The sequence below is a fragment of the Panthera onca genome, chromosome D3 (genome assembly GCF_046562875.1).
Source record: "Panthera onca isolate mPanOnc1 chromosome D3, mPanOnc1 haplotype 2, whole genome shotgun sequence".
Classification (NCBI taxonomy): Eukaryota; Metazoa; Chordata; class Mammalia; order Carnivora; family Felidae; genus Panthera; species Panthera onca.
In genome coordinates, this window is record NC_138350.1 from 90,331,259 (window position 1) to 90,475,437 (window position 144,179).

The following is a 144,179-nucleotide window of genomic DNA, read 5'->3' on the forward strand; positions in this document are numbered from 1 at the left end:
CGTCCCTGCTGATCCCTCAGTTGAGTGGGGAAACCTTTACCTTCGAAGTATCCATTCCACGTCCCTAGAACTGCGAGCGTATACCAAGGTTCGCCCCTTTGTTCAGGGCATTCGTATCCTTTCTGGAATAGAAAGCTCAGGGCAAATTGAACACACCTGCCGACAGTTCCAGACGGGATTCTTGTCACGATGGAGCCTACGTGGTCTTTTCGTTTCTCCTGGTAGCCACATCCACTGGAGATTTGTCCCGAGGATCTGTGTCGTTGAGAAACCTGCTGCTAGATAGCATTTCTTCCTCGTTTGCTTTATTGGTATCCACACAAGACTTTGTTCCTGTTAAAGATCTGTAGATTTAATTAAGCTTATTCCTCCAAACGTTTCAACTCTTTCTGTTTCTATCCTCATCCCGTTACCCATCAGGCGTGGCTTTAATGATGTAACTTTTACATCGAGCCGTTTAAAAATGTACTAACGAGACAAGGCCTTGTGGTCTTATACCAGATAAGTTTCAGAACGTTAATATCAATGTATCTTACATACACATTTATTAATATATTTGTGTTGATGTGCTTGTTTATGATTAGTGGCCTGATTTCAGACAGTCTCCAAGACTCATGATTTTAGCCAGTGTCTAAGCTAAGGTGTTTTGAAAATGTGACCCCTGTGCCTCAAACAGATAAAGGCGCTTTTCTCTCTTTAGACGAGGGGGTCAGAGGTGAGGCAGGCAGCCCCAGGGCAGGACCAGCTCTGCTCCATGATATCATCCAGAGACCTGCTTCCTCTGACTGATTGTTCGCCTGCCCGTGAATGTGTTCCCGCCGGTGGGAAAAGACAAAGAGGAGATTAAGGTAAACACTTTCCAAGGATGTGACAGTGAGTTTGCTCATATTATTTCCATCTGCAGCCCACTGGCCATGACTTTGTCACCGGGCCTCACCACCCTGGGAGGAAGCTGGCACAGGCTTCTCCCCCAGCGGGGGAAAGACGAAGTCACGGCGTGATGGGTTAACGCAAGAGGGGGAGAAGGGGACCGCGGACACTCACCTGTCTCTGTCACAGGCTCTGTTGCTCTGTGAACACCTGTTGGAGCTAATTTTTCTGGAAAGCAGCTATGGTGTCCCCCTGTGGACTTCAGAGATCATCAAGTCCTCATAAATGGTTTCCCGACATGGATAGCACGTGCTGTCCTGAATCCCCGTGGTGTTTCCGATTCATAATCCCTCACACAGAGGAACTGAATTTCACCTGACGCCATTGTCTCTTCTGGAACTTTCTGTGGCTCCTGGCAGTGACATCTTCTTCTCCTATGTATTTACAGACCCTTTAAAAAAGGCATTATGCAATTTGCTCCGCATTTTAATCAAGTTAGCCAATCTTGGTTTAATAAACTCTGCCTTCCCCATTTCTCCTTTTAAAAACCAGAACATTTGCCCGTCTTCTTGCTTCCAACTCCCTTCCTCTTCCAGATCTGCTCCAGGGCAGGAACAAACACAGCGCATCTTTTTTTTTTTTTTTTTTTTTTTTTAAGTCCCCTGGACACCCAGTGATGTATAAACCAGAAGTCAAAACTCTTCAGAATTGCCAGGTGCTCCGTATCAATCCTTTCACTAAGCATGGTCTCTGCTACCTTGAAGCAACATTTATTTTTACCCTTTTCAGTTTGAGAATCATTCTCCTTGACACAGAAGACAGGGGCAAAATAGATACAGACACGTTCCGTTTTTTCTATGCCGCTGGCTTCAAGCTACAGACCTATTTGTACCCAAATCTCTTTTCTCTGAATGTATCTAAAATGTCTCGGATATTTCCTGGCATTATTCATACAATTCTATATCACCGTCTTACTATTTTTTGTGGTTGTGGTTTAAATATCATCACCTTACTTTCCCGTACCTCTATCTGTTCGTACTGTGGGTTCATTTTCCAATGAAAATTGTGAAGAATAATCTTCCAAAATGCAGATATTATCCACCTTCTCTGGTTTCAATCAGGCTAGTGGTTTCGTATCGCTACTGGAATTAAGGCACTAGTTTCCTAAACTCGCCGGAAGCCCTCTCCCCCTTCATCTCAGAGCTGCCCCTCTGCTCACACACCCCCCGCCATGGCCGTTCACTCTCCCCACTCACCACGTTCTAAAGAAGTTTCTGCGAACCTGATGCTTTTCCCAGGTCCTGTGCTTTCCTGGTTTGCCTTCACCAGCAAGTCTCCCTCCAGAGAAGCTCCCGTGGCCTCCCCACTGCTTCTTTGTTACTCATTTATTTAAATTCAAGTTAGTTAACATACAGCATAGTATTGGTTTCAGGAGTAGGACCCAGTGATTCAGCCCCTACATATGACACCCAGTGCTCATCCCGACAGGTGCCCTCCTTAGTCCCCATCACCATCTAGCCCATCCCCCCATGAACCCTCAGTTTGTTCTCTGTATTTAAGAGTCTCTTACGGTTTGTCTCCCTCTCTGTTTTTTTCCTTATTTTGCCTTCCCTTCCCCTATGTTCATCTGTTTTGTTTCTTAAATCTCACATATGAGAGAAATCATATGACATTTGTCTTTCTCTGACTGACCTATTTTGCTTTTTCATCCTAAAGCAGCAGAATACACATTCTTCTCGAGTGCACATGGAATGTTCTCCAAAACAGATCACATCTGGGTCACAAATCAGCCCTCAACAGATTCAAAAAGATTAAGATCATACCCTGTACATTTTCAGATCACAATGCTATGAAACTTGAAGTCAACCACAAGAAAAAAAATTGGAAAGCCCTCAAATGCATGGAGGTTAAAGAACATCCTACTAAGGAATGAATGGGCTAACCAGGAAATTAAAGAAGAAATAAAAAATACATAGACGCAAATGAAAATGAAAACACAACAGTTCAAACCCTTTGGGATACAGGAAAGGCAGTCCTAAGAGGAAAGTGCATTACAATTCAGGCTTATCTCAAGAAGCAAGAAAAATCCCAAATATACAACCTAACTACAAAAGGAGCAGCAAATAAAGCCTAAAGCCAGTGGAAGAAGGGAAATAATAAAGATTGGAGAGGAAATAAATGATATAGGGGAAAAAAACCAGAAGAGATCAATGGAACTAAAAGCTGTGTTTTTGAAAGAATAAACAAAATTGATAAACTTCTAACCAGACTTATCAAAAAGAAAAGAGAGAGAACCCAAATAGATAAAATCATGAATGAAAGAGGAGAGATCACAGCCAACAACACAGAAATACAAACAATCATAAGAGAATACTATGAAAAATTATTGCAACAAACTGGGCAACCTGGAAGAAACTGACAAAATCTTAGACATGCACACACCACACTGCTTCTTCCTGACCTTGACACAGCTGTGGTTCCAGCATGGTTTATGTCATTGTGGGACTGAATTCTGTCATTCCAACCACACCACAAAATTCACAGGAACAGTCACTATAGCAAATAACACGGTGTAGACACTAAATGAAATGTTTTCAAGTAAGTAAATAATCAAAAACACATTTCTGAGAGCTTTCCAATTATCTTGATGTATAAAACTCCAAAGAACCCTTTATAAAGTAATGTGCATTGAGAAACTCTGAAAGGCCACAGAATATAGGGGTCTCCCATAAATGTTACCACTGAGTCACTTCTTTTAAGCATGATTTTTTTCAAAGAAATATTTAAAGATAAATATATTGGTAAATAAACTTTCTATTTTGAAAGCAGAAATTTAGAATGGTTAATGTAATTATAAGAGGTGAACTTGCTTCTCTAGGATATTGTATTTTTTAAGTTTATTTATTTATTTTAAGAGAAAGAGCATACACACGTGTGTGTGGGGGGGGGGGGCAGGGTGCAGAGAGAGAGAGTGAAGGAGAAAGAGAGAATACTAAGCAGGCTCTGACATGGGACTTGAACCCATGAACTACCAGATCAAGACCTGAGCTAAAATCAAGAGTCAGACACTTAAACAACCAAGCCACCCAGGCACCCCTCTCTAGGATATTCTAAATCAAGTAAGGACACTTTTCCTTCCTTTTCTGACCAGCACTCTTATTTATTTTTCTTATCTTATTATAATGGATAGAAGCTTCTAGAAAATATGAAATAGTAGTGATAATAAAAACCCTTTTATTAATTTTCTAGAGCATTCTTTTAATGCTTTGATTTTGAGTCATGTACATTGCCCAGGGGGTACAATTATTTGTTGTCTTTATTTGAAACAGATATCCTTTTCCCCAGTATCTCCTTAGCCTTAGGTTATGTAGAGAATTTTTATTTTAATTTTCAAAATTATTACAACTTACCAAATGCCTTTTGGACATTTCTCAAAGCAATTATGTGGTTTTCTTCCTCTAATATAATAATGGTAGCCAATATATGTTTATCACTGGCAGAGTAAGTGCTAAATGCTTTATGTATATCTCATTTAATCTGAACAATAATATGGGTTGGATATACTTCTTCACATTCCTTTTGCAAATGAGGAGGTTGTTTGAATAGACTCAGTCTCTGATGAGTAGAAAACCCAGAAGGTGAAGAAGTTATGTCAGAGCCCAGAACACAGGAAGCTTTTATAGGAATGTGGTAAGTTACATTATTTATTTCCTAATATTAAACCCTATCTCTAGTCTTTGTGTGTTTAATTTGCTAGAGTTTCATTTAAGATTTCTGTATTTATATTTTCAGAATTTTTAATTTTTTTGTCTTTCTTAGTCTTGCTATAATTAAGAGGCTTGGAATGAGATTACACAATCTTTATAAAATACATCAGAAACATTCCCATCACTTGGATGTGTTCTGACAGTTTATAATTCGTAAGATTTTTCCCTTTATTGGGATAAAACAAACAAAAACAATTTAGGTGATGGGTCCTTCACAGACTTTGGTCAAAATCTTCCACAGGGGCGCCTGGGTGGCTCAGTCGGTTAAGCGTCCGACTTCAGCTCAGGTCACGATCTTGCGGTCAGTGAGCTCGAGCCCCACGTCGGGCTCTGGGCTGATGGCTCAGAGCCTGGAGCCTGCTTCCGATTCTGTGTCTCCCTCTCTCTCTGCCCCTCCCCCGTTCATGCTCTGTCTCTCTCTCTGTCTCAAAAATAAATAAACGTTAAAAAAAAATAATAATAATAAATAAAAAAAATAAAAAAAATAAAAAAAAATAAATAAAAAAAAATAATAAATAAATAAATAAAAAATAAAAAAAATAAAAAAAAAAAATCTTCCACAGTTCACCTAATTATGCTTTTTCCTCTTTTTTTTGAATTAACTTTAAGAATTTATATTTTCCTAGTAAACTATTCATTTTCCATGAGAATGTCTGTTCATAGCAAAGTTTTATGTTGCATTCTATTTTTCAACTTTTACCAAAAAATTTAAAAATGGAAAAGTTGAAAGAATAGTAATATATATATATATACATATATATATACACTCACAAATAATTCACAAATGAATATTTTGCATTTTCCTAACTAATATATCTTTTCTGAATAATTTACAGACATCATTCTGTTTCATCAATAAATACATTAGTACATATTTCCTAAAACATGAGGATATATTCCAGTATAGGAACAGTTCATACCTAATATATTAACAATAATCCCTAATATCTTGTGATGCGTGGTATATGTTGAAATTCTCTCTTGTGAATCAATGATATCTTAAAAGCTTTTTGAAAAGTTGAATTACCTTCCAACCAATGTTTTGAATCACATACAATTAGTTATGTCTCCTTATCTCTTTTAGTCTAGACAGCCCCTCAAACTATCTCTTGATTTTCTTGTATGATATGTTTTTTGAAGAAAAAAAGTCTTATGGAGTGTTCCACATTTATCTAAAGGTGTTGTTTAACTTGTTTTTCCACTCCCTATGTTTCCCCTACACTGCAAATGAGATCTAAAAACTTGTTGAGATTCAGGTTCCACATTTTTGGCAAGAATACTTTGTAAGCGATGAGTGCATCTCATAGTGTAACACACGAGAAGACACATGATGTCAAGATGTCTCCCATTAGTGACAAAAACTTTAATCATTGTCAAGGTACATTTTTCATTTTGCAGTTAAAATATAATCTCTGGGGTGAGAGAGTCTGTGGTGTTAGCATCCAATTATCATCCTTGTCTGAATCAATCATTGCAATATAATGGTCTTAATATACATATCAATATATATCATTTTATGGCTTCCTCATTAGTTTGTGAGCACCTCCTTGCCTTCTGGCACAAAAGATGCCCAGGCTCATTTTCTACTTTCTCTGTCCAAGACTGGAGTTTAACTATTTCTTTAAGGAACCCTGGTTCTTTCCTGTAGAGAATGGTGTTAATAACCATAATCTGAGTAAAAGAGACGCTCATTGCCACTGGGGTGTCAGTACTCACGGGTCTAATCAGCAGGAAGGCACAGGGACAGATAGATGATAGATAGATAGATGATAGATAGATGATAGATAGATAGATAGATAATAGATACATAGATGATTGATAGATGTTAGATAGATAGATAGATAGATAGATAGATAGATAATAGATAGATACATAGATAGAAGACTCATATAGAGACATAGATACACATAAATATCTTTACCACGTATATTTAACTCATAATATTAATACAACAGCGTTATTATTTAATGTATACAAATTAGTTTAAAATTCACTGACCCAACATTGCTACTAAATAAAATTATTGAGTCAAGATTAAGACCACTTGGCAGTTATCTCATTTTTAAGGATATTTTTCAATACGGTTGTGCAGTGGAGTTATTTGTTCAAAAATCACTTGAAATAATAATTGAATGCACAGCTAGGTTCATTTGTTACGATTTTTTATATTTAACTTTATTTCCTTTTTTAATTTATATTCCAAGCATTTATAGAATTTGTAAAACAAAATTAGATTCAAAGGGCTCATCTTGTCTTCATTCCTTTCTTATACAAAATACAACAGCATGTCCTCACCATTCCCCACCTTGTCTTTTCCACTGCAAGTCTAGACATTAGTACAAAGACCTTCCTCATTCCTTCTCAAGGTGTCTAATTCCCCATTGTGGGGTAAATCATAATTTACTGATTCAGTCTCTGATTCTGGACATTGGGGTAGCTTCTGATATTTTGGGGTTTTTTAAGCTTCTTTACTTATTTTGAGAGAGATAACTCAAGAGAGAGCACAAGAGGGGGAAAGACAGAGAGAGATGGAGAGAGAGAATCCCAAGCAGCTCTGCCCTCTGCACTGAGAAGGACACAGGGCTCATTGTCATGACCGTGAGGTCATGACCTGAGTGGAAAGCAAGAGTCGGTCAGGACGCTTAACTGACTGAGCCACCCAGGCACCCCCTAACATTTTGTATTTACAAATATTTTTGTATTTCTGATATTTGTAAACTCTTGCATTTAACCTCACTCACATTTGTGGCAGTATCTTCAGGTTAGATTCTTAGGGGAGGTTTTGTTGGCCCAAAGGGTAAAGCCAGCTGCAATTGGGTGAGATAGTGACACATTAACCCTGTGAATTCCATATATGTGAAGTCGTTTTCCACGGCCTCATCACCAGTATGTCCTCAAACTTTGTGTTACTTTGCCAATCAGATGGGAGAGAAATAAGCCCCCACATAGTTTTGATCTGTATTTTCTCTTCTAATGGGTGAAGTCACACCTGTTTTCACGTGAAGAACAGAACTGAGGATCCTTGTGCTCTTTAAATATTCTATTAATTATTGTTCAGATTTAATACAGCAAATGTTTGTGTTTACCAGCACGTCTCCCATTTTCAGTTCTTTGGCATTCATTGAGGTTTGATTTGTGATTTCAAAACTGACAAATTTGGTAAATATTCCCTGGGTAACGGGAAGGAAGGTGCATTCTATTCTAAGGTCACAAAAGTCAATACATCGCTTGACCCCGTGCGGCGTTTTGATGGGCAGAACGTAGCAGAAGAGAGGTGCCATTGCTGAGCGGAGCTCAAGAGAGCAAGCTGGGCTAGCCTGAAGTGTGATGGGAGGTCCGGGGCCAGTCCTCCCATCAGCCCAGTTAAAAATCAGCCAACAACCAGACCCGGGAGCGGAACCCTTCCGCCCTCCCAGCCTCCACCTGGTTCACCAGCTCACTGCGTATGCCCCGGCAAGCCTGGCCCGAGTGGGTCGAGTGCCACGGAGACTCAGATTGGCTCAACACCTGGCTGTTTCCATCAGCGCTAGGTTCCGGGCGGTTTAGTAAGCAGCAGAAGACATCCGACCCACCACTGTTGACCCTTTGTTCACTACAGATCTGTCGGCGCGCAGCCCCTCAAATTTCCAGGAACGCCATCAACCAGCAAAGAAAATGAGACATCGAATGAAACTCTGTCTCTGTACCACCTGACCTCTTCCATTGTTTTTCCTTCCTGGAAGGATTGCAGAGTTCCTAACTTCCATTAACTTCCTCTGAGGACACTCCATTCCTTTGGGAACTGGTTTTCAAGGCTGCACTGGATACTCTTCTTCCTCTGTTTCCATCTGCCCTGCATGGAGCAGAAATTGCCAAACATCATTATTTGCTCTGTTCTCACAGCCTCCACAGCTGATGACGACATCCCCCAACACCTCCACACTTGTTCGGTGACCAGGTCATCTCTGCCGTAATAAGGAATCGAGGCGACTTGATGTGGTCGAAACTGCAGTGTTTTAAAGACCAGAAACTCCCTCGCCCAACCAGCACTGACTCCCCTCCACCCCCCCACAAACCAGTCTTTAAACTCGAAGTTTTCAGGTCAGGCCACTTCTCAGAGGCACAGACTGTATGGATTTATGTTCTGGCGGAACCTATCTATTTAAAGAAAGCTTGCAGAAGTTCTCATTGTTCTGGAGTTCGGGATTTTAAGAACAGATTTTGTTTTGTTTGAGACGACATAGCTTTGTGTATTGAAAAGCTTAGATTTTGGTCTTTGAGGTCAGACCGCCTGGGTCCAAACTTCAGGTCTGTGGTTTCCCTGCAACCCAGACTTTGGCAAGCGGTTCAAGTGATCTGTGCTTCACTATCTTTGTCTGTGAAGTGAGGAAGATATTAGTACCCGGCCCATGGGTGTGTGTGTGTGTGTGTGTGTGTGTGTATGTGTATATATATATATATATATATATATATATATATATCTCAAATCTGCCAAATCTTTTCTGTCCTAGCTGCCCTGTGAATGCTATACCTTCCATCAACACTAAAACTTGAAATTATCCTAACAGATCCTGCAAGGTTGATGGAGACCAGCAAAAAAAATACATGGCGGCGGGGGCGGGGGGGTGGTGGGGGTGGGGTTGGGTAGGAAACTGAAGTCCTTCCTCCTGAAAATACCTGTCCTCTCACATTTCTGAAATCTTCTGTTGTAACAGAAAGTACTCGCTTTCCCTGTTCATCTTCCAATTCCTCCCAGCCATTCAATATCCTGTTTTACTAAGCCGTTGAAATGAATTCTACCCTGTTCTAATACCCAGAGTCCTTGAGGTGCTAAAGAAAATACTGCATATAAAATGCATGGACAGGCAGAATAGGTTTACATAATGTTAATGTAGACAAATGGCATGTACAAAATTATATCTAGCTGCAATTTAATTAGATTAATTAGACCAATATAATTAGTAGTGCTATATTACCCTAGTTAGACTTAAGCACTCCTCCCAATGCCCCCCCCCCCACACACACACCAGCTCAAAAATGTTTTACAACCCTAAAACATTATAATAGCACGTGGAGTACCAATGCAGTAACACATCAATTTCACCATGAACACACCATTAAGAGTGGGAGTTTGTAGGACACTCAAGAGACACATAAAATGCTACCCTACCAGGGAAAAATTTTGATAATATAGACTGAAAAATATCCTTACTGTCAAAAAAAATGTTTATTTCACATTAATCCCACGTTTAAGCCTGGCCATGATCACACAAAAATGAATTTAACAAACAGGTTCTGGAGTTAACCTAATGAATAAAACAGACTTAGTGTGGCTTTAGTTAAACCCTGCAGAAGTTAAGTTCCAAACACCCATTAAATCACAGATGTGCCGGAATTGCTGGGCTGTCCACTGAACGCGTCTCAGATGGCCTGGTCCATAAGCACCTCATAACCTCTAGGAACTGTGGGTGGATTAGGTTTTTAATCAACAGGAAGATGCGCGACCAGGCTAATTGGTGTTCTGGGTCAAGGAGAGCGGCTGCCACCCCAGCGTCTGTAATTTGTTAAATGATACTGTGCAGCCTCCTTAATTATGACAAATAAAGACTTGTCTTCGTGGTTACGTCCAGTGAAGCCAACAGAGATGAGAAGGCACACGGGCTACACGGACCAGAGCACAAAAGCCACCCCGTGTCCGGAACGGCTAATGCGCTCATCGCCAACACTTGCGTCGGATTCTTCTGTCTACAGACATACCAGCTGCCTTTCAGTTTGGCCTTTCGGCGGAACCTATCGCAGCTGAAAAATCACAAAACGACGGCACTAGGATGGACAGAAACCATGATCACACAAAAATGTGAGTCGGTTCAAAGATTGTCCTGATTTTAGACTTGTGATTGAGCACTACGAGACTTAAAAAGAGGAAGAAAACAAGGAAGAGGAAGAGGCAGGGAGAGAAAATGGGATAAAAAGTCTTACAATTGATCTGGATAGGCTAAAATTTAATTCACACCAAACCTGCCCGTGGCTCCCGGCTGGAGACCCCCAGAGAGAGGGAGAGGGGCTGCCCGCACTCCCCAACTCACCCTGCAGGGTTGTCCCCCGTTCCCAGTGCCCTGGAGCAGGACCTCCTGATTACTGGGCCCAATTTGTGCGTTGACAAATACTGACATCAGCTGCAAAGAGGATGCGAAGAAATCTGGTGTTCGTCTGATTTTTGTTTTCATCTTTCTGTTCTCAAGCATAAATTAAGATATCCTGCTAAATGTGAGCTTCTGTAGCCTAATTACACTGAATACACTGTGGTTGATAGTGTTTACATACTGCAAACTACTTAACATCTTATATATAGTAGGAAAGATGTATTTAAATATGTTTGCATGGCTTGTACTTGTATATCTCTAAAATAGACTTGAATAATTATCAAGCATTGCCATCACCAGGCTTTTTTGAGTTATAATTAAAATGTATCTTTTTATTATTCTTTCAATTTTTGCTCTAGAAAATGGTGAATTGTAACTGCACGTTCAAGATTAAATTAATGTACTCCTTCAAAAAGCAATTTGAGTCATCTTTCACCTATAAATATCGTAATTTGGTGATGGTGTGTGTGGAAGGAATTTGTATAAATATTTAAATCAGTGCATGGGAAATGTTAAACACTTCTAAACTGAGGATTTGAATGGTCCATATTCTTTCAGAAATGGTGAAAAAGATATCAGTGTGTATTTATCCGCAGCTGGCAATCCTAAATTTGAGCTGCCAGATTCTCTTCCTCACCTTTTTCTATGCCCGGAAGAGAAATTACATCCCTGTGAAATTGCATCCTTGACAATCATTTTGCCTCCTCGACCGATCCACAAGCTGTTGTCGCTGCAGAACTGCATCTCGAAGGTTTTCAGAAGGAGCTGTGACTGAGCTAGAATATAGTTTCTGGCTACCAGTTGTAAAGAGGATAGTAAATATGGGACTTATCGATCATTTCATTCTTGGAAACCAAATAAACTGAAGTGAGAACAAGGGATTGTCTGTCATATAAACGTTAACATTGGCACACCTGGGTGGCTCAGTCGGTTAAGCGTCTGACTCTTGATTTCGGCTCAGGTCATGATCTCACAGTTTGTGGGATCGAGCCCCACGTCAGGCTCGGTGCTGACAACATGGAGCCTGCTTGGGATTCTCTCTCCCTCTCTCTGCCCCTCCCCCACTCGTGCTGTCTCCCTCTCTCTCTCCCTCTCTCTCTCTCACTCTCTCAAAATAAATAAATAAATTTTTTTTTAAAAAAGGTTAATGTTGGCAGAAATAGAGAGCTTTCTGGGTTAAGGCACGGAAGCCACATGTGGTAGAATAACCCAGAATGGGAATGACCTGTAAGGGTTCGGAGCTGGGAGGTGGAGATGAGAACCAACGGTTTAATCTGGTTGAATATCAGGTACACTTTCAACCAGTGGCTCAAATGCCACCAAAATGCTTTGCAGCTCTGTCCATTTCTGCCACCTGTGTTCCTCTCTTTTTCTCCAAATGCTTTGACCTGTCTGGTTCCTATGACAGAAAACATAAATGCTGGTAACTCCGAACTCTGTCAAGTTCTGAAAACTCATCTTCTGCCACAAGAGAATGGAAATGACTAACTTCCTTAGCCTTGGTTTAAAAATCCTGGATAAAGCAGGTGCTCATCCCTGAGCCTCCCTCCCCAGGCAGGGTTAGAGGTACCAGAGAAGGTAATGTAGGTTCCCAGCAGACCCCAAGCGAATCTATGAATAAGGAGGGGTAGGTGACCCCCCCCCAGAGGGTGGAGACTCTATTTCCCAGGTAAAAGTTAGTGTGACATATTACACAAGCAGAGTGCCCATCCTTTGCTTGAAGGATAACCCCTCCAAGTGACTGTCACTGGCCATTTCCATTAGTGCATATTTATTCATTAGACTTGATGATCTTCAGGGCTGCTACTGAGTCATCTTTGTCTCTGTCTGGCTGAAGTGCCTAAAGGTGATGTTGGAAGGAAGGAAGAAAGGAAGGAAGGAAAGAGGGAGGGAGGGAAGGAGGGAGGAAGGAGGGGGGCAGGGAGGGAGAGAGGGAGGAAGGAAGGAAGGAGGGAAGGAGGAAGGGAGGGAGGAAGGAAGGAAGGAAGGAGGGAGGGAGGGATGGGGGAGGGAGGTAAAGAAGGAAAGAAAGAAAGAAAGAAGGAGAGTATTGGGTTCTCCAGAGAAGCTCAATAGGGTACACAACCAATAATCCAATAATAATATATATCCAATATAAAGAGGTTTATTATAGAGATTTATTACAAGGAGTTGATTTGCATGATTATGAGGACTAAGAAGTCTCATGATCTGCCCTCTGCAAGCTGGGAACTCAGCAGTCGGTGGTATAAATTCCAGTGAGTCTGAAGCTCTGAGAACCAGAGTTGATGTAAGTCCCCGTCCAAAGGCAGAAGCCCCAGGTTCCTGCTCACAGCCAGGCAGAGGGGATGTACCTTCCTCATCAGGTCGGTGGAGGCCCACCCACATCGGAGGGGCATTCCACCGATTCCAATGCTAATCTCCTCCTGAAACACACAACCGCAGGCACACCCAACAATAATGTTTAACAAGAAATCTGCACAGCCTGTAACCCAGTCAGCTTGATGCATAAAATTAACTTTCACAGGAGAAAATGGACTTCTGACTTGTGTGTAGAAAGTCCCAGAAACTCGTGGAGCCACAGATGCCCTTCATGTGCACATAGGCTGTCTAACAACATGGCTCCTACCGTTACAGTTTCTATCGTAAAGTGGGTGGCAGGCAGGAAAACATTGCAAAACTGAAAATCCTGACCTCCCAAGAGCCAGACATAATGGGTTCAAACCCTTCCTCTGGCACTGACGAGCCATGGAACCTTCTGCTAATTGCTAAAGCTCCCTTGACCTGAAGTTTCCTTACCCACACACATAAAAGGTTAACAGTAGGACCTTTCTCATAAGATGGCTGTGATCTAGTCACTTGTAAAGCAACTAAAACAGTCCCGGGCAGCAGGAAAGCACGATATTTTAGTCATCGTCACTGTTATTTTTCTAGTTCGGTATTTTCTATTACATTTTAGGCTTAATAAGACTGGGAGCAATTACTTAAGCAGATGTGGCTTCCACATGTGATTTTTGGAAAGCAGAATGGGATTTGAAAGAGAGCATCCAGAGAGGAGTCACAGCCGTTGTTTCCTAAACAAGAGAATTAAGTTCAGACAAAATGATGTCATCCGAACACATCAAAAGAAGGATTTAGACCCAAAGTTGACCCCGTGGACAGGTAACATGCTTCACTAGAAGAGAATCCATTGAGGGACCAAGAATATAAGCTTAGTGTTGAATACAAAGAGACTCCCTATCTCCCCACCCACAGTTCCCTAACCTACATGGAAACTCATAGTGATCTCAAAACAGCAGCAAGGAGATCAAATGGGTTGTTGGAGAAATGAAATCATCCTATGTACATAATATAGTCACAGTGTCTGGTTCGTAGCAGATCGTCAATAAATATTAAGTATAATTATCATACTCAGTTTGCTACATCTTCAACATGACCATGGCCTAGTGGAATAAGGAGAGGAAAAGGGCTAGAGGGCACTTGACCCCAGAGAAGAAAATCACAAGTCAATCATTAATGCTCGCACACCAAGGCCAATGAGAGGCCAACTGCCATCATTTGGGGAAAATAGCAGAGAGTCTTCTGGCTCTAAATAGAAGAAGGGCATCCAGAGAAGAGCAGGAGTCTCCCAGCCCCGGGACTTCCCATCAGATGGCCTGAGACTGAAATCCACCTGCCAGTGTGGCTTGGTGTGAGCATGCTCCTTCATCGCTGAACGACTCTTTGGTTATTGAGTGCCTACCACATGCCTGGCCCTAGGGATCAGTTGTCAATAAACAGACAAAAACACCTGCTTTCACTGAACTTGCACTCTGATTCATGAACTGCTATCTCAAATGGGACCAGTAGTGCTTCCTACCTCATCCGGTTGTTACAATAGTTGAACAAGGTGATGGGTGTAAAACGCTTCCCATCCCGCCTCTCCTTTTTAAGTCACTTAAGAAGTATCAGTAGCTACTGCCATCGTGATCTTTATTATCATTTAGCAATCGGTCAGGAGCCCACAGGACCCTATTCGCCCACTGACCCCTTTCCTGGTCTCCTGGCATTCAGCTTTGCGTGAATGTCCCTCCAGCAGTGTAACAGAGTAAGATTAAATAGGGGTCTAATAGGAACAAGGAGGTGCACGAATAGTTCAGTAATGACCGACGTGTCTGTCCTATTTATCAGCGTCCTGAGTCGTCTAATCTCACGTTCCAAGATAAAGATAAATACGGATCTGGAAAGTCTTCTAGACACACGTGTGTGCCATCTACCAGAAATGACATCAACCACCAAATTAATGTGTGTGAACTTGACATGAAATCATAATTAACAATGTTTATAGCCTGAATTTCAACGTGGTGATGTGAAATTAGAACATTATGATGTGAAGTTAGAAACCAGGAAAATTTTAGTGCATGTTTGTTGACGATGCTATTTAAGGTCCCTTAGATCAGTTCAGCACATAGCACCGAATACCATTTCACGGAAATATATTTCATTTTGTTTCGTTTCTGTCATTTTATTTTTTTTAACGTTTATTTATTTTTCAGACAGAGAGAGACAGAGCATGAACGGGGGAGGGTCAGAGAGAGAGAGGGAGACACAGAATCTGAAACAGGCTCCAGGCTCTGAGCTGTCAGCACAGAGCCCAACGCGGGGCTTGAACTCACGAACCGTGAGATCATGACCTGAGCCGAAGTCTGACGCTTAACCGACTGAGCCACCCAGGCGCCCCCGTTTCTGTCATTTTAAAATTGACTTTTAAGATACCGTTAAAAAGTGATGTTCAAGGTGGTCGTGTTTTGGGGGTTTTTTTAAGGAAAGTGAAAGGAATTGCATATTTCCAAGGCACATATTGAGGTTTTGAATTGAGAATGAGTCTGGCATTGAGAAAACATTCTCCATTCTAATTTATTCACCCAGCATTACCAACCCGTTAATAAACCACATAGAAATTAGTCTGACCATCTCAATGATGGCAACAAATATCATTAACAAATGTGAAACAGCCAACCATCTGAAAAGTAAGTGCGTGGGAATTCAATTACAGCACAGTGTAGGGTGGGGAATAGCGACATTTCCGACTCGACTTGTGTTCTCATGACCAGGCAACCAGAGACAGTGAAGAAATTGTTCTTGTTGGCTCTAGGTCTTAACTAGAAGGAAAAAATTATCTGAAGGCTCGCGGTTCTGACCATACACAAGATTCTCGGTTTCTGAACAATCTCACTGGGAAGTGGGGGAGCTTCCACGATGGGGTCCAATGGGATAAAGGATGATTTGGACCAAGAGCTCCAGTCTCACAGAGACGTGCCCTTGGTGCCGGGGGCCAAGCGGGTGTGTCTGACTTACGGGAACTAATGTCTCGGGCCATGAAAACCCAGGCTGTTGGATATCCTTCATCGGAAGTGTTTAGAGCACTGGTTTACAATTACAGAATTTACAATCAGCTTCTCACAACTGTTTCCTTGGGGAAAATCCCCGCTGAAAAATACCTACAACTACAGAAAGGTGAATGCCATCCTGCAACACAGCATTTTGGACAGCTCCCCGCACCGGTGATGGGAGCATCACTCAGAGGGTGGGGGCAGAAGCCACACCCCATTCCCTCGCTCCTGCCCCCAGGGAACGGCCACCCAGAGAGTTCCACACAGCTTTTGAGAAATGTGCAAAGTGTTGGGGTGTTTCAGATAAGGCAGAGCCCCGGCGCGGACAGGGAGGAGGCAGAAAGGAATTGCGGCTCGTGAACTCTGCCTGGAAAGCTTTCTCCCAAGGAAAAAGCCACGAAGGCGTCCCACATCAGGAGCATCGCATTTGGCTTGCGATTTGTGACTGAGCTTTTAGAGGCTGGAATCGGCTGGTGGGTGAGCCCTGGGTGTAATCAGCGACCGTCTCTCAAACCGCAGAAGGGTTCTGGAAGAAAGGCAGAGAAGTGTTTCCCAAGTCCCTTCCTGCGGAGTCGACACTTCTGCTTCCCCATCCCCGTGTGGGTTGCGTCTGGAGCCGGGATGAACCCAAGGAGGAGGAAGGCTCATGAGAGAGAGCGGAGCCAGGAGCAGGGCGGGTCTGGGCACCATGATTCTGCAACCTGAGATACTCTGCTGACCAGCTCTCCTTTTGCCATTGTCCGGCCCTCCCGTGGCCAGGCGTCCCACCTGAGGCACCTTCCTGCTCCATCCAATGTACTGTCCGACCGTGTGGCTCTGTGCCCTGGCCAGCTGGGACTATTTATTTCTACTGGTTCTGGGAGCCTGGTAGGTGCTGAGGACCCTCACCAAGACATCAGAGGGCGTTCTTTGGCGGATCCTGTTTTCCATGTCTTGCTTTGAAATGGATGAAAAGGTCCTTGCCGGTGGGGACGCTATGAGTAGCAACTGGGTAAGAGAGACTCTATCATCAGATTCGAGAAAACCCTCCTTGTGTTAAAATTCTCGCCGCTCTGTGGAACTGAAAAACATTTGAGGGAATAACCCCCAGAGCAGGACGCTTCCTCAGCACCCTTCTTTCAAATGATTAGATATGTTAAAAAGCCTCCCTTCTCCTCTCTCAACACGAATTCCCCACGTGACAACCCGCGTGCTTTATTCAAGGACTTCCGCCTTGTTTATGCTCCCCTTTATCCGTCTTTATGAAATCTTCCACCGGCTTTGGGTCGATCTTTCCTTCCAGACTTCCATTTACTGACTCTTCTGCCAAAAGTCTGATGTGGATAGGCTCTCTTCCTGGAGACAGCGGGGTCTCAAACCTCAAGACCCCACTCTGGAATTATCCAGAGATCACATAAGGACGCAAAACTCTGGGCTCCGGGGTGGGTTCTGGAAGCTTCTATCGTGCCCAGGTGACAAAGTGATTTTGATGCGGCTGTCCACGAGCTGTGAAAAGATGGCTCCCAGCAGCGGCCGTGTTCACTCAACCTGTTGTTAAGCTAAATGTGTGGTACCTGACCCATTGAAGAAACGGTCAATTCAAGCGGAACCCCTAACCGGGTAACCGCCCGTGACCCCTCTGAAATTTTCAGACATTCTTCCGCCCACATCCTTGGGGGTTGAGGAGACTTACATTAGTTGAGGCATCTATGACGAGACGCGGCCTTGAAGCGTTCCTCACAGGCACCGAGTGAGTCAGTCTTCATGTGGATCAGGGTCTCCGCTCTTAGAGAACCAGTCACCTGGGCACAAATTCTGTGGTCCACGTGTGTCTCATGGAGTCAGATGCATGCGGTTAGACAACACTTCACGCACAAACGAAAGGCCTCATTCCACCACGTTGGCAACCAGAAAATGTGTGTACTTAAACCTGATGCTCGATTCATTCGAGTTCTTATGTATTTATGTATTTTAATTTTTTTACTGTTTATTTATTCTTGAGAGAGAGAGAGGGAGAGAGACAGAGCACGAGCAGGGGAGGGGCTGAGCGGGAGGGAGACACAGAATCCGAAGCAGGTTCCGGGCTCTGAGCTGTCAGCACAGAGCCCGGATGTGGGGCTCGAACCAAAAGCCGTGAGATCATGACCTGAGCCGAAGTCGGACATGGAACTGACTGAGCCCCCCCAGGCGCCTCTATTCATCGAGTTGTACTCCTGCTTTTTTATAGATATACGAGGGAAACTTACGTTTTGAGAAAAATTAGAGAATTGTTGTTTTATTTTGTTTAACACCACATCCTCCCCAAAGGAAATTTAACAGACGTGGGGAAAATGTCAGCAGAGAGATGGGATTCTTTTTTTTTTTTTTTTTTTTTTACATATATAAATATATGAAGTCTTCTTACAGAATGCTTCTCTCCCGGCTTTACAGGTGTTGAAGACACAACTGTAATAGTTAATTAATAGTAAAAATAACTCACATTAACAATGCTCAATTAAAATCCAGGCACCGGCAGAGCATCCGAAATTGATAGGTTGAGCTCCACTCGACGTTAACATCACTCGATGCAAAGCACCCTGTCCAACACATTTTTGGATTATATTTTCGGCAGAATGGAACGGTTGCATCACGGACCGTGAAGATCCCCGGCCCCGAGGTCTCCGCCCAGCCTGTCCGTAAGATGTCGCCGGAGGCTTTTGGTCTCCTCAAAGAAAGAGTTGAAGGAGGACCAGACGCAGGGGTTGAGGGGTGTAAGAAGGAAAGTTTATTAAAACCAAAGTCCCATTCCTGAGATGCGAGTAGGCCAGCTCAAGGGAGAGCTGTGCGCCCTGGGGTTTGGGGCTCTATCCTTTTCTGACAGTTGTTAACAAGGGGGTGGAATATTTATTACCTGGGGAGGGGACTTCTGGGGAGCGGGGCTTCCCACCTTTCCCCCCTACCTGGTCAGGGTTCCCTATCTTGGGCCCGAATGCTTTGATCTGGCTTCTTGGGGATTGTGTTTTCCAGTGCAGCCGGGACAGGGCTCTAACTTTCCCCAAAACTGGCCCGTGACTCCTCCTTTGCTGGCCCCCAGACATTCTGTTCAAGCCTAAGCAACCGCCTACTCTAACAGAATCACCAACCTCTAGGACCCCTGCGTGCAAATCAGAAATATCTCCTCTTCTAGGGGCAATTACTTACTCACCCGGAGCTATCCACTTGAGCTGAGGGTAAATAAACAGAACCCAGTTCCGCCCAGGAGTTCACACAAACAGGAGAGAGAATTTGGAACAGAGATTTAAAACAGAGTCTGTGGAGTAGATTCCTTTTTACCTAGAGAGAGTTTCAGAATCCTCTCAAAAACTATTGAAAGAGGGGCGGGAAAGGTTGCTTTTTGTGTTGCTGCAATTTCCAGAAAACATTAACTTCATAAAGCACAGATTCCAGCTTTTGGTTATCTTTTGACAATCTCAATAGGGGTGAAGATCAAGGATTTCCCTACTGGCAATTTGCAAATGCAGCTCTAAGCTGTTTCCTTCTGAAGAGATGAGGGAAATAGCACGATAAAATCCCTTCCGAAAGGAAAACAATAGCTAAGCGTACCGAAGACAGAGCTAATTTGAGTTCATGGGAATTACTGAATTATTTTTCTAGGTATTATTTCTGAAATAACCTTCCTCTCCTCTCCCTCATTTCATACATATATTTATACGTATCTTTTTCTTTCTTTCTTTCCATCTTTTTGGTTCTGTTTGTGCGGCAGCTTCAAATGGAGAGCCAAATCCTGTTTATTGCCTGCTATGCAGCTATCCCAGGATGGCGAGCCTGTTTTGGGAAAGAAAGAAAAAAAAAGTTTTGTTTTTTTTTTTTTTTTTTAAATTTGGAAAGCATCCTGTTCTGTAGTATTTCACATTTAGAATTCCATTTAGCTGCAAAATGAAAACAAAGAGATAAAGCACAGTCTTGTGTGTTTCAAGTTCGGATGCATCTCAGCCACATTCCATAGATTATTTTGATTTAGTTTTAACAAAATACCACATTAAATCACTCTAATGAGCTGTTTCTGTTCCCCTCTCAGCACAAGGTCATTAGGTACAAGACAGCATCTTTCTGCACTGTTTCCACTATTTCATGTCATAGATTTCAAAAAAAGACTTTGATGGTTTTCCGTGGTGGAGAACAGGACGCGACTTTGCTGGAGGAACGGGTTTGTACCACAGCAGGGAAGCGATTTGTCACGCGTCTCCAGGACTGGTTCCAGGCTCTTCAGGCACATGTCTGGTCCTGGGAGAAAGGTTCACCAACCTTTCTCTCGCGCTCGCTCAGAAATAAGCTCATCTCACACATTACACTTCAGCGGCTTCCCCTCCGCACGTATGCTTCCCGGGGATGGAACGAAAACCCTGAAATTAGCGTACGCCTTCAAAATATCTGTCGTTAAGTGAACTGTGCTTTTTTTAGGGTAACAGCTGTCTTTTTAACTAATGAGAGTTGCAGGCACATCATGCTCACAAAACGTCACGCCGCACGCTCCGTTCACCCATGGCAGGCCAGGCGCTTCCTTCCACTCTGCGACGGGATACAGACAGCAAGGTGAGAGAAAGCAACCAGGTATCTGAACGTGACTGGCTTCACGTTGCAGTGTGATATGCTAATTATAGAGGAACAGCTCCGGTTCCAGCTTCCAATTAGGGGTCTGAACAACCTCGTCAGTACTTTTCGTGGTTGTTAGCATGTCTAATTATTTACGTCCTGGTGTAATTTCTGTGAAAGCTGGTATTCAGGTGAGTGGGGCAGTGGGTAGACGCCCATTGAACGCTAGATGGACCAAAACGAGCTTGCCGGCATTGCTCTGGGGACCAGGGAGCCCGGGTTAACGTTCAGCAAAGCTTTCCAAAGCACAAGGGCGACTTTGGTAGAAAAAGGGCCAGTACTTTTAGCCAACAATCACTGAAGCCCTGGAACACCGCCAGACCCGTTCTTTAAAGGGGACAGAAGCATCTGCCGCTCCCTCAAAGTAGCAGAAAAGAGTGTTTGTCTTCACTGCAAGGATGGTTTTCAAAGAAATCTGCAGATTATGCACAGGCATCCCGACCAGATCTAAGCAAACGTAACGCCCACTTTTCTAGTTGCCTATCAAAGTCAAGCTACCTTCTTGTCAACGTCTAAAGATTGAATTCATGACTTACTGCGAATAGAGCTGACAATTGTTTATATTAATAATTGCTTATTGCTGGTTGATAGGTCTTTACAGAGACATCACACACACACACACACACATATATATATAATGTTATACACACACACACACACACACACACACACACACACTTAAACTATGCGTATGTTTTTATATTTCGTGGCTACTCTGTCTTAACCAAATAACCTTTGTGTGCACTGCGGTGTTAACAAATGAGAGGAACGTTTGCCGCCTGTGATCACATCTGAAAGGCACTTCCACCAAAATCAAGATAAGATCCCGCCCCATGCGACTGCAGGGGGAGGTCGGGCGACACGAAGGTTTTAGGTAACCACGTACAAATGGGTTCGTGTGTGCGGTCGCCATAAAGTGAGTGGCCACATCCATCCGAGGTTCAGCAGAGACACAAAGTGAAGAAGATCAAGTCCAACGGCAATCTCAGGAAGAGTCCGAATCTCGCCTCTCACACTTGGGGACGCTGTGCGTTGTTCACCACGCGCCTCTTCCGACAAGCTTGGGTGAGGAACAGGAAAGCCGCGACCTCTCTGGCACCCTACGTGACAAACTGACGGCCCAGGACGTGTCTAAGGTGGAACAAAGCCTGCCGTCATAGGAACGGTGAGCAGGGTAATCACGAGACGGGGGTAAGGGAGTCGGGGATGAAAGGGGCCGACAGGGATCCATGTGGAGGCCGCACAGGGGTGTTCGGCAAGGACCCGGGAACCAAGTTTCCCTCTGAGAAGTCAGCGACGCAACCCACGCGGCACGATCAGAGCCTGACACACACACACGCCCGTCAGTGAGACAGCTCGCCCTCACGGCCCGCAAGAATTAACAGCACCCTTTCTAGCTACCCCGCCAGGGTAGAGGGAGAAGGGAGATCCAGAATGGTAGTACGGGAACGACCAGTCACCGAGGCGAGGTTTTGCAGAACTATTTCCAAGTACTGATCTCGAGAGTGGGTCACCTGTCACCAGGACTACGTGCCCACCCTGCTTCACAGGTGCATGGTATTATGAGGCTGGGCATTGGAATAATCAAACTTTGTTCTGACTGCCCATTCCCCAGGCTCTCTTCTGATTGTTTGACTTCCCAAGTAGCCTGCCTGTAGGGAGAGAATGTGTCGGTCAGGACCAGGTGAACATCTGGTCCACCTGACAGTTATATTACTCACTGTAAATTAATGAACTGCACTCTGGTTTCCTATGTCAGTCTCTTGTGAGATGTGTTAACGTGAGTCAGCCTTCCTGAACTCTGGGACCCTGAAAAATCAGCGCGTGCACGTGGCACTGCCTGACCCGAGCCACACGAGAAGACCGCTCTGGAAAGTCCCTGAGGGTCTCGGTTAAATTAAAAATGTCATCCCCGGAGGTGAACACCCAAGCAATCATTTCTTCAGTCAAAAACTGACCCTAAATTTCTGAGGCAGTGTGACGTCACCCAGAGACGCCGGGTCGGCAGTTGGGCTAAGTTAGAGACCGGCAGGAATTAATGGCTGACACCTTGGAGAGGGGGATGGGGCAGGGGACCACTCAGACCTCAGGGGCCTGCCGTGTCAAGGCAGGGTGTGGCTGGCGCATTGTTTAATGATGAGCCATCACCTCGTGAGTCTCGAGCGATTGAGAATCAGCAGAAGGGAGACCTCTCGAAACGAGTTCTGAAATAGCGACGAAGCTCTTCCCCAACTGACATGCACTTCTACAGGAACGGTGACAACATGACAACAATGCCCAGGGAACAACAGCCCGGATCTCAGACGGCTTCTCGGCAACGAAGCCTCCGTTTACGTAAGAAGACTGGAGAGCAGAGCAGTGTTGTCTGGGGCCGCGGACGGGCCCCAGACAGGAGTGTCCCGGAGACATCTGCTGGTGTGTCACACATCGCAGCCCAGAGCGTGGGCGCACGTGCACGCACGTAGGTGCAACACCGAGTCGTATGAAGGGCGCAGACTGAAAAGCCGAAGCAGAGCAGACTCCTCCGAGCCTCGAACGACTTTCTGATGCAGAGTGGATTCGTGGCCGGCAGGGAGGCTGGTTGCTGCCCGGCGGCTGGCCTCCCCAAGGGGCGCAGCAACAGGAGAGGGGCGCGTGCCAAAGGCAGCCTTCGGACCTGTGCACCGTGGCCCTGGACCCAAGAGTGCTCCTGACGGCGCCTTCCCCGCGAACGTCGGCCTGAATGACAGAGGGAAACCCGGAGGCGCGGGAAATAAAGGAAATAAGGCAGCCCTCCATCCCCACGGGCCCACACTCCTCGTTTCCCCACCCGCTACCTTCCCTGCATTGAGTCGTTCCCCTTCTGACAAATGCCAGAAAAACCGCCAGCGTGCTTCTGTCTGACCGCCGGGTGGCTGGTTCGCCGGGCTGGTTAGTTCACTGCAATCGGGGTGCACGTTCCGAACTGCATACATTTTCCTCATCGGGAGCGGTGAATGATGACCGCCCTCCTGCTTCCTCGAAGTGTGGACCGTTAGCGCGCTCGCCGCATCCCTGCCTCATTCAGACACTTGTCTGTTGGGGAGAGCCAAGTAAATCACATCGCAGATAATAGCACGGGAGGGACAGCGCCTGGGGGAGGAGAAAAGAATAATACCTGAGCCATTTCGCGTGCTATTTTCAGGAATAGAATATTTGGAAATTTCAAAGGCATTTGATAATTCTAAACAGCTCGCTGAATTACCCTGCTCACTCCAAAAGAGAACGAGCTTCCAAATCTGCATTCATATTGCTAAGGGGGGGGAAGGCATTAGGAATAACTCCTGCACAGATTTTTGGCGAGCATCGGGGCACTTTTTTTTCCTAAAGACGTTCGCTCTATCGCCTGCTGCTTGCTGCTTCATAACACCCTGACAAATTCACAGTTCCTAAAAGCCCCCATAAATGTTTTGTAAATTGATCCATTTTATCAGGGAGTTCTCAGAGCCTTGTCCCTGATATTCACCATGTTTTCATTCCCCATTCCTTTCTTGTCTTTATTTGTACGCGTTTTCCAACATAAAAAGGCTGTCATTATTAGCCCCGGCGTCCTCATTATTATTATTATCATGACGTTAGCCACAGATTTACCCTCTGCAAGCTGGAAATTCTCACGGTCTTAAGATTCTTGCTACTCCTGACAGCCTGATGAAAACAAATAAATCAGGCCATCTTAAGAAGAAGAAGAAAAAAAAGGTATCTTGAGTTGTTAGGCGGCAGCAGGAAAGAGGCACATGCCTATCTCCACTTCGTACGGGAATGTTTCAGCTAAACGAGGGCCAGAAGAGCCTCTGCTGCAGATACAGGGAAATTCTTCCCAGGGTTCCGGTCATACAGAAGGAGGCATGGCAGGTGTGCAGCCGGGAGAGCACCGCAGGAAGGAGACAGGAGGGTCTGTGATGGAATGTGGCAGACGGGAGCCGGGAGAAAGGGCAGAGCGGGGAAGTTAGTGAAATTGCACCAGGGACCGAAAATTATGGACCTGTTTGGAATATGAATCCCCGCAGCTGCTTCTTGGGGGCCAGGCGATTGAAGCTTGTTTGGAATCCTTTCCTGGACAAGTTCTATTAAAAATGAGATAGTGTACTGTAAATATAGGATCATGTGTTCAAGCATTTTGTCAGCCCTCTGGCACCTGATTCATTCCCGAAAGCGCAATCTACTGGATATTATACCGGGACGGTCAGGAGCAGCCGGCACATGTTTCCATCACTCAGAATTGCTACCTTTTTAAACACAAGCATGTAAATGAAATATCGTCCCCAGCCCGAGCACACGTCGGTGCTTGGAGGTGGGAGTTTCCACTAACGGCGTGCATCAATCCCTCCCGGCCAGGCGTGCGGATGAGAACCTAATAACGAGGAGAAGCCAGGCCAGCCCAACAGCATCCACATTAAAAGAAACAGAAATCCGACTAGAAACCAATTTTCCTTGAACAGCTGTTCGCGGATGTTTAATTTCTGCCCAAGAAGGCCCGCTTTTCGGAGGCTACCTAGTAATTGTGGCAGGGTGCGGGCCGGCCGGTCACGCATAAAAAGTGGCTCCCCTTCTCCTCCAATCATGCAGCCAGTAGTCACGGCGATCGCTAAAATATTTCACAATACTTTTGAGAGCACCTAGACTTTTAGGGGGTTCATGGGGAGTGTCAGAAGATATGCTTCCCCGGATGACACAGAGCGGGGCCCTCGGCTTCCAGCCAATCCAGTCGTCTCGGGGCCGCCCAGGGAAATCTTGGAGCTGTTCTCCGAATTCCTCATTCATTTCCAGGATGGCCCCATCTGACGTTAGTGGCATTAGCATTAAATCACAGCCTGGACGCTAAATCACACCCTGAGAGGGAGCCAAACCCTCATGACTGGGGAGCGATAGGTTCCTGGACTCAGACGTCACGTGCACCTCCCGAGGCCTCCAGCTCCGGGACTGGGGTCAGTTAATGAAGGAAACAGGTGACACCGGCCTTGCTGAGCGGGGGGGTCCCCAGCCAGCTCGGCGCACGAGTGGCATCTAAAGGCTCCTGAAATACGCTCATGACCAAAGTCACTTTGTCCTGCATCCAAGTCCACCTTTAATTAATGGAGGACGCCTTATGACTTGGAAGGGTAGACAGGTGGGGGTAACATGAAGTCGAAGGCTGCTTGCCTGACCCGCCCACCGTCTCGTGTCTTCTGGGAAAAGCAAAGGATCTCTGAGAGAAGGGAGGGGGGGAGGGGATTTTAACAAGGCCGGACAAAGGGGAACAGTCAGCACCGGAAAGGGGAAGTGGTACTTGAAGGCCCTGACCTGAGGTGACAGGACTCGGGATGGTTCCAGAGAATTGGATGTGGTGAAAGAAAATGAGAGGATAATCTAGAAGGTGGGGTGAATGGAAACTGACATCATACCTCTTGTCCTTCACAACTGGCCTTCGTACTGACCTTGGCCTTACTGCGCACAGGACATTCACATCACACAGGAGCGCACGTGTGTGAGTGTGTGGGATGTCCCCGTGGGGTGGGGGGGGACTTGATTTTTCAGGCCCTCTCTCCTGGTAGCAGTTGGTCTTCCTCCAAACCCCAGGACCCCGGCCCTCTGGCTGTCAGGGGGCTCTCACACAGAAGTGGCATCAGCACGGACCCCCAGCGATGGCCGCAAGGCGTCTGCTGTCGTTGGACCCGGTTCATATCCTGTGTAAGTCCCTTGGACTCCACAGAGTTATTACCAGGTTGTAAATCCAGGAGTTCAAATTTATAAAGCACGGGGAGCTGTTAAAACCCAAGTGTGGTTTCAGAAAATGACACTGATGATCCTGTTTGGAAACAGACTTATTTCCTGACACGTCCTCTGAGGGTAGATTTCCCATAGACGAGGGGGCAGGGCCTGGGGGGTGGGGTGGGGCGGCCATCAGGCTCTGCAGCCCAAGGAGGCCCGGGTGGATGGACAAAAAATTTTTTTTAATTTTTAAAAATTTTTATTTTGAGAGAGAGCAAGCAAGCAGGGGAGAGGGGCAGAGGGAGAGAGAGAGAGAGTCCAAAACAGGCTTCCCCCAGCCCCCACTCATCATGGAGCCCGATGTGGGGCTTGATCCCATGACCCTGGGGTCATGAGCTCAGCCAAAATCAAGAGTCCAAAGCTTAACTGACTGAGCCACCCAGGTGCCCTGGGACAAAAATGTTCTGAGACTTAATGACCACCTGTGGTGGGTTCTATGGTGGCCCCTGAAGAAATATGCTATGTCCTAACACCCTGAACTTGGAAATGTGGAAAGGGGCCCTTATTTAGAAATATACTCCTTAATCCCTCTTCCCTCAAGTCCTGGGAAAGCACTAATCTCCTGTCTGGCTGTCGGGATTTACCTATTCTGGATATTTCATAGAAGTGGAATCACACAATATGTGACCTACAGTGTCGGCTTCTTTCACTTAGAACAATGCTTCAATGTTCATCTGTGTTGTAGCCGGGGTCAGCAGTTGGCGCCTTTCTGTGGCTGCATAATATTCCATTGTGTAGACACAGCACAGTTTCGCTCAGCTATCGCCTGTTGCTGAAAGGTATTTGGGCCATTTCCACTTTTTGGCTATTGTGTCACTATGTCGCTATTTGGAATACCGCCACAACGAACAGGCATTATGTTGGCCTGTTTGAGTCCCTGTTTTCAGTTCTCTGGGGGTTATGCCCCTGGGTAGAATCTCTGGGTCATGTGGGAAGTGCATGCTAAGCCTGTTGACCGGCCGTCAGGTGGATCCCACCATGGCTGTGCCATTCTTCGTTCCAGCCAGCGATGGATACGCAAGGCACGTTCTCCACGGAAAAACTGCCCTCCCCCAGACTCTTTAGCAGGTCCAAGCACTCGCTGCTCCTTCCACAATCGCGCCAGGAATGACCACCCTTGGTGGCTCAGCCAACTTAACCAACAGCTCCATTCAGAGTTGCCCGGCAGCCTGTGGCCATATCAAGGCCTGCTTCAAGGAGGAGGTGGGATGAGGGTCAGCCTTGAAGGATGTGAAAGGCATGTAGAGGAGAGAAAAAGTCGTCCAGGTCAGAAAAGCTAGCGTGGGTTGGGCACGTTCAAAAATAAGTGCGTAGATTGGGACGTGTGGGTGGCTCAGTCGGTTGAGCCTCCCACTCTTGATCTCAGCTCGGGTCATGATCTCCCAGTACGTGGGTTCGAGCTCCGCATCGGGCTCTGCGCTGACGGCCCAGAGCCTGCTTGGGATTCTTTCTGTCCTTCTCACTGCCCCTCCTCCACTTGTGCGCTCGTTCTCTCTCTCTCTTTCTCTCTCTCTCTCTCTCTCAAAATAAATAAATAAAAACTTCTAAAAAATTAAAATACTAAGTGGATAGCTTCTCTGGCTATAGTGAAGGGTGTGTGGGAGCAGAAATTAGCAAGGCCATATAGCCCATGCATTCCAGACTCATCTACCCTTCAGCATTTATATTCCCCTTTATCATAAATAAGGATAATTAAGACCCCGTACGTAACAGCAAGGTAAGCCCAGCCTTTCCTGGCTCACCCTGCGGCACGTCTGGGAACACACAACATGTTTCCACATCCCATGTGCTTCATGGCCTTCGGGATTCTTCTGCAAGTTGCCTCTGACTTCGGAAGAACTGGTTCACCCTCTAGGGTAACAACCAGTAGAAACACAATTCTGTCTACAATGAAAACAACCCAATACAGGACTATATCACGTGGTATAATTCTTCAATTTTTCTAACTCCTTTATTTATAAAGCAGAAGCTTTAGATAACCAGAATTCACTAATTTATTTTTACCAAAACAAAGACGTGGAAATAGGAGCACTGTCAGCAGCATTAAGTTGGCCAGCTCTTCTTCCTGTTAGACATCCAGGCTTAAAAATTGCCGGAGCTCAGTGTTAATTCCAGTATATTAGACTGAAGTTAGTTTAAGTCAGTATGTGACCCTTGCATTCCCAGCAAAAAGCTTTGAATATTATCTCACGAGTGAGACAGAGCCTTTGAAAACTTTTACTGAGGGAATGATGTGACCAAAACATTAAGTGAAGATTAATTTGGACACGGTCGTAGAACATACTGGAAGGAAATCTGTACCTAGGGGACTGGTTGTGGGTGGTGACAGTGGGTTTAATGTTAGAGACATTGATAAGAAATAATTTGTATGGCTTAAGTTATTTACCTATTGGGAAAGAGAAGGGAATACTAGAATAAATCCATGGTTCTGAACATGGACAATGGGCAGAAAGGAGCATGTGCCACAGAAGAAGAAGAATCAAGGCCAGCCCGGAGGAAGAAAGAAGCTAGGAGTCAGCCTTTTCTCAGGTTGGATTTTCCAGTGACTCCAGAAGATCTTTGTAAAAATGTCCAACAAGTAATTACAGGGAGATTGTCAACACATCCACTTGGATAGAATCAGGGATGCAGATTCCTACTCCGAACCTTGCTCGTGATGGCACTCAATACATGTTTTGGGGTAAAAGATTGACGGAATCAATAAATTACTTCCGGTGGAAAGACAGGAAGGTAAAGACCTACATCGAACATCGCACATGACAAGTCTTAATGTTCTCTGCTCTTCAAATATCCTTATCTCAGCTCCATCGAGCACAGCCCAAATGAACTCAAGAGCCAAGGTGGTGAAACTCCTTCTTTTAGTGCTGGTTGGAAAGGCAGAGTTAAGAGGCACAACTGAACAAAGACTATAGGGAAAAAAAATGCCCAGGCAAAAATGCTTAAAATAGGAGAGCTAAATTCAGACAAGTCTCCAAAAGATTGATTCTTACGTGAAGCTTACATGATTGTCTGAAGGCGTAAATACCCGTGTTCTGTTCGTCTTCTGATTGCACCTGCTGCGCGAGGGGCATTTTGAAAAACCACATGAGTGGAAACGTACTTGAATGAGAATGAATTCAGACTTGAATGGACAGGTAGGTGGAGAGTCAAAGTTGTATTGACCTGTAGAAAGAACTTCAAGATATTAAAATGTGTTAAATATCCGCTCAGCTGTTTGAAACTGAGCTTTGAGTCACACGGCGGGCTCCACTTTCCACAGGGGCTCTTGTCCCCAGCCTGCCTTCAGTTTTGGAGGCCACAGGAGGGTGCCTGGAGTAGAGGCCAGCATCTCGATCCCTCCTCATGAAGCCGTGTGACCCTCACGTGGTGAGCCCTCAACTTTTACCCGTGTGTTCACCTCCAGGAGGCATTTGCTTGGGGGCAGAAAAGGAGGTAGAGAGTGGTCAACACCTCTCTAGTGCTGACTTCACGGGACAGAGACAATTCACCAATAAGAACACAAATACAGTGTAAAGAGGAGAGAAGACAATCATGAGCCGTTGGTAGCTTGAGTAAACAATGCAAAACAGCTGGAACGAGAGGTTTTGTCCGGTCAGAAACTTGGGTCCCAGGCCCCGCTTATTGTCACTGTGACTTGGGACGCGTCACTTAACCTCTCTGGTCCAAAGATGTTTCATCTTCTAAAGCAAAATGATTAAGGCTTCCTGCGGGTGTTGTGAAGGATACATTAATTAGTGCAGACGTAGTCAGGAGGGGGATCTTGGCCATGAAGAATTTTTTACAAAGCCCCGGGAAAATGGAGTGCACTATAAGAAAAATGTGTTATCTGTGAAAATAATTAGTCACTAGTTCTGGGACTAGGGCATTCCGTGGCTCAACTTCCTACAGGTTACAGATGTCAACTGGCCAGTCTCCTAGTCCCACTCATGGGCGCAGCGTGGAGAACGGCCTCCATGTCACTTCATTGCTCAAGGACTAGAAGCAGTCACCGTGTCTTCCTCTGCATTTCTTTCATTTTCTTTATACTGAGGAATAAATTACATACAATACAGACCCACTGTATCCGGTTGGGTGAATTTTGACAAATGTAATTCACCCTTGTGATCCCCCCTCCCCCGCCACAACAAGGTACAGAATATTTACCTCGCCCTAAAATTTCCCCCACGCCCCTTGTTGGTCAGTCCCTTCCCCCGCCAGGTCGGGAGAGCCACCGGTACACTCGTCACCATCCGCGTGTCCCTAGGAACGCGGTGACAGCATGCGCGCTCCCGGCCCGGGCTCTCAGTGTGGACACCGAGGCTTAACCCTGTTTCGGGCTCACTTTCAGTCCGCCCCTTCTGCACTCAGTAGCATCGTGTTGGGATCCACTGCCGTGCACGCACCTGCTCACCCGACGGTGGACGAGCGGGTTGTTTCCAGCCGGGGCTGTTGTGAGAAAGGCTGCCTGGAGTATTCGTGTGCAAGCACACAGGTCCTCGGGTGGGCAAGGGTTCTAATTTCTCTGGGACTGGGCTATCGCTGCATCACTGGTAAGTGCGTGTGTAAGTTCATGTGAAACGGTCGCCCGTGTCATGAGAGCGGCCGTCCCATTTCACACCGCCAGCCCGGCGTGAGAGCGGTTCACCCGCATCCTCCCGGGCACTTGGCATTCTCCGCTCTCCGTCGTTCTTACCTTATGCCTGGTTCCTCTTTACAAACGCTCACACCGCTGTCCCAGGAGCCCGACCTAAAGGTGTCCTCCCCTCCCCCCTGCTCACTGCAGATACTGTGTCCTTCCAACTCCACATGAACAGGGAGGGGGGTTATCAGGACTGCTTCTGACTAATTAAAATGTATATACCCTAGGGCCAGAAGTGAATTTTGGATTCCGCGTGGAAGATAAACCAGGAACAGGGGGAAAAGGCTCTTGGAGAGAGAGCGGACTGTGTCTTCTAATATCAATGGTAAGACCCCTTTAAGTGAAAAGTATTATGGGCGTGAAATATGTTTATACTTAAATATTCAGAAATATAAAAATAAAAATGCATGTATTTAGAAAAGCTAACTCAAAAGCCATGTGAACTTATTTTTTTTCACGGAACCATTGACTCCTCCGGCCCGTCCTTCGTTCCATCGGTCGGTGATTATCAAACAACTACGTTAGGAAAAGAAGGCCTGGCATGTGGCCCCAGGGGATGGGAGCCAGCATCACCCGTGTGGCTACAGTTCACTACTCGTGTTCTTTGATTTTTTATTTATGTTTTTATTTATTTTTCTGAGAGAGAGAGAGACAGAGCATGAGTGGGGGAGGGGGACAGAGAGAGACACAGAAAGAATCTTAAATAGGCTCCGTGCTCCGAGGGGAGCCGGACATGGGGCTCGATTCCACTACCGTGAGATCACAACCTGAGCCGAAACCAACGGTCAGACCTTCAACCAGCTGCATCCCCCAGGCGCCCCTGGTTCACTCACTTTCTTCGTGGAAAAAGAAACACATTACAACCTCCTAAAGTCATCCCATCTGAACGCGGTGGATACCGTAGGTGACTGAAGCTGTTGGGGAACATTCCGTTGAAGTGTAGTTCCAACCTTCTCATGTCATCAATTGACGTGAAGAGTGTTTAATTATCTGCTATCATGCTCGGAAGCCAACAGATGGAGCGTGCAATGGGAAGGTACCTTCGAGAAACATACAAAGGTCAACCAAGAATATTCTAGGAATAGTGTGTGCAGAGAGCCATCGTGTCTGTATTTTTAAACAAGAAGGCAAGAAAAATGAATCCATTCTGGCAATGATCGCGGGAGTTGGAGCACCAGTGGGTGCTACCTCCCCACCAGGCGGGTCCCAGTGTGTCCCGCCCGTGGTGTGTGCTCAGTCGCACGGGGGACAGGGTACAAGAGGAGGAGCCGTGACTTCCAGCAGAGAGGCTGCTTGCTCCCGGGAGGGCAGATTCTGTCCATGTCAGCTGGGCACCCTGGGTGTCAGTGAGTTGTGATGATGTGTACATAACCAGGTGCTGGTCTTCTAGGTATCATCTTGCACCTGCTGTTCAAATAAATCCAAACATCTTAAAGGCGGGGAGACGCTGCCATGGTAACATTGACCGAGGACCTGGCTATTAAGCTGTCGTAGGCTCTAGAATCGGTGAAACGTTTGACAGCACAGGGACACGTACGTATCAGCCACACGGCTGAGTCCACGTGTCAAAGGCAGAATTTGAAACCATGCTTTTGCACCAGGCAGGCTCAAGCCACTAAGAGGATAAAGAAATGCTAGAGCCCACGCCATGGGCCACACGCCCTGCCCTTCGCCGATCCGCCAAGCTCCCTCCAGCAAAGCGGATCTCGCGAGACAGAAGGTACACAGCTCTGAAATGAAGAAAACAAGCCAAAAAAATTAAGAAAATATTTTTGTCAAGAAAGTGTTCAGATTAACAACCCCCATGGTCCTAGTCGCCACCCCCCCGCCCCCCGCCTTGCCCTTCATTCCTGGTAGAGCACAATTATTTGGGAAAACTGAATGGCGTCAGACTATAGACTTCTATGTTTCCTACCGAAAGTCCGAGCCGTCAGAAAGGAGGGTCTGTGTCTGTGACTCGTGCACACACACGCTCACCTCTGTGCACACACAGGCTGCATCACTCTTGTACCAAAAGTGTAAAGACATAAAGACTCAAACGGAGCCATTGTCCTGCCCAACGCAAATGGTCTAATGAGTCTTCTTAAAGGTATAAAGTACCAGGTAGCTACATGTCTTCGTGACTCGCCGCATATAATATCGTACAATGTCTTCCTTTAAATTACTCCCTTTCCCCTTCCAAGCCAACGCTGAACACCACTGGCTTTTTTCAGGTTTCCATTTGGCACAAAGTCTAAAGTGGGTTACCAATGGGCGGCCTACCACAGTCGTCTAGTTGGTAACATAGAGTACCTTCCTCTGTCTCCTGCTCCCAGGTTTGGGAAACCGATCTTGAAAGTGATTATGCGACTGAGCGTTTGAATGTCTTCATGCGGGACGAGGGCCAGCAGGGACCTCGTCCTGAAGACCCCCAGGCTGACATGTTACTGTCCGGTGAGACCCGGTGTGGCCACGTGGGGTGGCGTTTCTGTGCATCAGTGAGAAATTTCACTCGCTCGGCCCCTAATCTTTTTGGCAAACAGGCAAACTGACACGTTCGTAATGAGCTGTTTTTCTAAGTCGGGGTTCAAAAGTGCACTGAGAACATTCTATCCGAAAAGTTAGTTGAAAATGTGGACCAGCGTGTTCCTGCACTGAGGTCAGGCTGTGTGACATGGGACTTCACACGAAGTGACCATCCGGGGGTGAGACCCGGCCCTTAGCGTGTCTGGACGTCTGCACGGTGTCTAAATATTCCACCACAGCGGCAACTTCGGCTGGCTTTGGTTCCAAGCAGTCATGGAGCACCTCGAAACACCAAGCGTTAGGAGAGAGGAGGGACAGAGCAGGAGGACACGGCCCCCGCCTGGGGCCAAACGGGGTAACAAACACGCATGGGGTGTTTCGAGGCAATAACCTTGCAAAGGCATGCCCTGATTGAACCATGTCTGGTCGGACAACCAACGCAGATGCGGTGGATGTAGGAGACTCATTCCCAAGGCCCCGCCTCCAGCAACGCAGGAACCTAGCACGAGGGGAGGAAGAGCGAGCACCCACCCCCTCTTCTCACGGTCCCCTCCGCTGCTAGCGTGATGTCTGCGGGCAGGCGTCCATGGAACTCGTCCCCAGGACTGCAGCTCTGACTTCTAGACAAACTTTGCTTTGGCCACAGTGACTTGGCAACATAAGAAGAGTGAAAACCCTCCCTCCTGCCCTCCTCCACTCTTCCCTCCTTCCGTCTTCCCTTTCTTTCTGCTGCAATGTGCACGCGTTGCAGAAGGCCCGTGGCACCCTGTCTGGCCTTGGCTGAATCACCTTCAGCAGGGATCCAACCATGTGACCCACCCGATGAACAATGCCACCAAGGGACGGTTGCTTGACGGACCGTTCGGTGTGACATCACATCCCTGCCGAGTCGGAAAGCATCCCGCCACGCCTTGTTGTCACACGGAAGGCAGACCGTGTGCCCCGGGGGCTGGCAGAGCGTAAGGTTGAAGAAGCATCCTACTGAGATGAGCCTTCTTGGATTCCGTTTCTCCGCAGCACAAAAACAATTCCGTTCCTGCGACTGGGAGTCCATTCAGGCAACTGGAGAATCGCTTTGCTGACTATTCAGCCCTGGCCTGACCGAACACAGCCAGGAATTCTGGCAGCATTTCAGATTTGGCGTGGCAGAGGGGCAGGGTCCGGTTCAAAACAAGGACGAGGGACGGAAGCAGGAGCAGGGCGCAGAAACCCACTGGCCCTCTCCGTTTTTAAATAATGAACGCCTTCTGGGTTAAACAGACAGCTTCAAACCATCTCAAAATAAAGTCAAGTATATCGGTGTTTGCATTTGCTGAAAATATTACCCTTGCCTTAGATTTCCTACCCCATGAAACTAGAAACAGCAAATCGTCAAATGCAAACCAAAAGGTGCTTCTTGATATGCTTGAAGGGGCAGGATTCTGACTCTGGGCTGTTTTGAGCAGGTTTTTTGAAGAACCTGCATAGCTCCCAAGGGTGCCAGCCCATTATACTTCCAAACCGCACACTGCCCCCACTCTACTGTCCAGGCCTGGGGATCGACAGGTGGGCTGAGATTTCCCTGAGAAGTCGGGGGGAGCCTCCTTTGTCGTGGGGGCTCCCAGCCATCCCGTGGGACCTGGCCACTAGGCATACCCGTGTCCCTCCAGCCCTGGCCCCAGGGACCCAGCAGCTCTGAAAGCCTGGCGCCTGACCCCGCACTGCCCGTGGCTGATAAAGGTGAATAATGGTGGTGGCAAAGCCAATGCCATGGCAGGGCCCAGCCTCACACTGCCATGCAGGAAACCCACACTGACAAGGGACTGATCACTTCTGATTCTGCAGCTGGACCCAGGACTCTGGACCCAGGACCCAGGCAGCAGGACCCAGGGCCCAGGGCCCAGGACCCAGGACCTAGGACCCAGGACTCAGGACCCAGGCAGCAGGACCCAGGACTCAGGCAGCTGGACACAGGACCCAAGACCCAGGACCCAAGCAGCAGGACCCAGGACCCAGGGCCCAGGACCCAAGACCTAGCACCCAGGACTCAGGACCCAGGCAGCAGGACCCAGGACTCAGGCAGCTGGACACAGGACCCAAGACCCAGGACCCAGGATCCAGGACCCAAGACCCAGGCAGCAGGACCAGGACCCGGGCAGCTGGACCCGGGATACGAGACCCAGATGGCTGGACACAAGGCACAGGGCACAGGCAGCAGGACCCAGGTGGCATTACACAGAACCCAGGACATTGGGCCCGGGCAGAGGGACCCAGGACAGGCCTGGCCCAAGCTTCTCCATCCTGCCTTACCCACCCTGGGGCACAGCATGGCTTCCTGGCAGCCAGGGGCACTTGCAGAAGCAGAGAAAGTCCAGAAGAAGAAATCCACCTGACTCCCATGAGCGGTCAGGAGAGGCCTGAACAAGCAAAAACTAGGGCACATTTCATAAAGCCTTTTTTTCCCTCTCCCTAGCTCGCTATCATCCTCAGGAAGATTAAATGAAGAAGAAGCTATTGATCTGTGAAACGTAATCTAATTTCAAAAGAAAAACTCTAGATGTCATATTCATTCACGGGTGGCCACAGCCACTTTTACAGGACCTCAGCTGCCTTCAAGACAGAGTCAGAGCTGACAGACAGCCGTCCTCCTTCCCTGAGGGACGCAGGGGCCAGGAGCCGCAGGGCCCACGAGCAAATGTGGACCATTCCCTGCAATGTCCTTGTCACCAGCCGTGTTTAGGGCTTTTTAAGGCAGGGAGGGGGCATCCACGGAGAAATGAGGGCAGGGTCACCTTGAGCATCTGGTGCTGCTGGGGTCCCACTGCCCTCCCCGTATGTCCTGGCTATTTCACCACACCCTGGCCCCTACCCCTTTACTTCCGGATGAAACCCCCACACCTGTCTGTAGCCGAGGTAAGGCAGCACAACGAAAGCAACATCAGCAAGGCATGCCCAAAACTTTACAAGAAATGCCAGGACGTTGTTGACACCCAGCGGCGAGGGCCAAGCAGCCTGGCCCTGCTGGATGAGGGTTCAGGGTCCCTGATGCAGTTTGCAAGGCACAGAAAAGGAGGTGTTGGAACAGCAGGGCACAGAGAGCGGCCCCCGGGTGCAGGGCTGCGATTTCCGGCACAGACGAAGGAGGAAAGGCAGGCTGTGGCATGTTCCTGGCCCCGGCCTCCTCCCTGTACTTTGCAGCTACTCCTCAGAAATCTCCGGATAGACAGCTGGACGTGTCTGCAGGGTCAGATCGAGCTCGTTCAGAAGCCAGGACATGAAGAACGTAACCCCTACAGGGTCCTTCCAGTGTATGTTTCTGGAAGGGAACGGAATTTCTCATTTAAGTATTTGTTAAAGATTGCAGACAAGTATCTCTTGAGATACAATTCAATTAATACAAACAAAGCTGACTGTACTCATTTCCAAAGAGCCTTGATTTCATGAAGATCGTCTAAACCCTAGAAATTGAAAGGTTCTATTCAGTAGCCCCTATCTTGATCTCACAAAGCTCAAACCTGGAAAGACCCTGCATCAACCATCAAAATAGAGCTGTTTCCTGAAAAGATTCCCAGTGGTTCCTGTTACCCGGGATCAGTGCTTTGTTACTCATGGGCAGTACATTTTCACGAATCCGTATAGAATCCTCACTGCCTTAAGAGGGACTATGGAGTATTTTGTTTCCTATCCAGATCCCGAATGAGGAATTGTTCAAATTGAAAAAAAAAAAAAAAAAAAAATCAAAAGGAAGGAAAGGATCAATGTGTTTCGTTAGAGATGATTCAAGGAGAAAACCCCCCTGGACCTTTGTGGGCTCATCTGAACATAGAAGGACAGTCGGGAGAGAAACCCAGCACCAGACCTACGGTCTGTGGTCAGCGCATTAATGAATATCTGTTGTTTGTTTGTTTGTTTTTTCAGAAGAATGGACAAGATTTCCTCCAGCATATTCTACTTCACAGAAAATCACATCCCGCCCCATTTTTGTCATGCAGGCAACGCACATACGCTACTTACAGAAATGACAAACCCATTAAAATCATGTGTCCATCATAACCCTGCCTACTGTATTGTTGATGACTAGGTTCCGCTCGTTGTATAATCGACGGGACTTGTTTTAAACTCTCGGCGGGACCATGAGCACCCTTTCACTCAGCTCCCAGCTGCTCTACAGCAAAGTGCTTGACCGGCTGGAGGAACAAAGCATGTGTCCCGAGTTGGAGTTACCATATCCCATCCACACCCCGTTGAACCCCCAAGAAGGGAGAGGGAAGGGAGGAAACTAGAGGTGAGGGGCATAGACAAAAATAGGAGTCATGGTTAAGAAAAACATTTTTAAATTTTTTTGTTTAACTTTTATTTATTTTTGAGACAGAGAGAGACAGAGCATGAATGGGGGAGGGGCAGAGAGAGAGGGAGACACAGAATCGGAAGCAGGCTCCGGGCTCTGAGCCGTCAGCCCAGAGCCCGACGCGGGGCTCGAACTCACGGACCGCGAGATTGTGACCTGAGCTGAAGTCGGATGCTTAACTGACTGAGCCACCCAGGCACCCTAAGATAAACATTTTTAAAAAAATTTAAAAGGGGTGCCTGGGTGGCTCAGTGGGTTAAGCATCTGACTCTTGATTTCAGCTCAGGTCGTGATCTCACGGTTCATGGGATCGAGCCCCACGTCTAGCTCTGCGATGTCAGTGTGGAGCCTGCTGGAGATTCTCTCTCTCCCTCTCTCTCTCTGCCATTCTCCCACTAGTGCTCTCTCTCCCAAAAATAAATTAAAACAAGAGAATTTTAAAAATAAAAAGAAAGGCGTCATAGTATTTTCTCTTGGATTGCATGTTTAATTATATTCATGAACTGGAAACCTGGTATATTCACAAAGGGGCTTATTCCCTCATGGCAAGAGAGCCAATATTTTCATGGAATCCTAACTCTGCAATTTTCACCCACCTCCATACAGCTGGCCGCCAGTATACTCTACCTGTGGCAACAAAATCCCCTCCCACGCGGGCTTCTCCAGGCTGTGTGGTCCTCCTCGCCACCATGGCCGCAGCCAGTAGCTTGCGGGTCTCACACACAGACAGGTGGGCATGAAATACTAGACTTTGGTGTTGTTTCCATCTCAGCTCAGGTTCTTTGCTCCCCCGGGACCCAACCATCTCGGTCACGGTCATCGATGGTGATTTTGTGAATCACAAGGATCACGTGTCTGTCTTTCCCACACTGAATGAATCAGATGCTTTTCTTCTGAAAACCTCACAAGTTAGTGAAGGACGAAGATGCATAAATAAAAGTTCATCCAAGGTAGACCATGGTAGTGATATTATAGAGGAAAAAGCAAAATCTTATGAAATATCTTCAAGAAAGAGAAAACTTGCGCAGGAACTGATCATCTGATTTGCTGTCACCATGTAACTTCTCTCTCTGGGTCAGCCTGCAGATGTAATCAACATGAATTCAGGTCTTCATTCAGGTCAATGACAAAACATAAGGGGACCATGGGAGGGACAGACTTGCTCATGTCAAAAATTCATTCATCAGCCTTCTTCAAGTAAAATATCTCGATCAACTATAGTTTTTAAAGATGTTGGGGCAGGGGTGCCTGGGTGGCTCAGTCGGTTGAGCATTTGACTCTCGGTTTCGGCTCAGGTCACGATCTCACGGTTCCTGAGTTTGAGCCCTGCGTCGGACTCCGTGTTGACAGTGTGGAGCCTGCTTGGGACTCTCTCTCTCTCTCCACTCTCCCTGCCCTTCCCCCACTCATGCTCTCTCTCTTTCTCTCTCTCAAAATAAAGAAATAAACTTTTTTAAAAAAAGTTTTGAACTGTTGCAAAGTGTTTTTGATAGTTCAAGGCTGTATCAAAGAGTTTTATGTGGGTTATCTCAGCTTCACTGACACAACCCTATGAGTTAGGTGTAATGATACTTCCTTTGCACACGGGACCAGGCTCCAGCAGGTCTAATATCGCCTAAGGGTCTGCTGGAACTTGAACTCAAGAATTCGAACTCCATGAACTCATGTTCAACCACGGTGCTTTCAAGGCTTACCTCTAGGTTTACCTTGGGAAGGATGCAAAAGACCCGAGACCCAAGGTATGTGAGGTAAGAGTATAAAAACCATCCACTCACTTCATGAGATGCCTCCCCATCCCTTTCGACCTTTTCACCACCCCACTCCAAGGTCTGAAGCCCCAGGGCTTTCCCCCTAATTTTGAGTGGCCACCATAATTAAAAAGCCATACGTACATCAAGGCTAGACAAGGCCCAAACGCTAAATTACCCATAGGTAGAAAAATAACCTCAGCGCACTATCCGGCACTCTGCTGCAAGTCTCTGTGGAGAACAAGGCAAGTCCAAGAAAAACTTTGCGAGAGAGAAAGGCGGGGAGCTGGCAGTGGGCCAAAGACTGGTCCAAAATCACCACAAGGCCGAGCAAGTCCATTATGTGTACGAGATAAAAGCAGTCCTGAAAGACCAGACACTACAAAAAGGGACCTATAAATGCAATCCAGTCGAGATGTCAGTCTTTGAAAGGCATTGCTTCTGTGGGAAAAGGCGCACAAAGGAATGGTGAGGCACACTTTGGGTAGTGGGTGTAAAAGGGGAAATAAAATGGGTAAATTTATGGCTCTGTGAGAATACCTTCTGCTGATGAAAATTCTCCTAAAGAAGGGAAAACGGAGCAAAAGAAAACCATAGCGCAACGCTCAGAGCTGACTAATATCCTACGCACGTTTTGGGGGATAAGAAAGACCACCGTGAATCAGAACATCACCATTAGGCAACCATCATAATAATGAACCAACCATCAATGATGTGTATCCAGTGCGTGCTGAAACCTGTGGGCGGAACTTTAATGAGTAGCAGGATAATTACATGGTCTCAAAGTATCTCCCCAGAAGACACTTACTAATTACAAGAGGTAAAAACAGTACCTTTAAAGTAACTTTGCTGTTAAAAAACGGTAACTTCACAATGGAGACCCTGCATCAACCCACGTTAACCAGGCGGTCAAAGTCAACATCACCAGAAGTGGGATGATCAAGCATCGTGTGTCTCCCAGTAGAATACACTACGAAAAGCACATCATTTTTGTGCTATTCAAAAACACACATATTTGGAATCTGATCGTGAGAAACTTCAAACGAATCCAAATCAAGGTTCGTTCTATAAATAGAGGACTTGTGGACATTGAAAATATCAAGGTTGTGACCAAAGAGGACAAACTAACGACCACCCCAGACTAACAGAGGTGAGGAATTCATAACCCCATGCAACTTTCGGTCCCAGATTATTTTTCGTATAAGGGGCATTATTGGGAAAGTTTGTGGTTTGAATAACACATGTTAGCTAACTGCATGCTAGCTAATAGCATAATTCCAATGTTCAATTTCTTGACTTCTATTTTTGCACCATGGTTTTGTAAAATGTCTTTGCTTTCAGGACATGGCCACTGAAGTATTTCAGGGAGAAGGGAAATAATTTCTGCAATTTACTTTCAAATGGTTCAGAAAAAGGGAGAGAAAGAGAAAGAAAGCAAATGTGACAGAATGTTACCATTTGAGGAATCTGGGTGGAGGCTATCCGGCATTCTTTGAATAATTTGTACAGCTTTTCTGCAATCCTAACATTATGTCAAAATAAAAAGTGAGAAAAAATTATAAATTAGAACTTGTCACTTTCATGATAAAATAGTCCAGCTCCGAAATTTCCCATTGACTGCCCTTTAAAATAAATTTCCCATGAGGGGCGCCTGGGTGGCTCAGTCAGTTAAGCGTCCGACTTCAGCTCAGGTCATGATCTCACGGTTCATGAGTTCAAGCCCCACATCGGCCTCTGTGCTGTCAGCACAGAGCCTGCTTAGGATCCTCTGTTCCCTTCTATCTCTGCCCCTACCCCACTTGGTGTGCTCTCTCTCTCTCTCTCTCTCTATCAAAAATAAATAAGCACCTTACATAAATACATAAATGTCCCATTAAAACAAACTCCATGAGGTTATTTGAGAAGTATGCACACAACGCACTCTAAAGCATACTGTTTTTATATAAAATCACACATACTAAAACCTCATTCCATTGCCATGGGGTCTCAGACCAATGCCAAATTCCCTCCTGTTCCAAGTTCGCTCTTCTGTATTTCCACTTGTAAAATGTCTTCAATTTCCCCGACAAACAATAGTGTGACTTTTGTTTGTTTGTTTTCTCACTATTGTCGTAATTACTTCCAACATTTTTAAAGCCAATTGAATGCGAACAAGTCTTTACTCAGATGGGCAATATCTGTTAATTAATTAAGTACCATCTGTAAACTTCATGAATTTGTTGCTTTATCTCCTTATATTTGGTAATTAATTAAAAGATAAATTAAAGCTGGTCCAGATGGAAAAGGCAGAGGTAGGCCAGGAGCTCTCCTTTCTACTGAATGTAAGATCATTTATGGCTGTCCCATGTTTATAGCCTCTCTGGGCTTTTATTCTAATTACTCAGGCAAGACCATGCGAGTCGATACGGAATGTGTTTGTGTCCTCCATAAGAAGGTATTTGATGCTTCCCCCAAAGTACTACATGTAGAATCACACGAAATCCCTTAATATCCTGGTTTTAGCATCTGACACAAAACAAAAACAAAAACAAACAAACAAAAAAGCATCCTATTGGTACTTCATAATTGGCTTTTAAACCAAACTGCTCCGGGCGCCTGGGTGGCTCAGTCGGTTGGGCGTCTGACGTCGGCTCGGGTCGTGATCTCACGGTTCGTGAGTTCGAGCCCCGCGTCGGGCTCTGTGCTGACAGCCTGGAGCCAGCTTGGGATTCTGTGTCTCCCTCTTAGGTCTCTCACGCACGGCATTTATCACATTCCTCCGTAAGAGTTTATTTCCATTCCTGACTTTCCCATTGGATAGACATGTACATATTTGTGTCTTTTATCTCTAGATAAAAGGAGTCCTTTGCCACCGACCAGTGCTTAACGCTGTTGAAAACTCAATGAAATAAATGCGCTAGGGTTCTACTTGGCTGGCTGGAAAGTAAGAGATGAAAACAGGGCTAGAAGGAAGAGTCTGTTCGGTTGAGGAGAACGTGAAGTTTCCAAGGGGACGTTGAGTGTTCGTGGGGCGAGAGAGGCAGAGACACTCGCCATCCTCTCTGCAGTGCTGTCCATCCGTCCCCCCCGCCCCACAGGAGTCAGACAAGCGTGCCTGTCATGCGGGGGCTACAAACTCCTTTATCGGGGAGGCAGTGGAAGGCCAAGACTCACAACGATGAAGGGGCTGGTCAAAGACTCAACATTTTCAGGCTCTCGGATTTGGGCTGGTGCATGGTAAGGAGGGGGAGTAGACAGCGTAAAGTATAATTGGTCCTTATTCTTCTGAACCTCCTCCCACCCTCTACCCGCACACTGCCCCCCGCTTAGAATTAAACAGAAGAAGCAGAGATCCCTTAAGAGTGAGGAAACGCAGATTAAAGAAGATGATGAGAGCCATGTTTTTTGTTCTATGTCTTAAAGGAATGATGTCACCAACAGGCAGGGAGAATGAGGAGGTCCCAGACCCAGGACTTTCAGGGCTGACACCAGGAGGGTCCTGGGTGATCACGTGGTGATAATGAGCACCCACTACTAAGGTGAATCCAGGAAGGAAGCATCACCATAACCTGGGGGACTTCGGAGAAAGTCTTCAGCTGAGGCAGGACATGAGCCACACTGAGCCTCAAAGAATTATTTATGTCGAACTTAGAGCACTTTTGAGGAGTTTTGTTTTGGTTTCATTTTTGGGTTTGGGGATTTTTGCATTGGGCCTTTCTGCACAATGGGCCCTAGGCCTACAGCAAGGCTTTGAGCCCCAAATTACATCCAAGCTCCAGGTCATGGATGCCCACCTGTTGGTTCAGGCACAGCAGGTCAATTTCCCTAACAAACAGTAGTTTGAGGTTTGTTTGTTTGTTTGTTTGTTACTATTGTTGTAATTATTTCTAACACTTTTAAAGCCAATTGAATGTGAGGTGTGCAATTTTAATTGTGGGAAGTGTGCAGGCAAGAGGGGCACAATTTCAGCCCAGAAAAGTTGGGGTGAGGAGTGAGGGAAGGCTGACGGTTGTCATATATAATTGTCTTCCTATCCTCAGTGGGAAAAAAACGTGGTATTTCCCAGAGGTTATATGGATTCACAAGCAAGGGTTACTAGAAGATATTTTTCAAGAGCTTACTTCACTCATAGTTTCTGGGAACAAGGACCGGATCCTCATCTGGCCACTCGAGTCTCTGCTATGACAAACTCTGAAATCAAGTCTCTACTTAGATCTGGGTAAAAATATAATTAAGTTTCACAACCAATACACCTCTTTTTTCATGAAGACATTCTGACGCAACATTTGATTTTCAAAATAAGCAAACCACACAGGGTGATCATTGCTCAGGTTTCATGGGAACTCCTCAGGACCTAAAGTTATGTATACGCCAAATCTATTATACATTTTAAATATATTAATTGATTTATTTATTGAACAAGTATCTATTAAGTCTTCCTTGTGTACAAGATACTCTGTTTGCAACTAAGAATACAGAAATGCATAAGAGCACAGAATTGCTCTATTCTTCTATTTGGGGGGAGATAAGGAAGGGTATGAATTAGCACTGAATTTTTACTAAGTTAAATACACTCACCAAACCAGGGTATACTCTGGTGTAGTTAGAGTATATTAAACTGGTAGAGGAAAAGCTAGAAAGAAGAGATAGAAGAATCTAAACCAAATAACAACAAAACCAGAAAAGAAAAAGAAAAAAGTAAGAAGAGGACAAGCAAAAAAATCTGAAGTACAATAGTGGAAATAAATACAAATGTATCGTATAACTCAGGTGACATAAATGGACTAAATTCTCCAGGACATGACAATGTGAGACTAGATTAAATACTTCCCAGTATAATCTGTCTAGGATAGATATACTTAGCATAGAATACTAAAACTTTAGAAGTAAAAGTATTTAAAATATATACAATAAAATAGCAAAGTTGTTGTAGTTAGACAAGATAGGGATGCCTGGGTGGCTCAGTCAGCTAAGGGTCCGACTCTTAATTTTGGCTCAGGTCATGATCTCATGGTTGGGGGACCGAGACCCAAGTCGGACTCCATGTTAATAGTGAAGAGCCTGCTTGGTATTGTCTCTCTCTTCTTCTCTCTCTCTCTCTCTCTCTCTCTCTTTCTCTCTCTCAAAATAAATAAATAAACATTTAAAAAACATTAGACAAGATAGATCATAAATCTAAAAAAAAAAACTTTACTAGATATTTCTAGTATATTACTAGATAATTCACTGGGTAGACAAAAAAAAATTCTAAACTCATATGCCTCTAATAAAATTGCTTTAAAATGTATAAGGCAAAGTGATAGTGCCACCAGGAGAGATTTACAAATGTGCCACCATAGTGACAGTTTCAATATATTTCTCTTAATATATCCATCAGGCAAACACTTTCAAGATATAGAATATCTGAGCAGCAACATTAACAAATTTAATCGAATGAATATGGGTTAAATGCTATAGCCAGCTAAGAGACTTGATACTATTTTCAACAATGAACCCAACAGTTAGAAAAATAAAATATGTATTAGTTTATAAAACTTGGAATATGAAGGAATTTCCTCAACATTGATGAAGGGTATACGAAAAAAAATAGAAGTACCACTTAAATTAGCGAAAATTAGAAGAATTTAAGATTAGATTATTAGAAGAATTTTCTTTGAATCAAAACTAAGACAGATGTGCCTGCTGACACAGCTTCTCTTTCGCATTATTTGGGAGACCCTTGCCTGCACAGTACATTCAGAAGAAGAAATTAAAAGTATAAGGAAGGAGAACAGAGAAAGAAAACAGTTATTATTCTTAGACGGTATTATTGACTATGTAGGATACTACTGAAATCTATAGATTAATTTTCTGCACGATACGATGATTTATAAAGCTGTTGAACAAAAAACACAATACACAAAAGTAAATTACATTTCCGTCCATGAGCAAATCTCCGAATGTGCCACGTAGAAAAAGATGTCATTACAATGTCAGCAAAAATACAAGACTCCTAGAAACAAATTAAAAATTATTCAAGATTTGATGGAGAAAATTATAAAGATGCACCGTCTTGAGACGATCACCATCTGACCACAAGCCTTCCTCATTTTCAATGTTTCTCATATGCAAAAATTTTAGTGACTAGGATTTAGCTAAAAAAACACCCTTCCCTCCACAACACAGTTCAAATGTCCGTGTGCACGGTGTATTTTCTGTAACTCAAGGGAGTACAAGCTTTGCCGCCAGCCCTCCAGTCCACAAATCACAACATAAATACAGACACACATCCTGGTCAGGGACCAATCACGTCGCTTCTTTCAAAAGCTGTTAACGATTAGCCACCGCACATCTGTTATTCAATTCACACACAGAGAGCAAAGCTTGTAGTTAGTTGTGTTGTCTCCTCGGCTTCCAGTGATAAACCCACATGTGCACCATATTCCTTTCCTGTTGCCGCTGTAACAAATTACCGCAAATTTGGTGGCTTTAAACAACACGAATGTATTCTCTTACAGTTCTGGAGGTCAGAAGTCTGGAATGAAGCTTTGGGGGCTGAAATCAAGAGATTAGCAGAGATGGTTCTTTCTGGAAGCTCCAGGGGAGAATCTGTTCCACGCCTCCTCCGGCCTCTGGAGGCTGCCATGACGGGTCTTGGCTCGTAAGGACATCGTTTCAATCTCTTCTTATGTCGCTCTGACCTCCTGTCTCCCATGATCCCATCAGGTCTACCTGGACGATACAGAATAATCCCCCCATCTCAGGATCCTTAACTTCCATCTCGTCTGAAAAGGCCCTTGTGCCATGTAAGGCGGGGGTCACAAATTCTGGAGATTAGGACCTGGACGTCTGGCCTATGGTGAAGGGAAGAAACAGAAAGTGGTAACTGGGGAGCTGGATGTAACAAGAGAATGAAATACTGGATGCTATCCAGACATAGAGAAGAGTGTGACAGTTCCTCGCCGCCCAGAAGCGACGATCACGCCGTGTCATAGGTCCTGTGACGGAGCGAGCACCACTGACCACCATTTGTAAGTTTCGCACAAGGAAATGAATTGTCCGTCAATCTCTCTCATGTTTTAGATTGCAGTGTACTAGAAAAACATTAGCTTTACCAGTTTTTAACCTCCTGTATGTTTATAACTGACACTAAAAGAAGCTTTAAGGTTTCGACAGAAAGTTTGAAAGGTCACAGAACCATCATCATTTTCAAGGTGGCCTCATACCAGTTCGGCCTCCGGTCATCTCACAGTCGCCCCACAGCCTTGCAGAGTGGGGTCTGCCTGTAGGGTAAGAGCCACCCTGGTGTAGGAGACTGGGCAGGGGCTGGGTCCACCCAAACCAGCCTTAGTAAAAGATATAGTCTGCTTTGGGTGCAGGGAGACCTGGGCTCCCGAACAGAACAGACCACACGTGAGCAGAAATCTGATATTGCCTATCTACTTGGAAAGGAGGAATTATTCCAGATGGAAAAAGTAAGCAGACTTGAAAGGCAAATCTTAAGCTTTCAGGGGGAAAAAAAAGTATAAAAGAAATGATTATAACAGGGATAGGAAATGATTTTTTCGTAAAGCTCTAAGGGCAAAGATGGATATATTGGACTTAATTAAAATTAAGAATTTCTATTCATCACAAATCAAATCACAACAAGGGAAGTGAAAAGACGAACCACGGGGTGGAAGGAGCACTATGCAGTAGTTTTAACTAAAAAAGCCTCGTCACCCAGAATATACGAAGAGCGTGTATAAAGCAGAAAAAGCAGAACCATTCAAAAGAAAATCAAACAAAAGTCATCAGCGGAGACCTCACAAAGGAAGAAAGCAAAAGGGACGGTAAACGCATGAGGATTTCAACCTCATCAGCAATCGAGAAAACGCACGGCCACAGCCCAGCACCTAGCGTGACAGGACTGTGACTTCCAGTAACGTCGGCGCAGTTAAAGCCACGAGACGCTCACGTGCCGCTGATGATAGTGCACGTGTGTAAGAACTTCGGGGGAAACGGGCATCAGAAAATGTTCCTATCTGCCCGCCCCGTGGCTCAGCAACCCCACCTGTGGTCATATACCCTAGAGAATGTCCCCCGAATGTACACCAGGGGACGAGCAGGATCGACGGAGGGACGGCCCGCGTGCCAAAGGGAGTCGAGCAGACGCTGGCGCGCAGACTGCATAAACACTGAGCATCCACACGGGGCGCGAGCCAAGTGAGAACGGTCACGGGTGCCGATCCGGACGACCCTCCAAGGCGAAGGCAAGTGCGAAAGGCAAGTCAAGAATACCTACGCGATCCCATTCGTGTGAGGGCCCCGCAGGGACAAGGCCACCCTGCATCTTGCTTAGCAAATCATACGCGCACACAGGATAAAACCGTTTTTTAAGAAAAACTAACATAAAACTCCGCACGGCGGTGCCCAGTAAGGCATGGAAGAGTGACAGGAGTCAGCACGGCACGCAGCGGGGTCAGAGGCATTGGTACTGCTCTCAATCTGAGGTTTAGCAGTGGGCATATAGAGACGGGTTTCTTCGACGCTAGCGGTGTATGTATACAATAGCTTTTATGCATAGCGTATAGGTAGATGGATTATATATACACTTCTGTGTCTGAAATTTTTCAAACCGAACAAGTTTTAACATATTGAAAGCTTCATAAATTCTCCTGCTTGGAAATCTCCTTGACTATAGTAATAATAATAATGATAATGATGATAATAATAGGAGTAGAACAACCACATGGAATTTGGTGGGGACCAGGAAACCACACCGTTGCCAATTTCTTCCATTCTTCTCTTTGCCACCCGGTGAGAGTACATGATGGACGCCACAACAGGCCTCCTAGCAAATCTAGAATGTTCTGAAGGGCTTCCTGGATTTATCTGTCACTAGCTGATTGCCAGTTACAGATCTCTTTCATTAGAGAAAAGACATTTCTAGAGAGACACTGCCTCCAAAGAATTGTGGGTTGTCGTTTTTGTTTGCTTGCTCGCTTTGGAAGCACAATTGCATGTAAAAGTAATCCTGTTGGTGGTAAAGTTCACCCATTCAAATTATAAAGTCCTACCGGAGCCAACTTGAAGAAGTTGCCAAACCAGACCGGAGACAATTTGCACAACAGTGCAAACCAGAATAAAATAAATGTCCGTGAGTTCATACTGACCTAATCATTGAATAAGTAAATACGTGGAGGAGAGCTATCTCTCTTCTAGAGTAGACTTCCAATTAATACATGAGAAAGGAATGGGGCAAATAGAAAATCACCTCTAGGCAGACACCATGTTGCAGGCACAATGGATGCTAAAACGAGTAAGTGAAGTTATAGTGAGATAGGGTAGTGACATCATCCCAAACTACCTCTCATGAGATGTTCTTGAAGGTCAAAGACAAATGATAATTTTGCAGTGGGGACACCTGGCAGACGCCAACTCAACCAGGTGATCAAAGTTGACACCATCAGTGATAAGGCAATCAGCGTCACGCCCTCCTGCCACAATACACCGAGGACAGGTCACCTCTCTGGCACCCTCCCCAGGACTACAGAACCTCGGTCGCATCTTGAGAAATGTCCAAGAAACCCCAGTGGAGGGACATCTTACAAAATAACTGGCCAGTGCTCTGCAAGTGTCCAAGTCGGAAGTCAAGGCCACACTGAGGACTCTCACAGACCGGGGGAGACGACAAGATGTGAGCACTGAATGCAAAGTCCAAGCTTGGACTGGATCCCAGGCCAGAAAACGGAAATGAGGGGGAAAACTGACATAAGGTCTGAAGATAGTACATCATCGGTGTTAATTTCCCGGCTTGAATAATTGTTCACTTTGCTTATGTAAAATGTTTACATTAAAGAGAAACCGAGTGAACAGTATACCAGAACTATCTCTAGCATTCTTGCAACTTTTATGCAATTCTAAAATTATTTAAAAAAAAAATCTAACATGACACAAAAATTCTCACACAGGCCAAACTGTAGTGACAGAGAGGCCAGATCACACAGAGCCTTTCAAGCCTTGGAAAGAACTTTGGATTCTACCCCGAGGAAGAAGAGGGCGCACCAAAAACCGAATGTAGCCCGAGGACCGGTGACATGATCATGTAAAGTTCTTTCTAGACACAGGATGGAAGCTGGATTGGGGAGTGGGGCAGACCTCAGGCTAGGGGAGAAATCCCTTGGAGTCCACGCAGGAAAGGAGGGAGGTGTCAGGCCATGAAGGGGAAGAGTAGAGGGGAGGGGTCTTGAGAGCAGAGCAGTGCCTGACCTGGTGACTAATTGGATGAGGACGGAAGGCAGGCTAAGACAACAGCAGACAGGTTCAAGAAGACATCAAGTTTTTAACTTGGGCTGCTGGGTAAATGCTAGGCAGGAAAATAGCAGCGGAGCAAAGTTTGCAGAGAAAGATTAAGAACTGAATTTGGACATGTTGATTGGCGCAGAGATAATGCATTTGCGTTTCTTTCTTTCTTTCTTTCTTGCTAGTGTTTTCTTACCCAGGGATGAGAGTCCTTGAGTTGACCTGTGTAAAAAGAAACAATGCACATTTTGCATAAGTAACTCCAGTTCCTTGAGAATTAGGTTGACAACCATTGGGCAGAAAACCGACTCAGACTGGATCACTGGGAACACTCATTCTTGAATCAGCTCAGGAAGCTGGTCCTGCCTGCTATGGTACCCCCCAGCCGCCCTGCCCAGGTCACAGCCAATCTGGGCAGGTCCACCTTCAGATTCTTTCTCTTTTGGAACAGAGGGTTGTGTTGGACATGATGTAGAAATCGCTAATTTTGCATGTTTGACTGTTTTTGTAACCCAACAGATGCAGCTATCTCCAACAACTGCATTCCCTGAAGTGTGTTAATCCACTTAGGAAGTGTATAATTGGTTTTTCAGTGAACTATGTAAGAGACTTGTTAGTTTCCAACCACGGGGTTTTTCACTCATGATCACGCGTTTGACCTTAACTCTTGAGTCAGATGGTTCTTTCAGTCCACAGCTCACTTGCACACAACTTGGAGGTGAGTTTGAAATTCTAGTTTGATTGGTCACATGGGATTACCAGGTCTTTGCCACTGGACCACCAGTGTCACCAGGAGGTCAAGGTGGGATGGGAGGACTGTAACTAAAATCATGGCTGCTCCTTTGAGCAAATCTCCTCCACATAATCCTGGAGGTACTAAGCGGGTTTGTATGCAAGAATCTGTGCAAGACTTTGCCAAAAAAAATATTTTTGCTGAATGCAATGATTTGACTTACATGTGGAAATTCTGCTCAGAGTACAGATGCGGGGTCTGGAGTGCATTTGAATAAACACTGTGCAGGGAGACCCCTTGACAATGACACTGGCCTCCTCCCTTATGGCAAATCATTTCACTGCCACCTTTTAAAACTTAGCAACTACAGTGGGCACATTCTCCCTGCTCTCAGCTCATTCCGCCTCAGCCATGGTAACGGTGCGTAGCATAGTCTTCCATTCTGTCCTTTATTGTTCCTTAGAGCCTCCGTGTTTCTAAGAACTGACTCCCCAGTAGGGCTGGAAATCGTGGGATGTAGAGCTAAGTCAAGCTAAAGCATAGCTACTTATAGTAAAAGACTTTTAGATTAGAGTGTCGTGCGCCCTTTCAAATTCTCTGCAATCGAAGACATATAAAAAGTCCTAGAATTCGTGTGCTCACATCGCCCTTACAAGCCCGATTTCACGCACGGGGGTGGACTGGGGGGTGAGTTCAGCCTCCGACTGAGCAGACGTTCATCTACAGCATAGGCAATGCTTGAGCCCACGGTAGAGTGACAGTGGCTTCAGCCACTCGGGTTGGCTTAGACGATTGCCAGTCACGTGGCCTTCAACAAGTCATGTCATTTCCCTACCGCTGGGTTCCCTCATCTGTAAAGTGTAGGTGGTAATGCCTCTCCCATCACGGAGGTCCTTGCAAGCGCTAAGGGAAATAAAGTATTTTGAGCATGGAGTACAGTGTCTGATAAGTAGGGAATGTTCCCCAAACGATGGCTCTCACTGTTCAGATCAGATCGTCCAACCACATCGGTGTCCCTCCCACTCCGTCACAGGCTTTCAATATGCAAGTGTGCATCTGTCCCAAGGCGCAATGCCTTGGAGGGCTTCCTACTAGACAGCACGGGCCATTGAGAAGATTAGCACCGTAATGTGTTGGCCAAGAAACAAGAGCCAGAACTTAGGCCCAAGGACACGGGTGTGAACAAGACATAGACATGTCTAGCTCTATTCTCGCCTAGAAAATTCCCGAGTTAAGGTCACCTTAGGAGGTAGAGAGGAGATCCTGAGACTGAACAAAAGACAGTTCTTTGTTTGCCTCCCCTCGTGCCCCGGAGGGGCAGGAAAGACCTTTCCAAACGGCGTCGCCTCCACAGCAGAGTGTGAAGGTGGCAGGATGTGTACTTCCTGGGGGGCCCCAGGCCCTGAGAGAGAAATGAGGGGAAGTCAGGAGGGCACGGAGTGAACCCCAAGCCCCCATACTGTGGAGCCCTGTATCGGCATCTCCATGCACCGCGTCGAGAGATGTGCTTGGGAGACGCTGAGCTGAATGGACTCCTTAGAAAGCCTGTGACCAGAAAAGATGGGCTGTGACCCCTCAAGAGAGGGACCGAGGACATACCGCCTCTGTAACTGCGCCTCCCACTGAATCCTTTCTCACAGAACGCCCGTTGTCCTCACGAGGAACGCTGAGGAAAACACCGGTGCGTGACAGAGTATTCTGGAGGCAGGGGGTTTCAGACGTGGGGAGAAAAACGGATCCAACGAGCGTCTACGGAGGTGTGCACGTCTGTGCACATGCGTGTTCCTGTGTGTGTCGGGGCGGGATCCGCGGCCTCCTCTGCTCCTTTGAACGCCCTGCAAGTGCCAAGTCACCTGAACTGTGTGAAAATCCGCCTTTTGGATAAAGCATCTGGACGTGTTCTTTTATTCAGTCTATTCTTAACTGTCCCCCCAGAGCCCCACACCGCGTCCAACAGGCAAGAGCTCCTCGGTGAATGTGTGTGGCCGAAAGGGAGTCTTTATACACAAATGGTAGGAAAACACACAGAAGACACACGCACATACCCATGGGGTCCTTCATCCTAGAGAGTCCGTCAGGGGAAGATGTTATTGGAGAAGAACTAGCAGAGTGAATTTCCTGGGACAGTTAAACTCTCCTCCACCGACCTTGAAACGCTGTGGCAAAGACATCCGCCACTGGTGGATTATCTGTGGGTCTCCACGGCACTTGCTCTTTTAAAACTTATGAGCCGCGCTCAGAAAAAGTACCGTGTTCCTGCTTCTGAGGACCCATGGTTATTCTGCTAGGGTGAAAGAACGTATTTTGTGCCTTCCCTCTTCACTTTCTAATCTGTCTATGTATCAAATATTTATTTTGGCTGGCAAACGCACAGACCACCTCCTTCCGTTGGTTTCCTCCGCTCCCCCCCAACCCCGTACAGCTTTATGCTGCTTTCTAATTAAAAGAAAAGTTTAGGATGTAATTCAACATGTCAGCGGAGGACAGAAAAAGGAGAAAGGATCCATGAAACGGAAAAAGAAAGTCACATATTTGCAGATTTTTAATGAAGAGGTCTTTAAAATATTTTCTTACACACACAAAGTTAATGCTTCGGTAGGTGAGTTGTAAACGCTTCTTTTCGTTCCATAATTATAAGTGAAATGTTCTTTAATGCGCAATAATAACGTTCAAGCTGTGCTATTTTGCAGCTAATAATTATACACAACAGCGTGGGGCATGATAGCTAACGGAAAGTTTTCCTTCTTAATGTATTACCCACATCTCTCCTCTCCCTGCTACCTGCCTTATTTGCTTCGACTATGCTTTTTAATCCGCTCTTTATTCTAGGAATAGAAGCTCTAGTTAGTTACTTTCTGAAGGAAAGAGTGTGAGCAGGACTGCTGACTGGCTAAAATCGCTCCCATACAAAGTGAAGTCTATAATAAGCTTGCCTTTTAAAAAAAAAACAGAGACAGAGAAAGACACCCCAAACTACAGCTAAGCTTAAAATGTGCTTGCTCGAATCCTCAGTATTCAAAGGTCGGAAGTTTGCTGCACGGTCCAACACAGTGTGGCCGAAACAAGACTGGAAGTCTGGCAACAGAAACAGAGGTCGTCAAGTCCTGGCAGCAGGTATCAATTTCTGTGCAGGTGGAGGAAAAAATTTTTCACTGAACAGCCACATTTGTTACCGTGGACATGTACCACTTCCAAGATATCTTGAGGTCAGCCAGCTGTGCGTCCGAGTCGGCTTCTCCATTAGCTTCTCAGCCACAATGTTCCCTTGAAATTGCTGCATATGTTATGGGATTTTCTTTGAAGAAAGCGAGAGCGAGGCTGCCACACGTATCGAGAAAAGCCGTACCCGATAGACTTGAGATGTGGTCGGAGACATTTGAGGAAACCAACGTACCCCGAACGGAGCGTTCTCAACAGGTTAGGTGAATGAACTTCTGCATACATTGGAGGAACCATAAAGGGAAGGTAACCCGGATACAGCAATTGATTCAGCAGAAATGAGCACTCCCGACTTTCGGGAGACCTAATGCTCATTTGGAGAGTTGCCTGGACTGCTTCAGCTAACATTTAGCTCATTTCCAGCTGTTCTAAACATACCTCCCTCTGAACGGCTCACAAGAAGCTGACCATATGGGTTGATACGAAGGTATTATCCCTTACTCTTATAAACTACAGGAAAGTATTCTTTGGCACAAACTTGGGGTATTATCTTCAGCCATACCCTGAACAGATTACTTAAAGGAGTATAAATTATCCAGAGCAGCTAGGAATGCGGGTCAGAAGGCCAGCTGTGTTGCACGGTTCAGGACACGGGGTCATTTCAAAATTAGGTGCTGTTCTACCTCGTGCGTGAGAAACTCCACACGTGTACCAGGCCACGTGACAGAATCCAGAAATTACTCCTGTTTCTTACTGGTAGGTATATCCAGGATTTGCCAGAAGCTTCCATAGGTTTTAGCACAACTGAAATATTTTACAACAAAGTAATAGAACAATGCAAAGTGAGAATTTGATAGGACCTTAGATATCATGCACTGTCTCTGCTCCTTTCACAGATGGAGTTCTGAAGCCATCTTGCCCGAATGTGGGTCGTCTTTTTCTCGGGGAGTACACACTGAACTGGAAGGCACGTGAGAAAGTCTGAGCTGAGATTTTGGTGCCTACATAATACTCGCGGAACGAGATTTAAAGTCTGGAGCGTGTAACTGGGAGGGACCCTCATATACTACCCCAGCCTTGGTCTAGAACGCCGAAAATACTGCTGTGAAAGTCAGAATACACCAGAAGTAAACCAGCCCGTTCACGGACTGCAGGTCAGAATCAAATTCTCCGGACGATCCAATCATTTAAAACGAGCCCAGGTAGTTAGTGGCCCTCAAAACACGCCAGAAGTATGGGGCACCTGGGAGTCTCAGTCGGTTGAGCGTCTGACTCTTGATTTTGACTCAGGTCATGAACTCATGGTTGTTGAGTCTGAGCCCTGAGTTGGGCTCTGTGGTGACAGCTCAGAACCTACTTAGGATCCCCTCTCTGCCCCTCTCCTGCTGTCTCTCTCTCTCTCTCTCCCAAAATAAATTAATTGAAAAAAAAAAAAAAAACACTTTCCAGAAGTAAAAAAAAAAAAAAAAAAAAAAAAAAAACTCCAGAGGAAGATCACATTATCCGGTGCCTTATGTTATTTCTATCAATAATTTCTAAAAAAAAATGTATAGCCTAAATTAAAAATAACCAGGCACATGAGGAAATAAGCTGTTGTGAGAAAGAGCCGATAGAAACAACAGGTGACAGAAACAGCCCTGAGGGCTGCAGATGTTGAAAATATCAAAGACTCTAAAATATCAATGCTTACTCTGTTCAAGAATATAATATCTACACTGAAATCTGGGGATATAAAACTGGAAACTACAAAAAAGAATATCAGATTTTAAAATGAACCAACTCTGAGCTTTAGACACAAGCAAATAATTGAAGATCTCAGTGAATGAACTTAACAGATTAGACAGAGCTAAAAGATGGTTGGGAAAAAAAAATGGTCCTAGTAAGAGTGGGATAGAAAAAAATAGAAGAATAAAGTTCCAATCAGAAAAACGGAAATCACTATTAAGTATTTTTTAAAGGACTTCAAAGTAGGGAAATGGTTACATAGAGAGGGAAAGCTGGGAACCCAAACAGGAGATGGTGACATAGCCCAGAAAGTAGCAATGGCCAGGAGCTGCTAACCTGACCCACCCGAAGATCAAAGGAAAGATGTGGGGACGTTTAGGCTCTTTCCATGATTTGCCTATTGTTGAAAGTGCTGCTCTAAACACTGGGGTACAAGTGCCCCTATGCATCAGCACTCCTGGATCCCTTGGGTGAATTCCTAACAGCGCTATTGCTGGGTCGTAGGGTAGATCTATTTTTAATTTTTTGAGCAACCTCCACACTGTTTTCCAGAGTGGCTGCACCAGTTTGCATTCCCACCAACAGTGCAAGAGGGTTCCCATTTCTCTGCATCCTCTCCAGCACCTATGGTCTCCTGATTTGTTCATTTTAGCCACTCTGACCTGTGTGAGGTGCTATTTCAGTGTGGCCTTGATTTGTATTTCCCTGATGATGAGTGATGTTGAGCATCTTTTCATGTGTCTGTTTAAAAACAGAGAACAAACTGAGGGTGGATGGCGAGGGTGGGGAGGGGCAGTGGGGGACAAGGAAAATGGGTGATGGGCATTGAGGAGGGCACTTGTTGGGATGAGCACTGGGTGTTGTATGTAAGCCAATTTGAAAATAAATTATATTTTTAAAAAAAGGAAAGATGTGGGGTTGCTAGAACCCAGGGGCCATGGGAGGAAGCACAGGTGTGCTTTTCTGCAGAAACCAGAGTCAAGGAGCAAGGCCTGTCGTCAGAGACTGTCTTAAGGAAGGCAGGGGATAACTTACGTTTGTCCACGCTTTCTCCATCATTTGCCAAATCCACCCAGAACCTAACTGTCCCAGGAATCTGGGATCTGTAGACTGCCATCATCGGTGACCCCATGAGACAGAGCACAGCAAGGAAAGAGGGAAAGGACATCACTTTCAAAAACGTGACCGTTCGCTAGTGTAGGCCACCCGTCGAATCAGAAGAAGGCATAGGACTTTCTGAGATCCTTCAGTCTTTTTACACGTGCAAGTGTCTCATTCTGGTCAACTGCAGCACTGGGTTGAGAGAGCTGTGGCTCTCAGCCTTGGTTGCGTGTTAGAATCCACCGGGAAGCTTAAGAAAACGTGTCGATCGGCCATACACCTGCCGAATTAAATCAGCATTCTGGAGAGAGATTCATGAATTAGTTTTGTTGATGTTTACTTGTTGTAATTCTCTGCAGCTGATTACAACATGAAAATTAAGTCTGAGAGACACTGTTACAGAAGCATTCTGATGTGGGTCTAGGAAAGGAGAAGCCCCAGCATGAATGAGATTGGTGGAAAGGAATTAAAACCTTAGCTTCTTTATTTATTTCTGCACCAAATTCATTTCTTTGGGCTACACTGATTTACAACAGTGAAAAGTAGTGGCCCTCATTATCACCTGGGTAGAGCTTATAAAGCATTTTGTAGACTGACGGGCAGTTGAAAGGTAGACAAAGAGATCCCATGTACTCTTCACCGAGGTTACAATACAATATCAAAACCAACACACTGGCTTTGGCACAATGTGTTCCACACCATACACGTATAGTTCTAGGCTTATCTCTATTTTATAACGTGTGTACATTTCTGCAACCAACACCATGATTGAGGTACAGAACTATCCTATCAGCACAAGGCTCTCTATCATGCTACGTCTTTATGGGTCAGTCCCATCCCTATCCTCTGAAAGCCACTAACTTGTTACTTATTTCCCTAATTTTGCTGTTTCGAGATGTTACATAAATGAAATCATTCGCTCTGTGACTTTTTGGGATTGGTTTTTTTTTCTCTCAGCATAATGCACTTACTTAGAGTTGGGTCATTGATTTTTTAATCTACTTTGTCAGTATGTCTTTTCATTGATGTGGGTAGACCCTTTACATTTAATGTAATGATTGATATGTGAGGGCTTAAGTCTACTATTTTGGTTTTTGTTCTGTTTATTTCCTCTGTTCCTTGTGGGGGGTTTTGTTTATTTTCCCTGCCTTCCTGTGGGTTACTTGAATGTATTTTTTTTCGAATTCCATTTTTATTTATTCATGGTGTTTTGCATGTATCTCTTTGTATAGCTCTTTTAGTGATTGGTCTAAGTATTGCATTATACAGACACGGCTTGTCCGAGCCTACTGGTGACTTTATTTTACCCATTTGAGTGAGGCAAGGAAATATACCTCCCTTTATGTTCCTTTACTTTTTCTCACTTATAATATAATTATCTTAAATATTTCCTTTATGTACCTTGAGAATCACATTAGACAGCGTTATAATTTTTGTCTCTTTCAAACCATTGAAAGCTCAAGAGAAAAGTCCATTGTATTTACCAATATTTTTTCTTTTTCTGTTTTTTCTTTTGTCTTCCTGGTATTCCAAGATTCATTTTTTAACTGTTTTATTTCTATTCTGAGAATTTTATTTAGCCATTCTTTTAGGGTAGGCATTCTGGTAACAAATTCTTTTAGTTTGCTTCATCTTAAAATGTTCTTATTTGTTCTTCATTCCTGAAGGATATTTTTGCTGGATATAGAATTCTGGGCTGAGAGTTATTTTCTTCCAGCATTTAAACAGTGTTATTCCATTACCTTTTGGCCTCTGTGTTTCCTTTCCTTTTTTTCTGTTGTTGTTTTTTTTTACAGTTTTATTAGACTATAATTGATATTTCTTAAAAGCACACATTTTTATTTTTAATGTATACAATTTGACAAGTTTGAACATATACACACACCTGTAATGCTGCCCCCTAAGCAAGGTAATAAATGTATCCATCACCTTCAAAAGTTTCTTTGTGTCCCTTTGTTTTTGTATCATACTTAACACGAGATCTATACTCTTAACAAATATTTAAGCATATAATGCATTATTGTTAACTGTGGGTAGATCTCTCGAACTTACTCATCTTGTATAACTGAACTGCATACTCCCTGGGCAACAACTCCCCACTTCCCCTTTCCCCTGTCCCTAATAGCCACCACTCCATTTTCTGCTTCTATACATTTTACTATTTTGCAGGATTGGGGAAGGCACCCAATCCTGGCCATCTTGGTTTCTGATGAGAAATCTACTGCCATTCAAATGGTTTTACCCAGCAGGTAAGGTGTCACTTCACTCTTGTTACTTTAAGATTTCTTTCTCTAGTTTTCAGAAACTGATCTATACTTTGTCTTGGTATACATTTCGTCTAGTTCATTCCATTTAGGGTTCACTCTTTGTTCTATATATATTGTCCGGAGTTTTCAGCTGTACTCAGTGGGAATAGTAAAAAGTATATCTACTCCATTTTCCTGGACTTGGAAAACTTCCAGTAAATTCTACGAGATTTTATTGAATTGACTAGCTGGGGCTCATGCTAAGTGATTCTATCTGCGTCAAAGGTTGAGAAACACCAATACATCTCAGAACTTCAATTAACTGAAGTTAAGAAAATCAACAATTCTATTGAAATGAATGCATCATTAACTTAAATTTTTATCCTGAAGAGCTTTTTTTTAAACCAATATTGCTGGAAATCTTTCTAAAATGTAAATGTACCTTTGTACCTTTTTAAATAAGTGAACATAACTGAATCCTGTGATTACCAAGGATTCTGCATCAATGATGTCATTTACATTCAAACAATTCTTCAAGAAAAGACTAAAATGTAGGAGGCACCTAAGTGTCACGCAAAACTTCCCTGGAAGTTTGGTGTTTTTTGGGTAACTACATCAGATTTATTTATTTTCTTTGATACATTTTATCTCATAATTTAGATATAAAATCCAGTTAGTTCAAGACTTTTTATTAGTTTGATTCAAATTAATTGAAGTCTTAATCTTAGAACAATAATATGGGTTTTTTTAAAAATAAAACATTAGGTAGTCTAATGTATTTGCTAACGTTGGTAGAGTTAGGGAATATCCAACATTATTTTTCATTCTTGAGTGAGATGTCAAAAAGCTTTATAAATGACTAGCACTAGGTTTTCTTTTTTTTTTTTTTTTTTGGTGTTTTATTTATTTTTGAAAGAGAGATAGAGAGTGACAGAGACAGAGTGAAAGCAGGGGAGGGGCAGAGAGAGAAAGGGAGGCAGAGAATCCGAAGCAGACTCTTGCTGACAGCTCAGAGCCTGATGTGGGACTGACTTGAACTCATGAACCACAAGATCGTGACCTGAGCCAAAGTCGGATGCTCATCTGACTGAGCCACCCAGGCACCCCTAGCACTAAGTGTTTTTAACTGGTATTCTCTCTGTGCCAAGAGGAAAAAAAACACAATACATGGAGAACAGGATCAGAGGTTTGAAATGTGGGCAGTCACCTATGAACAAGGTGATCGATGAAAACCAAACAGCATAGTACAAGAAACATTTTGAAAATTATGTAAACCAGGCAAGCCTGTTATGAAGAAACAGTTCCCTACTTTCTACCATTCTATGGTCAAAACTGTAGGTGGAAATTTGTCTGAAGGGCATAAAAATTTCTGCCATCAAATCACTCGGTGGCTGAAAAGGAGACATGGTTGAGGAAAATTAGCCTCACTGCTGCAAAGCACACATAAAAGAACTTGGAATTTTGATGGTCCAAGAACTAATGGTAAATAAAATCTCAGTCATCTGTTTGTATGCCCTGGCAGACATGAAAGGCATTTCTTACACAGACCACTGTGTCTTCTGGGCTAATAAAACAGGCCGTATTTTATTCAGTATTTATTAAAGTCTAAATACTACATTCCAGAATGTTCCCTAGAATGTGGCCTATACCATTATAGATGCTCTGGTACTAAATTGTTTATGTTGAGGAGTCTCCAGAATGATCCATGAAATTCTGTGTGTTCCTGGGTATATCTCTAATACCTTCCCCCTGTATAAACAAGGAACTTTTATATCACCGTCTTAGTTCTTAGGGTATCGTGAAGGACAAATCAGAGCATGCCAGGGAACACATTCCTTAAGTTCATCTGCTGAGGCTTACCGAACCACCCCACAGCCTAAAATAGTAATTTGTAGTTATGTCTCACCAGTTGACTGGGCTCTGCTGGGAGGTTCTCGTTTGGGGTCCCTCACGTGGGTGCAGGGAGAGAATGGCTCGGCATAAGTCATTTGAAGGTTCAGCTGGACAGGATGTCCAGGTGGCATCTTCATCCACATGTCTGGCATGTCAGCTTGGATGGCAGGGCCTGGCCTGGTAGTCACCATAGAAACTAGCCATAGGTGGCACCTCAGGAAATGGAACTTGGGAGGCACAAGTCAAGGTGGACCTGAGCTGGCAAGAGGCACTGAGGTCTAAGTCCTAGGTGGTTAAGTGCCGAGGAGTAGCAAGGGATATGCTTTAGGAAAGCTGGGGAGGGAGGCACGTTCAAGCCTGGACCACCATGGGAGGTGGCATTGCCCACCTCCCCAGTCTTGGCCCATTTCCCCTCTCCCATTGACTTTGGGCTGGGGGCTAGACCATGACTTGAACTACACGTGTGAGCAAATAACTCTCCCAAGAAAGAGGCCTTCAATCTGATTGCATTTGACGTCTGCCACTCTCTTGTTCCTACACCCTGCCATGAGAAAATAAGATTCGAGAGAGGCAGCACACTCCCTCAATGTGCTTCCTGGAGTGAAAGCAGACCCATAATCTACCAGTGGCCTGGAACATGGCGGCAGGAGCAGAGCCACAGCCTTAGAGCCAGCTGCCACCAGCTGTGTAACAGCGGTAGCAAACACAGCTTGCCATTGCCAGTCACTAAGATGGGGTTGGTTCTTACGCAGCATCACCACAGCAAAAACTGATGGGCACATCTGTGTCACTGTTGGTCTGAGAGCACTCCGTGAGCGCGTTACCCTTCAAAACTCTTCCAACTAAACCCATTTTGAAAGTTGCGTGTTATTTCCACATACGTAATAGTAATATGTTTATCATCTTAGAACCTTCAAGGCTAAGATAGTCTTAAGCTTGAGGAAACGAGAGAGCTCCTCATTGAAGAACAGCTGTGCTAACATATTGGCCAAGTTCTTCTCAAGGAATAATGATAAATGTAGCATTAATATTTCAAATTGGTCCTGCTGAAAGGTTAAATCTTCTAACACCCTTCCAGCTTCCCAATATCCTGCAGGGAAATTAAAGGAAGCTCAGACTTAGCAGGACTTGGAGTGAAATATCTGCAAAATATTATTTAAAAGATGTGACAGACAATATGCAGCTAAGCAGTTAAAGCAATAATGCCGTCATAATGCAATAGAGGGCTGGAAAACGAAACTCTTACAGAAAGGTTTTGTGGCAAGAACTTTATGATTAAAAAAGTCATTTGATCCTATCCTCATGGCTTTGAATAACCCCAGTTAGATTTTTGAAACTGAAGGCTCAAACTCAACCCTATTTGTACTGTCAAGATGAGTAAATGAAAAAACAGATGTTGTCGGGATGCAAAGTAAATGTAAGGGCTCTTTGCTGACTTAGGTGGAAATGGGGCTCAAGCAGAACATAATTTTTTAATGTTACAATAACCGTAAAGGAGTAGTTATATTAGTTTTTATTATTTTGATATAACTTGCAACTTACAAACTGTTTCAGAAGTAATACAAGGGAATCCCACACACCCTGTAGCCTGATTCACTAAATGTTTACAATTGTTGACAAATGGATTTCGCATTCTCTCCTTAGGTTGATAGATGATAGACACAGAGATGATAGACAGATGGATGATAGATAGATAGATAGATAGATAGATAGATAGATATAGATAGGTAGATAGATAGCAATAGATAGATGATAGCAATAGATAGTTGATTGATAGATAGAGATATTTTGCTTTTCTTCTGTACCAACTGACAGTAAATCAGAGATGCTTTGCATCTTTACTTTTTAAATACTTCAGTGTATATTTTCTAATAAAGACATGTTTCACATAAACACAGAAAAACTGTTAGAATTATGGCATTAATATGGACTCACCCCATAACCTATCCACAGCCCACATCAGATTTTGATAATCGCCCCGCCATTCTCTCCCAGGGCAGGACTCCACCCCAGGGTCTTACATTTTGTTGCCGTGTCTCTTCAGGGTCCCTTAAAGTGGAAGAGTTTCTTTGTAGTTCTTGACCTTCATCTTTTTCAAGGTTACAGGCTGGTTATTTTGTATGAAGTCCCTCAACGTGTGCTTCTCTGGTATTTCCTCAAGATGAAATTCAGATTAGGCATTATCAGCAGGAAGATTCAGAAGGAACACTGGGTCCCTCTAAGGACAGATGGCCCTCAACTCACCATGGTTTGATGTGGAATGTTTTACTTCCCGATGGTGCAAAAGCGATACACATTCAGTAGAAACCATACTTGGAATTTTGAATGTGGATCTTTTTCTGCCAGCAACATGCAGTCGATCCTGTCCTGTGATGCGGGGTGGCCTCAGCGCCCAGTCAACCAGTATCTCGAGGGTCGGCAACCCACTGACAACCATCTGTACCCACACAAGCGTCTGTTTTTCGCTTTCAGTACAGTTTTCAATGCATTTTGTGAGGTATTCGGTGCTCGATTATCAAAGAGGCTTTGTGGTATATGATTTTGCCCAACTGAAGGCTATCGTGGGTGTTCTGAGCACATTTAAGGGAGGCCAGGCTAAGCTGTGCTGCTCGGTAGGTTAGATGTAGTAAGTGCATTTTTAACTTACAATATTTTCAACCTATGATGGGTTTATCAGGACATAATTCCATCACACTTCGAGGAAGATCTGTATATCACATCAGACACCATGACCTTGCTTTGTCTGTACATAAATGATGTCCGTTTGATCACGTGCTGTCTGCCAGGCCTCAGTACTGTAATGGTATGATTTTTTCCTTTGTAATTTATATGTAATTTGTAGGGAGCTACTTTGTTACATGCATAGCCCATTTCTCATTGAAATTTTACCCACTAATTTCGCCTCTACTCATAATTTCCTAACTCCTTTATTTCTCCCACACGTATTGGATGGCAATCCCCATAAGGAAGAGAGTTCCCTTCTGCCTTAGTTACATGTGATCGTATGTATGTATCAAAGTATGTATGTCTGTGTATATATCTATCAGCGTCATTAAACAGAATATTAAAAAAACAAAATTAAAATAGTTTCATAAGTGAAAGTGACTGAAAAACACAAATAGGACTGCGAGGTGTCACAGGAGCCCCACCAGTTGGAAAGATAGGTCCAAGACAACACTGAGTCGCAGCCATTAAAAATAAATCATAAAGCGTTTCACAGTTTTACCTCTCAAGCTGAGACTGCCCCTCGGCCACGTGCAGTTACAAACATCCCAACAGAAAACTATCCCTGGACACCAAAAAGTCATATCACATTTTCACAATGATTTTATCACAAACAAATATGAAATGGAAGTAATACACCCAAACCAATGTCCTAATTAAAAGATTCAGAAATTAGTCTGCCTCAAGATCCTATATTTTGACCAAGCATCCCAGTCAACATTTGTAAACTGTCTCTGGATGTGCCATCTTGCCCCACATATCACTTTGGTAGCCTTAAATCCTTGTCCACGTTTGGTTAAAGTGTGAAGAAACTTGGCTTCTGTCATTCATTGGTTTTTACTCTCCAGTATTATAGGTGGGCAACTTGGGGGCTGCACCTGTTGGTCAATTGAACACACTATTTGGCTGTTGATCCTTCAAGTTCAAGGATCAAGACTACATGTCTTTAAAGAAGGCTATCTGCTTACTTCAAACGTCAATGACTGTGGAATATGTTCTTTAAGTCTTCGAAGAGGGCTGTGTTTTGTAACATTCGTTATTTATGTTTCTTTTTTTTTTTAATTTTTTTTAACGTTTATTTATTTTTGAGACAGAGAGAGACAGAGCATGAATGGGGGAGGGTCAGAGAGAGGGAGACACAGAATCTGAAACAGGCTCCAGGCTCTGAGCTGTCAGCACAGAGCCCGACGCGGGGCTCGAACTCACGGACCGTGAGATCATGACCTGAGCCGAAGTCGGCCGCTTAACCGACTGAGCCACCCAGGCGCCCCTCGTTATTTATGTTTCTGCATGATGAGTAATCTCTACTATTACATTAACTCATCAACGTGGAAGTCAAAGGAAAAGAATGAGGCCTCCATAGGATTTGATGTCCTGGAGTTTCATTTCTAGAAGTCCAGAAGAAAATGTAAAAGATGCTGAAGAAAAGAAGAAATCACTGTTGACGATACATTTTACTAGCAGTCCAACATTGTTCATCAGCATAATAAAGTGTGCCAATACTTACCACTGCTCTAAACTATGCACTAATAATAAATAGAAATACGGGGCATGATATGGCCAACGATGAGATAGGAATTTATGGCTCTGGGGGAAATAAAATGACAGGATGCCTCACAAAGGACAAAGACGACTCTGCATAAAACTGAGGTCTTTTCTCCTTTGATTGGCATCAGATGAAAATAGCACTGATTTTGTTGTTGTTATAAAATAATTTTGTGTGACCAAGAAACAAACAGATTCCCAGGGTATACTCTTTGGCTCCCGTATGTTCCAGCTTCGTTATTTTTGTGCATCTTGATAATGCTTTAAAAATTAGTGGTTTTATATGGAGGATGGAGCCAACCATGGTACATATTAAACATTGACTTAAGGCATCAACCGTAACACATTCTTCCCTCCATTCCTTAAAGCCAAAAGCAAAGGAAAACATCCAAAGCCAATTCTCCACTGTGGCTTTCTATAATACCTGGATTCTCTGCATTTTCCTCAACTAAGTATTCACTCGTATCTAAAGTGACCATAATTTCAAGATTGTTTACCAGCCACTGAGGACAAAGTCACGGGCTCCCACTTCCCTTTCCATTTGCCATGGTAAGTTAGGCTCCTGTGAAAAATCACATAGATGGTCTAAGCACCGCCGCCCTGTATATAAGCACTGAAGTTTGGTATCACGGTTCTTTTACAGCCTCTGCTGGAATTCGACGTGCAATAGTTAGTGTCACATCTTCCTTTCTTCCTAACAATCTTCAAGCCCAAGTTTGAACTGTTGTCTTGAGTTTTTTCTGACTCACAGGTGCAGCATGATCAGTTCACAGGCTCTATTCTGTTGGTTCTCCTGGTACAGGTGAGGTTGGTTGCACCTGTATCCGCCGAGCTTTAACTTGCCAAGTTTTTGGTTGGTTTTTCTTCTACACGTAATTTTGGAATTCATTACCTGCCGTGTCTCCTGATCCTACCAGGGCTCAGAATGCTAGACGGACATAAACTATTAGTCCTGTTGGCATCTTTGTACTTTGGTAGTTTCAACATCGAAATTTACAATCATTGATGAACAGAATTGTTCCGAAACCACAACCAGCCGTGATAGAACTCCTTCCTAATGCAAATGCATCCGTCACCTCAACTTTATTCCTCTCAGAACTAAAATGATGCCTTTTACAATAGAGAGCAATAGCAAATAAGAATAATGGCTCGTTTTTATTAAGCACTGGGTGTGTGTCAGTCCCTCTGCTAACCCTTACATACACTTTCCTTGATAATCCTCAGTAAACCTAGGAGATAGATACTCGGTAAATTCTTGCCCAGTTAGATGGGACCAGCCATAATCTGTCAGTCTCAAAGATGTTGTTATATTCTCATAAGACACTGGACTTCAGGCTTTTCTATTAAATGATGATCCTACCCTCGGCAGGATGCCGCAATGCATTGTCAAAGACAACATCTCAAATATTTATGGAGAGAGGTGCCTCCAAAGAGTTGGAATACAGTCCTCTAGAAAAGGAGGAGTAAGAAAACCACCTTGGAATATCGACCTCAGAAGAGCAAGCATGGATGCCCTTGAATCCCACGGAGGGGCTCTGTTGGATATTAAATGATCTTCCTATCATGGAGTTCCCCACTCGGAAGGATGCAAGTCTTCCAGAAAGGAGTGAAGGTGGTCCTCTCCTTAGAATGTGCTTCAATTCTATAGAAAAGGTGTGGATTCAGACACTGCATTTGGGCAACTTGGCAGCAAAAGATATATCTGACTTGTGTCTGGGGGTTCTCAAGGAGGGTCAGTGGGTGGGTGCCTGGCTCCATGGTGAGGCACCCAACCTCTCCCCTCCTGGCTGGCTCGGGCCCGCCAGGTGCCCTGGAGCATGTATATGACAGCGAAGATGCTGGGCCTAGGAACCTACAGCATCAGGAGCCACGTGCCGAGCTGAGCTCAGCACTAAGAACACAGAACGGTCTTCTTTCGGAGAACCAGTCCCCCAGGTGCGGGTGAGGGCCATTCTGCCACTGGGACCAGCCTCAGCTGGAATGAGAGGGCACACACCTTCAGGGGTACCGTGGGGCAGGAGGCATAACTCCAAACCCAAGTTCGCTCTCTGCTCGAGTGCTCAACACAAAGTCACCCTTTTGGACCAATTCCCGGAGGATTTGGGATACGGTGGGGCTTTCTGACAATATGGGTGGGTCTTTGGGTACCATTTGGCATCAGAGCAGGTGATGTTTGCCAGAGTGAGTGTGTGCCAGGGCACCACAAAATTCTGCAGAAATACACCCCATGACTAAGAAAGTTGAAGGGAATTGGTGGACAGGAGTCAAAGAGCCTTGTTGAAGGGATCTAAAGGGGAAGATCGTGATGTGGCCGCAGTCTGGAAAGGAGTGGGAAATCAGGGCATCCCACTCTTCTCCAGGAAAGACCCTGTGAGAGGTGACAAGACTTAGTCACAGAGGATTTAATCAGTCAGGACAATAAGTCAAGTGTTTTGACTTTTCCAGTCCATAAACAAGGTGATCCGCTGTAAACACTTAGAATAAAACAACTTGGGGCGCCTGGGTGGTCCAGGCGGTTAAGCGTCTGACGGCGGCCCAGGTCATGATCTCACGGTTTCTGAGTCCGAGCCCCGTGTCGGGCTCTGTGCCGACAGCATGAAATCTGATCGGAGTTCTCTCTCCTCCCCTCCTTCTGCCCCTCCTCGGCTCTCTCTCTCTCTCCAAATAAGTAAATAAACTTAAAAGAAAATAAAACAGCTCATATCAACGTTCCATGTCAATTGCACCTCAATAAAGAATTTCAAAAAGGAAAACAAAACTAACACATAACCTATTGACATCGAACTACACAGTAACGATTGTTTCTTTCAGAATTGCTAACCCTCTGCTTCAATATTGAAAAACTCCAATGGTTCAACTGTATTTAAACTTCAGGAAAGACAGGCACTTCATTCAACAGACTCCGAGGCTTTCAGGAGGGATCCTGAGGGAAATCCCTGGGCAACAGGGTTTCATCGGGGGGGCTTATCGGAGGATAGGTGCCACTCGTATTACCTCAAAAGACTTGGCCGTCACCTGTCACTCCAGGAGAGAGCCATACTGCAAAGAAGGGGCCCGTGGACTCCAGAAAGGCTCCCAGGGCCACTAAATCCAACCCTAAATTCTAGGCGTCTGTGAATTTTCCCATGACTTAAGCACAGCTCTGCAGCTGTCATCACTTCCTCAGAGGCATGTGTCACCAGAAAACAAAGAGGTCCACAGACACCACCCCAAAGATTTTCACTTACAACCCCCTATTTGCTGGCCTCTATTTATTTACAAAAGGGATAGAGGCTTTCGCTTTTAAATTCCCACTGTTTGTTTTATTCTATTTTTTTTTAAAGATCAACAACAACTAAAGGTGTGGAGAAGACAATTTTTAATATAAAAATTAAGGCTCTTCCCAGGGCTATGAAGAAAGGTGCCAGTTTAAAAAAAAAAAAAAGATTAGGAAATAATAACTAAAGCTGCACGCATTATCACTCCAGGTAAAAAGATCTTATGAGTAATATAATCATTGTCTCTGGTTATTGGGTATGAGGAGATAAGTGTACCCAGCGTAGTGTGATAGAGGGACATTAACACTTTCACACTGACTGGGTACAGACTCAAAAATGAGTTAAGACTCACCAGGTCATCTAAGTGGAGGATTATTCCATACAGAGGCCCCTAGGTCAATTTAAATTATTAAATTTATCTCAGTGACCGCAGGGGCCAAGATATCTTTGTGTTTGCTCTTTATCTTTCAGTCCTGTTGAAATGGGCTTTAGCGAAAAGGGATCAGAAATGACAGCAGAGAAAAAAAAAATGAAGGAAGATCCAAATTCCAGCTTGGGCTATATAGATGGTTAATGACTGAGGTACGAGGAATCAACCCAGATTGTGTCAGGAAGATTTTCTTGCCGAATCGCTTTACGGCGTGCTTTTATTTTTGTTCGACGTTGACACATGAGGCGCGCGGCTGACGGCCACGGAGGGTCCACACGCGGGGGAAGGGGATGGTGTGTGGTCGTCGGGGATGCCTCCTACACCGTGCGCTTTCGTGGGGCTTCCCCCAGCCTCATCTGCGCAGGTCAGCATGGCCCTACCCAAGGGCCTTTACCGCCCTGACGTCCTGGGTCCCTTGACCTTTCAACATAAATCCCTGTGCACGGGTCTGAAGCGCGTCAGTGTGCCCGTGAGGGCAACGCCGCATAATAGATCCCAACAAGCCCCAGTGGATGTTCACAAAGACGAGTCGTGACACGCTACTCTGTGCCAGGCCAATTCTGAGTAAGACGGGCCCCTACCCCAGCGCATTCGAAAAGCTTCCGAAGTATAATCTGTGATCTTTCTGCAGTAAAAGAACAATTCTCAGCCCGCATCGTCCTCCCCTGTCGATCCTTCTCGGGACGCGGAGAGGCAGTGAGGGAGACAGCTGCGAGCCACCGGCCCGTGTCTCACCATGGACAAACCGCACATTGGCCAATCCTGGTTTACACCCAGGGAGGTCACCACAGGCTCCAAAAATATGGGGCTTTGCTCTTTCTATTTTAGCAGAGACGTGTTGATTCGCATAAGTGCCACATTCACTCTCACGTTTTGCTTCTCGCTTTCTCCCTCAACTTTTTTTTTTCCGAAAGGCTCGTGGACGGCTCCTGCTTTGGTCCGGGCCCGGGACGGACACTCGTGTGCATTATCCCATTAGTACTCACATCCACCCTGTGAATTAGGACCCATTTGTGGCCCCTCATCTCGCAGATGAGGAAACTGAGGCTGGTGACGGTAAGTCAGTTGCAGGAGGTCCGGAAACCTGAGATGACCTCTGTCCAGCTGTCAGGGTTGCAGGGCCCCACCGGAGACCGCCAGCTATCCCCACCCTCCGCGTGCACCCAGGTGACCACACGCTCCCTGGACAAACAGCCCGTCACCGTCCCCAACCACACCCCAGCACGTAGCTGGACACAGACCACCCTGAGGACCCACAACCAGGTTTTATTTCTGACACGCGGGGCAGCTTGTATAGGAATCAAGAGTCACGATGAGCGTATGGGTGGCTCAGTGGGTTAAGCGTCCAACTTCGGCTCAGGTCACAATCGCGCAGCTCGTGGGGTCGAGCCCCGCGTCGGGCTCTATGCTGACAGCTCGGAGCCTGTAGCCTGGTTCCGATTCTGTGTCTCCCTCTCTCTCTGCCCCTCCCCCATTCGCAGTCTCTCTCTCTCTCTCTCTCAAAAATAAATAAACATTAAAAACAATTCTGGGGCGCCTGGGTGGCTTGGTCGGTTGGGTGTCCGACTTCGGCTCAGGTCATGATCTCACGGTCTGTGAGTTCAAGCCCCGCGTCAGGCTCTGTGCTGACAGCTCAGAGCCTGGAGCCTGTTTCAGATTCTGTGTCTCCTTCTCTCTCTGCCCCTCCCCTGTTCATGCTCTGTCTCTCTCTGTCTCAAAAATAAATAAACATCAAAAAAAAAAAAAAAACAATTCATGCTCGGGTCACCTGGGTCGCTCAGTCAGTTAAGTGTCTGACTTCTGCTCAGGTCATGATCTCATGGCTTGTGAGCTCGAGTCTTGCATTAAGCTTTGTGCTGACAGCACTGGAGTCTGCTACGGATCCTCTGTCTCCCTCCCCCTCTGCCCCTCCCCTCCTCTGTCTCTCTCTTTCTCTCTCTCAAAAAAAAATAAATAACATTTAAAAAAAAGAATCAGGACTTATGTGGCTGTCAGAACCCCAAGGAAGCTTGGAAAGAAAAATATGTAAACTTGAAAAATTACGTTGACTTGGTGACATTTGGGAAACCAGGAGACAAGGCTGGGCCTTGTTTTAATTCTCAAATAAGCAAACATTCTTAAGGATCTTGGAAATCCTGGTACTGTCCTTTCTGCCCCTGAGTAAACTCACATACCTCTGCGGCTATGAGCCCCCCGTCTGGAGCATTCCGCCTAAACCTCATCTTCAGCCAAAACCTTCCAGGCCTGCAGAGCTATCAGGACACCGGGCACCCCGGGGTCCCAGTGCCACACAGTGGCCACCCTGACCCGCCTGAGGCACCCCCTGGAGGCCTCGGTCACACTGCACGGCCCCACCGTCCCTCGAAGGCCCAGTGCTCAGCCTTGAAACTCCCCTCAGCCCCCGAGGTGGGTTGCCCAGTGTCCTCCCAAAGTCTGCGTCCTTCCAGATGTGATCATGTTTGGAAATAAGGTCTCTGCAGATGTGGTTAGTTAGGACAGGGATGAGGTCATTCGGGATTAAGGCGGCCCCGGAATATGATACCGGTGGCCCTGTAAGAAGAGGAAAGGACACACAGAGGCACGGGGCCAAAGGCCACGTGAGGCCGAGGCTGAGACAGGAATAGCATTGCCACAAGCCGCTGAGCACCTGCAGCCACCATAAGCCAGGCAGAAGCCCCCGGAGCCCTGCCCCAAACTTGATCTCGGGCTCCGGCTTCCTGAACCGTGAGGGACTCAATTCCTGTTGCTTTCAGCCACTCAGCCTGCGGTACTTGCTTACGGCCGCCCCAAGACCTAAGACACCCTCACGCTCACCTCCAACCGCACACAGGTCCCACCGTCTCCACCTCTGATCCGTCCGCCGTCCACCGCCTCGGCCCTGTGTCCTGGCCAGTCTCGGCCGGGGACTCCCCCGCTGCCACGGGGCCCTGCACCCGCCCCTGCCTCTGCCCCCTCTGACCTTTGCAACCAAGACCGTGTCACCCGGGGGAGCCACCGACTGGATTACGTGACTCCCTTGTTTGAATCACTGGGCGGTTCTGCTCTGGCAATAAAACTCAAGACCCTTAGTACGGCCTGCGGCCCCCGCCTCATCCCCAGTTCCAGAAGCCACGGCCTCGCTGGCCTCCTTCTTTTGGCTCCTGCCTGGAAGCTGTTGCATCCACCTTTCTCTCTGACGGACACACCCGCCCCTCCCTCCTCTGGTTAATCTCGCTTTCCTTGGGTCTCTGGAAATCATTACTCTTTCAGAGAAAACGTACCTCTCCATGGGGCCGAAATGACAATCCCTCTTGCCCTTAACCCTCGGTAGTTTTTATCGCGTGTCAGCGTTATGATCACACACTCACCCTGCGGTGGCTTGGCCGGTATGTCTACCCCCAGCAGGCTCTGTGTTCTGAGATGGCAGCTTCCGAGCACGGTGCCCGGGGAAGCCCTGAGTCATCGCCACATTTGCTGAAGAGAAAGAACCACCCACATGAGCATCCGCCGACGTGACTTAGGCACAGGGGTTCCCAAGGGGAGAGACGGGGCGCCTATGAAACAGGAAGGAAGGAGGAGAGTCACAGGGGGAGAACAGAAGCACATCGGGGAACACGTGGGGCTGTGCTGAGAGCCTGGGTTGTCACCGCGAGGGGACGGCAGGCAGTGGGAAGGAAAGGCAGGTCCTGCCTTGCGCGGTTAAGGGGTCCCTCTCGTTGCTGCCCCGAGAACGGGCTCCAGGGGATGGAACAGGGAGGTGATAGGGAGCTGTCTGCAACAGCCCGGGTCACACGAAGCACAAGGGAGGCAGCACAGACTCTGAGAAGCAATGTGGTTTTAGTTGTTTCGGCGTGTTCACGGTCGTGCTGATTTTAGTCGTTTCCGTGTATTCACGGCTGTACGATTTAAAGCCCTGGTCTAATAAGTCCAACATCTGGGCCCCCTCAGAGGTGCCTTCTGTCGGCTGACTCTTCTACACAGGATCCATGCTTTCCTGTTTCTGCGTGTGTCCCATACAATGTTGCCGAAACCCGACACTTCAGATAGTGGAATGCAGGCAGCCTGGCAGTCTATCCACCCCCCCACCCCCACCCCCCCGGAGTCTGTGCTCACAACTGTCTGTTTCGTTCTGTAGAATCTGACATCTGTGTCACAGGCGACTACCGAGGTCTCTGCCTGGTTCGCTTTCCTGGAACCTCCGGGCCAGCAAGTCCTCGGGTCCCTTTTCACCCTTTGTGTGTGCTAGGGACACGGGGGGGTGGGGGACACGCAGGCCACTTGCAAGTCTTCCTTCGACCCCTCCGCCCCCTGCACAGGGCATCAAGGCCAACCAGTGGTGCATCCCTGGGGACCTTTTCGGGTCTCTCCCAAGCACGCATACAACCCTGTGCATGCAGGCGGCTTTCCAAACACCCAGAAATAAGCCAGAGGTTTCAAAACCCCCTATGGGCATCTTGTGCCCCAGACAGTCCAGAGAGTTCTTTTACAAGTTTTAGCTGGGATTTTCTTTGCCCCAGCTGGTGCTGTAATTTCAGGCAGGTGTGACGTTTCAAAAAAACTGCAGTTAACTAATTTTGACAGATGCCCTGGAGATAGGATCTTTCCAGGGAGCTCTGAGGCAGACAGGACAGTGATGGTACTTTCGGGACAGGCCTTCCTCAGGGCCCACACCCACTTGTTCCAGGCAGTGGCCACCTTTCACAAGATGCTGTGAGTGTAGACCGTTGGGCTTTGAGGCTCCTGCAGCACAAAGAAGGGTGTCCGGGCATTAGTGTCACAACCCACTGCCTTACCCGAGGTCAGCAGTTTCTCCGGAATACAATGCTTTCCAGATCGTTGTAAGGCTTCAATTCGTTTCCAGAGTTCCGGGAGAGGAGGCTGTTGATAATTCTGCCAGGATTTTCTTTCCTTTTTTTGGGCGTGTAGATTATGGAAGTCCTCGACGGCCCCTTGAAAGCCCCACCCAAGAAGTGATTCGATTTTACAGGTGTATTTGAAGCAGAGTCAAAGGCATTTTCCATAGATCTGGTTGAGGGAAATGAGACAAAGAAAGGAGTCAGGATAATTTCAAGGTCTGGGTCCTAAAAACACTAGAAAATTAAAGTTGCCATTTACTGAGGCGACCACAAATGGGAGGAGAGCAGATTTATAGAGGGAGATGGAGAGTTGACTTGGGGGCATATTGAATGTCAAGTGTAAATCAGGCCTCCGGGTGGAGCAGGCCAGCGGCCACTGCAAACACAGCTCACAGTAGAGGGGAAGGCACCACCTGTAAACGACGTTCCCAGCAATGGAATGGACCCAGATGGGCACAGAGGTCCCAGAACCAGGCCCCGGAGCATCCCAGCGCCCAGGGGGGTTAGCCAGACCAGGGGGACGCAGCACAGGCAAGTCCGGAGTGAGGCAGGATCGGTATGAAGAGAAGCAAGTCGACCGTGTGGAAGCTGCCGGTAGATTGGAGAGGAGGAGGTCCAAGAACCCGCCATCAGATTTAGCAACACGGAGACTGTCCATCATCTTGAAGAGAGGCTTCAGTGGGGCAGGGGGGAGAAACCTCCACGTGGATTCCACGGACACAGCCTTGCAAGACGTTGCTCTGCACAGGGGAGGGAGGGGCGGACGGGGCCCATACGGCCTTGCCGCGTGGGATGCTCTACAGGCACCGTGGGCAGCCGTCACCAACACAGGGCGCAGTGGCCTCTTTCCAGAAGCCTCCTGGAACTCTGTCGTACTCGGTTTGCGCTCACACCCCAGTCAGGCAACGACTCTTCCTTCACGTGCAAGGAGACTGTAGCCTGTCCAGGTCACTTACCTTGACCGCAGGCCTCTGCGAAGGAGAAACGTCTTCAGGCCGGCCCAGGGACAGGAGAGTGGGGGTTTAGACACGAAGCGTGGGGACGCGACTTCAGGATACGGGAGGGTGACGCCACCACGGACTAAGCCTGAAGGGACCTCCCGGCAATTGTGCAGTTCGAGGCTTGGCACAAGGGGCAGTGCGGCTCCGCTGGGGACTGTGCCCCCCGCGGTGAGCACGGCAACAGGTGCAGAGGGTCCCGGCAGAGGGAGCAGCAAGGATTCAGGCTGAACCAGAGGAAAAGCAGCTCTCGGCAGTCCAGTCCTGTCCTCGGGGGGAAGGAACTGAAATACACGCGAGGCCTCTGCCGGCTCATCCTTCAGACTCGCAGGCCCGCGTGACCAAGCTCTAAGGGGGGGACGCCGACGTGTTCCGCCCTAGCGAGGCGAGGCGCCCTGGGAGACTCTGGGGCTACGACGCCCACCCGGGAGTGGTCCCGGGCGGGCCCCTGACCACAGCCCAGTCTGGCTCCCGCCTTCTGCAAGCCGGGAACGAGGCCGCCGGCCAGCCCATCTCCCCACTCCAGACACGCCCCCCCGGTGCCACCCCTCCTCCCACCAATCCTCCTGAAAGCCCACCGCTAAGCTTTTGTGATTTGGCATTCCCCACATCCATTCCACGTGATGAACTTGAAGATCCTTTTTTGTTACCACAGACATTCTTAAGGACGTTTTTATTTTCTCTCATCTCAGAAATCCCTGCAAAAGGTCCAGGCTGCCTCTCCTCCAGACAGAACCGACACTTACAAGCACAGAACAGCAGGCAGCGGGCCGTGGGCCCCAGGCTTCTGACCCCCAAGCACACCCCTCGTCGGGCCCCGCCTCACCGTGCTGCGCGGGCCCCCAGGCAGGCCGTACCCTGGAGTTTTCAGCTGCCTGCCTACAATATATATAGTTAGTCTTAATAAATAAATGGCTTGGACCACGCATTATAGATCACTCAAATCCGCGAGGACACAAATTATGTATAATACATCGGCTGTGTAATTTATTTATTAAGCAAAACGTGGATTTTGCATGCCTGCGTTTGGAGGCACGGTCTGTGACACGCAGCTAAACGATGTGTCCTTATTATTCCTACTCAATTACTAAGTCATCCCTCTGCACACTGCGGATTTGTTAACGATGGCGCCACAGCCCTGCGCCTACAATACCTGCGATTTCAGTGATTCATAACCGCTCACTAAAACTGTGAAAATGATAAATTGACTGCCGTTGATTAAATGCCGCCAACAGTATGTTTCCTAGGTGTTTGTCGCAGTTCGGAGTGAGAGGAACAGCACTGCTCAGAATCATTTGAATATCTAATTAAGCCGAACCCTCGCTAGATATAAAGAACTCATCAGAACGCAAGAACGCAGAATAAAAGAACGCTCGGCGGGAGAAGAGGGCGGAAATGGATCCCTCAGCATCACGGCCTCGTCGATGATAAGAAAACTGTCCTAAGAACACCTGAAAGGAGACAATCCCACATGTAAAGGGCATAGGTGTCCGTCCGTCTTTGCACAGCAGCAAAGCTGTCTGATGTCCTTGTCCTGTCTTTGGGGTTCGGTCGCGGACAACAGTGGGTTTCAATCACATCTAAGCAGCCCTGGGTGATGGCCTTTGAAACAGGAGCAGATTCATAGAGGCCTGGCAGGCGGGGGGTGTGGAGGGAGGAGAGGGGAGGGAATATTTTCAAGCAGCTTCAAATGGCATCCTTTGGCTTCTACTGCAGTGAGAGGGTGTTTTAATGCTTCCGCATTAAATGCTTCTGCATGACAAATGGCAGCAGAAAGGAAAATATCATTTCAAACAAAGATTAATTATCTTTATGGCTTCAGCTAACTTTTTCTCTCCTTAGATGAATCCATATAGAGCTCTTATAGCTAATATTCAAGCCAAGCACAGAGGATATGCCTGTGCCAACACGGCTGCTAATTCAGGCTGCTAAAGTGAGTACAGGATAATAAAAATAGATACCCAGTGAAGCTTGGTAATCTTATTAAGAGCAACGAGGAGGTGTTTATTTTCCTTTTTTGCAATTTTGAAATCAATTGAGAAATGTAAGCGGCAAATGATTTCTTTTGGAAATCAATCTTCCTAAATTAGACCGTGTCCCTGAATGAAGCCCAGCGTAAAATAAAAGGGGAGGGGGGGAAGTAGACTATTTTTAACTTCAGGATTTGCGTGTCTTTTGCGCTGCAAACCCCGTTTCTAAATTGTCCTTGTATAAAGATAAAACTTTGCACAACGTCCCCATGGTGGCTCGACCCTATTGTTTTAAAATCAAGGTGGGACACTGACCATTAGCAGCACTGCTCTATATGACCGACCGTGAAGAAAGCGCCATGTTTCAGATTGCCTTCGCAAAAGCCAATTTCACTCTTAAAACTTAAAACTCTGTAGAGGGTGTTATGCCGAAATCTTAGTCCTTCGAACGGCTCACGAGAAAGTTCCTGGTATGAACTTTTATAGGCATAACAGGGTGGTTTTCAAACTCTAGGACAGAGCCCAAGCCCTAACACATATGTATCAATTTAAATATATTTAGTCTTGAAAGACGGGATGATTTTCTTTATGTCAAGAGTCCCTGGTGTACTTTCAGTGACATTTAAAATTTTTATTCCCGCGTCTGAAGGCAACTCCACGGTGTTGGGACCACCAGGATCTCAAGGATCTGTCTGAACCCTTCCTAGTTACTCGATCCTTCGATCAAATGTCTCACAGAAGAGTCACAGACAGCCGTTCACCTGGTTGGCACGGTTTGGTGGGGTTTGCTTTATCTGTGTCCTTTCGCTCGTGCTGCGACCGCAAAGTAAGAGTGTGAATTTGTTGTCTGAGAAGAGAAACTCATGGATATGCAGGCTCACAGGCTGGTAGGGGGAGGCCCAGCTGTGGAAGGGCTTCTCCAAAGGGATGCTCCTTCTATGTGTCCCTGCAGTGAGGGGCAGAACGATCCAATGTCCTCACACAGCCGCCTAATTAATGCAGGACCTTGGGCAAGGAAGTCATTCTCGCACCTTGGAGTCCACATTTCCCAGATGACAACACTGGGCTTGAAGACAGTCTGGGTCTCCAACCTTACCCACCTTCTAGACTCTCCTCACCTGCCAGAGCAGCCCCAGGACCCTCTGCGCGTCGACGTCCTTGGAGTGGTTCCCCACGCCGAGCCGTCGACAAGCAGCTCGTCAGCGTGTGCTGGGACACACTTAGGTGGCATCCCAAATGAGAATCGCTTCCGGGGCCCCCAATCCAACGTGGTTCCTTCTCCACCCACCAGAACACAGGCATAATTTATAACGCTCCGGGGATCGCCTCCGTTTCCCTTCCGCGCACCGCTTCTCTGGCGCACTTTGCCGGGTCAAAAGCCTGCTCACCTTGTGCATCTCTGTAGTAGGTCTTCTTGGAATAACTGCTCTTTGTCACTGTGGTTCCTTCAGCCAAAACCCCTAATATTTACACGCGTGTTATCAGGACCAAAAAGTAAACAGACAGAGCCGGTTAAAGTTGTCACGGAGAAGGGTCTGCAAAAACGCAAAGACTCACAATATTTTCTCTCAGCCCTCGTTAGACGAAGACTTAGCCAGGTGGTCGTTTTCTAGAAACTTCTTCTCCTTCATCAGCAGTGTCAGGAACCCATCCTTCTCAGGTCCCCTGCTCTCTTTACCAAACTTCTAGCAAACCTTCTAAATATAAAATGGATTAAGGGGAGGGGAGGAGGAAGCCCCTGAATTCTATTAAACAAAACCTCCAAAAGCAGGAAATAATGACATACCAGAGTGCTGTCGCTCCCCACAAAGAAAGCTGTGAAGTAGGCTACTGTGAGACAATTTATACAGTGGGACTTGAAGGCAAAGTTTCTGACAAGATTTTTCAGCTGTAAAGAGTAAATCTGTGAAAACGTCCTTTTTTTAACACTGGTGATGGCTGCACAATTAGAAAGTGTCTGTTTTACCTACCAGCTGTGCAGATAAGCAAGTAAGATATCGAGTCCCTACAATTGCAAGCTGATTTGATAACGATGACATTCTTAAAAAGTCCCTGGGAATACTCATTTTGTTAGTCCCGCGGTGAAGTCTCAAGGCATAATTTTCGAGATAAGTTTTCGCTGGAGGCCTCAGGTTTCAAATTGAAGGGCAGCGAGCTGGAATGCTGCATTATTTCAGAACAGCCTAGAGTTGCAACAGACCGGTGGGGTTTCCCCCCTGAGGGTCCGGGGCGCGCCGCGCGAAGGGGCCGCCACGCAGTCTGCAACCCCGACCCCGCACAGGTGCGGCGGAAGTGCATGCTCGGGGTCTGCGAGGTCACCCCGGCCCCAGGGCGCTGCGCTCAGCCCCTCCACCCGCCTGCCGGGTGGGGGTACCCAGAAAAGCTACGACTTTTATTTTTTCTTTGTTGTGGGATAAAGCGACATAGGATCACATGCCCCACAAATGGGGACAGAGAGAAAAGTCAGCAGAGAGGAGCCCCTGGCTCCAGGCACCAGAACCCTTCGGAGGAAGCACCAGCCAACACACCCAGAAGGTTTCTCTTCGCCGAGTTCTTGTTAGAAGACCGTGTCTCCAGGGCCCCTGGGGGCCAGCCACGGTGACGGCCGTAATAGCCTCGTGGAGAGGCCACAAGGACCCGCGCGCACGATGGGGTCAGCGGGCTTGAATGATTAAAGGACATCCCTAAGGTCGGAGTTAGGTGGTCACCTAACCAAGTGCGCGTCGCTTCCTCCGAGGACCCCTAATGCCGCACGTGCCCGGCGGAGGAAAGACAGACAGACGGTGAACGCGATGATAAATAAGAATGTTTGAAAGGCAGACAGGAAGGGCACAGAAGGGGGAAAGGGGAAGGGGGAGGGGCGCCGTGGGGTGACCACCTGCCCCCGAGAAGCCGCCCCCGTGGGGTGCCGGGCAGCCCGAAGGCCCTGGCAGTTTCAGAACAGAGGCGCATCGGTGCTTCGCTTCCCAGGTGCGCAGACACCTGTTCAGGGTGGAAAGGAACCTGCGGGCTGCACAATAAGCAGGAAGCACGGAGTCACTAACTTGGGGGAGGTCGCGTTAGATGGAGCGGACCTGGGGGCGCCTCCAAATCCCCAGCAGAAGGCACTTGCAGGCGGGGGGGCCGGTGCACCTGCATGGGTGGGGGTCCCCAGGCCTTGAGCTCACCTCCTGCCTCCTGCGGAAGGAAGAGCCCCCCGGGGGGCCAGGCGCCCAGGGCAGGTCTGGGAGCAAAGCCCGCCCCGGGTCACAGCCGCACTCACCCCACGACTTCCAAGGGTCCCAGTCTCGGCCCCCCCGGGGCAGGTGGGAGCAGACAGGCGGGAGGGCACAGTCACGGCAGGTTCGTCAGGACACGCAGGGAACAGCGGGAAAGCAGTGGCAGAGGCCCAGGGCGGAGAGGGGCTGGCATTCCCACGATCCCCACCCGCGTCTCTGGACGTCTTCCGAGAACACTGAAGGTCACAGCGATAGATAGGTTTGCGGCCACGTCTGGCCGTCAGGCTAGAGAAGGCCAGGCAACTTCCTCTCAAAAGTCCCCTGGGCGTCCTAGGCCACACAGATGGACATTCTGGCTTTTGATGCCCTCTGCTTTGTGGCCAGGGTGACCCTCATTTCTCCTGGATGGCCATGGGGTTCCAGGCCTGCCCCGCCTCCGCGTGTGCCCCAGTCCTGCAGGGCTGTTTCTGAAGACAGGGGTCTGAATTGAAAGGGGTGCCCCCCCCCCCCCCGTCGCTCGGCCCTGCTCCTGGGCACAGTCCTTGATGGCCCCCCATCTGTGGAGGGGGTGCGGGGGCGGCAAACCATCCTGGCTACTGCTTACAGAACGGTAGCAGCTCTGGTCTCTGTTGTCTGGAAAATGTTTCACGGTCAGGGAAAGTGTGCTTGCTGCCCGAGGTAGCAACCATGCACGAGGCTGTGCAGAGACCGTGCAGAAGGGGGCGCACACTTGCTCTTGTCCCCCGCCTGGAGCGGAGGAGGGATTCTCGAGTTCCGGCGCAAGGATCCTCTCACGGCATCGCCAGGACCTTTGTTTTAGGGAAGGGAAATGAAGTGACACCGGATACCGCTCTCAGCTGCGGTGGGGAAAACGCAGGAGGGACCAGGTCCCCGTCGGCACCTGCCGGGGACCCGAGTGAAAAGGGGCAGCAGGGCTTAGGCCACTGAGGCCCGAAGCGCAAGGAGACACAAGGGAACTGAAAAGCCCTCGGTAAGAGTAAGCTACTTCTAAGAATGTTGAGGCTTCACTCCGAACTTTGGAGAACAATCAACCGGAAGGCCACGGTAGCTGGCTGTCTCCTCAGGCCAATGCAGGGACCAGGGTCTCCACAGCTGCAAACAAGAAGAAGCCACACAGGCAGGTGTGGGGGGATAGTGGCCCCGACCCCTGATCACCTCCCCGCAGAGAGGAATCGGGGGAGACCCCTCTGCACCCCGCGTAGCTGTCTAAGGCAGGTACCCAGAATGTCCCACTCCCTGTGCCCTGCACCCTGCTTGGGGTCCCTTGCACTCACCTGCCAGGGGCCGGCCACCCTCCAGAAGCACACGCGTCCCGGCCCTGCTGCTGATTTCAGCGTTTGTCAGACCGAGGTACTATTACAAAACAAATCAACGCCGACAGCCCACGGGGCTGAAAAACATGGTAAACAGGCCAGAAGGAAATGTCAGAGAGGCGACGGGTTCCTTGTTAGTGTCAGAACGAGTGCCAGATGTATGTCAGGTGCGGACGGCCAAGGACAGGAGCTCGACAAAGCCGTACCCTGGAAGAGTCATCGCGTGGGGGCTTCTGAAGATGGGCGAAGGGCCTCACAAGTCTGTCAGGTCTCCCCGGGAATCTGACTTGATTTAACCTCTGCAGCACCAGACGGTGCCGAGCACAGAAATGCGGTGACACGGTGCAAAGCTCCCCCAAAGAGCCCGAAGACGGAAAAGCATTGCTGTCACGGAGCGACGTTCCAGACGGCGCCACGCCACAGAACAGAATGGCAGAAGCCCGATCGAGAGGACTTGAGATTCGAAGAATGTAGAAAACCCCCCACTGATGGGCTTTGCCTTCCGCCATCTTCGTCGGAGGGGAGGAACAGCGGTGCGGTCACGTTTACTGAGCATGTGCCGTTCTGGCCAATGTGCTAAATCCTGTACTTGGGGCCCAGGGTCAGCCTGCCCACCAGGCACGTCGTCATGACAAACGGAGAAACTAAGGTTTACTGGAGTTTGTGACAATGTGTCATTAAATGAGTCACACGGCTAATGGGCGACAGAGCTGCTGTGTTTATCAAGGTCTGTCTGACTCCAGCACCTGAGCTTTTAATCACTATTTTATACTGCCTGGTATTCAAGTAATTTTTGCGTGAAAACAAAGTCTATGCAAAGTCATCTGTGCAAGCCTGGTCTGGTCCAGAATAATACACCTGACCCTGTCTTCTTATATCCTCCTCATCCGGCTGTGGGGGGCACGTCCTGCAGAAGCAGAATCGGGGTGAGGCGTAGACAAGGCAAGACCAGCAGAAGACAAGGGCCGCATCAGCCTCCAGGCCAGGCAGGAGCAGGGTCAGGCCACCTGCTCTCCAGGGCCGCCTCCTCCTCGGACACCGGGGAAGCGTCCCTAGATGTTTTCCCAGCCCAAAATCGACCACCAGAGATCGCGGGATGGCCCTGGGCGTGGTGGGGGGCAGTGGCAGGAAGGACCAGAGGGCACAATATTTAAGAAGCTCTGAGCATCCGGCGCGTGGTGCAATCCCGCACTATAGCGTGTTACTCATTCGAACGCTTTGTAATGTTCTTTTCTTCTTCCCATTTGATAACTGGCCTCTTTGATAGATGACCTTGGGTCTTTGAGTGATAACAGAAACAGAGCAGCTGTGGCGATAAATTGCTCGTGAGCGTTGTCGGAAGCATGTTCCGACCAAGGGCGAGCCTCATCACTCCCGGGCTGTTACCTGTCACCGCACTTGGGGGCTATCACCTTTCTCCCACAGTCACCGGGTGCCACGCTGGGATGCCACGAGCCTGGGAGCCCTACTTGCAAGGCCGCCCTTTCCTTCCCTGTGCTTTTTGGGAAATGGCAACATAAACCACCAAGTGCAGCGCACCGGGCGGGGGCGGGAGGAGGGACGCCCTAACTGTGGCCCTTGGAGGGGGGCGGGGGGGGGGGGCGGGGACCAGGGCAGGCAGTCCCCTGAGAGGTCCCTGGTCCCTGGGACTCCCAGGCCCCCTGCCCCCGGGAGGCAGGGCGGTCGGGCTGGGGAGCCAACATCTTGCCCCGCCTCCCTTATTTTCCCTCTCACACGGTTTTGCCTTCTAAGAAGAGCCTGAAAAGAAAGAAAAAGGCAGCACTCCCTGCGAGCGCCCTGGGCGTCCGCGTGGCCTGTCCTCACAGTGTCCTTCCCCAGGCCCCGAGTCACACATCACTCATGTTGTCACATTGAACTCCAGATGCTCCTACCCTAGAGAATGCTCTGACTCCGGCCATTTTTCTTCATTCTCACTAACAATTTGGTAATGAAATATTGATTTTTAGTTAGATTCATATTGATGCTATTAGGTTTGCATTGATAAATCATGCCGGCCTCCTGTCTGGGCGGCTGGAGAGTGCTACACTGAGCCCTGGAGATTACAATCAACTCATTGATGTGTTAATTTGATGGATTTTTCCCTTCTCTTAGAAGGAGTAGGAGGGTAAAGGAAGATTTTTCAGTGCCGCCCTGGTAAAGTTTTCACAGTGAAATCAGGGACAGTAATTGCAGACTGCACGGTCCACACTCACCGCAGAGGACCCGGGGCTTATCCGGGCCACCAGCAGCAGCAGAAGGGGGGGGGGGGGGGGGGGAGCCCGCCACGCGGGAGGACGGTGCCAGGCAGTCACAGGTGTGGCACACCTTGTAAACACGGTCCCAGGTCCCCCCGTGGGAGGGAAATTTTTTCGGAGGAGTCCTAATTAAGCCTTACGGAGGCCGGCAGGGAAACCCATTTCCCACCGGCTCCAGAGGCTTCTGCACAGAATCCCTGCCACCAGGGAAGTGGAGGGGGGCCCTGGGGAGGGGAGGCCCGCCCCCCTGGGCCTGGCGTGGGGGCACCGTCCTTCCTCCTCTGCTTCCCTCGCCAAGTGCCACTTAGCAGGCCCGTGTCCTCAGCATGTGCAGCCTATTTAAAACAGCCTCTGGAGTTGATTTATGGTCCTGTGCGGACGTAATGCCTGTCATTACGGGACAGGACGTGGCTGCACTGAGGGTCCGGACTGTGATTTCCTTCAAAGCCCCGGGTTTCGGGGGCTGCCGCCAGCCACTCCAGAGAGCGTTTTGAGAATGCGTAGGTAGGCAGTCACTTGATTTTGTCCTGTTTTTTGTTTTGTCTTTAAAGCAGAACCATGATCAGGGGCGCCTGGGGGGCTCAGTCGGTTAAGCGTCCGACTTCGGCTCAGGTCATGGACTCTCAGTCAGTGAGTCCGAGCCCCGCGTCAGGCTCTGTGCTGACAGCTAGAAGTCTGGACCCTTCTTCGGATTCCGTGTCTCCCTCTCTCTCTGCCCCTCCCCTGCTCCTGCTCTGTCTCTCTCTGTTTTTCAAAAATGAATAAACCTTTAAAAAATATCACTTAAAGCAGAACTATGTCACCTCCAAGACCGACGTGCTCTACGTCTGAGAGTCTCCCAGCCCTTCCACTGACCAGGGCAAAAGAGCGACTTGCCCTCAATCACATCCATTCAGTTCAAACCGTGTGAGCACAGAGCGTGTGGCTGTGAGGCCTGCTTCTGGAACACACCGGCCCGGCCCAGGGCGACGGGAAGGACAGACAGAAGTTTGTGTCACCCTCTCCGGTCAGAGCATCTCAAAGACCCGTCGCGGCCAGACGAGCCGCATGTCACGTGTCAGCACACGAGCTGCGTGAGAAGCCGCCCAGGTGTCCGCGTACCTCGCGGGACTCCGAGGACAGACGGGAGGACAGGGGCACGCTGTCCAGGGTGGCAGCTCCCACTTCTCGTGTCTGCGGCCCCCGTGTGGGCCCTCCTCGTGCCGGAACTAGACACGCACATATCCGTCCGCCTTGCGGAGGGAGGGGGCAGAGCCACGTGGCTGGACTTAGCGCCTCGTTGTCCCTCCAAGGATATTCTCGGTGGCAGCCCTTAAGGCTTGGGACAGCGAGAACCTTAGAAGCCCCAAATCCGGTCAAGATCACAGTAGTAAATAACCACTCTGCCCCGTAGGTATTGTCATCCACTCCCGAGCTCCCAGGCATCCATTTCTACCCTTTCCTTCCTCGTGAACGTTTGTGTTGCGTCATTCAGGAAGGAACCGACCCCAGCCATGGGGACAAAGCCCTGGGCCCACCCCCACAGCCCCAGGTTTCAGGTCTGACTCCAGCCCCGGGTCCCGGGCGCGAGGACAGACAGGAAATCCTGGGTGCACAGGCATTTGGTCAGTTGTAACCTGCCATAAAGCTTCCATGCACGTCCGTGTGTTGGACGTCCCTTGTCCTAGGTGTGAATCCTGACTTTGCCATTCAGTCTGCCACGTGGCCTTGTAGAAATCCACCGAGGACACTGAGATTCGAAGAATACATTTGCAAAACGTGCATCCCGTGCCGTGGTGTGGAAAGCATCGACGGGAGGGAGGTCTTGTTTGTAAAATACCGGCACGGGTACCCGATGGACGCCAGCACTGAGGAAGCCCGGGCCCCTCCTCTGAGCCCAGTCACCCCTGAAGAAGCACCCTTTTTCTCCCAAGTTACACAAACCTCTCCCATCCCTCCAGAAACCTTCTCCTGCCATTGCGCTGAAGCTCACCCAGGACGCAAGCTTCTCCACGTTCTTGCTTTACTGATCAGGGACGGAGTCGTCAGGAGCATGGCGAGCACAGGACCAGCCGCCTGCTCGTGCGATGCTAGGATTTGGCAGCTGCAATGACTCCCATGCGCACCGACACTGGTAATTCAGGGCCAAGGCCACAGCCCAGGGCTCAGGGACTTAACATGGCCCACCATCCTCTGTTCCATCTATTAATTCGAATTCTCAATGTTCAGAATTGGTTAGATTTCTCATAAATATGCATACATATCCTCTTACAAAGAAATTTCTTTTAGACATCTCTTAGAAAGCTTGGTAAGGGTAGGGGGGGCGGTATCTGGCTTAAAGGCACATGCTCTGGAGCCAGACCGCCTGGGTTCAAACCCCATTGCCGCCCTAGTCTCGCTGTGCAAGATCAGGTGAGTTCCTTAGCTTCTCTGTACCTAAGAATGTTCTAGGCACGTTATCTTTGTGTTAAGTATTTCTTCTGGCCGGTTGGACCCCATTCTTACCCGGGGGGAAAGTTCGGGAGTCACAGATTCTGCCTCCTGTAGGGTCATCATGCCCCCTTAAATTATGTCCGGCCAGCATCACTCACCCGCATTTCTTGTCTGGCCATTGTGGGCAGCGGACGTCATACATGAGGATCCGGAAGTGCTGTAAGATGTGACTCTGGCTGTTGCTATCACAAGGAGCTTGGTCCCATCATAGGCAGGAAGGAGGAGAGGTCCGGTAGTAGAAATGTAGGCAGACAAGGCAATTCAGAGATCCAGATTCAGGCTTGAAGATGAGGCATCCAGGGAAAGAAGGATCAGCACGTGGCCAACTCAGGCACAAGGGAACCAAGTAACAACTCAGCTCCAAAGACGCATATGAGTAAATCACAGGGAAGTCAGCCTAGTGTTTCCACCACCGGTCACAGAACAGAGGCAACCTACCGTCTCCCTGGTGTTACGATCCGTGCTCCCAGGAGAAGCTGGCAGAGAGCACAGGCCACAGCCCGGGATACAGGCTGTGTGCTGGGGCCTCAACGTCAGGACTGGGGCTTACACAGGCTTATAAAAGCTTTCATCCATGGTAGACGTCATGCAGATTAATTCAGGCATCTAAGCAATTTCTTAATCAGCCACAAACAATCCCCCCGCTCTGGAGTACAGACTCTGTGTGTAACACAGAAACAATTCCCATCAATGTGTCTTTAAAAATCTAACAATTATCGTCAAAGAAAATGCAAATTGTTATTCAAAACTTAGGGTGAAATAATAGTTACCAAGATAACAACGGTGAACTTATTTTGTTTTCAGTGGGAAGGCAGTTTTCATATTCTTACTTACTTTTGGTTTTACCCACACCACACGAAGTTTTTAACTAAGTGAAGAAGGACAAAGTATATCCAATAAAACTTTTTTAATTGAAAATCATTACCAAACGGCTTTCTTCTAAGACAAGCAGGTTTCAGTGCTTGGATCTCCTGCCCTTCTCCAATTGTGTCTCTTTGTAACATTTACTGGCAGGGGCAGGTCAAGGCGACCGACAATGGGGGTTTGACTTCAAGGACCAGCTTACAATTCCCTATCCGACAAAAATAACTTCTTTCATGGAGAATCGGAGAATCTAAAAATTGGCGGGCGAGCCTTCTCTGTGGGAGACGAGCACAAAGCAGGGGCAGAATCTGTGGGCACCTTCTTAGGAGGCCATAAAACTTAAGAAACCCCTTTGGATGTTTCTGTCCCCACCTTGGTGCCATTCTTTGGCAATCACAACAAAAGGGCTTTGTCACGGAGAACAAGGTATCTCCCTGGTAGCCCCTTCCTCCATCTCGCCCAGGCGTGCACCTGTCAGGATGTTGACACCATTTCTAGTGAGGCTTTTTCCTGATGCATTCCCTCCCCTGGAGAGGACCCTTTCCTTGACGTCTGTGACAGCCCCTTGGGGGAATCATTTTGTGAAACCAGACCTTCAGAGTGAAGTTTTTCTCTCTGATCCTGACCTCCCTTAATTGTCTCTGTCTTCAAATGTCTTGGTTGTGTGGGGGCCACAGTGGCACGTGAGGGCCCCCCGTGGACCTCCGAGGGTAACAGGTTATTCCTCAAGCCGTAGACTTTCAACATGCTTCTTTGTCTCTTAGGGATGAAATTCAATATGGCGGCGAACAGCTCCAAGTCCCAGTGGGTCAGCAGTGAGCTCTCTACCTCATTAATCAAATAGCACGTGATGCATTCCACCCTCTAGAAAAGCTCCAAGAGGTCACATTTGGAAGTCCATGTCTGAACTCTATAATGGAACCAATCCAGGAGGAGAAGAGATGGTGAAGCGCAAAAGGCCGTCGTCCTCGGTAAGGGTTGCAACTGTTCGCGCTCAGCCACTGGTTCCACCCCCTCCAGACACACGCTTCTGTGTGCGGGTCCGCACACATGCCATCAGCAGGCCGCATCTTCACCTGCATGGCTTGTCCTACCCAGTGTTGTCTTTTCGCCTTGTCTACCCAGGATTCTGCTTCTGCTTCCTGTTTCTTAAGGAGTTGGACCAAAGGCCACCTCTTCTCTGTCACCAGGGGATGTGGGTTGTTCGTACCACGGGCTTCCAGACACCACATTGTCCGCATGCACTTCCTTTTCTGCCAGTCTCTCTTTCCGTCACTCCAACCAAGCCGCCCCTCCTGGTCACCTCCCTCCCGGCCCCTCCCCTGCAGTCTCCTTGGCGGACTCCCCGTCTCCTGGAATTCCTGGTGTTGCAGGAGCTCTGACCTTCTTCCTCTCACACCTACACCACACCCTTGGCCATCGGTCCCCTCACTGCTTTCAATGCCGTCTAAATGCCAGTGGTTCTTACATCCACAGCTCCAGCCCTGACATCTCTCCTTAATTCTCGACCATTGGCCCCTTTGCCTAGTCACCATCTGAAAGTCTAACCAATTTTGCAAAGTCAACAAGTCCAAACTGAACCTGCTCCTCACAGACTTTCCTATCTTAGCTGAAAGAAATTCAGTTATTTACGTTGCTCTGGAGGAAAAACAAAAAAACAAAAAAACCCATGCGTGATCTCTGGTTCCTGGCTTTCTTGCCCTCCTTCCGTCCATAAGCAATCAGGTAGACTCCACCTTCAAAGGACACCCAACCAGGTCTTACAAAGTCCACTCTCAATGCCCTGCACCTTCCAGCATGTCTCACTTGCCCCTGTGCTGGTGCCTCCCTCATTTCTCTGCCTGTACCCTTGCCACTCGCCTACTCTACACCCAGCACAGTGGGTAAAAAGGGCTTTTTACTACTTCAGTCACACCCTATCTCCACTCTGCTCAAAACTTTCCAGTGGCTCTGCTCTAAAAAAAAAAAAAAAAAAAAAAAAGCCAAAATCCTTCTGATGGCCAATAAAACCCTACTTGATATGAACTCACGTAATCTTCCTCTGCTCCCTGCTCCCTCATTGAGCTCCATCCACCCTTGGCTCCTTGCAGTGTTTGAACACAGTAGGGCTATTCCTGCTGCCTGGAATGCCCTTCCCCACCTTTCTCTGTCCCCGGCCAGATGGTCACATGGTCGCCTCCTTTTCTGCCTTCCTTCCTTCATGTCCCAGAGATCTCTGTGCCCAACCCATTAACAAGAGCAAGGCGCCCATCTGGCAATCTTGAACCCCTTCCTCTGGTCTGTTTCTCTCCTCCGTAGGCTTAATGCCTTCCAACACACTATAACATATTTATTTCTTGCATTTATTATCCACAAGTTTTCTCCCTCCACTAGACTTGAAGTGGTCCCAAGAGACAAGGGTCTCTGTTTTTTTCGTTCACGGGTACACCCTGAGCACCCTTAAGAGGCCTGACACATAGGAGGCGCTTAACAGATATTTCTTGAATGAGTTCATACCTTTTATTCCTTAGGCTCTTGCCTCTTCCACCTCGGTCCGTCATGTTGTGTTACCTGCCTTTAGTATGGCGCCTGGTCCAGAACAGGCAGTCAGTCAGCGTTTGAGAAACGAATACATGAATAAACAAGCAAAAACTCCAACACGGACACACTCTATTGGGCATTGACATCATTCTCTTCTTTTTCTCTCAGATGAGGAACCTGCTCTGCTTTTCACTCCCGTATTGCAAACGAACACCAGAAGTCACACCTTGTTTCTATTCACCAAATGTGTATTTCCTTAAATCTTATTTTTAATTGAAGTGCAGTTGACATACAATATTATATTAGTTTCGGGTGTACAACGTAGTGATTTGACAATTACATACATTACAAAATGCCCACTACGGTAAGTGTAGTTACCATGTGTCTCCATACAACGCTGTTACAATATTGTTGACTGTATTTCTTATGCTGTACTTTTTTGTATGCAATATTTTCAATAGATTTTGAACATAAACATCCAGTTCCTTCTTAATACTATGGTGGTGGTAACAGGAAATACAATAGTCCACTAGACTGGACTTCTACTATAGGTCTTACTTTTTTTAAAAAAAGGAAAATACTTTGAGAGAGAGAGAGCACACGCACGCTTGTGTACAAGCGATGGAGGGACGGAGAGAGGGAGAGAGAGAATCCCAAGCAGGCTCCATGTTCAGTGTGGAACCCAAAGTGGGGTTCGATCCCATGACCCTGGGATCAAGACCTGAGCCGAAGTCAAGAGTCGGACGCTCAACCGACTAAGCCACCCAGGCACCCCAGGTCTTACTTTTTGATGGTTCAAACGTGTTCAGGGATAATTTTTCCCTCCCCAGAAATTCATATGGATGAATTTGGATTCATTATGGATTCATATGGATGAATTATGGATTCATATGGATGAAGTCCTCATCCTCGGTACCTAAGAACTTAACCTTATTTGGAAAAAGGATCTTCAAAGAGGTGATTAAGTTAAAACAAGGTTATTCAGTTGGGCCGTGCTCCAATGACTGGTGTCATAAAAAAAAGGGGATTAGGACACAGACACATAGAGGAAGGACCACGTGAGGACTCAGGGACAGTCTGCAAGCCAAGGAGAAAGGGCTCTGGAGAAACCAGCCTCTGAGGCAGCACCTCAGTTTTGAACTTCTAACTTCCAGAACCATGAGAAGATCAATCTCTAGTGTTTGAACCACTCAGCTGGTTGTAGTTCGTGATGGAGCTCCGGCAAACTGACCCACATCAGCCACCAGAGGATGCGATCTAAACTTTAAGCCACCAATACCTACCCGATGGTCCAGAAATCAGAGGGGTCCTCTTTCACCTTTCTGGTGAAATTGTCATGAAGGAGACAAATTTAAGCTGATCCAAGACATCTGTTCATTCTGAAGCCAAATCAAAACACCAACCACAGCTGCTATGTTCATCCTGTGGCAGATCATTTGCTTCGATACTCTGTTCTCCCATGAAATGAATTTATCATAAATGGCAATTTCTCATAATAATTAATTAATCATTAGACAACATTTTGCACCGTGCTGACTTCTGAAATTTATTTATTCATCTGTTTATTCTTTCCTTCCTTGCTTATTTATGTTCAGAGAAAAGCCTGGGACATTTTTTGAGTTAAATCCCTGACCTTTATACGACCCTTGCCAACTATTCAAACACAAAAAGCCATAAAAAAAATTATTATGGGTCAATTTAACAGAAATCCAAAATTCTTGCCCTTTTTTTTTTCCTAGCTACTGAAGAAATATCAGAAATGACATATATAAATTGGAAATCATTTCCCGCTTGCCAGCATATCTTAAATTGATGTGGCCAAGAATATTCCTTGTAATTGTTAAATTAATTTAGATATTCTTGATGTATTGTTCTTCACGTGAAAATCACTCATCATTCTTCCTTGGCTCTTTGCCTTTTTGTCTAAGATTAAAGAAAGTGCCGTGGGACCTACCCCAAAATGCCTCCTGCACACAAAACATCCGCCTACGGGCCACGCTCAGCATAACCTCGGAACTCAGGTGTCCTTTTATTGCACAGATCACGTCACACCCAAAGCACAACATTAAGATTGGCTATGGGGCTCTAAAAGTACGGGCAGGAGATTGAATTTTCCTTAAAGGAAAATAAAGATAAATAATTATGCCTTTTGGGGGTAGGCTTCCTCCAGAAGCTCCTTAAAGAGTTTCCCTGACTGGCAAGCACACGAAATGGGAAGCAATGTTAACTAAATGTCGGGGCAACCTACAAATATTTAAAAAACCCAACAAATCATCTCCAGATTAGTCTTAGCTTAGCTTAAAGTAGAAAATCATATTGGGCTTGGCTTAAATGTTATAAGAAAACTAGAATCATTCCAAAGGAACCCTGCACTGAGGATTCTTTCCCATTTAAGGATCACGTTGTCAAAGACTGTCCTGAATGACACTGTTTTCTCTTTGCTCCATTGCTTAACGGAGCTAATCGATTTCAAGTGATCTGTTGCCCTACCCTGTGCCATAAGGATTCAATGTCAACTTTCTTGATTCTGCGTTCCGTCAAGCTTATCATCTGTTATTTGTTAAAATAGCATATAGGTTTATATTTTTAAGCAGTTCGATTCTGACAGACTTTTATGTTATTAACAAAGTGGAGTTTCTATTAAATGCTTCATGCAAATTATAAATAAACCATTTCCTCTTTTGTATTCCAATGTGCATGAGCTGTTAGTACCTCAGTGCTGGCTCTTCAGAGGCGCGTTCCGTCACCAGGCCCTGGATAATGACACCAGCAGGTGACAGGCTGGCCAACACATCTGCCAAGCTGTCTACACCCCACACCGACCATCAGATGTTTAGGATTCCATCCCTGTATGTGCATATGTGACACGCAGAGCACAAATGCTGTCCCTCATGAGAGATGTACTTCCTTATGGGGCAACATTATCGTCTCCCTCAACCCACGTGTTTGCGTCCGCTGGGTTTACTTCCACGCGGCACCAGACTTCCTGCCAATGTCCCGCCGCTTCAGTGGTTTCCTGGCTGCCACGCTGGGGTGCTGGGTATCCCCCAACTCCCGACGAGGGGTCTTGGGTTGATTAGGGCAGAGGTCCTATTCATCCGCAGTCATGTCCTACTGAGGTAGGGAGTCCACTGAGATAGAACGGCGCTCTCTGGCCATTCCGTGTGGGTGTGGTGAAGGTTCTCTCATGCAAGCACAACCTCCATGTGAGACAGCACAGCTACCAGGCAAAGTGTCCAGCAGTATTTATTTTTAAGTTTATTTATTTTGAGAGAGAGAGACAGAATGAGAGAGAGTGGGGAGGGGCAGAGAAAGAAAGAGAGAGAGAGAGAGAGAGAGAAAGAGAGAGAGAATTCCAAGCAGGCCCCATGCTGTCAGCACACAGTCTGATGCGGGGCTCGATCTCACGAGACACGAGATCATGACCTGAGCCAAAATCAAGAGTTGGACACTCAACTGACTGAGCCACCCAGGCGCCCCCCTTGAGCAGCATTTTTACTTCAAACCAGGTGAGTTGTGACAGACACCTTGATGACAAATGGACAAAGATTCATGATGCGATAAAGATGGACAAGAGTAAGTCAACCAACAGGAACGACCAAACCCTGCAGAGCCTCTTGAAGTTAAGGGATTGGGTGAGGAGTGGACAGCACCTCAGCATCTCACACTCGGAGCATCAGGACTCACTGTTACACCCACACTATATGAGTCTACAGAAATATTGTGTAAATTTAGTGTACGTAATGAGCTGTGGCTTCCTGCAGAAGAATTAGAATGGGCCTAGTTGCTCATGCTTACTTTAAAAATGAAATAATGCTGGGACACCTGGGTCGCTCAGTTGGTTGAGCATCCGACTCTTGATTTAGGTTCAGGTCATGATCTCAGGGCCGTGGGATAGAGCCCAGTGTTGGACTCCATGCTGAGCTTGGGGTTCTCTCTCTCTCTCTCTCTCTCTTCCTCTGCCCTTCTCCCCTGCATACACACACTCTCTCTCTCTAAAATTAAAAATAAAATTTGAAATAATGCTGCCCCATTTCTTTTCCTTTCCATGGGCTTTTTCTACCACCTTCACTCTTCACAATACAGAATAAATAAATAAATAAATATATATATATATACATATATATAATAATTATTATTCAATATATATGTATTTATAAAATATACATTTATATGTAGGATAAGTGTATATGGTATAAATAATTTATATGTATATATATTACTAATGGTCCAAGGATAATTAGAAACCCTTTTCTCATTAAACACATATTTAATGATATTCTCCTTAAAATCTGCAAATCCCTGGCTAGACTCTTTAATTAATTTTTCTTTTCAATTCAATTCCACTGGCCGTGTACCTCTTCTTTAATTCAAGTCCCGTCTCTTCTCAATACCCAACCACGTGGGCTTCAGTATTATTGGCAAGTATTAGGCACTTTCCCTGAGTATGGTTTTAAAGGGCCACCCCATAACCACAGGTTGTCACCAGACTGTGTAGTTCTGGTGGTCAATGTTCACTCCAAAAGGCAAGAGGTCAGCTTCTATTTTCTGGTTCTGTGTGCAGGGAGCATTGAACTTGTCACTCCATCCTAACAACTAAGAGCTGAACAGACAGAAAGATCAACAAGTCTTCTTGGATGCATAGGTGAGGGGAGCACGTAGGGCAAGCGACTGCCCGAGACTGGAGAGACCACAAGGGAGTGGCCACTTATCAGGAGCAGAGACTCCCAGGAGAAACCGCCTTGGGAACCAGTGCCAGATGAGGGGCACCTGAACTGTTACTACACTGACACCTCCGGTGCGGCCACGTCTCAGAGGTAAAAAGTCTGGGGGGATCCAGTTACGAGGCGTCAATATTGTGAGATTTACCACCTGGTTCTCACATTAAATATCAGAGAGAAATCTCTTCACACTCCCTGCAGAGAGGGTGAGGGAGATGGGAAACATTTTTAAATATACCAGAGCACCCTCTTGTTCTTAAGCAGGACTTAGCACAGGGGAAACTAGTTACCCATAGACTAAACTGCTGGGGAATTATCAGAGCCTAACTGGCCTTGGGAAGGGAAATACCCAATTTCCTCTCTCTCCAGACTAAGGGGAGAGAAAAACAGAAGTGTGTGTGTGAAGTCTGAAGTCCAGAGGTGCAGACTCACTAAAGATTAGCCCTAATCCTGGAACCATAGAGGCACACCCCACACCCCACACACTCATCACCACATCACTGAAGGCCTACTGACAGCAGCTCCTTGACCAGCACGTCATGTTCAGCTAGGAAGAAAAAATCACGAGGCACACCCAAAGGCAGAAAACGATTTTGAAGAAGCAGAACAAGTCCCAGGACTGAGGTGGTAAGGATGCTAGAATTATCAGACGGGGAATTTAAGGCCACAATGATGAATATGCTGAGGGCTTTCATGGATGGAGCAGGCAGTGTGCAAGGACAGGTGCGCAACATCAGGGAGATGCAAACCCTTAGGAAGGACCTGGAAGAGACACGAAAGATCACAAACCCTGTGACGGAAATAAGGAATGCCTTTAACGGGCTTATGGGTGGTCTGGACCTGGTTGAGGAAGGAATCTCTCAGCTAGAGGATGTATCAATATAATCCTCGAAAACCAAAAAGCAGAGAGAACAAAACTGAAAGAGTGGAATGAGTATGCAAGAACTGGGGAGCAACCACAACAGGTATAACAGGCATATCTGGGAACATCAGACAGAGAAGACAGAGAGCAAGCAAGAGAGGAGCATTTGGATCAATGATGACTGAGCAGCACGAATGACTGGTAAATGAATAGACAAGCAGATCCGTGGAACAGAGCAGAGAGCCCAGAAGCAGCCCCTATGGGTGTACTCGCCTGATCTGTGACAAAGGCAGAACAACAGCATGAGGATCGCCTCATCGGCAAACGGTGCTGGAGCGGCTGGACATCCGCATGCAGGACGAGTGGACTAGACACAGACATTGCACCCCTCACAAAAACTGGTGGAGGATGGAACATGGACTTAAATATAAAAAAATTGCAAAACTATAAGACTCCTGGAGATCACATAGGAGGAAACCTAGCTTGGGTGTAGTGATGCCTTTTTAGAGGCAACACCAAAGATGCGATCCCTGAAAAAAACAGATAACCTGGCGTTCGTGAAAATTAAAAACTCTGCTCTGTGAAAGGCAAGGTCAAGGGAATGAGGTGACAAGCCCCAGACTGGTGAAAATATTTGCAATGACAAAGATATGTGAAAGACATCAGACACCAAAATAAACCCTTCAAACTCAACAATACGAAACAACCTGATTTAGAAAGGGCCAGAGACCTCCCCAGACCCCTCACCAAAGAGGATGTGCAGACGGCAGGTAAGCACATGCATAGACGCGCCACGTCCTATGTCAACAGGGACACGCAGGTCAAAATCACCGCACACCCGCCAGAAGGGCCCCAATCCAGAGCACTGCCCACACCAAATGGGCATGTGCATTCTGGAAAAGGTATCAGGAATATCAGGTTGTCAGGGTGGGTTCCAGGAGTGGAGGAGACGAACAGAAGAACACTAAGGATTTTTAAGAGAGTGAAAATACCGTGTATAATGTATAATGATGAATATATGTCATAATACGTTTGTCCAAACCCCCTGACTGACTGTACACCAAGAGTTAACTTACAAGGTCAACGATGGACTTCCGGTGATTATGAGGCTTCAGTATAGGCTCATCCTTGGTAAAGGTGTCCCACTCTGCTAGACGCCATTGATCCTGGGGGAGGCTGTGCATGTGTGGGGACAGGGGGACATGGTAAGTCTCTGTACCTTCTTCTCACCTAAAACTGCTCTAAAAAGTTGTCTTCAGGGACGCCTGGGTGGCTCAGTCAGTTAAGTGGCTGACTTCGGCTCAGGTCATGATCTCATGGGTTGTGAGTTGAAGCCCCGCGTCAGGCTCCGTGCTGACAGCTCAGAGCCCGGAGCCTGCTTAGGATTCTGTTTCCCTGTCTCTCTTTTTCTCTCTCTGTCTCTCTTTCTCTCTCTCTCTCTCTCTCTCTCTCTCTGCCTCTCCCCTGCTTGCACTCTCTCTCTCTCTCTCTCTCTCTCAAAAATAAATAAACATTAAAAAAAATTATAAATAAATAAATAGATAGATAGATAGATAGATAAATAAATAGTTGTCTTTAAAAAAGAAAAAGGAGGGGCGCCTGGGTGGCTCAGTTGGTTAAGCATCCGACTTCGGCTCAGGTCATGATCTCACGGTTCGTGGGTTCAAGCCCCGCATCAGGCTCTGTGCTGACAGCTCAGATCCTGGAGCCTGCTTCAGATTCTGTGTCTCTCCATCTCTCGGCCCCTCCCCTGCTCACGCTCTGTGTCTCTCTGTCTCTCGCCCCTCCCCTGCTCATGCTCTGTCTCTCAACAATAAATAAACGTTAAAAATTAAAAAAAAATAAATTAAAAAAAATAAAAAAGAAAAAGGAAAACGTCATTAAAGTTTATCAAATCAGGGTGGAAGTTACTGCCTCATAAAAGCAGAACAGAATTCTCATTGTCGGCTAAGTATTTCATTTAGGTTTAATTATAAAGCAATTATAAAAATATATGTTTATTTGAAGGAAAAGAGATGAGTAATGGAGAACTTTATAGTCTACTAACTGTGGAAATCTGATTGGCTTTTGACTGTCTTATGTTACGGTGCAATATGGTGGTGGTATTTTTATGGAAGCCGCTAAAACACAGTTCAAAGTAAAATGGAGAACTACATTAGGCTTGCCCATGTGCTCTTTTCTGGGAAGTTCTGAGCAGAACACAGCGATGTGTTTATTCTAATGTTCACAAAAGAAGAGGAATGAATAATAGTGACTAACAACTAACAATTGTAACTAAAAATGCTTCCGTAGTCCGTGCACGGTTCCATGCACTCGCCCACTGGAGATCCTCAGGAGAATCACATGAGGTAAGGCTCCTTCTTGTTCCCATTATACACATAATAGGAAAAGGAACAGAACGCATGTGACTTGCCCACGCTTGCACAGCAAAGAAGCGGTGGGAAAGGGATTTGAACTCAGGCCATTGGATCCCATGTCCTGCCTCTGACCACTTCATGACATTCAGTCAGAAACCATGTCACCCAGGCTGCCATCGTCTGCGCGCCTGTGCTAAGATCTACACGTCAGCAGCCCTTATTTCGATCATCTCCGACTTTAGAATAGGTTCTCCCATCTGGTGGTGGAAGGAAGACAGAGTTTCTCCTTGACAAAACAATTAATTGTGTACTCCACCATACAAAACTATTTGGCGAATTATCTCAGTAAGTAGATTCAAAAATAAGTCGGAATCCACATGTGTACCATATAAAACAATCAGGACATCAGGACATCAGGACCCTATACCCTATTGCTCTGTTTTACTACCTATAAATTTTTTATAAGACTTTTTGTGAAGTTTAGACATAGTCAGAAGCTTCCTTCCTTGAATAGCAATGATTTGTTTCATGTGTTTCTGATGTTACACAGGGATGTGCCACGATTACCTGTAGGTGGGCCAACGGAATGTAGTCATACATATGGAATTGGGGAAGTGTGGCGTTTTAACAAGCAATTTATAGGATCACCCTCATTGGCACTAAACTTTTATGCTGAATTAAAATTAACATGGTCTCATACAATAAGCCAGAATTGTTTGAAGTGTCCCGGAAGAGATCACAAGCATCCATCAGTGTCCTGAACTGGGTATTGGGTTAGAGCACCAGGAAATGGCCAGAGAATCATCCAGTCACAGATAACCTTTAACAAAATCAAATCTGCAAGTTCTGCCCTAAATCAGCACCATGGGACTCCAAATAGCAAACACATCCATATCGATCCTTGCTTGCACAAACATTGAGTATTTGTTGACCATACACGCTACTTGCCAAACACCTTTACAGGCATTTCCTGATTTGGTCCTCACGTCAGCCCTGCGGGGAAGATATGATCACCTTCGTCTGACAGACGTGCCTTCCTCTGTTCGCCATTTTCCTCCCTTCCCAAGCCTTGAGGAGGCTGCGTGGCTGGCCCGGGACCCCACCGTTCGGTAGACAGCAGTGCCGTTCTTTCAACACGACCGCGACCCTCAACCTGGCACTCTTCCTGGTCCATACGTGCCTTCTAGATCTTGAATAGGTGTGGAGACAGTGACACTGGAAGTCCTCCGGGAGGAGACCTGGACGGTGGCCTGCAGGACACATCAGGGTAGTTTGGGGACGTTGCCCCATCTGTGTGTGCCCTTCCAGGGAGCCTCCCGTGGTTGCCCTGCCGTCGCCAGCCCGTGGCTTAAGGAGGTGCCCCACGCTCTGACACAACGCATTATGCTTTCCTGAGGGTCAAGCAGACCCACTGTCAGGAACGGCGGTGCAAAGCACGCACTTACTCCTCTCTATAACAGGTAGCGCTCAAGGTGCCATGTTGGCCGGGGTGGGCCCCCCTCTGCAGCGATAAGCGAGCCCCTCCAAACCCTCGGAGGTTTGAAAGAAAAGGGAAGCTTTGGTTTTGCTTGGGTCCGGCGTGGATCAGACAGCTCTCCCCGGCGGTTCACCTCCACTCCCCCACAATGCTGCCATCTGACACGCCGGGCCTCTGTGGTCTCCACTTCGGTGGCCAGTCTGGACTGACACGCCGGGCCTCTGTGGTCTCCGCTTCGGTGGCCAGTCTGGACGGGGCTTCTGTAATTTTCGGCCATGCTCCATTGAATGAAAGCAGTCACCTTGTCCAACCCGACTCCAAAAGCAAATATGACTTCCTGACGTTCAGGGGGAGGAAATGTAATCGGTAAGCATTATAGTCCATCCTTGCCACGAGCGTCTGCTGTCTGACCACGGCGTGACTGGGAATATCACGGTCCCCACACTCAGTGTGTTTCTATTCTCTGGGGGGGTCAAGCAGTGGCAGGTAGAATAATAAAAGCTCTTTTGAGAAAGGTGGTTTGTGGTAGGGGCAATTATACCAGACTCTGAGAGTTCAGGAGCGCTTCCTGGAAGAAGAATATCTACCTGGAGTCCCAAAACATAAGGAGCATTTAGGAAGGCTAGGAGACAAGGAAAGATGTCCTAAGGAGAAGAAAGGCATCGGATGGCAGACCAGAAATGAGAACCAGCTGGGTAGTACCGATGACCGAGAAAACCTAGGCGCACTTAAACAGAAAGAAGCAGCAAAGGAGGCTGACAGGTTACTGAGAGCCATTACTAATGCTCGAGGGACTAGTGACAGCTCTTGGAGTCATTTCAATAGACCTGCAAAGCCTCCCGTACCAGACGGACGGTTGAAGGTGCCGCCTGGGTGTAATTGGACCGAGGCTCCCTTGCTTAATTAGAGCTGAAGTCCTTTGTCCATTTTCCCTTTGAATAAAAGCCCACTTTTAGCTTCTAGTGCAATGGCACCCTTCTTTTACAGAATGTTAAAGTTCCTCATGGAGTGCTCTGGGAAACCCTGTTGACGATTTCCCCCTCTGATTCCATCCTCCAGAGGCTTGTGCGTGGCTCCCCCGCGGAGACGGGAGAGGGGCTTCGGCTCCCTTCACGCACAAGCCTCCTGTGGGAGACGGGCTCACGGCAGCTTTTCCCGTGGAACACAGCTTCGTGTTCTTAAAGAACTCTAGGCCCTCCAAAACCTTTGGTGCAACTCTGCAAAGCCACCGGGAAAGCCTTCAGGACTTTAGTGGTCTTACTTGACAAATTGAAATATCTGAACACTTGCTTTGTTACTGTAAATGTACCTCCCAGGGTCCCGTGCTCACCACGGGTGAGGCCACAAAGCAGCATTCCCTGGGCCCCACGGTCAGTTGACTGCCCGGTGTGTTCCTGCCAACGCCCTCCATTTTGTTTATTTCAAGACATGACAAGAGCCACTGAGCTCATGTCTATTCAGGATATAGGTTAACTGACATCAACTGTCAATACACCCCAAACAGCCAATTTTAAAGATAACATTTACTGGGACCTTCGAGTGACGCCACATCCACACGTGTGCCAGAAGCATAGGAAGGTGAGTTTCACTGACTGCTGTTTTCTTGTTAAAGGACCCATCCTTACCAAGAAGAGTGAGCTGGCAGGAGACCACACCTTCACACTGACCTTAAGTCATCAGAGCATCCATTTCCATGAAGGTCAGCACAACAAACTCCCAGTAGGAAAGCTAGAAAGTGTCTGACCAGCAGGTGGTTACATCTTTCCAGAAGCCTCACCTCTAGGGATGGAACGCAGTCTCAGGGTGTTCCTCAGCCCGTCGTGTCTTATTGTTCCACAGGCCATGTAATCCTAGAGTCAAACATAGGAGCTCCGTAAGAATAAGAGGACAGACCGCGTAAGACTTCTGACCATTTTTCTCTGGGGCTGTCCTAGGCCGTGCTGGGGAACAAGTGTTTTCAACACTCAATTCCCAAGAGTTCTACAGCTGTGCGGGGTGTGGAAGCTTCTTGCTGTGACGTCCAACAGCTGCCGGGAGCCTGTCTCCCACAGGGCACTGGAATGTGTACCGAGACCCAGCTGGGCCCTCCTGCAGCTCTGCTCTCCTGGACCCTTGCTTGGCCCCCCACCATGGGAGGAGGGGACCTAAGCTGCCAAGAAGACACCATGTCTCCCAGGACTCTCGGTGGGTGAAGCCAGGCCACACTGCCTGTGAGAATCAGGAGAATACCTCTCCCATATGTAATAAGGGCACCGAAGAACTCTTTCCTTCAGGCGATTCTTCATATACTTACACCTAAAAAGTGTTCTAATGTAACTCACTTTATTGGATGTTATTAGAGGAACCGCACCCCCGCTTCAAGCTCAGAGACAAGTGTGCGGAAGATCACAGATTAGTGCAAGTTGCAAACGCTCTTCTACACTCAACTTCTTCTGTCTGATGACATGGATCGAAGCATGTGCCTGAGTCTCTCCATCCTGACGTCGGGGTGGAGCGGGCCCTATACCCAGTCTTCCTGATTTGGAATCACACTGGATTTCAGTGTCAAAATGTTTGGTTTCCCCTACATAAGAAGGGCTTCAATATCCCAAATCTTAGGTCTATGCTCTACTCAGGTCAATTAGAATCTTAGGTCTGAAGCTGGATTTTGCAGACACAGTGTGAATTAAGTAAAACATATTATGTTATCTAGAAAGGATAATCAGGACAATCAATGGTAACACCAAAGAACAGAGAAAACTCATAAAGCTCGCCTATAGTGTCGACCTTCATTGATAAGTCCTATAGGAAAGAGTCTCCCACTTACCGTGTCCACCCTCATTGATAAGTCCTGTAGGAAAGAGTCTCCCATATTAAAAACCATCATCATGAATGTATGTAAATATTACAGGGCACCATTATTTAGGACAATTGGCAGGAAAACAGGAGCCGGGTACAGCTTCTGCTGAGTGTCGCTAATGTGAAAGTCTGAGTTTCGCCACCTCCTTCCTGTGCCCTTTTCCCCTTTGAAATGCCACGCCCTCCATCACCAAGGCATCCACTCCTGGTGGAAATCAGCAAATATCCCAAATTAGTCATTTACCTCTAGGAGTCTTGATGAGTCTTTGCTGAAATAAATTTCATTTTATTCACCACTTGAACATACTCAGTGTTTTAATGTGAACCCTTTTATTTTTGTGAGATGAAAGGACCTTGTCATTAATAAGAAAGTTCAGGGGCGCCCGGGTGGCTCAGTCGGTTAAGTGTCTGACTCTTAATTCAGGCTCAAGTTGTCATCTCACAGTTTGTGACCCGAGCCCCGTGTGTGGGGCTCTGCATTGACAGCGCGGAGCCTGCTTGGGATTCTCTCTCTCCTTCTCTCTCTGCCCCTCCCCTGTTTGTGTGTGCGTGTGTGCAAACACTCGCTCTCTCTCTCTCTCTCAAAATAAATAAACTATAGAAAATAAAGTTCAGGTATCTGTAAACAAGTGGAGACAGAGGTGTTGAGAACATAAAGTTTTGCACAGCGAACAGTGGAGAATGTATATTTTAGGGCCGGGAAGATCTGGATGCCTCTAATTAGGGGTGTTTCTGTAGCAAATCACTGAACCTCTGGAATCTGTTTCTCTTCGTATAAAATTGTGGGGGGCCCCTGAGAGGTTCAGTTGAGCGTCCAACTTCATCTCAGGTCATGATCTCACGGCTCATGAGTTCGAGCCCTGCATCGGGCTCTGTGCTGACAGCTTGGAGCCTAGAGCCTGCTTCAGATTCTGTGTCTCCTTCTCTCTCTGCCCCTCCCCAACTCGTGCTCTCGCTCTCTCTCTCTCTCTCTCTCTCTCTCTCCCCCAAAATAAATAAACATTAAAAACACTTCTAAAAAACAGTAATAAAATAAAATTTAAAATTGTGGATAAAACCCAACTCACAGAAGGTCGAGAAGGTTGGATGAGGTAATACGCCTGGTGCTCCAGAAAGTGCCGAAGTATCACTTACCTTCCTGACCAAGCTCAGAGGACATCGGTCCTGAGAGAAATATTTTATGGTGACTGTGGGGACGGGCACGATAAGGACCAGCGTTGCGCAAGCCTGCCGCGGATCAGCTGAGCTGGGAGAAGCACCCACAGGAAGGCTGTGTCCCCACGTGCCAGGTGATAGGTCACTGAGCTTCGCATTCCAAGCTTACCCAAATCCAAACACAGCCTCCCAGCGAGATGATTCCAGCTACGCCCTCTGCATGCTTTCCCCGTGCCCACCTGCACGTGAGAGCCCCTACACCCACACACCCACGCGCCCGCCTGCACACACACTTACACTCTACGGCACATTTGCCCTGCGTGAGTGAGCCCCTGAGAGCTGTTAAGTCACGATCCTTATCCCATCCCTTAACCAACACATTTGACCGGGTCTGGGCTTCCTATGTTATTTCCACTTCTGTAATATGACCTCTAAAAAAGGGAACAGCTCACTAGAATGCAACATCTTCATTGGAATAAGCCTTACGCTATTTTCCACGTGCATTTGCACCAACTGGCTTAAATGGAGTTTGATGGGACGGGAGCAGCAAAGACTGGAGAACGATCCAAGAGCAAATCGACCGCCGGATTTGGCTTCTTTCACCGGCGAGGGGGGTTGCATTTTATATTTCTTTCCTTAGGTTTACATGGTGCTCTTCTTCAAAGATCCCCTGCCAAGTGCCCACGTACTGAACATCTAAACACCACAGGCATGGCTGGACGGAGAAGTCGCCCTGAGGGAAGGAAGGAGAATGGTCAGGATTGTCGGGCAGGTGGGCCTGGGTTCTGTGCACCTGCTCTGAAAGAGCATCCACAGACACAAGAGAGGAACCTCCAGTGGTGTTTACTTGATTTTCCTCATCCCGTTCATCTGGGGAGTGGAAAGACGAGTCATCTTTGAGGTCGGAGGAGAATGGCAGCTTTGACTGCAGGAACCATAAGGCTTGCGAGCTGGTTAAAACGTCATCCCGCCCCAGAAGGGCTGTGGATCGGAGAGACTGTCAGAGGGACACCCACGCTCCTCTCTGCCCTGTGACTCAGGTGACAAGCACAGATATTGATTCGCTCAGTAATGCGTGGTTGAGGATGGAATGCTGCCCAGGACAGGAACAAGGGATGGACGGATGTACAGGACCCCAACTAAGCTCCCCGTGGTCAAGTGGGAGACCCTCGGAGGAAAATTAAGCAATTCAGAGACGCTCCCAAGCTTTCCGTGGAATGCAGATGAAACACCTAAGAGCAAAATACTGTTTGACAAAGGTGATGTCAGAACATCAGATCAATCATGGTGAACCTTGAGCCTCACAAAATAAACATGTGTTCATTCACGTGACGAAAATTCACTAGCTGTCATCCCTATGTACCGGGGGTAAGAGGACCCCCTTCTCTGAAAATAAAACAAAACAAACGCAAACAACCGAAGAGCAGGGACGGCCAACACTTCCCGCGTCCGTCCCGGGAAGCCAGCACGACTGAGGGACACAGGGCGCCACAGGACAGGGTGGAGAGGCAGGAGTCGCACATTAGAGTCAGGATTCCTGGCGGGTGTGAGCAGGCGTGACTGTGTGAGCTGCTTAGGTGGTTGGCGCCTTGTGTGCTGACCTTGAAGTCCCGGTGGGAACACAAGGGCAGTGGGAGCCCACGCGGACAGACTGGGCCTCAGTGTCATGGTGGCCTCTGCAGGGGAGCTGGCCTCTCCCGAGGGCCAAGCACGTACCTGGCTGCACGAGGGGCCCCTTGCGGTCAGGGAAGCGGGAACCTGGCGGCCCCCCCAGGACCCCGGCGAGCCGACAGGTGACACCACCTGCACGAGCCACAGGCCGCACCGGAGATGTGACCGCCACCTCCCCTGCACCCTCAGACAGCGTGCAGGTGTCTGTTGTGGCCCCCACTCACCCAGAACAATGCATTGAAGGGACTTGTAGGCGAAGCCACCATAGCTGGAGGAGGAGACCCCGTGCAGGCAGCCACCTCTAACACGAGGGCGGGGGGGGGGCCGGGGGGGTGCCCAGCGCCCGTGGGCCAGGCCTCCGGTCCGGTCTCCCAGCCTGTGCCCGGCAGTGGGTGCACGTGCCCGGATGAAGGGTTTCCAGGTCCCACACTGGCCCCTGCAAGCCGGGGCCGCTCCACACGATACTGCCTCAAAGCCGGGAGAGAAGGTGCCGGAAGACAGCCTCTCCAGATAGCTCAGAGGAAGAAGAAAGTTGTTCAGACGTGGCCCAATAAGCTGTTCTAGCTTGTGCACACGTACATGACGCAAAAGTGAGTTTAAAGTTTTATGTCTTTTGATTTCGTTTATTTTCACAAATTCTATGCCCTCAAATCAATTGCATACAAGCTACTGCAGATATGCGCTGGACTGTTTATACAAACAGAAATAATTTTCATTAAAAAAAATAACCATTTCTGTGTTTTATAAAACAATGAAGGGTGGTTTCAAATAAAAGGCATTACAATTAAGAGCTTCTTAAAGCCAGGACCCTGTTTTCCACACCAGTGATTCTCAAATTCTAGTGCATCTTGGAATCATCTGAGGAGGCTAATTAAGACAAAATATCTGGGGCAGGGGGGCAGATATATCTGTATTTTTTTTAATTTTAATGTTCATTTATTTTTGAGAGAGCGAGAAAGCAGGGGAGGGGCAGAGAGAGAGGGAGACACAGAATCTGAAACAGGCTCCAGGCTCTGAGCTGTCAGCACAGAGCCCGACGCAGGGCTCGAACTCACGGACTGTAAGATCATGACCTGAGCCGAAGTCAGATGCTTAACTGACTGAGCCACCCAGGTGCCCCATATCTGCATTTTTTAAAGCCTTCCAGGAGATTCTGACGTGCAGCCACATTGAGATCTCGTGTGCCCCAGGTCCCTCACTTTGACTGGCTTGAACGGGGACGTCAGAGCATCATGGAAAAAGTGGAAACACCAAGATTCACTTTCCTCCACAGTTCATTGTTGTGTTCCAGCTGTGAGCCCGCAGTTCCTGGCCCACGGATCTGCCGATCGAAAGTGCAAACCACAGGGATCTCACTGACAAAGAACGGTAAGAGTAAGGCAAACTGGATTAAGCCACATTTAAATCACACGCATTCGGTAGAGCAAAATTGTCAGAAGTAGGCAGCATATTCCGTTTCCTCTGTGCCATTTAACCTTGCCTATCGTTGTAAAATCTGGCTTCCTGCAAAGATCACCAAGGACTGTAATGGGTTTGCAAGAAAACGCATAGGTGACCAACATGGTCTGTTTCCTTCCTCGGACGCCACGACCCTCCCACACCTGAAACCAGCAAAGCGCTCTGCATAGGAATAGCCCGCCTTCATTATGACTCAAACAAAAGCTATGAATTTTAAACCTTTGCTTCTTCAATAACTTAAGCCAGCCAATAAGCATCACGTAAAATTGATTCCTAATAAGGAAATGAATAAATACCACTTAATAGCTTTGGTAACTATACTGATGTGGAGAAATTATGGCCTCTCCCCTGCACTTTTCCCCGCTGTGGAGAATGCCTGGCTTAGAGTCCCACAGTCTGGGTCTGGCGGAGCTCAGGGAGCCACCCGCCTCTGCCCTGTCCCACCCCGGGGGTCCCCTCACATGCCTGGGGACAGTGCCGCCACTTTCCAGTTCTATGATCTTCCGCAGGGCTTTGGACCCCGGCCCCTGCTTCCTGTCTGTGAAACCAGCCTCGTTCCCGCATCACAGGATCTTGAGGATTACATGAGCTAATCCGTGTCAAATCCTGATGCTCGGCATTAAATAACACCCGAAATGTCTCCCTTCTATGCCGGTCCTGCTTTCCAGTTTGGACCGACACAATCCTTGAAGGCGGCCACCTGCTTGGTGTGTGTTTGTTTGTTTGTTTGTTTGTTTGTTTTGTGGGGTTGTTGTTTGCCTGTTTTCTCTGTCAATCTACCAAAACAGTGCTCAATAGAGCTTCATGGCATTGGATTGGAGTTTTTTTTAAAAAGTGCAGAGATTATTGGTTTAAATAATATGTCTTCTCTCTCCAAGAGACTCAAACACTATCCTTCCAAATGCTTCATCAGGTGCCCCAGGAGTTCTCGTACGCTTTTAAGTAAAAAACGTATTAATGATACAGTATGAAGAGGGCTGGCCTGTACCATCTCTGCTGCTTAATAATTCACTCAGAACATTTTGCTTTAACAAAGAGCGGGGGTGATAAAGAAAGCCGTCCGCGTTACAGAGACCTCTCCCTAAAGACAGTCTTGATTATACAAGCGTTGTCTTCTCAACATAGAGACGTGGAAGAAAATAGATGAATCCCGGAAATCAAGATGTTAAGAAAAAGTAAACCAGGAAGAGTCAAGAGGAAGGAGAGGCCGCTACTGCTTACGGAAACAAACAATGTCTAAAAAATAAATTAAGGCTTCTTGTCAACGTTCCTTCTCCCCAGGGATGGATGTGTGTATAATAAAGATCTCCAGAAGCGCCAACCCATATGGCTTGGTAAGCATGTTCTGAACAGGCTACTTTAAATTCTACTAGAAATAGCTGGAAGTGATTTAAACTTTACAATCCCGTTGTAAATGGACATTTCATTTTCTGCACAAGGTCATATGATTTTCCTAGATTTACAGTTGCCTCAAAAGACAACAGTTCCAATTTATTAGTGAGATTTCTGGGGTGACATTTAAGATGTTAAGAATGTGAACGTGTCAGGCTTATGCCTTCGAATGCGGCGATTCCTCTTGCAACACGGGCTTTCATCACCCAAACTGGGTAGAATTGATCTAACGAGAGGATACAATTTGAATTACTGCAACCCTTCCTTGGTTAGGAGGGACCCTGGCTAGTGCCCAGGGAGGAGGGCGAGGGAGCAGCCCCACGCAGGGCTTTGTATGGAGCAGGAAGAGGAACCAGATTCGTCACAGCGAGAAACACCGCAGGTGCTGAGTGCAGAGTTTGAAGGAAGGAAAGAATTAGGAAAACCTAGCGCTTTCATTCTGTGTGGGGATTTTGTGCAGTGCCTACTTATTCGGTGATGGTTATGTTTCCCAGTTTTACACTTGCAACTATGAAAAACATTTTTATTGAAATTCCTGCAAAATAAGCCATTTTGTTGTCTTGGGTTTGAAACACCAACTCCTTTCTCGATAGAAATAAATTTCATCACATGGAGATTTCTAGAGGGCTTTCTGAGGAAGCCAACTAACCAGCTACAAAAGCAAAAATTAAAATACAGCAGATTTTCCTACTTCTTACCAAAGCAAGTCGTCCTCATCTGGTTCAATGGAGCAAGCATTTGCCACAGAAATCCACGCTTTTCCAGAGCACTCGGCCACAGTATCTTGACTTGGCCTCGTGTCAGTCAAAATTTTTTATCTGCACGGGTGCACGCTCCCCCAAAAATAACTAGCTGTTTTCTCTAATAATAGGCAACCCACAAGCATGCCCTGTAAGAGATTAAATATCAAGATAAATGAGACCAAGGGCCATCCCCCATGCACATGGTTTGTACCGACTTTCATGAGCAGCTCTAAGAAAAACTGATCCCAAGTATCCAATCTGTATGTCAGAGCAGAATGAACAATTATGGGTAGGGTCTCAACAGAAGAGAGGATACAGTTCTCAAAGGTGGGAAATGGTCACCTTCCTTCATACTCTTCACCACCTGGAGATATCGTGAATATTCTCAGCTTTGTCATTTTGGAAACACACCCACCTTTTCCTACCACCAGTGGCTCATATACGCTTGGTGTCCCACTGGTACTTCATTTCTGCTAACTCTGTGGCTCCAGGACCCCCGTCCAGGACTCCGGGCCACCTCCAACTCCATCTGGAAGGTTGTCGCAGCAAAGCCCCCACAGGACTGTCTGCCAATGTGAGCAGCTAGAAAGCTCATCCTCCTTTTTTTGTTTCTAGGCAAGGAAGGAACTGTAGAGAAATTTCGACCAAGAAGAAAACAAAGCATGTCCTTGGTTGGCCAATGACCGTAAATGAATACCAAATATCTGATTTGGAAACCACCAGTGGATATCACACAAGGATAGTATTTTAGCAAACAGGAGAATGAAGGGCCATCCGAAGTTCCAAAATCTCAATAGCTTTTGTCCTTGTTGCCTGAATTTGGGTTACTTTCTCTTACTGCACCAGGTAGTGGTAAACTATTTGAAATACAATAATTCTGTTGGATTTCACCATGTACTTACCCAATTCTCGTTTAGGGAAATGTGCTGGCCGCCATTTCTTTTCAGCACCTGGAGTCTATAGTAAACGAAAGTGAACGATGAAGACCCAGGCAGGCCCAGGCCTGTTCTTTTCTTCCTTCAAAAACAATCATCGAATCACGAGGGAGGATGCCCTCTATCCCATCTCTGCACTCCTTCCCCCTTTGATTTGGGGAAACCCATTTCACTTTTTTGGACCCTTGCTTTGCTCCATCGCAAAATTGCGAAAATAGTGCGGTCTCCCCAGATTGTGGTCAGCGCGCGGTGAGACAGCGAGTGTGAGCATCCGACTCAGAGCCCCACTCCATCAACCGCGACTATTGTTTTAGCTGTTACTAATAAGCATCTTAGAAAGAAAGTCTATTCCGCTCCCATATCGGCCTAACTGTGACTTCCTGGTAAATGTTACGAGTACTTCATCAACCGCTCTCCTTTCTAAGCCCTGTACTCCAGCAGCCTTAAATAAATCCCTCAGACATCTAGATGGAGTTGACAGGTAGCCTTTAAAGTCAAGCCAAAGAATTGAGTGCCTAATTTCACAAAACTGTTCCTCCGTGGTCCTGGGTTTGGTATTAGAAACACTTGCAAATGTTCACCCTGGGAGAACAAATGGACAAATGCGGGGTGTCCGTGGTGGCTTAAGTTATTAGTTCTATTAGTGTTTCAGTGCAAATAAGCAGGGGGTCAATGCAAACCCCAGACAAGAGAATGTGATTTTATCTCACACATCAGTTTATCAGATTACCGGGGGGGGTGGGGGGGGGGGCGGCGGGAGGGGAGGGAAGAAGGGGATGCAAAAAAAAAAAGGATAGGGGGAAATAGCTTAATATTTTCCCTCTTATCTTGTCGTGCGTCTAGAAAGATGCCACAGAAGCGAAATCGGTGGGCTCCAGTGTCTCTGAAACCGCTGACATCAGACAGGAAGTTTGTGAAGGCAGCGCTGTGTCTTTCTTTCCTTCAGTCGGTGTTAATGCATGAGCGCTGCACTCACGATCACCAACCACTTATGACCTGCGTGGCTGTAATGCAGCGTGGATGTAATGGCCTGTGTCACAGACCCACAGACAGAGCTGAGAAGGACCTCACATGCCATCAGACCCATCCACCTGCACCACCACCACCCCCAGCCCGTCTATTCTGTGAGCCCTCCTTTACGATAAAGTAAGTTACTAAACACCACCGGATGCCAGGAAATGCTCTGAGCAATTCTCATCCATGAAGTGGGGCGGGTGGTCCGAGGAGGGGTCTGCACAAAGGGCATTTAGCCGGGGCAGGTCCTGGAAGAGCCATTGCAAATCCGTACCTGCGAGTATGTGGCCCCCAGGACAAGCAGACATTCAAAGGCTTAAATGAGCATTGGACGTAGTGGCATCCTTCTGGAAGGGACAGGGAGCGGGCAGGCGTTGAGGACCAGGCACAAGAACGTGCTGACAGAGGCCAGACGCCGGCCCGTGTGAACAGAAAGGGCTTTAACTCCCACCTTTTGGAAGGCTTGAGAATTAGGTGGAAACTTTGCTTCTCTGCATTTCCCAAAGCATCACTAAAGGCGTTTACTGCCGATGTGCGCTCGTGCTCTACCTTACGCCCCAAAGAGACCCTGACAGGGCGGACAGCGGCGCCCAGCCGGCGGGGGTGTGCTTCCTGCGGGGCAGTTACCCGGACGCTCCCGTCCCCGCTCACCCTCCAGAACTCACCCCTAGAACTGCCACGGATGCAGCACGGGCCTCGCCGCCACACCTGGCTGCCAAGGAAGCGGGGAATCAGAGCGCCGCTGGCCAGGCCATCGTGTGTGCTCACCGAGTCCCCCGAGCAGCCCGCGAGGCTGTGGTCGTAAGTAAAAGAACGGTAAATGAACAATAGATTCTATACCATCTAACTGGGACGCTGCACGTTTAGTCTCTCTGATGGCAGGACGCTACGCTGAGCCCCCTACTTGCAGGCCTGCTGTGTGTGTGGTTTCCTCTCGCTCGCGTGTGTGTGCGCGTACCTGTGCATAAGTGTGCACGTGTATAAATGTGTATGTATGTATGTGTGTATGCATGTGCATGAGTATATGTGTGTATGTGTAGGTGTCTACGCAGCTTTGTGTGTGTCTACACGTAATGTGTGCATATGTATACCTGTATATTTATGTGTATATGCGCATAGGTAAGTGTGTTCTATGTGTGTGTACGTGCGTATATGAATGTACACCTGAATATATGGGCATCTGTGTATGTGTGTGTGCATGTGCCTGTGTGCATGTATATGTGTCTACACATGTGTCCATCCATATATGTGTGGATATAGTGTGTATCTGTGTGCGTACGTGTGCACGTATATCTATGTGTATATGTATGTGTTGCCCGTGTGCACGTGTGTATGTGAATGTACATGTGAGTATATGCGCATCTCTGTGTACATGTGTGTATGTATTTGTGTTTGTGGCATATGCACACGTGGACGCGCATGCGCGTATTCCACGTATGTGTGTGCATGGATATATTCTGACGTCACTCCGGTGAGGTTGGCATTTCCCCCACACCATTGTGACATCGAAGCCTCAGGTGAATGCCCTGCTCTTAGCGAGTGATGAGGCTATTTGAGCCCACGCCTGTTTGATGCCAGACCCCTCATTCTAATCCCAAAAGGCAGCGGGGACAGAGGTGCGTCTGAGTGGGGTCGGGAGGAGCGTGTAGATGAGGGTTCCACGGGCCTCGGGAAGAGATAACAGCATCCCTGGATAAGGAACCGTGACATCCTCAAGAGCCGGGAAAGGCAGATCCCCCAGACCCAGAATGTGGTTATACCCCCACCCCCCTTCCGAGTCTGCCCGGGCACATGCTTGTTGTGGCTGACGAATCGTATGTCATATGCTTTCATTCACAGATTTAGCTTTCTCAAATCAATGCTCCCATTCTTTACTGAGTCTAAAAGTCAAATAGTTTCTCTGGGGAAAAAATAAAAAAAGAGTCTATGAATGTGTGTGTGCACACATAGCACAACATGTGTGGCGAACCAAGAGAATGTTCCTAATATTTAAAGTTATTACAGAACAATAAGGAAAACATGAGTACAAAACGCAATAGAAAACTGTTAACAGGCGATCCTCACACATCTATGCAAAATAAACATCTAGTAAACTTATGAGAAAAACTGAGCCTCACTAACCATGGGAAAAGGGAAAAAATCATGAAATACCGTTTTTGATTTATCGCGCCGGGGCATGAGGGATTTTCATCTCTCTGCTGTATATTTCTGTATATTTCAGAGTTCCTACAATGATCATGTTATCATGTTATTATCAGAAAAGAGTGCTGGCGCCTTAGGGAAGTTCAGAAGAGGTGACTCTTCAGATTCTACAACATAGCCCCACGTGATATTCTGGAATCCCCATGTCCGGGTGAGAAAAGAACACAAGCCGCGTTCCTCCAAGTGACCTCTGGACACAAAGTGCTCCTTGGTGCATCCATCCCAACCATCTCTGTAAAACGGCCAGAACCAATGGCGCAGTAGATTCTACATCGACCTGCAAGTAGTGTTACCTGTGCCTTCAGTGTAGACCGCACACCAATCTTTCACCACGCTGCCGCTACGTGTGCCGTTTCTTCCTGGTCCCGCTCTACCAGCAGAGGTCAAAGCTCCTGCACGATTTCCTGCCTTGACTCAGAATTCCCAGACTCTTTTGAGTTGAATTCAAATGTTGCAGCTTTTTACTTAAAAATAATTTGCCAGAGGGGCGCCTGGGTGGCTCAGTTGGTTGGGCGACCAACTTCAGCTCAAGTCATGATCTCGCAGTTTGGGGGTTCGAGCCCCGCATCGGGCTCTGTGCTGACAGCTCGGAGCCTGGAGCCTGTTTCAGACTCTGTGCCTCCCCCTCTCTCTACCCCTCCCCTGTTCACGCTCTGTGTCTCTCTGTCTCTCAATGATGAATAAATGTTAAAAATAATAATATTTGACACAGCTGAATGGATTCAGCAGCCTACTTTCAGAGAAAAACAAAACAATAACAACAACAACAACAACAAAAAAACAAAAACGAGAGACAGATTGAGAGAGAGAGAGAGAGATCTCCTTAGGCCACAGTCTCAGCCCAAATTCCTTACCACCCGCCCACCACCAAGTGGCATAAACGTCTTACTACCTTGTCCAGGCAGCAACTTCCGTGTGCCAACGTCAAAGCTGTGAGTGTCTCCACAGAACGCAACCTTTGAGACCTTTGTTGTGTGTTCTAGCAGATCACTGGCCAGTCTGTGGGATGCTTCTGATCCAGCAAAAATGTCCATAGCTAGCACATTTCCCCGGGTATGTGACTCACCAGACCTAGCATGCACTTACTTCCAGAGACATTCAGCATGGTGAGCTTAAGGGACTTTTCACGTGGGCAGTGGCTTCCCCAGATGTAAATGCTCCTTAATTCACATCCCCGGAAGTGCAGAAATGTGCTCGCTACTCTATTTAGATCCCCTAACATAGGACCTAATTAGTTTATGACTAGTTCTCTTCATTCTTCCCCAAATCAACAAGCATTGCTAAATTTTTACTGTGCCCAGGTTTGAAACCATTTAGAAAGAAGGATTAAAAGGACAACAGAAATGAGTGGAGGAAGAGAAGGAGGTATAGAGAACAGAGGAGGAAGGAGAGACAGCTGGAGACAGCAAGCTGCCCCGCACAGACCATGGGCTCCTCATTCCATGTACGCTGAGGACTTGCTCTACTGTCTCACGTACCCAGTAAGACCGTGAGGGACACTCAAGGACAAACGTAAGGAATGGCGCCTCTCTACTGAATTTGAGATTTCCACGAAAACCTATGGACAGAATTTCCAATTTATCCAATAAAGTACCTGTACTTTTTTTCTGAAATAATCTCTAAATCTTGCCTTAGAGTAAGCTCGTAAGGTATTATGGTACATGAAGACTTCTAAGGCTGTTATTTTATTTTATTTTGTTTTATTTTATTTTATTTTATTGTATTTTATTTTAAGACTGGTATATTTCCCTCCTGAAACATAACTATTTACAGTCCTATCACTGTGTTTCACCTTTGCCAATACTGATATTAGTATTTCAATTTGAGGTCATTATCTTTAAAGGCAATTTTTTTTTCTTAGAAAAGTCATTGTTCTTTGTAGGGATCTGAATTTTGTGTGATTAATTTAATCCAAAGGAACTTCCAGGAGAATTAGTGTTATGATTCCCAATCTCATGATGGATATCTTAGTGAACATAGGACTTACTGAAATTAAATATGGTCTAGAATGGATTGACTATAAACTCAATCCAAGGAAATCACACCTAAAAAAGATGTGAACAGCTTTAGGTACTTCATATTGATGGTTTGCATGTGCAGTTGTTTTCATGAAGCTTATATAAGGGGCGCCTGGGTGGCTCAGTCGGTTGAGTATCTGACTCTTGATTTTGGCTCAGGTCATGATCTCAAGGTTCATGGAATCAAGCCCCACATCAGGTCTGTGCTTACAGCATGGAAACTGCTTGAGATTCTCTTTCTCCCTCTCTTTCTGTCCCTCTCCCTCTTTGTTTCGATAGATTATAGATAGATGATAGATAGATAGATAGATAGATAGATAGATAGATAGTCAGATGTATATATGTATATAAACATTTTTTAAAAGCCTATATAAAAGACAATACATAATCCTAGCATTGCTTAAAACAATCTACCAAATATTTAATTACATGAAAACTACATTTAATCTTGAATAGGTCTGAATGGTTTAAATTTTCCTATATTCCAATATTATTCACTCCCCTAACTTAGTAAGCCGACCACACTGGATCAACTTCATTTGTTATTGATGATTCAATGCTATTTACAGTTGGTATATCTCTTTGGCTACCCCCATAACTAAACTGGCTTTAGATTCAGAATCTTGAATCCTCAACTTCTTCTCCCTGGTGCTATTTCTATGCTCACTCAATGCCAACATGGCCTTGTCTACACAAACCTGAGGTAGCTACTTAGAATGCTTATCTTCAAGAAACTCAAGAAAATATTCTAAAACAGAGCATGAGTGGGGGAGGGGCAGAGAGAGAGGGAGACACAGAATCTGACACAGGCTCCAGGATCTGAGCTGTCAGCACAGAGCCCGATGTGGGGCTCGAACTCACGAGTTTTTGAGATCATGACCTGAGCCAGAGTTGAACAGTTAACCGACTGAGCCAACCAGATGCCCCTAAACTTAATTTGTCTAGTATTAGATTTTTGTATCTGACTGCCCTACCCTGTGCTATTTCTTTAGTCCTGACTATCCTAGTTGATGGAACATGTACAGTTCACCTAACTTCCTCTTTGTCTCTTGGTTCTTGTTTGTCTATCTGGTTTCTGACGTACCTTCTCCATCATAACTACTGATGTCTTTATTCATTCTCTCCCTTCTATTTTATGACAGGCACTCATTCACCTCCCTCACCCTCACCGACATGGGGCAGCGTGAATAAGGGGCATCCCACCATAGCAAGTGACCAGACATGGGAAACCTTCTTATCTGCACAGGTCAGAGGCACTCTTCCTCTACCTAGAAATCCCAGGTGGCCCATCCTGGGGAACTGTCTTCTGCTCCCTCAGGCAGCACTGATAGAAACCGATCTGAACCCCAGCAACACAACATAAACCAAGCAGACCAAAATGACACCACCGAGATGAAAATTAAATTGTCATTGGAACCAAAGCCTACAAAGATAAGTCAGAACGTACATGCAGACCCTAAAAAGGGTGACTGCCTTCTAATGTAAAATACTTAAAAAGACTCAGAAGCTCCTAACATAATAGTGAAAATATGCAAGATACAATACAAAATTGCCCATCTTACCAAAAATGAGACAATCACAAGTTGAATGAGAAAAGTCAATCAGCTGACACAAACACTGCGATGAATCAGATGTTAGAATTATCTGACAAGAATTTCAAAGTACCCATCAGGAAAGTGCTCCACTAAGCAATTACAATATATCCTGAAACAAATGAAAAAGCAGGGGAAGGTCAGCAGAGAAGCAGAAGTCATACAAAAGAACCAAATGGGAATATTAGAACTGAAAGGTAACAGAAACGTTTAAGACAGTGGAGTGTTCAAGAGCAGAATGGAGAAGAGTTGAAGACAGAACGAGTGAACAGAAGGACAGATCGGCGAAACATACTGAGTCCGAGTGACAGAAAGACAGACAGACACAGAGTCTGAGCAACAGAAAGACAGACATCGGTAAGTGAACCAACACCACACACAGGGCCAATAAAAGACCATTCACATCGCATCCTTTCAGAAAGTGAGGGAAAAAACTGCAAGGCTAAAAGAGTATTTGAGGAAATAATGTATGAAAATTTCTCAAGTTTAGCAAATGCCCTAAACCTACAGATTCGGGGTGCCTGGGTGACTCAGTTGGTTGAGCATCCGACTTTGGCTCAGTTCATGATATCACAGCTCATGAGTTCGAGCCCCACGTCGGGCTCTGTGCCGACAGCTCAGAGCCTGGAGCCCGCTTCGGATTCTGTGTCTCCCTCTCTCTCTGCCCCTAACCCGCTCTCATTCTCTCTCTGTCTTTCTCAAAAATACATAAACATTAAAAAAAAAAACCTACAGATTCAAAAACCTGTATAAAATCCAAATAGGGTAACTCCAAAGAAATTTACGTTAAGTCAAATCATAATTAAGCTACTGAACACTAAGGAGAAATGATATATTACCTAGAGGGGGACAGGAATTCAAGTGACAATAGGTTTTCTCAGTGGAAATTATGGAGGCCAGGAGGAAATAGTGCAAGGTTTTTCAAGCGCTACAAGAAAAGAATTGTCAACCAGTAAAACTATTCTTCAGAATGAAGGAGAAATAAACACATTCTTAAATGAAAGGAAAAAAAAAAAAAAGAAATCCTCCCTAGCTGATCAACTCTGAAAACCTGAGTAAAGTTAATCCTTCAAGCATAGAGACCATGAAAAAGAAAAAGAAAAAAACAAAATAGGAAGAAGAAATTTTGGAGCATCAGAAAGTAAAAAAGAACAAAGGAAGGAGCAGAAGTATGAGGACGTATAATAAACAATTCTTTTCCTTGTGAATTTTCTAAATACTGTGTGATGATGGAAACAAAGATTATAAGAGAATCAGACACTCAAGAAAATTTTATCTACATGTGTAGAACCAAAGGGACCTACATGGAAGTAGTAGTAAAATGTTGACACCAGTTGATGGTGGTAAGTCATACACGTATATTGTAGCAGCCAGAGCAAACACCAAGAAAACTACACAAAGAAATACATTCAAAAACACTTCAAACAAGATGGAATCCTAAGTAACCCACAGGAAGGCAAGAAAATAGGCACAGAGGAACAAAAACAAAGGAAGGAAACAGAAAACAAATAATAAAATGGCAGACCCAACTCTCACTATGTCAACAATTACTTCAAGGGTAATGGTCTAAATACCCAAAGAAAAGACACAGATGGACAGAGTGGATTAAAAAACAGGACCCAACGATATGCTGCTTAAAATAAATTCATTACAAATTCAAACACGTAGATAGATTAAAAGTAAAAGGATGGAAAAAGGTATGTCATGCAAACCTTTATCCCCTAAGAGCAGGAGTCACAATCGTAATACCAGAAAAAGTAGACTTTAGAGCAAAGAAAATTATCAGAGAAGAAAGAAGGACATTACATAATGATAAGAGGATCCATCTGTCAGGAAGATATATAATCCTAACTGTCCATGGACCAAACAACAGAGCCTCAAAATATATGAAGCCAACCGTGGTAGAGCTAAAAGAAGAAACAGACAAATCCACAATTATAGTTAAGGACTTCAACACCACACTCTATACAAATGATAGGACTACTAGACAGAAAATCAGCATGGATCCAGTTCTGAGCAAAAAAAAAAAAAAATCGACCAACAGAACATACAAAGAACACTGTACCCAACAGCAGAATATTCATTTTTAGGATTTTTTTTCCAAATATCCGTGGGACAGTTACCAAGGGGAAAAAAAAGAGCATATCTTTATATGATTGACCATAAAACAAACCTTAGACATTGAAATAATACAGAGTATGTTCTCTGACCACACGGAATCCATTCATGATATTAAAAACAAAACAAAAAAACCTCTCAGAAAACTAGGAATACAAGGCTACCTCCCAAACTTGATAAAGAACATCTCCCAAAAATCTGCATCTAACATTATACTTAATGAAGCAAGACTTGGTAATTCTCCCTTAAAATTGGAGACAAGGCAAGGATGACCGCACATCCTTCTGGAAATTCTAGCACCTTTGGTAAGGCCAGATAGATAGATAGATAGATAGCACACAGAATAGAAGGGAAGAAATAAAACTACCCCTACTTAGAGACGACACTATTTCCTTTATTACTTCTATAGAATCCCAAAGAACATAAGAAATCTTCTGAAAGTTGAGTTCAGCAAGTTTTGGGGAAGAAGCTCAACACGTAGAAGTTGACCATGTTTGGATGTACTCCCAATGAACCAGGATATCAACATTGGAAACGCAATACCATTTGCAATCCCCCAGAAAAAATGAAATGCTTAGGTATAAACTTAACAAAACATATACAGGATCCATAAACTGAAAAAATTTAAGACACAGTTGAAAGACTTGAATAAGTGGCCCCCCTGTATGGGCAGGCTCAGCACAGCCCCCATCTAAACAGGACTCCACAAACGTGTCTCCCTCTCCCATACAGTCATCACCACCACCACAGCCCCATGAGACCGTATTATAATTTCTTGGCCTCTTGTCAGAATCCAGCTGTTAAACAGTAAACCACTTGAGGGTGGGACTGTGAATTTCTTGCTGTTGGTTTCCAGATCTAGCCCAGTATCTGGCACATAGAACAGTAACATTGGCTCCATCACAAGGAAGCCTGCCCGACGCGGCCAACAGAGCAGGCTCTTCAGAGAGGTCCTGTTGGTAGAGAGTCCTGGGTTTTGGTCATTAGAAATTATGTTTGGGTTGGGGCAGGGGTGGTGAGGACCGATAGGCAGAGTGTTGAGGAATGAGGTAAAAGAACAGGGCAAAGGCACGGCTAGCAGAGGGTTTGACGGGATGAAAGAATTTGAGAAAACTGAAATGCCAAGAGGAAGAAGCCATTGGAAGGTAAGAGACAAAACGGAGGCAGAGCGTGGGGGTGGGGGACTGCTCCTGGAAGCCAGGAGTGAGGGGAGCCGGCTTAGAGCACACGTAGAGGGGAAGCGTCTACTGCAAGGTGGTCAGAGGCAAGACGGACGTGGCTCAAATATTCAAAGGTGCACACCTCAGGGTGTCCGGCTCTCTCTGTGGCAGCGGTCGTTTGTTGCAAGAGCTAGTCTAGGGGAGGCGGAGGCTTCAGTAGATTGACAGGGTTTAAAGGTGCAAGGTGAGTCATGAAAAAGTTGCAACGCAGGAGGGGAAAAGTCATCCAGTGTCCCTGAGAACTGAGCTGGCAGCAGTCCACGGTCTCTGCAGATCCAGGCAACCCCTCGGGCGGAGGTCAAGGGTCCCAGCACGGGGAACGGGGAGGGTGGGAGGCTGAGTGTGAGGGAGTGCCTACAGGATGGGCCCCACGAGGGCCGCCTGCCTCCGCTGACTCCCTTCTGGGTCCGCACGAGTTTCCGGGCTCCTGGATGTGGGCCCAAGTCTCACAGCCCCCACTTCGCTATATTTCTGATTCTATGCAACCACTGTTTCCTACAGTGTTTCTATAGTCCACTAACAAAGCTTGTTCATCGTCCTAGGAGCAGAAAAGCTTCCAAAATTCATCTTCTCCATAATTCAGACCCAAGTCAGCACCATGGCAGGCTCAGGTAATTTGGCCAACGCGCTGGCCACGATTCCTCACGTTGTAATCCATCATCATTATGAGCCGTATTCACAACGTTTCTTCCTTTGGCATCCAGTCTGAAATGCAAAGGATTGTTAGGACAGAGAGAGATGAACCAATGAGATACTGAGACCCAAATATGTGCTTTGTTAGAAATGAAAATGGAAATATGATTCCAGGGGAAAAAAGGACTTTGTCGGAACATGGTCACACACTCCTTTCAAAACATGAAAAATAAATTCACCCTCAAGAAAAAGAAGAAAAATGGGTCCGACAGATTCATTCTCTCGTATCTTGAGGTTTCTCCTCTGAGCCTACGCATCAAGGATCAGCGTGAGCAAGCAAGGCCACGCCATCAGGAAGAGCCTGCACACTCATTGTTAGCGAGCGGGTCCTCTCCTCACTGGTCCGTGGTTTTTAACCCACGTGTGATTAAGTGGCTTGTCCCAGAAATGAAAAAGTCAGCTTCCAGCCCAAAAGTGCGTAGCTTACATACACGGTGAGTTTTGCTATCGTTCCCAACATTCACTACAAATTTGAACGTCCATACCTGAGATTGTATTTCTAATCCAGAAGGGACAAGATAGCCTTCAGTAGCTCATCAATTACAAATTCTTTCTTGTACCCTTTTGACACGGGGCAGAATGATGTATATTGAGCAGAATTATAGAATGCACACGGAGATTCTCTAGATTTTCACCCACTCGCTGATATTACAGATAGGGTGCCTGCAGATCAGGAAGGAAGGAGACTGACCCATCCAGGTAAGACTGGGCCCCATGGCCCTCCACTCCTTAGCTCTAACACACAGAATGCAGGCACTCACCTATCTTTGATTAGGTCAGGTAGACTTCCCACGCAGCCAAACGTGGATGTGGGTGAACTGCCCGAGACACAGTAGATACCAACAAATATCTGTGAGATGCTCCCTGGAACTGAAGAAACAGGTGAACAAGAACCCCTTTGATCTCATTAGAAGTCCTCGCTATAAAAATCCGAAGCAGGCTCCAGGCTCTGAGCTGTCAGCACAGAGCCCAATACGGGGCTCGAACCCACAAACCGTGAGATCATGACCTGAGCCGAAGTTGGATGCTTAGCTGACTGAGCCACCCAGACACCCTGGAAAATGTTTAAAGTACTTGAAGTCAGGACTGTCTCAGAAAGTCCAAAATAACATATGGCAAGACCTCAAGATCCCATCACAGACCAAAGCCAAACGACTGGGACTTCGTGAAGGTCATGTTGAGTAATTTGCATCTCCAACGGGATAGGGTCTGGTAAATTGCACTGTCTCCAAGTTTACCATGTAATGGGTAACTCCCCACGTAGGTCAGTTTAGACGCAGACCAGCGATCTAGTGTTATTATGGTAAGCCCACCACAACCTGCCACTAATATCGTCTCTCTCTTACGAGTGGGGGGAACACGCTCATTCAGAGTGTAGCCACACTGTTTTCTCTCTTCTCGCTGGTAGCTTGTAGCCGACGGATCCATTCCGAGCGTTTGCCTTGCCATCTGCCTGACGGTGCAAAGACTGAGGTTTTCCTGATAGACGTCTCTGCCACCTTCACACCGACTAAAATCAAGTGTCATGTTCAGCTATTAATACTGAGATGGAACACATAAAGGCCAGATAACACCTTCACAATGGGAGATAGATTCCCAAGTCAAGATTATATCAAGATGATATAAAAAGTTTCAGGATGTTGAATGAAATAATGAAATCGTGACATCCTCCTTACTTCCGAAGCACACAAATCAGCCAATTGTTACAGGGTTAAACTAGCTGCCCAGAAAGGATGTGTATCAAAAAATAAAAACCGGTTACTGTCGTCTGCAAGTTAGAGAAAGAGCATCTCTAATTGGGCAGAGGCGGGGGAAAGACCGTTGCAAGCCCATTTTCCAAAGAAAATCAAGAGGAAGCCTTTAGAAGAATTTGGCTTCACCCAGCTTTGCTACTAACTTGTCTTCAACTAGCTGCGTAAGCCAGACCACCTCACAGAGCGTAGGGTGTGAGACTCAGGCGCGAAATGAAATTACTGGGACCTTCCAGCTCCAATAGTTAGCAATTCGCTACGTTTTGAGTTTAATGGGCGGTGTGCAAAAAAAATATCTTTTTGGCGCAGATTTTGGTGCAGGCTGAGTGGTGACCCCCGAAAGACGGGTTCTCCGCCAACAGATCCTGCTGAGCGAGGAAGACTGCGGACCAGACGGGGACCCCACCGAGGCAGGCACGCAGCCGTTGGAGAGCTGCTCTGTCCCCTTCCCTCACGCATTCAGAGAAGCCACCGAGTGTCTCTCCACGTGGGCTAGACCGCCGTGAGTGAGGATTAACATACGTTTTCAATCTTGATTAGAAACGTATTAGCCTCAAACACCGTGGGGACTTCCTGCAGGATCCGTGGTTTTGCTGTCGAGCCGTATACATTCTCTCTGTTTCAGATTTCCTCTTCCTCCCTTCCTCTGCCCCCCACTCCCCCTTTTTTTAATTTAACTAGAGAAAATGGCATGTTAATTTCAGCTGCACCTCTGCTGGGTCATTCTCAGGTCAGCAGATTAGAGACACCAACGGAAGAGGGAAGACAGCGCGCTCCCTCCGACTGCAGGGCAGCGTGACCCAGCCATCAATCAGGCCGCGGCGCGTTTGAACAATGACAGTCATCTGTCAGAAACCAGGAGGTGGCGCCTCATTAACACACTGCTCACCTGCCCTGAGCTACACCTCGCTTATAATAATATCGATCATTCACCTCCGCGGTGTTTCTTTTTTCTGCCGGATGAAATAACAGCACTCCATTTCCCCTCTTCTCCCCTTGGAGTTCACAAGGCTGGCTGGCTGGCTTGGAGAGGGAGGAAGAGTGGTGGGCGCTGGGCAGGACGAGGCGGGGGAGGGTGCCATCAGGAGCGCAAAGAACTCGATCCGCTGACTGTCAGAGGTGAGCGAATGGCTCACCCGGGAGCAGGAGCGGGAGCGGGAGCGGGAGCGGGGAGCGTCCAGGCGCAAAGCAGGGGGGGGCGGGGAGGGGAGTGGGGGCGGCAGGGCTTGGTCACACTGGTGGCGTCCCCCGCACTGTCCCCACCGAAGGCCTCTAAGACCTCACGCTGCGTGTCTGCTTTGTTTCTGTAAATACAGATGACTTGAAAATTAAGTAGCCAAGAAACGTTGGGCTTTAGGAGCCTCGGAAGCACAGTTCATCTCTACCAAATACCTGCCTTCTCCTTTCAGGGTGAACGTTCAGTGAGCTCAGCCCAGGGAAACCCCGACGCCCTGACCGCCAAGAGAGTTCTTCCGGACAAGAGTCTGTTGTGAAACCCTATTCAGTCGTGTCCCCACAAAGACACCGTCAAGTTATCTGTTGCCATACAACCAGCACGGCCTGTGCCACGCCGGGGTCGGGGACGTGAGCTTCTTTGCTGGGCCATAAATAGACTCGCTTAGAAAGTTTTAATGGAAAGCCCAGAATTTAAACTTAGGCCACCATCCAGAACTGTTTGTAAATTACACAAAGGTGCTTCTCTTGCACTGTAGGGGGTTTAAACACACACGCGCGCGCATGCACACACACACACACACACACACACACACACACACAGCCTTTTTCAATTCTTCAAAAAGGAAAATATAACATACTTTTTTTTTTCCAGGGTGGGAAAGTAGCCATAGGCTACTTCTGCTCACAGGGCGTTCCTGGACAATAAAGCGGGGGGCGAAGCGACCTTTCCAAGGCCACCCGCGCAGACGGCGTCACCGCCCGGGTCGGGGCGCACTGCTCACGAAGGAGCAGACGGTCCTGGCAGAAGTCTCGCATGGGGCAGAGGCAGCGACGGCAGACGGGGGCTAGGGCCCCTTGTTGTGAGCGGCTCGGGCTGTGGTCCCCCACAAGTGCGTGACTGGTGGCCTCAGGAGCCAGGAGGAAAGGAGCGGCCGCACTCTTGGGCACCGAATGCCTGGGCCAGAGGACAAGTCTAGGTTTCCCCCCAGGAGACGGGCAGGCCAAGGACAAATCAAAGTAGCAATGGAAACAAGCTTACCCAGCCCAGACACCACGGACAACATTCATTTCGGGTCCCACCGCCATGCCACGGAGCAACGCCTCCCTGTCCCGTCCTGCCCCGATGCACTCGGTGAGAGTGTCACCCACAGAGTGACCTGGCCCTGCTGAGCTGCGCTGGCCCCCCTCCGTGAGGAGCCTGCCGGGCCCCTGGGGTCGGGCGGTTCTGCACGAGGCCACATCTCTTCAGTGACGCCAGAGCGGTTTTCTATTGAAAGGGAACAGGTGTTCAATCCCTTACCTGCAATTACGAAATCGAAAAACGTTTGAAAACTGAAAAACTTTTTATTGCTCCTTTTGCAACAAAATCTGACCTAACTCTAACTGGCGGGAGACTATTTAGTTTCCATTTATTCCATTTAGACTGAAGATTCCTAAGTTCTGTTGCAACCATACTCATGCATTTGACCCTGGAGCACGGCCCCTGCCTCCTCAAGAAGTGTTATTTAATGTGAAATACATAAAACAGGGGCACCTGGGTGGCTCAGTCGGTGAAAAATCCGACTCATGCTCAGGTCATGATCTCGCAGGCTGTGGGTTCGAGCCCCGCATCAGGCTCTGGGCTGACAGCTCAGAGCCTGGAGCCTGTTTCCGATTCTGTGTCTCCCTCTCTCTTTCTGCGCCTCCCCTGCTCACGCTCTGTCTCTCTTTCTCTTAAAAATAGACATTTTAGAAACTGACAAAAAATAATAAAATAAGATACATAAAATATACGTGCACTATGTTGCCTTTCTGAAATCAAAAAGATTCCGAACTCTAAAACGCACCTGGCTGGATGGTCTTGGAGCAGATATGGCAGAGCTTATCCTTCTCTGCCTCGCATATGAAGGGTTCTGCGAATTTCTGTTGAGACATAAGGCTGTACACCATCCTTCCTGGATAAGACAAAACCGCTACAAAAAGAATACATGGTTCACTTTGTTTTTTCCGCGACCCCCCCCCGCCCCCCCCCCCCCCCCCCCGCGTTGGGACTGCCCATCCATTATCATCTTTCTCCTTTTCCGGGTAACAAGTGAGGGTCTTGGTTAATAGTTCTGCCGGGAACACTGAGTTAGCTCCTAACGACACAGCCCTGGGCCACTTCCGTGGGGCTATGCGTCAGCCTGGGGGATCCACCGGGGATAGCATCCCCAGAGGAGAGGCCAGAAATCGAATGCATCTCTGCTCCGCCAAATCTTCACGCCTCCTTTTCTGATTTGCAAAAGCCATTACCACTGTTGCTCTAAGGGGGAAAACATAAAATATAGGCCTACCCCGTTCTAATTCCCAAGAACTTAATCTGCATCACACAGGATTAAAATATTGATTTTCCAGTAGGCTACAGGAAGATAGCAGGCGGCTTTTGATGCAAGAGTCTTACGTGGACGAGAAACCAAATTTCACTTCTGGTGACGGCCGTCGTGTTTCCCGTCGCGGGACTTCTCCCTGACACCTGTCCTCTCTCCTTTTGTCCAACACACATTATTTGCAAGACTCTGTATTTGAAATCAACCACCTGGATGTCTGCGTACGATTTTTCCCAATCACAGGGGAGTGACCCTTTCTAAACCACAGTCCAGGTTCATTTTATGCAGCTCTTTATGTGTTCTTGATTTATTCAAGACGTTGAAAATGCGCACATAGCGCGCATTTAATTTTTTAAATAAATTCCCCTCGCTCTCTCTCTCCCCCCTTCCTCTTTCTCGCCCTTCCCCTCTCTCCCTCTCCCTTCGTCCCTCTCTTCCTCCCCCGCTCCTCTCTCCTTCTCCCCCTCTCTCTCTCTCTCCTTAATTGCCCGGCCTTTACAAACCCATGCCTGCAAAAGAAACACCCGTCTATTGCTCTGTCAAATGTGCCTGGCTGGGAAAGCTATTGGGTTTATAGAAGAGACAAACATTTCAGGCATGCCATTCTGGGGTAATGAAGCATGGCAACAAAATATACCTGTGCAACATTTGATAAAGATGAGCTGACACGCCAGTCCAAATAGGTTCTTCTGTGTGTCTGCACGTGTCGACCATCATTGCTTCCGTCTTAAACCAGGAAGGGAGCAGGAACCATAGCAGCTGGCAGGGACAGAAGGGAGAGCCGCTCACACAATTAAGCGTCGTTTACCTCTGGCCCGATTTCACTCCCACTACCCTTAATTTATTACACGTTCTCTCTCTTTCTATGCGAAAAAAAAAAAAAAACGGCTCCATTTTTCTTTCTTTCTGTCGCTATCTCCTTGCTTTTACAGGGGCACTGGAGAGGACAATAGGGAAGGTCCCTGGGTGCTTAGCATTGGGTCTTACGTTAAAGTGCTTCTTAGTGGGGTTTTATGGCTTTTATTGTTGTTTGATTAATGCAAAGCAAAATTAAAGCCTACAGTTACACATGGGTACATCAGCCAGAGAGCGGGCGAACTGTACTTGCTCCTTTGGTTTACAGAAAACATCTTTTGTTGCCTAAGAATGAGAGTGGGGGAGGGGGGAGAGAGAGAGAGAGAGCTGTAGGCCAGCTAAGTGAGACTGGAACATGTAGGAAACCCAGTGACCCAAATACCAGCCAGAGAATCATGTCTGATCACTCATCGTAGCCGGGTTGGCTTTTTCGGGTTCCTCCGCCAGGTTTCTGGGTCTGGTCACCTTGCGTCTATTCCCTTTCTTCAGGACGGCCAAGGTGGCCGTCCCCAGGTGTCCCCTCCGCAGGTGTCTCAGCTGGGACGGCGCCGTGACAGAGGGAGGGGGTCTGCCTCGCGTCCGTGCTGCCCTCGTGAAACCTGGCTTCACAAAGGCCTGTGCGGTATATTGCCTTTATACTCTTTCTAGAGAGGCACATCCTATTTATAAAAGCAGCACAGAGAAACGGAAAAGGGTATAATAGCCACTGTGTGTTATAAAGCTCTTCTGTTGAAAGAGCTGGACAAAGTGCCTTGGGTTATTTGATTTCTTTCTTCTTCCCCTGATGGCAGTAACCGTTTTGGTGGTGTCTGTGATGACAATGGGCACTTTGTGGTCTCATGACCTCCCCAAGAACCAGACGCACACAGGTTTTCCTTTTGTTCACTCATCTAATTACCAACCCTTCATTATATCTCTTCTCAGACATATAAACTCCAGTTAGTTAACCTTTAAATTCAAATAGGACGGGACTTCCATTTGCTGACATCAGAGTAAGACGAAAGCTCTAAATTGTAATTTCCATGCGCAATAATCTAGGGTAAGGATCATTGTCTCGGCCCCTCGGGCCTTGTGCGGTAAGAGTCTGTACTCACTAAAAACCTTGACTACAGAGAATAAGGAACAAGCACATGGGATTTGGTCCGAAGGGGCCCGGGTTTAGGCATTTGCCCCACTGCTCGTTAACTGGGAAAAGATTGAACGTCTTTGAGCTTCAGCTTCCCCTTCTAGAAAATTAGTATAGGAAGATTCTAGACCTACCACCACTGGAGGAGCTGGTGAAAATCAAATGGATATGAAAGCACTCTGTATCCTGTAAACATTATACCTAGTTTTACTTCTTTTTTTTAAAAAATATTTAAAAGTGGTTTATGTAGATAAAAGCCAATTTCAAAAAATGATAACAGAATAAAGTTGGGTTCGGTCTCAAAAACTTAGTGGTAAAAACGGGGCAGGGGGGTGGCAGGGGGAGCCAATAAAGCCACAAATCGTAATGCTTCCGGCCTTACAGAGTCTAGGTACTATGAAATTCCCAGTTATTTAAGGCTCTGTCTTGTCAAAACCATTACATTTACTTCCTTCTTTTAATTTGCAAAGTAATGGTGAAAATATCCCTGGAGACTTACAGAAGCGAGAACTGTCTAATGGAAGTCATTCAATAAGTTGGCTATTGTTTTATTGGTAATAGGAAACACGCTCCTGACTAGAAGAGATGTATTTTGGAAGAAACTGTATAAATTTATCACAAAATCGGCCATTTTTTAACCACGCAGAAATAGTGGCGTCGAAAAAATTCCTAAAGGTAAATTAAAAGGTTCCTTGATTTCCTTCTGCTTCCGGTGTTAAGTCACCTTGACTGAGGTATCGTTTGACAATTATCAATCTCAATAAACACACGCAGCCTTGTAACTACCACCAGAATCAAGGCATGGAACGTTTCCATCACCCTGAATCCCACCCTTAATCCCAGCCCTGGTCTATAGGAACCACCGACCTGCTCATGTCTCTGTGAGTCTGTCTTTTCAAAGATTTCCTATAAATGGAATCAGAGTATGTTGCCTTTTGAACTTGGCTTCCTTCACTTAGAAGAATCCATTTGAGAGTCTTCCCGATGCTATACACATCAGCAGTGAATCCTTTTCGTTTTTCAGGGTCCTGAGCAGGTATTCCAAGCTGGTTATGTACCAGTTGATGAATATTTGGTCTGTTTCTAGATTTGGGCAGTTATAAATACAGCCACACGCACATTCCTATAATCCCTGGCCATTCATTGCTCAAAGGTGGGTATTCTGTTCTCCCAAACTCAAAGCATACAGATTTTTGTGCAGACGTATGTTTTCATTTCTTTGGATAAATACCTAGGAGTGGGAAGGTGAGTAAGATTATAAGGGTCCGTTAAATTGTTTTCCAGAGCAGGGGCACCATTTTGGATTCCTACCGGCAAGCTATGAGAATCCCACTCGCCCCATAGGGATTCTGAATCCTCACCAGCACCTCATGTTGTTGCTTTGTTAGCCGCTTTAACTTGTGTTTCCTTAGTGGCGGATGGTTTAACTTGTGTTTCCTTAGTGGCGGATGACGTCGAACGTCGTTTCATGTGCTGATTTGCCATCCGTATCTTGTCTGAGGAAGGCTCCTTCTGATCTTCTGCTCGTTTTTTATTGGGATGCTCCTCTTATTATCAAGCTGTGAGAGACTTTAATCTAGTCTGAATACCAATATTCTGCCAGATGTGTGGGTTGAAGATATTCTCGCCCAGCGTGTGCCTCGACCTCTTTTCTCAACAGTGTCTTCCACGGAGCAGAAGCATTTAATTTTGAAGTCCAATCTATCAAGTTTTTTGTTACGACTCAAGAGTATTGGAATTTTTCTAGTGTGTAAATTAATAGAAAGAGTCAGTGATCAATTGCAAGGTCCTCCTCAAACAGGCAAAACTGATCCCGAGAGTTCATTGCCACACCATTCTCCCTTCCCTTCATGAGCATAGGGATTTCCAAAGTCCACACAATGGACTCGTGCTGGCTCGGGGACTGAGATCAACAAGGCTGATGAGGGTAATCCTTAGTTATTAAGGCAAGTGTTTGGAAGTTGGTGGATTTAAGGGTAAAACCACTGTAGACGATTTAGCTGTTCTGCTTTCTCAGTTCTTGACTCACTTCTGTTAATGGACTTCAAAAATGAACCCGTTGATTATGAAGAATTAAAAAGAAAGCCCCACGAATGACCAATAGACACTTTAATGAACCGTTCACTCCCGTACACATGCAACTCCTCAATATGTGCATAAAAAGCATTTCTCTTTATTTGTTGAATTGCCCTTTTGAGGGGAGGGAGGTGCGGGTTGTAAGGTTCTCCTTGATTAGATGTGGGTATTGTCTCTGCAACACAGACAGGTAGATCCCGGTCTCAGTGTGAGGCCTTCCCTGGGGGTGTTCTCTCGAGCACTGCCATTTCTTGGGTTTCCTGCCCTCCCTGGCCCAGCCACCACCTGCTCATGCTGGAATTCTCCGTATCGCTGCTGGTGGAAAGAGTCCTGGGCCTTCCAGCTTTCCCATCTCTGTCTCCGCTCCTGCTGCTCTGTCCCCTGATGTAGCTCTTGGCATTTCCCTTCTGCTTCTTTATGCTTTCGTGACACCTTCAAGGAGACACTTTCCTCTGACTGCTCGGCAAACAAACGGGGTTTTATTTCAATCCGTTAGGGATTCTGAATCTTCAGCACCTGCACAAATCCTTGCTCAGCTCGGATTCCTCGCGCCGAGGTGACCGCGGCTCTGTGCCGCTGTGTTCTCTCCTGGTGGCTGGGCCCTGAACTTCCTCTGGGCCAGCTTTGCAGTTCTCCATTCTCACCAGGGACAGGCCCTCCTGGCGTCCTACAGGCTGACGTGGCCACATGTATCTGTGGCTGCACTCCCGGGTCTTGGGCATTACTGGGTCTCTGGTTTCTCCTGCCCCATGACTCAGAAATCTACCTGCTCTCTGCAATCCAGCGGAAAGCCACAGCACGTCAAACCCCCAGAAACCCCTGGTGCGTCTGCCGTCTAAGCCTGACATCCCCCTTCATCCCATCACTGAAGGGCGGTCAGCTGTTGAGCTGGGACCCCAGCTCCGATCTGCAAGCAGTCCTCCACGGGACACCTGTAGTTCCAGAGAAAAGTCACCCTGGCTTCCTGTTCCCTGGGAAGTCGAGGCTGTGGACAAAGAAAGAAGATTAAGAATGCACCGTTTCCAGGTGGGGCAGATCCCGGCAACCCGAGGTAGCAGCGACGGGTTCAGCACGTGGACCCAGTCATCTCACACTTGGCGAGACTCGTCCCAGCGACTCCAGTGGGAGGGGGCTGGGGACAACTGGGAATGTTCAGAATGATTGACCAAAATGGTTTAGCAATCTCTAGACCAAGGGCCATTAATCTGAAAATGACTCTGAGTCTATTTGATTTCAATAGAAAGAAAAGACTCCTCTTGAAATGGATAGTGACAGCCAAGTTCAGAGATAACACACTGGCAGTGACAAGGCTGTCCTTCTTAAAACAAACAACAGAAAGCCTTTCTAGCTGTGTTTGGATAGTTTCGGTCAGTTGGTTCTGAAGGTCATCGCGAGAGCTGCTCCTATCCCCCTTCCCTACCTGCCCTCCTGCCATCTGAGTTCACAGACGTGCAGACTGGCTTCCAGGGAGGCAAGAGCAGACGCGTGGAGAGGAATGGAAGGGAGAACAGGGAGCACCGGGGAGCCCCCACCAAGCCCGTCTTCCCCCTTCACGGGCAGCAGACATAAGACCTTGAGGGGGCACAGGGCATTGCAGGACAAAGCGAGGAAGGTGGAGGGTAGAATCAATGATGCACTGACCCTCCGAGAGCGGGCTCCTGTGTGTGCGCATGTGCACGCGTGTGCACACGTGTGACTTTAGCACCAGTGCTTGGACCATCACCGGAAGGACACTGGGACAAGGTCATGGGAAAACACTCCTTTGAATCACTCTTAAGCGGGCAGAGGAATTAGGACTGATTTATGAATGTATTTCCACAATTTACTCGAAAATTTGTAATGTCTGTGCAGCCTAGCAAGGAAAAAAAAAGGCGAGGGTTCTGTGAAGGAATGGTTCTGTTCCACTTTATTGTAAAATTATCCCATGCTACCTGCTCTAATCCCGTGAAAACAAATTAAATCCTCACTAAGCTGACTTTAAATCAATAGTTTCATTTAAGAATAGTGTGACTTAATAAAAATAAAAAACTAACTGGTCCAGCCAATTTAAGAGGGGAATAAATCATTGCCCAAGGAAAAATAGCAGATTTGACTTGTATATGGGCCCCAGATCTGTTTAGGGGGAGAGTCTGTGTCTAAATTAACTCCGGCCGAGGATAAAACTCATCAACCCCACTCAGGGGTCCGCTCTCCTATGCACACCCCAAGAGCCGGGATGCCGGCCACCCCCAACCTGGGTAGCAGCATCTTAATCAGTATTTTGAAAAGAAATAACCACTAAAAAATATAGCATGACGTGTGTGGAAACTGTCTTCAGCAACCCCGCACTAACGGTCCAGGATTGCACGCGTGAACTCAGAAACACAGTTTTGATTACAGCAGAAACAGAAAGGTTCCTTGTGAAGATGTGTTGTTCAGGTAAGACGTTCCTCAGTCAGCCAGGACAAAGGTAAAGTTAGGTGTGGGTGATGAACAACCGTAATTATAAGAGATGTGTGACCTATTTGCAAACCTTCTTTTAAAATATGTAAGGGCTAGGTAGGTAGACTTTCTTTTCTTTTCTTTTCTTTTTTTTTTTTTTTTTTTTGCAGTATACTAGAGTTATGCTACCACTTTGATGAAAAATGAAAGTCGGCTAGAAACAAAGATTAAAATTTTACTCAAGAGCTCTTTGCAAGGGGGTACAGAGAAGACTGTGTGATGCCATAAGTCTGAACTAGGACTTTACCCCAGTTAATGAAGGACTTGTTTATTAATCACATAAATTAGAAAAATGCTTAGGACCCAGTGATGGCCCACTTAATTTATGATTCTGTTTTGGGGATACATAAACATTAAAGTGAGTGCCTTCGGACCATGACGCATCAATATTATCAGCGTCACTCTTACCACCAGAACATTGTTAAATTTTCATAATTATAAAATGTCAATTCCAGTTACTTGCTGATGTCCGTGGCCAATAGGGTGCTTTTATTTATCATGTTGACAGTAGCAAATAAGAAAGCATATCCTTTCTCGTGTAAGATTTAATCCAAAAAAGCCAGACAAGGCCACCTGTTCTTTCCCATAGCTCCTCTTAGGAACTAAATTGATTTTGTTGGCCAGAAAAACATTTGGCCAAAGACCTAGGAAATTAGTTACTTAACGGCAGCATAATTTGGTGGGGAACACTTCAGCTCAGGTTCAGGATCTAGTCACGCTCCTGCGTCATCCACATAGTTATTGGATATTCTGGCCTCAGTTTTAACATCCATAAAATGGGAATGACAAGACCTCCACAGTTGATTGAGTTACAAAGAGGTCTTGACCAGAGAATGGTACTTCCCAGGAAGGGAAGGAGTGACTGGGTCTCCTTTCTGTCCGAAGATGAGCATGGTAATTAATTCCAACACAAAAAACATTGGTGTGTCTGTGGCATTTACGTCCATCCATCCAACATGGTGGATTAATCCTACAACCATCCTACAGCCAGAGTTCTAGGAAGGGCTATGGCAAAACACCACCACTAAAGAGCTTGTTGCCCTCGGGTTCACTAAGGGGTGTTCACAGCTGTGACTGTTTTGAACCAAGTCCATGGGTCAGAAGGCAGGGTCATCACCCTCACCCTTGATGGCGAGTTCCCAAACTTGCTCGAACTCGAACGGTTGGCAGGATGAATCTGTGGCTGTTCCATGGCGTCACCCTCCACCCGCTGCGAGCAAGTGCCCTGACAGCTACAAACTAGCAATGTATTTGTTTCTATTTGTAGGAAATTAGGAGTGTTTTCCTCTTCTGGAAGGTCAATCCTTTGTTTTCAATACCCACTCAAGTGAAAACTTTCACGATTATGAAGCAATTCTCCCGCAGCCTCTCCTTGGAAAGTGCTCTAAAGCCACTTTGCGAATAGCTCCTCTCAATTACCCTGGAGGTAGGTGGACGGCTTACAAATGGAGAGACCAAGAATGAGCAAGAAGTCTGGCCAGATCATGAGCAAATGATCGCATGCCCGAGACAAGGGGTCGTAATCCCTCATTGTGATTCCCCACCATCCAGTCTTCGCCCGAATGTCTGTGCAGTGTAGACACCGCTCCCATCAGCCCAGAGCCTGAAACGTCAGTACAAGAGCCATTGTCAGAAAAAGCGTCACCTGTTCTGCAGGTAACATTCTGTCAAGCTTCTCCCCGAGGCTGAAAAGTCACAGAACTGCTGATCCCACATCCCCTTTGCCTGTCAGAAGCCCTGACCCTGTTCTGAGCCTGTTATCACAGCCAGACAACTCTGGAGATGCCCAATGAGACAGGGAGTCACTGTCTTTTCTTGCCAATCAGGCTGAGCCAACATCTATGGTTGTGCCAAGTCTACGATACCTACAGCCTCGTGTCGCAAAGGACAACTCGATGAGTTCTGGGTCTTCCAGCCGGAACACGTGAACGCCAGCTCAGCCATTTCCAAGGCAGTGGCCACTAGAAAAGCACCCTGGGGTCTCCCCGCTTACCCTGTGAATCGAAGGACACGGGTCTAGGAAGCTTGCCCGGGTCCCACGCAAGCTTGCCTTAGGCTTCCCACACCTCCCTGGGGACAAGAATTCCTGGGCTGCTTGTCAAACCCCAGATCATCAGGTGCCTTCCCTGGAGACTCGGTTGTCCCAGAGCTGGGCACAGGGCTCTATAGACTTCACAGGCACCCACCTGATTCTTCTCATCTGAAAACTTTGGGCAATAATTACCAATAAACCTGACTCAAGGTCAGTGTTCTGACCTCAGCAGGAAGGAAGCAAGTCGCCTGTGCCTCTCACACAGTGCAGCCCAATTTCGGCACAGTTTGGTGCACGTTCAGAGCAGTGGTTCACATATGGATTTGGTGTTTCAGGACCTGTGTGCAAATCATTAGACACAACAGCAAAGCATCCTGAGAGGCCAGGATTTCCAGATCCGATTGTCTCACTCCCCAAGGGGTTTGTAGCAGAGGAGGAAGGGAGCTTCCTGGTCCCTTCATGGGGGGAGGCTTCTAGAAGGTCAAAGCATTGGAAGAGGAGCAGATGAGAAAAGAACCAAATATTCCCTTCCAGACACCCAAGCTGGATAGCTCAACAGGTCAACAACCAGAGAAAACTTACAGCCACTCACCCAAATTCCACCCTCCCGAGAAAGGAGACAGAATGAGGTTGAAGAATGAAGCCAACTTCTGAAGGGGCTGAAGTGAGACATTTCTGACCAAGCCAGTGGGAACACGGACCCACTTTCCCCGGGAGCACTGAGCTCCATTTTCTGCTGTCAATTTCTAGCGGGAGCTGCCACAGACATTTTGTTTCTTTTCTTTAACTCCGTCTACAAAGAAAATTGCTTTGCAACCAATAAAAACCCAGAGACAAGTGGCCAGACGCCCCGGGAGCCCAGGACAGCGGCACCTCTGTTTCCAGGTGCTTCCTCCCAGCGCTGGGAGAGGAGCCCCTCTTGGTGCTCAGCTCGGCCGCAGAAGAGAGCAGACCACACGGCCCTCGCCTGTTCTGATGCCACCGGCCACATTTGGGAAATTTGCTTCATGTTCGGGGCCACATACATTCTTTGCAAAATAATTTTAAAAGCCTCAGGATACCTGGCATAAAAAACCAAATGATTATACTATTTCCACGCAACACAAACAACAGCAGCAGAACCCATAAAAACAGCAGATGGATGTTCTGCTGCTTCAGGACCCTTAACATGGCTCAGCTGGCCGAGTCCTGGACCTGTTCCAGCCAAGGCCAAGCCCACCACCCCTCCCGACAGGCACATTCAGGAGTGGGGGGCAGAGGCCCCAGCGCCATGGACGCTGTCCCTCCCCAGCCAGGCAGAGGCAGCAATGTGAAGAGAAGTTTGTCGAGGAAAATACGCAAGAACACCCAGGCTCCGACTCCAGGTCTCTTCCTATGGATCCCCTGCACTGACATTGTCCCAGGAGAGAGGAGGGGGCTGGAAGCATGGTGGGTGGGCTGCAGACAAGTTCCAGCCATTTCTTCCAGGTGACTGGTCTGGGCATTGGCCCCATCAAAACACCGATGTGCACTGCCCTCAATAGGGGTTGGCTTTGTGGATTGTCTTGAAGGAATGATTCCCTTTCCTAAAACAGACTGATCTTCTGGTAGTTTGAAAATGCTGCTACAATCCCGGGGCAACTCAGTGGCTCAGTCAGTTAAGCGTGTGACTTCAGCTCAGGTCATGATCTCACACTTTGTGAGCTCAAGCCCCACATCGGGCTCTGTGCTGACAGCTTGGAGCCTGGAACCTGCTTAGGATTCCGTGTCTCCCTCTCTCTCTGCCCCCTCTCAAAAATAAATAAACATTTTTTTTAAATGCGGCTACAATCCCAACCCGGAAAGATTTCCTAGACACCTAGCCCACAGGGGGAGCCGTGCTCCAACCCAGAGTCCCTAGAGCAGTGCTGGCGGCCAAGTCTCCCCCACCACCATTTCTGTGGAGACCTCATCACAAAGGACGTCTTCAGGAAATGGCATCAGGGTCAGGCAATGGACGAGAATTCACTGCCAGTGGCAACATCCCAACCCACAAGTGGGTGACGGCATGGGTGACACCTGTCCCCGGGTGACCTCCAGAGCGCACAGCACATGGCCCACGTGCCCAGGGCTCGGTGTCTCGCCCTTGTACGGTGGGCTCCCTGAGTGGCAAAGTGAGTCTCGGAGTCATGCTGTTTTCTCACGAAAACACTGACACTGGTCACATCAACAGATGACTGGGTTATATTACAACACCTGTTTCCTCCAGCAGAGAAAGTTTTTGACGACAGGGATCTTACTGTACCGATGAACTTCTTTGTCCTAATCCCTGGCATGTAACAGACACCCAAGGAAGGGTGGACGTCAGTCATGCGTCCTGCTGGCTCGACTATCTGCTGCTTTATGAAACCATTTCACTGGTTTTTACACCCAGGTGCTGAACGCTCACCTTGCCCCACACCCTGGGCCACACACACACTCTCAGATAACCCAAGGTCACGGTGAGCTCAATAGGGCTCTCAAAGACTTTTGCGGGAAATATTTCAAGACAACCAAAACAATAGAAACATGTAAGGTAAGAGAAGACGTGCCTATGGAGAAATAAAGACCCAGAGCTCAGGACGACGGCTGGCAGTTCCAGCACAGCCACGGAGTGTGTATATGATGCCCGTGTGAGCCCCCCCCCAACACACACACGGGCGGGACAAGTGGTCCAAGAGGTTGATGAGGAGCTGCATCTGTTTCTTCTACAAAGACTACATCACATCCTAGAATCCGTGCCCATGAAAAGCACGCAGATACAGTACAACCTTGGCTTGCGAGCATAATCCGTTCTGGAAACAGGCTTGTAACCCAAAGCACTCGTATATCAAAGCAAATTTCAAGAAGCGTTGGCTCAGTTGTGATCATGTGACGTTCGGTGTCACGTACCACTCATATTGCGAGACGTGGCTCATTTATCGAGTTAAAATGTGGTAGAAATGTTTGCTTGTCTTGCGGAACGCTCACAGAACACGTTCCTCGCCACCCAAGGTTTCACTGTACTTCTTTTTAATGAGCGACAAGCTTCTATATGAGGACCACATAGGAGATAACATTCTGAGAATTTCTGAATAATTCCGAGATAAATGCTAATGCATCCTTATTATACATAATTTGTCTACTTCCCAAAATATTTTTAGGGAGCTTACAACTGCAAAATATATATATGCATGTGAAAATTTTGAAAAAAGCATTTAAGAAAGAAGTCAGGTAACTAAAAAAGGTAAAATGAGTAAATAAATGTACAAGCAGTCAGGGGTTGGATACTTAACCGAATTCTGAATTTGAGCTTCCTGGCAGTCAAGTCAGACATGAAACCTATCATTTTCTAACAACATCAGAGTTGTCGAAAAGACAAATCTTTTTTCCAATGTCAAGTTCTACACTTAATTTATGAAGCAAATACTAACATAAAAGACACTGTATAACATCATTAATAGTGCTTAACAACAATGTTTAGAACATAATAAAATGTTAATTATTTGAGCATATCCTGTAAGATAAACTCAAAAGCCAGGGTGCTTGGGTGGCTCGGTCAGTTAGGCACCTGACTCTCACACTTGATAAAAGCAAGCCCCACTTTGGACTCTGCACTGACAGCACAGAGCCTGCTTGGGATTTTCTCTCTCTCTCTGTCTCTCTCTCTGTCTCTCTCTGTCTCTCTCTGTCTCTCTCTCTCTCCTTTTCCCCTGCTCTCGCTCCCTCTCTCTCAAAATAAATAAATAAATAAAAATCAAAAGCCTAATTTCATCGTTTATAAATCCCAAAATTAATACATTATTGTAAAAGATTTTTTTTAGTGTCTTTTGAGAGAGAGAAAGAGACAGCACGAGCACGTTGGGGAGACGGGGCAGAGCGAGAGAGAAGGAGAATCTGAAGCAGTCTCCACACTCAGCACAGAGCCCAAAGTCGCGCTCGATCCCACGACCCTGGGGCCATGGCCTGAGCCGAAATCAAGAGTTTGACGCTCAACCAACTGAGCCACCCAGATGCCCCATGAAAGATTTTTATCCTGCAAAAATGAATAGAAAGTAGTTCTTTTCTAAGACAGAATTTTGTTTTGTCTCATGAAATACATTGTCATTGAGTCTTTGCTTCTCAGTGAGCCTAGAAATTAGAAGGGGTGTTGCCAAACCCTTCAACCTGTCTCTCTCAAGATTCAACCACCGCCTCAGGGCTTCTGAAAGTCGTGAGTGGGAGTCACTCCAGATCCGCCCAGCACGGCACTGTGCGACAGGGCCCCCTGTCTGCACCTTCTGGTGCCACTGCCACTAGCCATGTGGCCCTTGAGCGCCTGGAATGTGTCCGGCACAACTAAGGAACTGAAAGCCATTGAATTATTCACCTTAAAATGGCGAAAATGGCACATTTTAGGTTTATGTGTATGTTTTGCCCACAATAAAAAACAAACTGAGTGGGTACAACAAGATGTAGAAAGTTTGCAGAAAGAGTATCTGAAAAGGAAAACAAATTTGTGTTAGGAGTTTGCCAAATCTGGCTCGGTTTTGATAGGTTTATCGTAAGATTTTTCCCAAAAAAAGAGCTTCTGGTGCCTCTAGAGTCAGTTTCATTACAGTGATGCTGGCCTAGAGTTTAGTTTCCTCTCTGTGAAAATGGCCCCGATCTTAAACAGAGTTTGTAAATCTTTTTGAGGGACGTCTGTCCAAGTCACAGAGATATCCTGTCCCGCCAGAGTGGCTTCTGTGCTGTGTCTTTGAATTTGGCATGCCCTTCGGTATTCTCCTTAAAAGAAAAGAAATAACAAATGGAAAATATACCTAAAAATGTAAATACATATATTAAACCTAATTTATAATCCTGAGCAAAGATTCAGCTCACCTTCCGCACAGAAACACGTGCACGTTAGTAGAGACCCAGAGTTGGGGTGGAGTGGGGGGGACGCACAAACCTGAAGGATTTCAGACAACCAAACCCTTTGGTAAAAATATAAAGTAAAAACCAGCCCTTCCTGTGGGTATTGCTTTGAAACAAGCGTTCTAGGTAGAGAACAAATTTGCATTTGGCACTTCCCGACACAATGTCTCTTGGAGGCAAGCTGGCCAACACGCTGCATCGATCTCCTGCGGACGCGAAGACCAGAGCTGGACTTCACGTCGCCACAAAACCTTCATGCGCCTGTCACTCACTCATACATCGTATGCCCAAATGCTGCATTTGGCAATGGCAAGATGGTATTTTTTTTTAAATATTGCCGTATTTCTTTTCTCTGCTGATTCCTTTCTGCCTTTTGTTCTTATCCCCAGTCAAGCACCTATATGTTCTGTGTTTATTGCCTCCTCGGGGAAAGAATTTGCAGAGGAGGAAGGAAAGAACCTATGAATGTCTTCCTACTCGTGCGTTCCAGAACTGTAGTCCCTTGGAGGAAGAAACCAGCAGGCCAAGACACTAGGAGGTTTTCAGGACAGGTGCACTTGGGTCCCCAGCTATCCACCCCAACACATCCTCAGACTAGGGAAAAACCTCGTGGCTTGAGAGAGAGAGAGGAAGACAGGGAGAGAAGAAAAGAGGAGAGAGCATGGTGTCAGGCTCCTGGGAGGCTGCACAACCGGGAAGGAGTCTGTGAGACCCCGATTCCCCAGCGCCTGGGACGGAGCGCTGGACGAGACGCGGAGGGGACGTCTGTGGATGGAGATCTGTGGTCTGGGTCAGCAAGCCCATGACTAGTCTCTGGAGATTTCCATCCTCTGCTGTGTGGGAAAAGCAAACCATAGAGTGCCATGGAAGGAACAGCAGAGGCAGCAGGGAGCACGCGCTGAGAGAGACAATTCAGAGTTCTGCGTACAGATCGGCGTGGGTGGGACCATGGTCAGCACGGCTCCTCTGGATTGGGCAGGGGGCCACACACAGAGGCCGGTGAGGCTTTCCTCAGCACCCCAGCAATGCAGGAGAGGAAGGGGATGGGGCATCTGAGGGGCTGACTGGCTCTTACTACGTTTCTGCCACTCTCGGAGAAAGGGTAGCTGCGATCGGGAGTTAAATCAGGTTACCAAAAAACAAAGATTTTTCTACTTCTGACATAAGAGTTTGGGAACCAAGAGTTGTACCTCCTAGAAGTGACATTCAACACTGTTAAAGCTCGTGTCAACTCACTGTCACGAATGGGCTTTACCTTTTCGTCTCTGGACACAACAATCCCCAAATGAAAGTCCGCCTTGGCCGACAGCGCCCATACTCACGGACCGGAACGTCCTGTTCCACACGGTTTAAACTCCCAGACTGACAGCCACTTATTTGTTACTTGTGTAGACTGTGGGGGAGTCACCAGGGCAGGAAGTGCAGACACGGAGGCCAGGGGTCACACCTGCCTCAGAACACTGGCTTCCCTCCGAGGGAAGCTTTTTCATCCTCTTTAGTGATCATTTTCCCCTCACAAATGGTTTTATTAATAGTTACCTCTGGGGCTTAAGTGGGGAATTAAACAATGTCACCGAGGCATCTCTGAGGAAGGACAGCTTCCCAAAGATCTCCTTTCCAAGCCAAGAATTCTTGGAGCCAGAAAGGGCAGTTCTTTCTCTCCTCCAAACGCACCACTCTGTTCCAGCTGGGAAGCAGAGCCTTCCTGAGGATGTGCTCCCCCCGTCACAGATGGCGAGGCCACCCCCACGTAGGGATTGGGAGCTCCAAACCAGTGCGATCTCTTACTCCGCACGCTGAGAACCTCTCGCCTGGAGGTCCTGGAGGCAGCACACGGGGTACTCCCAGAGCACCGGGGGGTCGGGGAAGACAAGGTCATGGACATCTCCGGGAGAATCACTGCCGAAAACCAACTTAGAACAACCAGCGAACTCTTCGGAAAATGACTCGGGCGAGTCACGAAGGCAGAGCACCTGGATTGATGTGGTTGCTGCCATGTTTTTGTTTTCATGTTCACTGCCGTCCTTATGATGACGATTCTCCGCAGTGAATTGATTGGAAGTGAAGACTCATTTCCTTCAACGGGTCCATCAGGGCCCAGTGAGCGGTCTTCCTGACGCTCCATACACCCCGAGTGCCCAGTGCTGCCCGGGGGCCGAGTGTGTCCCAGCCCTGCCTCAGTACCCCCTGTATCCTGTGACTCATGATTGCCCACCCCAGGTGGATCAGACTCTCCATGCAGAGACCTCCTTTGTTCCTTTATGAACTCTCCGCTCCAACAGGACAGGCCAACACACTCTGCTCCCGCACACAGAGAGGACCGGGGGGCTGGCGAGAGCATCCCCTGTGGCTCTCCTGGGACGTCTTGTGGCTTGAGGCAAGCGGCCTATGCCTAACAGGCCTCGGTGTCATCGAGACCAGATAGCCTCCAAAACCAATCTCCTTCCGAAGCCGTGGTCCCGCCACGGTGGCTCTGCTTATGCGTATTCCCCACCTGAATGCTGTCCTGCCTGTTGCTCTGCCTCAGCTTCCTCACCTCTGAAATGGGTATCGTGATAGCACCCACCTTGAAAAATGACAAGGCTCAAACGAAACTATTCGTACTGAGCATTTAGGACAGTGCCTGGATCACAGTTGGCTCTCAATGATAGTTTTTTGTTTTTAAGGTTTATTTATTTTTGAGAGAGAGAGACAGAGTGCTAGTGGGGGAGGGGCAGAGAGAGAGGGAGGCACAGAATCTGAAGCTGTCAACACAGAGCCCTACGCGGGGCTCGAACCCATGAACCGTGAGATCGTGACCTGAGCCGAAGTCAGACGCTTAACCAACTGAGCCGCCCAGGCGCCCCATTTGGTAGCTTTATTGTTAGTATCATTCTCTCATTCTTTGTCCCTTCAAACACCAGCCCACATCCACCACCTCCGGGAAGCCTTCCGTGACAGGCATCATCCATGGCAATCTCCTTCTCTTAGGGACTCACAGCACTAGCTGTGTTCCTCTCCCCCACGACACAAACACATACACTCCTCAATACCACCGATGGCATTCGTATGTTACCCGACTCAGGTAACCGAGGGCACCGCACGTGGCCTCTCTTCGTCAGACCATGGTGTCTTCCGGGATGCTTTCTCTGCCACTGAGCGGCTGAGTCACCAACACCAGAAGCTCCCGAGGGAGTGCGCGTGGCCCAGCCTGCCCAGAACGGGGCCTTGGGAGTCAGCCAGCTCTGGGGACCAGGGAGCGCCCTTCGGAACAGGTCAAACAGGCATGCACCCATCCCCGGGGATCGCTGTCTGCGTAGGGGATCTGAGCAGGGGGTCCCCTTGGCCACCTGATCCATCCGCAAGGCTAAGAAAGTGAGGGTAACTGATGGCTTACATCCTGCACGATATCCACGCGTACCCTCTCTAATTAGAGAGGTTCGCTGAGTTCAATACACCGGTGTCAAAATGGAAGCATCAGTCATGCAAGAATTCCATCGGCCTCTGAAGGCACCGTTGCCAGGAAGGCCGCACCAGAGCCGCCAAGGCTGGTTCTACCTACTGCAGAAGGTCAACACACAGCACCCTGGCCGCATCCGCAGAGGGCTTCTAATGAGCCGAGCCCCGTGTGAAGATCGACAAGACCCAAAGGTCTTCGTCGATCAAGGTTGCACAAGAGCAGACAGCCGCTGCGACCCTCGACCTCACTTCTGCCTCAGCGGGCAAGCACAGGCGCGGGCATCTTCCATCAGCAGCGGGGGGTCGTCCGCAGAGCTGTGGGACAGCATGGGAGGCGCCTTCTGCGTCCCAGGGTGTTCACGGAGCCAACCCGCTAAGACCGTGAGGGTGGGGAGCACAGGGGTCAGCTCCGGGGTCCCCGCAGGACAAAGGCCACTTTATGCTTGACTTCATTTTGGAGGGGGCGGGTCGGCAGATCTTTCCAGATGATCCAGGTGTTGTTTTATAATGATCACAGGAATTTAGAAGCATTAATATTTTAAAGTAGAAAGAAGGGCGCCTGGGTGGCTCAGTTGGTTAAGCATCCGACGGGCCGCTTGATTCCCACTCAGGTCATGATCTCACCGTTCACGAGTTCGAGCCCTGTGTCAGGCTCTGTGCTGACAATGGAGGGTCTGCTTGGGATTCTCTCTGTCTCTCTGTCTCTCTCTGCCCCTCTCCCACTCATTATCTCTCTCTTTCTCTCTCTCTCTCACTCTATCTCAAAAATAAATAAACATTTAAAACAAAAACATTTTTAAAATAAAATAAAATAGAAAGAAATGATCATCCCAGTAATGATACAACATCACAGTAGGTGGTCAATTGTAGTAACAGCCCATTGTACTTGGGATCAAAAGATGCTTTTAAACTATGATGAAGGATTTTCTGAAGCCCCATCAGGGATATAAAGCTCACACGTAGCTTTCCTGGGAGAAGAGCCTTTGGCCGTGCGACAAAAGTAATTTTACGCTAAAACAACTCATGTGGGTTCTTCTTAACCACCAGAGCTAACCAGGACCTTTGGAAAGAGCCACCGTAGATATTCTGAAGACAGAATCTTCTCAGTGGTCCTGGAAGATTAAGTCCTCGAAAGCAAGATCAATGACCTCCAAAGGAATCCCTAAATCAGGATTTCTCCACCTTGGCACTCTTGACACGTGGAGGGGGACAATTCTTGCTTGTGGTGTCTGTCCTGTGTGTCGGAGGAGGCTATCATCGTCCCGGGCTTCTCCCCACTAGATACGAGAAGCACCTCCTCCTTGTGACAATCAAGTGTCCGTCGTGACCACCGAGCGTCCTTGGGGAGGATGTGTGGGGGCAAATGTGCCTTCCGTCGGGAACCCCTGCCCTAAATTAACAAAAAGTTCTCCTTCGTTTGTGACCTCAGATTGCAGTCTACGCCTGTCACCTGACTAAACGGGCCAGCACATTTTACCACTATTACACTTTAGCTCCGGGGATGGAAAGGATAACCCCTTAGGTTCTTCCAAGAGATTTTCCAATAGGAGAACTTCCGAGTGAACCAGGTGATCCCCAAGGTTCCGGGGTTCCTCATGTTTCATGCATGGGATGTGGCCCAGTGGTCCTCACCTCCCGCCTTATGACTAACTGTCTCGGCCTCCCCAGGGAACAAATCCTCTGGCTTTCGAAGGACACCCAGACAGGTTGCTTAATGATCATTGGGACATTGTGGCGCTGATTTTTAAAATGAAACACACATAAATATCCTGAGCCTGGGGGTTATTACTCTCTAATCTTGATGGCCTCTCTCATCTTAAAATAATTTACAGGAATCCTGCAATGATCGTGGGCCCAGGGTTGCTCTCCCTGCATCACCGTTCAGAGATACTTATCAAATGCCCAAACAAGGCCCATAAATCGCTCACTTCCCTGGTCGGCTCATACTGTTCTGAGTCCCATGTGGTCCATCAAAGGGTCACTTGGTGAGAGGCCAAGCCGCCAGACGTCTTCCCTCATTGCTTTTTTAATTTCCTCTCTTCCTTCCTTTATTCTCAGAGATACTACATCTTTAAAGAAAAGGCCATGTACAACTTAACAGGGAATTTCATTTTAAATAAAATGTTCTTGAATTTAAAAAAGAAGAAAAAGAGGCAAAGGCGAGGGAGGAGGAGAAAAGAAAAGCCTTTCTTGATAAGTTGCCTGGAGCTCTTGGCTCGGGGCCCTGGCCTGCTTCCCGCCTGCTCGGGTCCGCACAATCGGTTACTTTCAGACAACTAGTCAATGGCAGCAAAGCCAAACAAAAAGGACCAGGCTCGTTGACTATTTTTCTGAGGCCTTGCTCTTTATGGG